Here is a 144,179-nt window from a genome sequence, read left to right as displayed (position 1 = left end):
AACATCTAAGGATGGAGATTCCACCACCTCCCTAGGTAACATATTCCAGTGCTTCACCACCCTCCTAGTGAAATAGTTTCCTAATATCCAACCTAGACCTTCCCCAACTTGAAACCATTGCTTGTTGTTCTGTCATCTGCCACAACTGAGAACCGCCTAGTTCCATCTTCTTTGGAACCCCACTTCAGGTAATTGAAGGCTGCTATCAAATCCCCCCTCCCTCTTCTCTTCTGCAGACTAAATAACCCCACTTCAGCAAGTCCTAAGGAAAAGCTGAATGAGGGAGTGTGATGGGATAGTTAGAGCTGAGTACTAGTTAGAGTTCTATTCTTAGCTGTGCTACCAACTTACACTGGTACCTTGGGCACTTCACTTCACGAACAATTCTGTCCTTTTATTTGCTCAGCTATGAAATGGGTATAATACTGTTGCCCCTCTGTTGAGCGGTAGCAGATGTTGGGGCCTTGCAGGTAAGTTTCCTGTTAGAAAACAGTGACAGTGTCTACATATTTTCTTAGTATAATTCTGTTTATTCACAATGTACACTCCACTCCTTGATCAGAGGGGTCACAAGCGGCATGCAAGCAAACCCCTCTTTCAGGAATCTCAGCCAAGACACCAGTGCCTGGTTCCCAGGAAGCAACTCTGGCCTAAAAATGTATTCTAGATTGAGAGTTTAAGACAGAGAGCAAACTGTTGGGGGATGGGAGGGAATTGTTGAGTGCCAAGTAATTGTATCCCAACAGTTACTAAAAATGTTTAGTCTAGATAAACAAGAAATGTCAGGCCAGCTCTTACTAATTATCTCTTATTGCCAAGACAGGCATGTGTCTCTCACTATTTTAGGCAAAGGGGTTCTTTGACATACCACAGAGGACACCACGATTAGTGCTGAGCAAATGATCACAATTATTAACCTTGGCTATTTGATTGTTAAAGAAAGTAAAAGAAAACATTAATCAAAACACAAATGATAAACAAAGGTTACTTCTATTATAGTCTCTTCTGGATGTCTTTCTGTGGAGAGTTTTTCTACAGAGATTACACTTTCGAGAGGAGACCTGGCTTGGGTGGGGCCCTTTTCTCTTGGTAAATTGAGGCTAAGGTCTTATTTCCTAAAATGATTGGGGGTTCAGTCTTAATAAATCATTAGATAACTGAAAACTGTTTATAGATGGGCAAAATAATTTCGTTTAAGGTCAGGTGAGTCCTGCTTGGTTACCATTGATAAGCTAAAAGCATTTTAAAATGGGAAAAGTAAGCAACTAAAATCCAAGGAAATTAAATAAACTTTTTAAACCAGTTTCTTAGAAAAAGCCATCTACAGATCTGTCTTAAGCCAAAAATCTTAAATCCAGTTAAATCCCACTGTTTTTCTGTTTTCTGGTGTTTAGCCCCTGACTCCTCTCCAGGGATACATTGTAACCATTTGGTAATTAACAGGATAAACTGTTCAGTTACAATTGCATGTCAATATTCCAATAAAATCATTACAAGAGTTTTCAAATCTACTCTCTTGGTAACGGTTTAGTTATTTCATCTCACTGCTCCATGTTGAAGTCTTGGTGATGTCCACTGGGGATTGAAGGTTGCCTTTTCACTGCTGCTGCATGGCTGTTCTCTTCTATTTCGTCTTAGCTGGCTGTGGCAGCTTGCTTGTATAGCTGGACAGGATTAATTGATGAGTGCTGTAAAGTTGTGGATGGAGGCACAGAGAGTGCAAATGCCAAATTAGCCTCAGTCATCTTTTCATTGGCTCAGTATCTTCCTGGGTTGTTCTTAGGAGCCTCTTTATCTTATTAATATGTAATATGTTAATTCCTATATGTGTTAGAGTTGTAATTCTTTCTTGACAGTTATATTGCCTTTTTCTTTGCGCAGGGAGATTCCTCCACCATCTTTAAGTTTAGAGCTTTAACTCTTTTCACTCAGCCCATTTTCTGAGCTATTTCTTCAGTTTCATTAGGGTTCAACAGGAATTGAAATTCTGATTTGAAAGAGTCCAAACACTCCTGTTCTTTATAGAAAAGCTTTTTAGCTCTCAAAGTCTTTTAAAAATAAATAATTCTTAAAGAGAATCTTCAAACTGGAATAATTATTAAAGGATTGTTTTCTCGTCTCAACAAATTTTGAAGAGGTGATCCTTGTTCTTCTGAGTTGGGTGAGGAGTTGCTAGCAGATAGCTAATTAATAAATATTCTCTATCTAAATAGCTTCTCATATTAGTGATCCATTCAGCAAGATTTCAGACTGGTACATAAAAGATTTTACCCTTCACATAGCAAGGACATTAGGAAATTACATTATAAGCTTTGCATTTTGACAAAATATTTCTGAAGGTACAGCCGCAAAGCACTTGCCATTTCAACATTTATGAAATAAACAAACATTTTCTTCAAAACCCTTCCCCATTATTAAAGTTTCAGAATAAAGATTTTTAGAGTGTTAATAAAGGAATTACGTTCCATAAGAATTTTGTGGGTTTTTTCTTGCAAAAGAAGGGTTGACAAAGCCCATTTTTAGTGCTGTTTTTGGCTCTGATAACACATCCCTACATTTGAGGTATCCTAAATAAGGATCATCCTTGCATTCTTTTACACAATGAATGTTTTTTCCTAAAACAGGAATGTTTTTTAGAAGGTTATTTTCTTGAGATAAGGTTTGCAGTTATACCAAAACTGGTATCTTAAACAAAGGGACAAATTAGTTCTTTGAAAGATGCTCTTCTTGGTTTGTTTGTCTTCTTAGAGTTATGACCTGTCTTTATAGCATTTGTAGTTGGCAATTAAAACTTGTATTAAATATTTTGTGCAAAACACAAATCTCAATTAACATATTTTTAAAATATAGACTTAGAAAAATAGCAATTACAAAAGCTACATTTTAGAGTTTCTTTTAGCACTTTTTGGGGTAACAAACATGGTGTTATGGCTAAGGTGTTATCTTGCTGACACTTGGCTTATCTCTAGGTGACGGAAAGCTTCCTACAATTTCTTTTATTAGCCTGAAAATCTTATTTAATAAACTAAGCAATGAAAAACATAAGCATGTGAGTTATTTTTTTTTAAAGGTCACAGGATAAAGTAATTAAATGTATGTCTAAAAACTCCTTAAAGGCACAGGCAAGTTTTTAATGACCTAACATTATAAGACTAATGTGTGATACATTTATTGTTACCATTTTTACATCAATATTGAAGTCTCTTCCCCACAAAACCTTCTTGCTGTTAGTTTTGTTTTGGGGAAGCTATCACAATCACAAAACTAACAACACAACATTTCTTCAAAGATTGTGCCCACTGTAACCTTCACGCAGAGGGGTCTTTGTCTGGTTAGCTGGAAGAAAAGGGATGCTGGCCTCTTTAAGGGCTCCCTTGCAACAGGTGGTGATTTGGGGGAAAGTTTACACAGATAGACAGGAAGAGCAGGAAGCAATAGGGGGCCAAGTCTGGAGAAAGTCACTGCACTGCCCTTCTTGCTAGTCGTAAAAGTGGAAAATATTTATACAGCTCACATATCCCCAGAGAGGCATTCTTTTACCAGTATTGACCTGGCAGATACACTGCTGACAGGCTTAAAAAAACCCAAAACTTGCACCTCTATGTGTAACAGTGCTCTATAGTGCCCCAATAACACTATTTACTAGATCTTATTGGGCATTTTCCATCAGAATATTTTTGGAGGTGGTAACACTTCTGCATTGCAGGTGGAGAACTTGCACAAAGTGTTCCCAGAAGCAGAGAGGAGTCTCTTGCATAACTACAAATGAGAAATTAGTTCAACTTTTTAAAAATTCTGCTGTAGCATTTATCCTGATGTCCTCTTGCAGCAGCTGATTCCACAGGTTAACTATTACAAAGCATTTCCATTTATTGATTCCAAACTTTCTGCCCTTTCCTTGTTCTCATTATTATGTAGGGTAAAAAAAGAAGAGAAGTCAGTTGCCATTATTTATTAATTATTTAATCTTTTTGACAATAGGGATAATGTTGCCAAGAATAACATCGTTGCACAAAATAAAGTTCTTTTCTCTCACTATTTCAGTTGTTTCAAACCGGATTGATCATTCTGTTTCTGTGTAAACTAACTAAGTGGCCAAAATCATTCCCATTTTGATTTGATACAGATACAGATTTGAACTAGACACACAATCTTGTCTGTCTTTCTCATGTAAGTTTTTCCAGAGGTTTAACAAAAAAAAAAAAATCTAACAAAAGTAACTCTCTCATATATGTAAATGTAGTTTCAACACACATCACTTGTCTTAGTTTTTAATTTGTTCTTAACCTAAAATTGATACTTTAAAAGTGATGACAATTTAGAACCAGCTGAGTTGGGAGTAAAACACCTATTCAGGTGATACACTATCCGTCTGAAAAGATATTCATGAATGACTTCATGCTTGGTGTATAAAAATAAAGTCACATTAAGGAGGAGAATAATACACAGCAATCTTTAATGACAAACAGCAAAATGGGAAGAGAATAGGATTAAACAAAGAACGAGGCAGGATCCAAACTGGCAAATCTCTTTTCACCTGAGAAGCTCCATTGACTTCAGAGGGACTGCTCATGAGAATGAGAGATTTCAGGACTGGGCTATCCTTTGCACTGAGTTTGACAAACTGATCCTGATGGCATATTCATCTTATTTCCAGTTTTTTGCATAGGAAAAGTGACCACGCAAGAGGTTAATATGGTGAAATATTTTTCAGCAAATCATCTGATAGAAATTCATACATAGCCAAAAGGAAAGAAGGGGTACTGCGAAGGAGCTTATGTTCAGGAATTGGAATGTGAACAAAGCAATACGATCTTTGCCAAACTGCAAATAAGCAGCAGTAATACGGGGCGGGAGGGCATGCAGGGTCACATGCTCCCCCACCCCAGATTTGCTGCTTGGCTTGTATTGAGCATGCTCAAATGCTCTGAGCATGCTCAGTAACACTGCTGAAGCCAGCTGCCCTCACTGTACCCCCCAACTATCGGCTGACCTGGCTCATGTCTGGAAATAAGTAAACTTTAATAACATAAACTGTGTTTCCTGCTCCAAACACCCCCCTAGGTTAAAGTTACAAACTGAAACATTCCATTCAATGAGCATGAGGCACCTTTGATCCAATTGTATTGCGCAAGGAATCACTTGATTTGGTTAAACACTGTCTATATGCTAGTTAGTGCATGTTGCGAGCCGTAGCAGGCATTTAATTTTTCAACAGTTTCAGACATGGCCAGGAGGGATTTTAAAGGTGGTTACCCTTCCCTTTATATTTATGACAACTTCTAAATATTTTATTGTTTGTACATGTTTCTCCAGAGTAGTAAAGGAGGAGGTTAGATACTTAAGCCAATACACAGGTGTATAGCAGGATCCATCAGTTTGTAGTCGTCGTTTTGGACGCTTCCTGTAACTGTCCATGCAGCTTTGCAATCTCCAAGAAAAAGGTTGCAAACAGTTTTGTTCCTTGAATGTAATTGTGCCTATGCAAAAAAAGAAAGAAAGACCAATGTTGCTAAACAGATTATGCAAAACAAGGGCCTGACCCTGTGAGGTGCTTGACACCCTCAACTCTTCTGGGTTTCAATTAGACTTGAGGGCACTCAACACTTTGCAAGATCGGGCCCTACATTTAGTGGGGAGGGAGAGAGAAAGGAAGAATTAAGTGCTTGGGTTTCAAGGTGCCAGATTAAGAACCCTTAAATTGTAAATCTCCAAATTATCCACAGGACAAACACAACATGGGACATGGCCATGCTAGCTTCTCCATCCCATCCCACCAAAATGCCTTATCCTAGTTCAGGGATGGGGAGGGTGGGAAAACCATCTCTAAGGATGAGACAGGAACTGCAGTGTTCTTTGCCAACTTAATCCATATTTCTTTGCTAAGTGTCTCATAAGTTTGTCATTAGTGCCAGCTATAATGGCAAGTCTTTCTCTGTGAATTAACAGCATATTAACACAGACAAACTAAAGGGTCAGGCAAAAGACAATAAATTTTCTCTTCCATCCTAAAAAGACAGTGTTGTCAGGCCTTCCTTTATTCACATGGTAAGGGGAAAGCAGAGAGGGAGGATGGAACAACTGCATGAATTAAGGATGCTGTTTAACATCTGGTTTTCCTGACATGCAGCAACGTGTGTATTCCAGAAAGATGATCAGAGGATTTAAAATTTTGTGTAGTTTCCCCTCAGTACTTCTGTCCATAACCTTAATGTGTGGGTCTACTCTGAAAAAACAGCTGTTGAATGTGATAGTGGGATTTCATGTTTACTGTCTCTCAATGATTTCCAGATCATATGTGGTCAGTTAACAAGAAAAATATATTTTCTTCTAACTGCCAACCCTGCAACTATAAACCTGAGTTCTAAGAATCAAGCTGAGTTCTTCTATCTCACAAATCACCACCTGTTATAAAGGGTCTGCAGCCTTCCTCAGTCACACTATTTGCTTCAAATTATGCCCTCAGTGAAAACCTAACTGTCTGAAAGTGTAACTCGTTGGAACTTGGTAGACAATTCCAGTATTGGCGACCCCATGCATTCCAAAGTCATGCATCAGGCTCCAAACAATCATAAAATAAGCTTAAAATTCATGTGATTTTTTTTAAAAAAAAATTTTGGATTATTTTTATTTGCCTTCATGTGTCGGAGACTTTAGGGCACACTTCCTTCACATTCTTAAGCTTTTTTCCCAATCACAAGGACCAGAAACATATAGGGTTGGTTTTTTTTAAATGACAGCTGAGATTATCATGCAAGTCCCTTGATTCCAGCATCTTGCTGGGACTTTAAGAAAAAAAAAACAATTATTATGAAACTTGCAATGAACTCCTGCAAGTTGGCAACAATGCACTTCTGTTAATAGGGAAGAAGGAACAGACTCTATCTTATTCCTTTTTAGCCTTGTTTGGTACTGCAGGAACAACACAAGCAAAAAGCCACAAAACCTTACTTTTTGTCATTAAGATAAGCATATACAACTCTGAATACCCCCAAGTAGATTCTATTGGATAAAACAGATAGAGACAACTGGAATCAATTGTCAATTGGAATCAGTTGGGCACAGCCTAGTATGCTGGGATTGCTGTGGGTGAGTATTAGTACTTCAGTTCCTCCTCTAGTCTCTTACGGTGCCTTTTTTTAAATTTTAACCTGCTTATTTTCTCGTTTTGGGAATGTTCCCCATCATCAGCTGCTCCAATTGGAAGCATCATCACACTCTTCCTTGTTATATTCTGGAATGTTTGGGCAATAGGAATTGTTGAGCCATCCCGGATCATTTCTGGATCTTGTCCAAAAACTGAAACACATGGAAAGAATGAAATTCTGCAGAAGTAAAATGAAGACACATTGGTCTCTTCACTGGAGCTAGTGAGCTTTGGCATTCTGCCCAGCACAAACTTTTCTTGGTAGTATTTCTTTTGTGGGAGATTGTATAGCCAACTGATGTAATATGCACATCCTAGAAAACTATGCTAGTCTTTTGATACTATTCTGATTTTGCATCGCAGTACACAGAAAAGTGAGACAGTATCTTCCAGCTGCCTCTTACCTTGTAATATAGGCCCCAATCCAAGAAGGTGCTTAAGCATATACCTAACTTTAAGACCAAGTAGTCCTATTGAAATCAGTGATTCAACTCACATGATTAATATTAAGCACATGGTTAAATACCTTGCTAAATCAAAGCCTCAAAAATCAGCTATTTGCACTGGGTTTTAGGTTTTCTCCTCTTTTTAAAGTGCTCTAAGCGAGTCTTCTGCTTTTGAAAAGTAATGTAACCCTCTTATGGGTTTCCATTTTTTCTATCATAGAAGCCACCAGAATCTAACAGTGCAGCAGTGTATATATGTAGCTAGGCCTTGTGTGTTTATATATAGTTAGTAAACAAAATTATTTGGAGTCCTACTGTGTCACATATATTTAATGTTGTGTAGAAAGCAAAGATGCATGAAGTGAGAAAGAGACAGCATTGCACACTCCTTCCTAGGGGAAGAGGAAATACCCTCTCTATTGCCCCAAGTCCCCTTTGAATAACCTAAGCAAAAGTTTTGCAGAGAGGCAGAATCAGGTTCTTAATATTTGTACCATGTTGCTTGGGAATGGAGAGAAGAAAAGAGGACAGGCAAGGGAGGAGGGCAATTCCTGGGGGTTCCAGGAGAAGCTTACAGTGTCCCAGGGGAAGAGAAACTTTAACTCAGATCTAGCAGTGAAAGACCTGCTTACATTACCTTTCCTGAGGTAGAGAGACAACTATATTTGATATTTCTGAGGGGGAACATTAAAAAGATCTTTTATCAACAAGTGGGAGCATTACAAGCATTACAAGGGTAATGCTTATCTGCATAGCTGCCCCATTTACCTGCTGTGCTGCATTTATTTATTTATTACACTCCACTGAAATCAGGTACATCATGATATGTCAAAGGGCAGCACTGCGGTGAGTTTTCCTTAATGTGCCTGATACATAAGGCGGCAGCAGTAAGTGGTTACCTGCATCTAAATTCTCCCATGAACTGTTGGGAGACTAGAATCATAAAACCAAACTGCAAGAGTGTCACCAAACAGGGACAGTTCATTCACTGAATAAGTACCGTGCCCCACCTTCCCAAATTATCTGGATCTAAATAATCTTCCAAACAAGAAATTCATTAATTTTAGAAAAGCTCCTTTTCCTTTGTGCAAGTCACTGTTAGTGTGACATTGTTTGGTGGATGTTAAAAATAATAAAAGAAAGAACAAACCTGTTTTGATTGCCCTTCTTGCTGCTGTATAAAGAGGAGAATTTATGTCAGCAACCCATGGCATTGCACTTATTGGCACAGACACCTTCAGTTTGTTTGGGCTGTTTCTCTTAGAGAATACATCCTCTAAATATTGTATCACCTAAAAGGAAAGCATCATTTCATTAACAGTGTTTATAAATTACATCCTTTAACAATAATGCATCCAGAAATTGTGCACTCACAGACACACACTTTCACTCCCAAGCCCATACACGGCCACGCAGTGGAAAGATGCAGTTCATTATTCTGGCTGTAAATTTTAAGTGTTGAGAGGATCTCTGAAATTAACAGGAATTTAACATGCAGAGGACTGACCAAAAGTTCAAGTTTGCCAGTATTACCTGACGTTCCCCGATTGAAATGTCCATGTGAGGGACTTGCCGGATTGAAAATTTTCCTATTACTTTTGCGGGTATAACTGTTTTTATTCCTGGTTCGTGAAAAGCTCCTTCAATCCCATGAATAGAGAGAGAGGGATAACGCCACAGGTGCATAAGTACTTCCTCCTTTATAATGTAACAAACAAAACAAAATAAAAGTGACAATGCCACAGCCATTCAAAATTCACACAATCTACTGAAAAGCTAAGTATTTTCCATGTAAAATTTGTGCTTGATCATTTCTGCAATTTAGAGCTGATTGATTTGTGATTAAAACCCCTAGCCAGGTAAAGGTCTTTCTAAGTAAACACTGCTACTTCTTTTAGTCAACATTTGCCTACAGCCTGGCAATATATGGAAGGGGAATGTTATTCATGTACAACTCTGGTGACAGTAGGAGCAGACAGGTGAAAAAACAGCATGGGAAGAGCGTCTTGGAGGTAAAAGTGTATAATAAAAATGATGAACTAAAAAGGAAAATACCAACTGACTTATGAAGTGATTATTTAGCTATTTTCGATTGTCATTACTTCTAATTTTACAGAAGGATCGTGAATTTGATAATCTCTTAATAAACTGTATTCTATTTGTTTATAAATTACTTGAGCGTTCTTCTTGTTTGCAAAGTAGTAGGTGTATCCTGGGCTAATAAATTCTGATGCCAATGGCAAAGGAGTGTATTAGCCTGGAATATGATTGTTACCAAGTTAACAGGGATCATTATTATGTAGTCTCCAATCAGCTACTAAAACCCCTCAGATCTCCATGGCCACTCACCTTAGAACTGCTGGCCTACTCAGCTTACAAGGTTTTACACCATCGTGCCGTACCCTATTCATGCATTGGTTCAAATGATACTAAGCAGAATGGACAAGCTCCGACGGTGAAGAAGGGAAGAAAAGCTTTTAATAATGGGCAACTCATATTTAAATAATGGAAAGGGTAACTGGACAGTGATCAGTCCCATCCATTCTCTGGAGCGGATGGATGCAAAAAAGACAATTTGTACTGCTTTAACTATACTAATATAGTTAGAGTGGCAAACCCTCCCTAGTGTGGACTCAGTTATATCAATATAAAAGTGCTTAAAACGGGATAGCTTTTATTCTGGTTCAGGAAGTGGAATAAGCTATACCAGTATAAGGCACTTATATACCAGAATAACTGCATATGTGCTAGGTTTTACACCAACATAAATATAGAGGTAATTTTTAAAAAATCACATCCCTAACTGACATAGGAATACTGGTACAACTTGGGTAAACCAGTTCTTAGCTTCTGGGTTTTATTGGTATTGTTCATTTTTGGGATCGTCATCTTAAAATTCTGTCAAAAGCTTCAGACATCAAAATCTAAATTAAATAAATAAAACCAGCCCCAAATTATACCAACTTTTCTGCTGCCATCCACTTTCCAAACTGAATACAACTTTACTCTCTAGCCTATGATCTTACAAGTGGCTTTTTGTATACAGTGTTGTTGTAGCTGCGTTGGTCCCAGGATATTAGAGACACAAGATGGGTGAGGTAATGATATGAATACTAATAAAAGATATTATGTCATCCACCTTGGCTCTCTAATAAGTGTTTTTTGTTTCTTCTGGGGGGGTTGATGGGTTTTGGAGGGTTTTTTTGTATTATTACTTTTTATTGACTATCTGCATTTTTGATTATTTTCCCCTAGATGTTTGCATTTGACCAGGCCAAATCTTTTTTTTTTTTTTAAACTTCCTACCTGAGCTTTTAACTCTTTAGATTCCTGGGGTTTTTTTGCCTCTGTTCACTGTTGCTTGAAAAACCTTGAAGTTTAGAGTAATCGGTGAAAGTAATTAATGGGTCATTTAAACTCTTTCTGCAGTCATTAATAAAGATGTTACTGTACCTTAGTGTCATATAGGAATTTTTTCACACCACTATTATTTTTATGTTCCTCTAGATCAAATTCAATTGCTTCATATAACTTCTTCTCCTCTTCCATAAGGGAAGCAACATTATCATAGACTCCAGGGATCAAAATATGACCTGATGTATCCACAAGGCTATCTGCAGAACAAATACCAACAGACATAATCGTCCCTTTAATTTAGGGCAGTGGTTCTCAACCATTTCCATACTGGGACCCCTCTTTTTCATACCAAGACCCAGTCACATCTAGTCAAGTCACTCATTCCCATTTAACAATATAGTACTCTGGCTTGGGGTATTTGCTAATTTACTAAAAAACCCATTGAGTTGCTGTTTGCTGTTCAGTCTTTCATGAAGCTGAAATGGAAACATCATTCAGTTTATATAAGAATTAGCATAAAATATATCCAATTTCAGAAGCCTTCACTAATAGCACATGTCAATAAGACTTGCCTGGAGCAGTCTAATAAACATGGTGCTGACAATGATATCAGCAACTGGTGGGCCATCTACTCTTTAGCAAAGCTTTTGACACGGTCTCCCACAGTATTCTTGTCAGCAAGTTAAGGAAGTATGGGCTGGATGAATGCACTATAAGGTGGGTAGAAAGCTGGCTAGATTGTCGGGCTCAACGGGTAGTGATCAATGGCTCCATGTCTAGTTGGCAGCCGGTATCAAGTGGAGTGCCCCAAGGGTCGGTCCTGGGGCCGGTTTTGTTCAATATCTTCATAAATGATCTGGAGGATGGTGTGGATTGCACTCTCAGCAAATTTGCGGATGATACTAAACTGGGAGGAGTGGTAGATATGCTGGAGGGGAGGGATAGGATACAGAAGGACCTAGACAAATTGGAGGATTGGGCCAAAAGAAATCTGATGAGGTTCAATAAGGATAAGTGCAGGGTCCTGCACTTAGGATGGAAGAATCCAATGCACCGCTACAGACTAGGGACCGAATGGCTAGGCAGCAGTTCTGCGGAAAAGGACCTAGGGGTGACAGTGGACAAGAAGCTGGATATGAGTCAGCAGTGTGCCCTTGTTGCCAAGAAGGCCAATGGCATTTTGGGATGTATAAGTAGGGGCATAGCGAGCAGATCGAGGGACGTGATCGTTCCCCTCTATTCGACATTGGTGAGGCCTCATCTGGAGTACTGTGTCCAGTTTTGGGCCCCACACTACAAGAAGGATGTGGATAAATTGGAGAGAGTCCAGCGAAGGGCAACAAAAATGATTAGGGGTCTAGAACACATGACTTATGAGGAGAGGCTGAGGGAGCTGGGATTGTTTAGCCTGCAGAAGAGAAGAATGAGGGGGGATTTGATAGCTGCTTTCAACTACCTGAAAGGGGGTTCCAAAGAGGATGGCTCTAGACTGTTCTCAATGGTAGCAGATGACAGAACGAGGAGTAATGGTCTCAAGTTGCAGTGGGGGAGGTTTAGATTGGATATTAGGAAAAACTTTTTCACTAAGAGGGTGGTGAAACACTGGAATGCGTTACCTAGGGAGGTGGTAGAATCTCCTTCCTTAGAGGTTTTTAAGGTCAGGCTTGACAAAGCCCTGGCTGGGATGATTTAACTGGGAATTGGTCCTGCTTCGAGCAGGGGGTTGGACTAGATGACCTTCAAGGGTCCCTTCCAACCCTGATATTCTATGATTCTATGATTCTAGGGCTCCTAACACTGGTAGCACTGGTGGAAATAGTGGGAAGTATTTGTATTTTAGACATGCACTGAGGGGCCAAATTTAATAGGCCTGGAGTCAGCAAGGCACTTTAACGTGTGTAAGTTTAAGCACCTGAGCTACTCCACTGAAATCAGTGGGCCAGCTTCACACAAAAAAACCCCCACACACACTATCATCCAAACGTCAGGATGCTTACACAAACCACACTGAACTTTCTGAGGTTCACCCTCACCCATTACCAACTAGTTATTGCCTAGTCATATGAAATGCAGTATTACCAAGCAGAGCTATTAGATCAGTCATTGGTTCATGAATGATGCCTCCAAAACTTCCTGAATGAAGATCTCTCTCCCCACACTGTACCTGTATGAAATAAAGGCAACATGTTGACATGCAAAGCACATTATGTTAATGCTTTCAAATCACTGGCTTTCCATAGGGACTCAGGTATTTATGTTTATTTATGGCCTCTATTTAAAAAAAGACGTATCCTAGGTACTTTTAGGAAATTCCCTCTGGTGCAATGTGGAAAACTCCGGGTCAGAAATGGTCTCAGGTCTGCTTCTGGCAAGTGAAAGATGGCCTAGTGGCTTTGCGGCATAGTATGAGACAGACAGGTTGAGCTCCAAGTATCATTCTGTGCAGCCACCTAGTAGCAGACGTGGATCATTTTTGCTGTTTTGATGGAGTCATTCATTTTCAGCATGGCTTGAAAGAGTTGTATTCAGGAGCTTGAGAGATTTGCTTTTAGTCAAAATATTCATCGACTAATTTTATTCTTTTTCCAGTACTGGGGCTGATGTAGATTTTGATTTGGTTCTCTAGGGATTAGATTGAAGGATGGTGCCAAGGAAGGATCTCCCATCTTACTTACTGATGCAAAAACTTCCAGATCGGGAATTTATTTTCCTGTCCTCCCTTTATTTCCCAGTGGCTCATGCAAGCTGGTAAATCACTTACAATGTACTACTGACTCTGGTCAGTGGCTTCAGAACCTTAGTGCGGCTTCTCAACCAACAGTCCCCACTAAGTTGTGCAGTCTGCCGGCAGACACCATGCATTGAGCAGTGCCTGCCACACAGGGGTGGGGCAGCAGTGGGGCCAGGGTTGCACTTGGGCAGCTAGCCAGTGCCACTGTCTGCGTCACTAAGGCAACAACTTCTATTTTTAGTGTGCCAACTTGATCAAACCCAGTGCATGTATGTCTACCCGAGCTGGAAACTGCACCTCCAGCTGCAGCATAGATGTACCCTTGGGGGTGGAGGGGAGATGGGAGGTTGGAGGAGGGAGAGAGGGAGGGAGAGAAGGAGGCAATGAAAGTGAATATGAAATTGTGAGTGAGGAGAAGGTGAGGGGGAGTAGGAGAGGGATTGGGAGAAGAGAGAGCGAGTGAATGGAGCTGATGAAATTAGGGCGGGGAGGGTGTGGAAGTTGGAGAGAATGGGGATTAAGGGTCTGCACTCACATTCAGTCAGTCTGCCCCTCTGCTCACAAACATGTATTTACAGAGCACATTGTCATCCTCCACCCCAGGACCCAACCCCAAATAAATCAATGCCATTTTCTCTTGTACCTCCACGAAGAAGCAGAGGTTCCCCCGAGTCCCATAGGTGAGGGCTGGTTTCCTGTTGCTAAGCCAAAGGTTATCCGAAATCACAATATAGTCAACATCAGAGAAAAAAAGTTGATTTTCTTTCTTAATTAATTCCTCTAGTCCAAGAGATCCTGCTTCTTCCATACCTTCAATAATGAACTTGAGGTTTACTGGCATGTCCTAAGTAAAAAAATCAACAAAGCCTAGGTAAGAAACTGGCATTTTCAATCATTAAGAGGGCCAATAAACTGGGCTAAAGGGGGGGGCAGCTCAAGTGGGCTATCTAATTAAATTGTCATCTCTTTGGGGCAGGGAGCCCCTTTCTGTGCAATGTTTGCCGAGCACAATGGGGTCCTGGTCCACAACTAGGGTTCTTGAGCACTACAGTAATACAAATCATAAAAAATAATAATAACACATCCCATCAGAAAGGGCACTCCTGGAACATACAGCCTCAGGGACAACATTTCCTTTCCCTGATAAACTTTTTCCTCTCTCTCTTCCTTATTTTCCCTTTTTTTCCCCCTTGCTCCCTGACATACAGGCTGCATCCTCACTGAAGTTTTCCTCTATATCTCCCACTGTTGCAGCTCTAGCAATGCTAGCAATGGAGGGGCTGTCAGTGTAGGCCCTTTGCTGGCATTTTTATCATTGTGTTCTCTAAACCTGCAGGGTTAGACATGGTGGTAAAAATGCAGATGGGCAGTGCCCTGAGCACCAGTGAAATTGCCCAGCTACTCCAGCATAGAGAGAATCTGAGAAAATCTTCAGTGCAGGCAAGGTCATCCGACAACTTTCATCAAGGGCCAGCAGTTGGTAGAAATGCTCATATGTCCCATACAAGAAAGAAAAACTAAGCTCAGCATTCCATTGTGGCTCATTTTCAGGCTATGGAGATTGTCTTTTAAGTTAAACAGAAAGCATCACGTTGCTTTTCTTCAGGTTTCAGATTTAACACCAGTACAATCTCTGGACTTTAACGGACTTATGTCCGGGACAAATTTAACCTGAGTGATCGGATAAACCAGAGTGGTTCGCCAAACAACCACAAAGAAATTAGGAATAAACTGTGCACATATATTGTATAATGAACTTTGCTGTTTGCTAGAGAGAGGATTCAGGAGCTTAAGCCTTATCTGATTCACTTGTTAAAATGCCAACCTGGACATTACTGATTTGAAAGATTAGCACATTGTAGAAAACAGCCATAAACCAAATCAGTTTACAACAGCTGACTTGGACAGCAAATAACTTAAGATATAATTTATATATTTGCAGGCTTGCTGTTTTCTTTGCTGAATCTCATATGCTGTTGCAAGAATGTACTGTTCTGAATGAGCATTTTCCAGGTGCTTTCATATCCTTATTCTGTCCATGGATACATATATACTGATGATAACTTGCAGCCAAGAGCAGAACTAAAAGGTGCAAAACTAAGCATGACCAAAGCTTGCTTTAAAGTCAGTTCTTTTACAATTTTAAAAAGCTTTCAAGCAAATGGTCTTCCTGGGTATCCAATCAGTTTAATGCTTGCCTTTTTCCTCAGTGCCTTCTATAAAGCAGGACAAGGAGGTTGCACCCTCTGCATTACATTGAGCCTGGTCAATATATAAAATACCAAGCACAAAATGCTCTTGGGGAAGGCTTGGAAACAGTATTAAAACTATACTAATTACAAATATATTAAACCAATTTGTGGGGATGAGGTTACATCTGAAATTCACTCCTGCACAGTGCCACTGGAATACAAATGTTTTCTCTTTGCTACCTACTAATTTTAGTGCTCTGAATACATCCACTGCATTTATCCAGGCCAAGACAGGTCCTTTGTTATCTGTTGCTCCACGCCCATAAAGATTTCCTTAAAAAAATAAAAACAAAAAGCTTATATCAAACTTTGGAGCCTCTGATGCTGCTTCAGATATAAATGGGTGAAATCCTGGCTCTACTGAAGTCAATGGCAAAACTCCCGTTTGAGGTCAATGAAACCAGCGTTTCACAGAATAGTTTTAAGTAAAGGTGTTAGATGTTTCCCAGTAGGGTTAGTGCACTAGACCTCTGAGGACTCCAAGTTCAAATGTTGATTTGTGGCACAAGTCTGCTTGCTGGTTTTATTCTAGTTCTTAACAGAAGTTTGTCCAGACAACAACATTTTGATACAGTTTGGCACAACATGCAGTTGCTATGCAGATGAAGCCCACAAAAAGAACTGTAGGGATGGTATCACTCAGCAGTGATGTGTGTAGGAATTACACACTACCTTGAAGTCCTATATATGCATCCAGGGGTACAGGCCATGGTATTACTACAAAACTTTTCAGATTGATAAATCTGCATACATTTATAAGGGTCCAGATTCTGCTCTCATTTACATTGGTGTAAATCCAGAGTAACTGCCATTGAAGTCAATGGAGCTACACTGGTAAGTTTGATAGGAATCGGTCCCAAAGAGTGGGAAGGAGTGGACTAGTGGTTAGAGCACAGGAGTGGGAGTTGGGATTTCTGAGTTCTCTACCTTACTCTTCTACTGACTCACTGTGACCTTGGCTCCATAGTTTTCTTTTCTACATTGTCTTAGATCCACCTGATTTCTCGAGGGAGCATGAAATTAAGGGAGGGAATACGACTGAGTTTCATGCATCACTGTCGGCATGGGTGGCGGGTATAATAGGCCGGGGGGGGGCGGGAGGGGGCTAAGCCTCCCATAAGCCAAGCCTTGGCCCCGCATGAGCTCTGCCAAGCCAGAGGGAGCTCAGCTCCGGCTAGAGGCCAGCAGGGACCAGTTGGTGGCCCAGCGCTGGGGCCGGCCGGAGGCCCAAGGGGGTTCAGCTGGGGCTCCTCCGGCCAACAGAAGGGATGGGGGGAGGCGCGGGGCTCCAGCAGATTGGGATGGGGGGAGGCAGGGTTTTGGACAGAAGGGGTGGGACCGCAGGTGCATGGCTAGCCTCCCCACATTGGGGGCTCACAGCTGCCCATGACTGTTGGCCCCTGTAGAAGGTCCTTGGGCAGAGCTCTGTGGAGCTGCGGTATCAGCAGAATGGGAGGAGGCGCTGTACATTCTGCATTATCCTCTTCTGACCCAGAAGATTTCAGAGCAAAAACATTCTGTTTTGTTGGCCAAGGCAGAAAATGTTTTCAGCCCACCAGCGTCTAAGCAAACTAACCAACCTACCAACCAAACAAAAAAACCAACTAAATCCCACCACGTGCAGCCCGCAGCCAACAAATCAGCAGAGCCAAAACAAAAACAAAAACAAAAACAAAACCAGCCAATTAAAGCAGAGCAAAAACAAAACAAAAAACACCCCCCAAAACCAAAAACCCACAAGCAGCACAGCAGTACAGTGCCCGCTGGAAAAAGAAAAGGAGTACTTGTGGCACCATAGAGACTAACAACCAGGGCAACTGCCTTGCTTGCCTGCTCCTACAACCAACCCTGATTAACTCCTGCTGGCTCTTTCCCAGCTGATTCTGTGCAGTCACAAGCAGGACTCAACCAATGACAGTATGGTTCCTGAAAGCCCATTTCCCTTGAATTTGTCCCAGAGATTTCCACAAGAGTAGCACCTTCTTACACCAGGCTTGAGTTTAGAGGGAACCTCCTCCCACTCCATAATTTACTGTCTTGCATACAAATACTTCTGCCAGAATAATGACTATGTACAGACCATCAGTTTCACTCAGTGTGTAGGGGTCAGTTTTCCATCCATCTTCTTTTTTGGCAGGTTGTACGTCCACATGGCCATAGAAACATACAGTGGGTTTTTGTGGATCTTTACCAAGTTCTGCTAGAATTAGAGGAGGCAACAGAAGGCTCTGGCCATCAGGCAGCTGTGGAGGAACATTAACACAGTAACAAAGAAACGCCAAAGCTTTGTGAGAACATGCTAGTAGTTACAAGGGGAATTGGAATTGTCAGTATTCAAATGACCCTTTACTGGTGCACTGGACTCTTATCAGAGCAGGTTGTCAGAACTGATTTCCACCCTATCGCTAAAGCTTATACAGAAACTAAGTTCCTCTCCCCAGTTATTGAGCTTCTTCTTGAAACTGAAGAGCCCATCTAATGTTTAACTGTAATACAATGATAGCACACGCTCTTTGCTAGGCCCTTCCATTCCCTCCCAAACTCAGCCTGCAATGGAGACGACAGAAAGCTGTCCACATGTGACAGGAGAGTGAATCAAAGGCTGCACAGAAGCTACTTTTGACTTTGGTTTTGCAACAGATTGAAGTTCCAGGCTCTTGGAATCGACTGAAAAATGAATATAAAGCCGTGTTGGTAGGCAGCACTGGCAGCTGTTGCACACCATTCTGAAGACAGGCTAAGGTCTCAAGCTAATATGGCACACAAGACAGTTTTCTGCACAGGTCAGAGAAAACTGGACGGCTCACAAAAGGAGCAGCTCTCTGTTTCAGAGGAGAAGAATTTGCAGACTGCCTTGCATTAACACGTGCTTTTGGTCTGCGTGAAAGGAAGGTAGCTGCTGCATTACACTGATAGGAGAGGAAATTTGTAAGAAGTGTAGTGCTTTCTCCTCCCTACAGAATGAAGGAAAATGGATGCCCTGTCCCTTTAAATGTTTCAGCTCTTCCCCCCTCCCCAGTGCAAAGCTTCCCTTTTGGGTTGTTTTTTTGCTTCAAGAACAATAAAGGTTTCCATGGCAGCTAGATGAGTTTAAATGAGCTTCTCTGTGTCTGTATCTCGTTCTCCGCTGGGTCCAGATACAACATTTGGCAATGAAGGATTTCTATCCCATGCATGTCCAGTGCTCCTACTGCCTGAATGAAAAGAAGACAAAGGAAGGAAATAATATTGTAAAAAAGGGGGGAAAGTTTACCCAGAGGCACAAGGTGACAGTCTGCTGCTTTTACTACTGGGAGAGTGTGATCCACTCAGCTAGAGAGGGGGAATTGGCAATTACAAACTGAACAAAGAATAGGCTACTACTCAGAGCTACTGAAAACAAAGCAGTGAGCGGGAAGTAAGCAACCATGTTGACAGACCATGTGCAAGCAGGCGACAGAGCAGCTGCTTAGCCTGCCCCGAGGCTCTACGGACAGTAGAGGGAGCCCAAATACAGCCAAAGGGAGAAGTCTACAGTCTAGTGTTGGCATGCAGCCAAAAAAGGCAGATTGAGTGCAGATGCAGAGTAACAAAAAAAGAATTTCCTTGTGGCAGAGAAGGTGTCCAGGAGGTTTGAAGTCCAACAGGAGAACAGAGGAATGGAAATTTGTGTGGGCAATGTTGGTGAATTCAACAACAACTGCAAATCATGGGTGGTGTATCTCCAAAATTTTGAGTAATTTGTAACTTGCTGTTCTATTCCAGTCAGACGAGTTAGACCCTTGTTAACAGTGATGGGCATACTGAAGGCATAGGGACTGCTGCATGACCTATTGTCTCTAACTGTGCCCGGAACCGCCAGGTACGCTGCAATTCATGCAGAAATACAGGAACATTTTTCTCCGACCCATCGATGGTAGCAGAATGATATCGGTCACATCAGCGACATCAGGGAAGTGGAGAGGTGGTAGCACACAGTTCACTGCTGCTCTAAGGAAGTTGTCAGTTCAGACAAATATTAAGTGATTCCCCTCCATGACCAGTTAGTCTCTGGATTATGCAATGAGCAGGTCCTGAAAAAATTATTTACTGTATCAGTGCTTACATTCAAGAAGGCTGTTGAAGTGGCTGTTACAATGGAAAGTGCAGAGGATTCTCTGGACTTTAGCATGAACTGACAAGTTCATCTTGTGAACTGATGAGACAGAAAACCACGGGAATGTAAGTGTAAGCGGGGGAATAGTCACTATGCACTACTCCGGTGAAGTGGGCTAGTGAAAGGACCTGAGTCCTCGCTCCCACTTCCTTTACCCAGTGGCCTCCCTGCCCTTGAGGACTCCCTTTCCACTCTCCTGTCTGGCAGAGTCCTCGTAACCCCAACAAGGCTGGGCCCAGGATTCCTGGGGGGCTCGAGCCCCAACCCTGCTGTGGGCACCTAGGACAGGGGCTAGGGTGTCCCCACTCCGAGGTACTCTCTCTGCACTGGGCACTTCTCTGACCCACTGACCATTACATACAAGTTAAAGCAAATGCAAGTTATTTCATCAACAATTAATTTTAAAAAGAATAAGGAATAATGGGAAAGGTTAAAGGAAACACATCAACCCGCTCTGTGGCAGGGAACATCACAAACAGTGTCTCTGGAATGTCCGGGCAGTTCACAGTCTGTTCCTTATAAGTCCCAGGCCTTCTTCTCAGGCCCTGGTTGTGCTGTAGGGATGCTGTGGGTTGGACACTTGCTCTGGTGGTAGCCACACGCTCTCAGGCTCAAAGTGGTAGGACCCTTCTTCCCAGTGTCGCCCCCACCCTGTCAGGGTTATGATCCAAGCCTGGCCTGCAGAGCCTCTTGGCTGAGGCATCTCCCTGTGCTGGGCCCGCTGCCCAGGGTCCCCCTCGCTCTCCCCAGCTGCTCACCACACCCAGCTCCGGACTGCTCCAGCCCCAGCTCCACCACTCTGTCTCTGCACTGCTGCTGCTGCTCTGCCAGCTCCCTGGGCTGCTTCTTTGGCCCCTCTGGCTCTGGTTGCTGCAGCTCTGCTCCCAGGACAGGTCTGCTCTGCAGGCTGCTTCTGTGACTCTGCTCCCAGCACTGACCTGCTTCCTGGGCTGCTTTTCTGGCCCCTCTGGCTCTGGTTGCTGCAGCTCTGCTCCCAAGGCAAGTCTGCTCTCTCTGGGCTGTGCCTCTGGCTTTGGGGCTGCAGCTCTGCTCCCAGGACAGGATTTGCTCTCTCTGGGCTGCTTTTCTGGTCCCTCTGGATCTGGCACAGCTCTGCTCCCCAGGTCAGCTTGGGCCCCTGCTTTCTCCTTAGCTCGGCCCCACTCTGTCTGATCCAGGCAAATCCAGCTCACACGGAAGACGGGACCTCCCTGGCCTCCTGAATCTCTGATTAGCCTGCCCGCCCTGTCATTCAGGCTGGCCTGGAGCATTGGCCTCTCCCCATTGTTCCTAGGGACTATCAGTCTTAGGGTCATGGTTTCCCATAGACCCTTCCCCCTTTTGTACTGGGAGCTAGCCAACCAAAACACCCCCACTGAATGTTAGTAAGGGGGCAACAGCCCCCTTACATAAGGAATTTCTGTGTGGCCACTGTGCACAAACTGTGCATGCTGAGAAGACTGGCTGGACACACCAGTCATTTGCAGGAAGTGCCAGAAGAGAGGACACATTGCTGTGATCTGTCACAGTTCAATGACCTCCAGCACAGGTTAATCGTCCATACCAGAAGACACCTGTGAAGACTGAACCTAAGAGAAGAATTAGGAATTCATAATGTGGAAAAAAACAAGAGCTCTAGTGACACTGGCCAAGACTTAGCACTACCTTATCACAAGCTGGAGTCAGAAATGGCATCTGGGTCGCACCCTTGATTGAAGGAATGTCTACAAGAATGGAGCTTGATCCTGGAGCTGGCATTTCATTGATTTCATTGATATCACCAGACTTTGTTACAAGTTCCTCTGGAAGAAACCTGTATGGTTTTGAAGATTTATACTGGAGAAAAGTTAGTCCCAAAAGGGATACTCCAAGTGAAATTTCAACTAGATGGACAATCCCTTTTATGTGATTGAAGGAAAATATCCACCGCTATTTGGCAGATCATGGCTTGTCCACTCACAAATTTTAGTTAGGTTATTTAATCTTTGATGGCACTAAATTGCGGGGGCCTGGATAATCTCCGTCCAAGAACATTACAGGAATTGGCATATGAAATTGATAGCCCAATAGAAAGGATTTTTAATGAATCTGTAAACTCAGATTGTGAGTGTTGTGCCCTATGACTGTAGAATTGCTAATATAGTACCTCTTTTTAAAAAAGGGGGGCAAAAGTGATCTGGCAAACTATAGGCCTCAATTGTATGCAAGATCTCAGAACAAATTTTGAAAGACAAAGTAGTTAAGGACACAGAGGTAAATGATAATTGGAATAAAATACAACATAGTTTTACAAAAGGGAGATGATGCCAGACCAACCTAATCTTCTTCTTTGAGAAGATAACTGATTTTTTAGACAAAGGAAATGCAGCAGATCTAATCTACCTGGATGTAAGTCAGGCATTTGATACAGTTTCACATGGGAAATTATTAATTAAATTGGAGAAGATGGGAATTAATATGAGAAATAAAAGTTGGATAAGGAATTTGTTAAAGGGGAGACTACAATAGATCATACTGAAAGGTGAACCTTTCAGTCAGGCTGGAGGGGGGTTACTAGTGGAGTTCCTGAGGGATCAGTCTTGGTACCTATCTTATTTAACATTTTTATTTACGACCTTGGCACAAAAAGTGGAAATGTGTTATTAAAATTTGCAGATTTCACAAACTTAGGAGGTATTGCCAATATGGAGGAGGACTGGAATATCATACAAGAAAATCTGGATGACCTTGAAAACTGGAGTAATAAAAATAGGTGAAATTTAGTAGTGCGAAGTGCAAGGCCATACACTTAGGGACTAACAAGAATTTTTGCTATAAGCTGGGGACTTATCAATTGGAAGTAACAGAGGAGAAGAAAGACCTGTGTATATTTGGTGATGACAGGATTACTATGAGCCGCCAACATGATGCGGCTGTGAAAAACGCTAATGCAGTCCTAGAATGCATCAGGCGACTTATTTCTAGAAGAGAGAGGGAAGTGTTAATAGCATTATACAAAGCACTGGTGAAACCTCATCTGGAATACTGTGTGCAGTTTTGGTCTCCCAAGTTTAAGAAAGATGAATTCAAACTGGAACAGGTGCAGAGAAGAGCCACTAGGATGATCAGAGGAATGGAAAGCCTACCTTATGAGAGGAGACTCAAAGAGCTTGGCTTGTTTAGCCTAACCAAACAAAGGTTGAGGGGAGATATATTTTTAGAGAGCAATTATATCAGAGGGATAAATATCAGGGAGGGGAAGGAGTTATTTAAGTTAAGCATCAATGCTGACACAAGAACAAATGGATATAAACTCGCCATCAACAAGTTTAGGCTTGAAATTAGGCGAAGGTTCCTAGCCAACAGAGAAATGAAGTTCTGGAACAGTCTTCCAAGAGGAGCAGTAGGGGCAAAAAACCTAAATGGCTTCAAGACTGGGCTTGATAAGTTATGCAGGGGATGGTATGATGGGACTGCCTACAATGGCATGTAGCCAATCTGCGACTGCTTGTAGTAAATATCTCCAATGGCTGGAGAGGGGATACTAGATGGGGAGGGCTCTGAGTTACTACAGATAATTCTTTCCCAGGTGTCTGGCTGGTGGGTCTTGCCCAGATGCTCAGGGTCTAACTGATCACTATATTTGGAGTAGGGAAGGAATTTTCCCCTGGGTCAGATTGGCAAACACCCTGAGGCGGATGTGTGTGTGTGTGTCGAGGTTCACATTCCTCTGCTGCATGGGGCATGGGCCACTTGCAGGTTTAAACTAGTGTAAATGGTGGAGTCTCTGTAACTTGAAGTCTTTAAATCATGATTTGAGGACTTCAGTAACTCAGCCAGAGGTTAAGGGTCTATTACAGGAGTAGGTGGCTGATATTTTGTGGCCTGCAATGTGCAGAAAGTCAGACTAGATGATCCCTGATGGTCCCTTCTGGTCATAAAGACTATAGGTCTATGTAAATGATAAGGTACATATATATTTGGGAAGTTTTTTTTAATGTAGGGTGTAAAAATGTGTTGTCCTGTCCCTTTAAATGTTTGAGAACTCTCCTCTCCCCAGAGTAAAGCCTCACTTTCGGGTTGGTTTCAGTTTTGTTGCAAGAACAATAAAGGTTACCAAGGGAGCTAGAGATGTGCTTAAATGAGCTTCTCTCTGTCTGTATCTCCTCTCTCTGCTGGGTCCAAATATAAGAAACCACCTTACTGCCTGGGTTAATGTTTTGATCCTATGCTTAGAAGTGACTATCCATGTGACAATGGGTGTCTCACTCCTTCCTACCAATGAGATTATTCATACGTTACTTTAGAACACACCGTTAAAGTACAGATCAGAGTATTTTGAAACATGGCAATGATAAATAGGTACCTTGTGGGATCCCAACTTCACTAACCCAACAGTGGCTCCCAAAGTTCGAAGCCTGTCTGCTGTTAATTCCACCATTCGTGTTACTTCTTGTCTTAGCCGTGGTTGAATAGAATCACTCTCCACGGCTACCCATTCCTTAAGGGTCTGCAAAGGAAGCCAGGAATATAATTAAATGAACCACTGGGGTACTGAAAACCAGATCTGCACTGTTGTTTGCGTTTTGAACTCAAAACACATCAGATTTGAAGCTGTTTTAATTCCAGCTCTGTCTAGCCTAGCCATCTAAATTCCCTTCAACTGTGTAATTGTATTTTGCATGAATTGTCTAGAGTCTAGACAATCCTCATCTAGTTTCAGACATGCCCACTGTTCTATCTGGCAAAGAATTGTCAGGACACTGGATCACTTTCTCTCTTGTTAAAGTGTCAGGTCTGCTGCTAAAGTCAGAGTGATCAGAATCTGATTCCCTCATCCATCTTTACAGTGCTTCATTGAAACAACCCTCTTGATTCCATCAGCGGACCCCAACAGTTCTGATTACCTTTCTACCTGTCCCTCAGGAAGCACCATTTTCACACGTATAGTACACCTTGTTGGGGGGGGTATAGTTTCAGAGCAAACAAAATGCACCCCAATGGATTCCTTAAAGATAGGGTGCTCTAGGGAGATTTTGCAGGGCAGGGATGGTCTATCTTTCTGTCTTCTATCCATCTGAGGTAATTCTAAGCTAACTGTCATCATAGGATCTAAACTCCAGTCTTGGAGAATGTAGAGAGGGACCAGAGTATTATTAAGGCTGTCCATCTAAATTCCCTTCAACTGTGTAATTGTATTTTGCATGAATTGACTAGAGTCTCGACAATCCTCATCTAGTTTCAGACATGCCCACTGTTACAATGAGTACTGCTATTGAGTAATTCCAGCAAAATGAAGCGTTCATAATTTGACATGAACTAATCATGTCTGAACCATTCCTCAGTTCTTCCGTTTCCCCCAATGCAAATTGATCCCAGTTTTTTTTTTAAAAAAGCATCTCTTGAAAGGCTAAACCCTGGAGAAGAGGTCACAGGCCAAACGAACAAGCTGTGCACTCACAGAAATGCACAAAAACATCACAGCACTGAGGAAAAGAATCCTGAGCCCTGCCCCCAACCTAGTAATCGGTGCAGAGCTGGCATGTCTGCATGGCAAAGTGAGTGAAGCAGCAGCATAAGTAGCCTGCTTCTCCCCTTCATTCAAGGTTTTGGTTCAGTATGGATTTGCATACTCTGCATGGATCTAGTGGTGATGCCCACAGTCCACCCACATTCCCGTGTTGCATGATACATTGTGCGCAAAGCCACCACCGATCTCTGCTACATGGAACACAAGAAGAGTACAGTGTCCCCACCATAGACTTTTCCTTGCCTAGCCCTGCTGTGTAGTGAAATGTGGCATTTCCAGTACATCTGAGGCCTTGTGGAAGCCTGCTCAGTATTTTTCCCCTTAGAAGAAAAAAGATGTGGTCTCATAAACACACATTGTTGGTCTTTATTACTTCACTTCTGCATTGTAGCTATTTGACAATATGTGTAGCTCTTACCTGAATAAATTCATTTTGATGAAGATCAATATATTGGAAGATCTGATTCTCCAAGCCTGAGGAAGAGGGGGATGAGGACACTCCTGCCTCAAAGAGCAGCATGATAACAGAAAGAGCCAATATCTGCAAGTTCAAGACAAAATTTGCTATATGGAAGAGAAGACATCCACAAGCATTTGTCAGGTATATTTCACGGTTGGGCAGGCAGCCACAAATAACTACTGAACAATGGACAGGTCAGTCTGCTTTAAAGTCCAACTGCACTAGGCAAAGACATTTCGCACATACAGCATGCAGAGTTTATTGGTCAATCTGTAAGGGGTGGGAAATGGGAAATGGGATTTGCGCTATCTGGACTAAAAGCAACTTCTGGGAATTATTTTGATACACAAACATTTTCTAAAGAAACATTTATTTCTTCATGAGAAACTGTGAAACAATCTCAAACTGTAGGTTCTGCCAAACACAACAAACCATCATGGGCGGGGAATGCAAACACAAATACCAATGGCCCAAGTCGCTCAGCTTTCTATTCTGACATTTCCAAAAGGAAAAAGAAGAACTAATTCAATAATGTACATTCCACATGGTACGTGCAATTTGTTTAAAGGAATAACAATCCTGATGGAGAAGTATATGAGTCAATAAATGGCTTTTGTGGCTGATTAGACACGAGGGAAAAGCTGAAACATTAGATAATGCAGAAGTCACTTACTGCCTTGTGTAGTCCCACTGCCACGAACGTTAGACAAAACAAGATTTAACAAGCCACTTTAGTTAAAATATTGTTCTTGCTTCACAAGCGTTTGAAAATTCTTCTCCTGCTGTGTTCCTGGAGTTTCTGCTAATGGTTCTCTGAGCTGGGAGCTAGATACTTGACATTTGAAGGGTGGGGCTAAAAATGAAATAGTTTTGTAGGGAGTGATCTCTTCAGAAAAAGGGATTCTGGGATTTAAAACAATGAGCTGCCTGTCCAAAAAGTTGTACTTTAAATTGAGTCCACAAAACAAGCTGCTGCATGCACAAACTGTAATGGTCATACTTTGATTCCGGCATGTGAAATGCAAAAATGGTTTCCTGAAATGTTAGCCTCTAGTTTTAATTGCAGTTTCAGTAATGTTTGTGAGAGAACAAGATATAAAAAGTGAACTGACAAACAAGAGGAGAAAAAGGAATGATAGTGAAAATAAGATCATGTGGTGACATAGGTATTGCACAGCTTGATGGTTCCTGAAGGTACCAGAGCTCTCTCTGTTATTAAATGTACCTACAATCACCTAAACCCACCTGACACAAAACCAACTTCTACCAGTTGGATAATTTCTTGTAGGCACCACAGCAGAGGTGGTTCTTGAGGAGGGATTTGAAAGAGAGGGAAGTATGGTAACAGCTGTGATAAGCTGACAAACTGGCAGCCAAGGCATTGGCATAGTGGAGGAGGCAGGGGGCTATGAGACAGAAAAGGAAAAGCAAAGAGGGGCAAAGTGGTGAAGGGCCTTGTAGGTGACCAAAAGCAGCTTAAAACTTGATGAATTCACAGGGAATCCAGTGAAAGCGTTAGGTGGGGGTGGTGCAGTCTGAACATCGGGCAGGAAAGATAGCCATCTCTACTATTTTATCATTAGAACAGGCAGGCAAAGTAACAAAAACTCACTTTTTTCTAATATTGTCAGACCCTAAGGCCTGCTCTCAGTTTTCATATGGGCAATATTTCTAGAGTTTAATTAATCTGCAGAGATTGGAGGCTTGAGCCTTAAAGTCAAACTATGGCCTGCAAGTCTCCCTGAGCTAGAAGCCATCCTGGGCAAACTACCCTCCTGGTTCCATCACATGGAAGGTCGGAGGGCTTGTTATTGAGCCCTCCCTGGAAATAGTTGCTACCATTTTTCATGTCTCTCAAACTCCAGTTTGACGTGTAAATGGAATGCTAGTCTGTTGGACGGTGGTGACAAATGGGCTGTAATGGTCCAGGTAGACAGCAACCTCCTCATCAACTATCTGAAATTCGTGGCTAGATTCTTTGTCCGCACAAGTTTAGTGAAGAGCAGATCTTAGACCAGTGGTTCTTAAACTTTTGCATTGGTGACCCCTTTCACACAGCAAACCTCTTGAGTGTGACCCCCCTCATAATTAAAAACACTTTTTTTTAATATTTAACACCATTATAAATGCTGGAAGCAAAGTGTGATTTGGGAGTGGAAGCTGACAGCTCGCAACCCCCCAAGTAATAGCTTCGTGACCCCCTGAGGGGTCATGACCCCCAATTCGAGAATCCCTTTCTTAGACAAAAAGTTAGAAGTCATGCATATGAGCAAGTTAATAGATTTATCATGGTGATCTAGAATGCTGCCCACTTCAGCCTGGGAATTCTGGGACCAAGCATGGGCCCAATCCAGTGACCCTTATTCATGGGTGAAGTCGACATGTTTACTGTACACAAGCATAGACTTGTGAAGAAGTAGAATTTGCAGGATAAGGCCTTGTGTCACCAAATTTAATGTTTAAATAGAAGATATTCCTGACATATACAGTTCTGCAGCATATTAGCACTTGAAACATTGGCATTTGAGAGATCTGAGTGATACAAGCAGGTGGAGTCCAAAAAACAAGAGCATTCCAAAAATAGATTTAGGCAGAATAGCCCAATTAGAATGTATTTTGTTTAGAATTAGTGTGGGTCATATTGTATGTACCAGATATTTGAATGTTACTGGAAAGTAGAGTAATGGAAAGTGTGAAGGTGGGTTAGGGGAAATCGTTTGCTCATTATTTAAAAGAGAGGCAAATATAAATGACAGCATAAGAAAAAAATGTTAGGTATTTTGAAGTGTCGAGATTAAATATGGGGATACTGTAGAAATACTAAAAGTGGTTAGAGAGGAAAAAAACCTCAAGCAATAATTTCCTTCCATTAGTGAGGATTTTTTCTCCAGATAAAGAAAAGGCAAAAATTTCATCCAGCAGATGGAGCTAATAAACCATTCATAGTTTAAGCTAATAAACATTCCATGATTTATAGATTCCATTAATCAGTTATAGCAATAGAAGTGTGGGGTAAAACCAAATGGAAATAGTGAAGGGACTTTTGAAGCAAGCATGAAAAAAAGCCAGGAAATTCTGAGTGGGGAAAAAATGTCTTAGAGGGGTTAATAAGAAATAGGTGATGCTTGTTGGTGCTTTTGTTTTTAATTGTTCAGAGTATCTTAAAGTTTAGGACAGAGCAGCGGCGGAGAGGATTTAACAATAGGAGGCTTACAATAGAGTCCAAAATCCCAGCTCTGAACCTCTCCCATAATGTTTCAGCGTGAAAACTGCTACAAACATTTGTGGCTTGGGACCCATTTTAGAGTGAGAGCCCTTAGCACTGAGACAAAAGGGCTTGTGAGACTGGAAATACCATGCAAGAGTTGGGGGATACACGTTTCTTAAGAAGGGAGGAATTAAATCAGACCCAGAGAAAACCCTAAGAAGAGGGATGGCTCCTTGTTGAAAGGTTCTGGCTGCACAAGGAAATGCTCATCATTAATTCAGAAGGTGCTAGAAAATGCCTTTAACTGTAGAAAAATATTAATGAGGCTTTCTGTGAGATCACAAAACCAATATGATCAGTGTAGCAAGAGGTCAAAAGTCAATGCTTGCCATTACATAAAGGAAAAACAAAAATGGAGCTTGTCTCATTTTTTATGATGTATAAAGGGAACCTGAAACTTCGCTTTTTAAAGATTCATTTTTCTGCTTTTTTATTTATTTATTTTTTAATGTTGGAAATTAAGTCTTGTCTGTGGTGGAAAGTCTATAATCACACGCGAACTAGTGAAATAACACCACAGAAGTGTGAAAACCAAGAGGAAAGGATTTGTAATGTGACCATATAAAACTCTAGTTTTGTTCAGACCTCTACCTTCTATGATGAATTAATAATTCAGAGAAAAGATACCTTTGTTAAAATTCAGCACCCTGGCCATTCCATTACCGTTTGAGAGCTCACAATGCACAACCTCCAAGACACCCAGGAGGCTCCCCAGCAAAGCCAGGGAAGGGCAGACTTGACAGTTCCAGTATTTCTAAGTTAAAGCAATTTTTGAACACCTGTTTGTATTGTGTATGTGTATGCCACCTTTTTCAGTCCTGTGTCACAGAACGTTTATTTCAGTCCATTTTCAATAAAGTTTAGGTGAGCAATTTCTTGTTTATGGTTCTTGCGTGTGGTTTTTGAGCAGCTTCTCCGCCTCAGACATATTACTTTTGGGACGGGGATCATCTTTCTCATAGATTTAGAGATTCTAAGGCCAGAAGGGACCACTGTGATCATCCAGTCTGACCTCCTGTATAACACAGGCCATAGAACTTCCCCAAATAACCCCTAGACGAGGTCTTTTTAAAAAAACATCCAATCTCAATTTAAAAATGGTCAGCGATGTAGAATCCACCACAATCCCTTGGTAAGTTGTTCTATTGATTAATAAGGCTCCATGTTTGTCACGGAGGTCACAGAAGTCACGGATTCCGTGACTTCCTTGACTTCGCATGGACTACTGCTGGGGCAGTTTCACCCCCCACCCCAGCAGCAGGAGTCTGGGGGCTGGGGGCTCATGGCTGGGGATTGGGGTGCGGGGTTGTCAAGGTTCCTCCCCCACTCTGAACTCTAGGGTACAGATGTGGGGACCTGCATGAAAAACCTCCTAAGCTTATCTTTACCAGCTTAGGTCAAAACTTCCCCAAGGTACAAAGTATTCCACCCGTGGTCCTTGGAATGGCCGCTACCACCACCAAACTAATACTGGTTACTGGGGAAGAGCTGTTTGGACGCGTCTTTCCCCCCAAAATACTTCCCAAAACCCTGCACCCCACTTCCTGGACAAGGTTTGGTAAAAAGCCTCACCAATTTGCCTAGGTGACTACAGACCCAGACCCTTGGATCTTAAGAACAATGAACAATCCTCCCAACACTTGCACCCCCCCTTTCCTGGGAAATGTTGGATAAAAAGCCTCACCAATTTGCATAGGTGACCACAGACCCAAACCCTTGGATCTGAGAACAATGAAAAAACATTCAGTTTTTTACAAGAAGACTTTTAATAGAAAATAGAAGTAAATAGAAATGAAGAAATCCCCCCTGTAAAATCAGGATGGTAGATATTTTACAGGGTAATTACATTAAAAAACATAGAGAACCCCTCTAGGCAAAACCTTAAGTTACAAAAAAGATACACAGACAGAAATAGTTATTCTATTCAGCACAATTCTTTTCTCAGCCATTTAAAGAAATCATAATCTAACACATACCTAGCTAGATTACTTACTAAAAGTTCTAAGACTCCATTCCTGTTCTGTCCCTGGCAAAAGCAGCATACAGACAGACACAGACCCTTTGTTTCTCTCCCTCCTCCCAGCTTTTGAAAGTATCTTGTCTCCTCATTGGTCATTTTGGTCAGGTGCCAGCGAGGTTACCTTTAGCTTCTTAACCCTTTACAGGTGAGAGGAGCTTTCCCCTGGCCAGGAGGAATTTCAAAGGGGTTTACCCTTCCCCTTATATTTATGACACGCCCCCCAAATCTCAGCTAGGGTGAAACACTGGCTGGGATTTCTTCCTGGAGCTCTAGGAAAAACAGAGTTAATAAGACACATGCATCTCTAAATATACTACCAAGTACATAAAGACTAACAATATTTTCCACATCTCAAGGACGATTTTAACCAGTTGACTCTGGGAAACTTTCACGGGAGAGTGCATCAGCCACTTTGTTAGAAGCTCCTGAGATGTGTTGGATGTCGAAATCAAAATCTTGGAGAGCTAAACTCCACCGAAGAAGTTTTTTGTTAGTTTCCTTGACGGTGTGAAGCCACTTCAGTGCAGCATGGTCGGTTTGCAGGTGGAAACGCCGTCCCCAAACATATGGGCGTAGCTTTTCCAGAGCGTAGACAATGGCATAACATTCTTTTTCAGTGACTGACCAGTTGCTTTCCCTCTCAGACAGTTTTTTGCTGAGAAACACTACAGGGTGGAATTCTTGATCAGATCCTTTCTGCATTAAAACTGCTCCCACACCATGCTCGGATGCATCTGTGGTTACTAGGAACGGTTTGTCAAAGTCTGGGGCCCTTAGTACAGCGTCAGACATGAGTGTCGCTTTAAGCTTGTTAAAGGCCTTCTGACACTTTCCGGTCCACTGAACAGCATTTGGCTGTTTCTTTTTGGTTAGGTCTGTCAGTGGGGCAGCGATTTGGCTGTAGTGCGGTACAAATCGTCTGTAATAACCGGCCAAGCCTAAGAAGGATTGAACCTGTTTCTTTGACTTTGGGACAGGCCACTTTTGGATAGCATCCACTTTGGCCTGTAGGGGGCTGATAGTTCCTTGACCCACCTGGTGTCCAAGGTAAGTCACTCTGTTTAGGCCTATTTGACACTTCTTAGCCTTAACAGTTAGTCCTGCCTCCCTTATGCGCTCAAGGACTTTTTGTAGATGTTCCAGGTGGTCTGCCCAGGAATCCGAAAATATGGCCACATCGTCAAGGTAGGCGACTGCATATTCTCCTAATCCCGCTAGGAGACCATCTACAAGTCTTTGGAAAGTGGCGGGTGCATTTCGCAGCCCGAAAGGGAGTACATTAAATTCATACAGCCCGAGATGTGTGATGAAGGCTGACCTTTCCTTGGCAGATTCATCTAGCGGTACCTGCCAGTACCCCTTTGTTAAGTCCAAGGTAGAGATGAACTGGGCCCGTCCCAGTTTCTCTAACAGTTCATCTGTGCGTGGCATTGGATAGTTGTCTGGGCGAGTTACAGCATTTAGCTTACGGTAGTCCACGCAAAAACGTATTTCCCCATCTGGTTTGGGAACTAGAACCACTGGAGATGCCCATGCACTTTCAGAGGGGCGGATTACACCCATCTGTAACATATCCTGGATCTCCCGTTCTATAGCAGTTTTAGCTTGAGGAGACACCCGGTAAGGTTGGACCCTAATTGGGTGAGCATTACCTGTGTCAATGGAGTGGTATGCCCGTTCAGTCAGTCCTGGGGTGGCTGAGAACGTTGGCGCGTAGCTAGTGCACAGCTCCTGGATCTGCTGTCGCTGCATACGCCCAAGGGTCATGGAGAGGTTCACCTCTTCCACACCACCAGCACATTTCCCTTCGTAGTAGACACCTTCAGGCCACTCAGCATCATCTTCTCCCTGGGCTGTAAACTGACAAACCTTTAATTCTCTGGAATAAAAGGGCTTTAGAGAATTAATATGGTACACCTTAGGCTTTCGGTTGGAGGTGGGGAATGCTATGAGATAATTAACAGCTCCCAGGCGCTCCTGGACCATGAATGGCCCTTCCCACGATGCTTCCATTTTATGGGCCTGGAGCGCCCTTAAGACCATGACCTGGTCTCCTACTCTGAAGGAACGCTCTCTGGCATGTTTATCATACCAGGCTTTTTGCTCTTTTTGAGCATCCTGTAAGTTTTCTTTAGCAAGGGCTAAAGAGGTTCGGAGGGTGTTTTGTAGGTTGGTTACAAAGTCCAGAATGTTAGTTCCTGGAGAAGGTGTAAATCCCTCCCATTGCTGCTTCACCAACTGCAATGGCCCCTTAACCTCACGGCCATATACAAGTTCAAATGGGGAAAACCCTAAACTGGGATGTGGTACAGCTCTGTAGGCAAAGAGCAACTGCTGCAACACTAGGTCCCAATCATTGGAGTGCTCATTTACGAATTTACGTATCATGGCCCCCAAAGTTCCATTAAACTTCTCCACCATGCCATTTGTTTGATGGTGGTAAGGAGTGGCAACCAAGTGATTTACCCCATGAGCTTCCCAAAGGTTTTTCATAGTTCCTGCCAGGAAATTAGTCCCTGCATCTGTGAGGATGTCGGAGGGCCAACCTACCCTGGCAAAAATGTCTGCCAGTGCCTGGCACACACTTTTAGCCCTGGTGTTGCTTAGAGCTACTGCTTCCGGCCATCGGGTGGCAAAATCCATGAAAGTCAGTATGTACTGCTTTCCTCTGGCTGTCTTTTTCGGAAAAGGACCCAGAATATCCACAGCTACTCGCTGAAATGGAACTTCAATGATGGGGAGTGGTTGTAGAGGGGCTTTGACCTGGTCTTGGGGTTTTCCCACTCTTTGGCACACCTCACAAGACTGGACATAGGTAGAAACATCCTTGCCCATTCCCTCCCAGTGGAATGACCCCCCCAAACGGTCTTTGGTCCTGTTCACCCCAGCATGGCCACTAGGGTGATCGTGGGCTAAGCTCAAGAGCTTGGCCCGGTATTTAGTTGGAACTACCAACTGTCTCTGAGGATGCCAGTCTTCCTGGTGTCCCCCAGAAAGAGTTTCCTTGTATAAAAGTCCTCTTTCTACAACAAACCTGGATCGATTAGAAGAGCTGAGAGGCGGTGGGTTGCTCCGTGCCGCCGTCCAAGCTCTCTGGAGGCTTTCATCTGCTTCCTGTTCGGTCTGGAACTGTTCCCTTGATGCTGGGGACATCAGTTCCTCATTGGATTGTGGACCTAGGCTTGGTCCCTCTGGAAGCGATATAGGGGATGGAGCTGTTTCTGTTGACTGTGAACCGCTCTCCGCTGGTGCACTAGGTTGGGATTCAGGCTCCGGCTGAGTCTCTTGTGTAGGGTTATCGGCTGCTGCCAGTTCAGGTTCGGTGGGGCCCTCTGGTGTTGAGGTTGCAAGTACTGGATTCAGTGCTGGCACGGGGTCTGGTGTTGGTTGTTCGGCTGGTTCCGGTTCTGGGACTGGTTCCGTCTGGGTCTCTGGGACTGGATCCACTACTGCTGTTGCAGACATTGGCCTGGGGTCCGGGTCCATCACCTCTGACTGGGTCCTGATAGAAGTTTCCGGAACAGAGCTAGGCCTCACGGCTTGTTTAGCCTGGCTGCGGGTGACCGTTCCCACCCTCTTGGCCTGCTTCACATGATTGGCCAAGTCTTCCCCCAACAGCATGGGGATGGGATAATCATCATAGACTGCAAAAGTCCACATTCCTGACCAGCCCTTGTACTGGACAGGCAACTTGGCTGTAGGCAAATTGAAAGAGTTGGACTTGAAGGGTTGAATCGTCACTTGGATCTCTGGGTTGATTAAATTGGGGTCCACTAAGGAAGCATGGATAGCTGACACTTGTGCTCCGGTGTCCCTCCACGCGGTGACCTTCTTCCCGCCCACACTCACAGTTTCCCTCCGCTCCAAGGGTATCTGGGAGGTATCTGGGCCTGTGGACCTCTGGTGTGATTCCGGTGCAATGAACTGTAATCTGTTGGGGTTCTTGGGGCAGTTGGCCTTTACATGCCCCAGCTCGTTACATTTAAAACATCGTCCAGCTGACGGGTCACTGGGGCGAGGAGGGTTGCTGGAGAACGGGGTGGCAGGACGATAAGGGGTCTGGAGGGTTCTTTGGGAGATAGGTGGGGCCTTGGGCGGCCCCCGGTAATAGGGTGTGGTCTGGGGTGGTCCCTTCTGGTCTCCGCTCCAACTGCGACCAGTTTTCTTCTTCTCTGCCACCTCCACCCATCTGGCTCCAATCTCTCCTGCCTCGATTACAGTTTTGGGTTTCCCATCTAGGATGTATCTTTCTATTTCCTCAGGAACACCCTCTAAGAATTGTTCCATTTGCATTAGGAAGGGCAAATTTACTGGAGATTCAACACTTGCTCCTGATATCCAGGCATCCCAATGTTTCACAATGTGGTAGGCATGTCGGGTAAATGACATGTCTGGTTTCCACCTTAGGGCTCTGAACCTCCGACGAGACTGCTCGGGTGTTATCCCCATTCTGACTCTCGCCTTGGATTTAAACAGTTCATACTTGTTCATGTGTTCTTTAGGCATTTCAGCTGCCACCTCAGCTAAGGGTCCACTGAGCTGCGGCCTCAGCTCTACCATGTATTGGTCAGTAGAGATGTTGTACCCAAGGCAGGCCCTTTCGAAGTTTTCTAAGAAGGCCTCAGTATCATCACCTGCCTTGTAGGTGGGGAACTTTCTGGGATGGAAAGTGGTACTTGGAGAAGGATTACTAGGGTTTGTTGGGATATTCTGCTGAGCCTTTATCTTCTCCATCTCCTCCACATACTTCCTCTCTTTTTCCTTCTCCTCCAGTTCTTTGTCCCTCGCTTCCATAGCTCTCCTGTGAGCAGCCGCTTGGTGTTGTTCTGCTTCTCTCGCTGCCTCCCTTTCTTGTTCCTTCTTCAGCCGCATGAGTTCTATCTGTCTTTCATGTTCCCTTTGTCTTTCCTCAGCCTGAAATTTGGCTAATTCCAGCTGTAGTCGAGCTGAGGATTTGGTCATTCTAACCTCTCTGTTTTTAACTAACTTTACACCCGAGGTTTAGAAATAAACAAAAAAAAACTTGGCTGTAAAATTTTGCTGTGCTGGAATAGAATACCTATTCTCTGATAGTGATTGTCAGCCTACAGAAAAAGACAATTCCCTTGTCTCTGCTCTGGGCCCAACTTAAAGCAAAAAACCTCCAGCTACTTGGAAACCTGCTTACCCAGCCCAAAGAAAAAAAAAATTCCCTTTCAAACCTGTGCTCCTTGTAAAACAAAAAAATCAAAATCCAAAAAAAAAACCCCTGCCACTTTTGTCTCCAGGCAAATGGGTAGAGCACACACCCCCTATTTACTTTTAGGAAGGAAAAAAAAAAACAAACCTCTGGGTTGGAAGACTGTGAATTTCCCTGCAGGAGTTAAGTACCCTGCCTCCAGGCAAAGAAAACCTGCAATTCACAAGATAATCCCCTTTTGTCTCTGCTTGGCCACAAAGCAGAGAAAAACAATCTGCTTTCAGTTTCAACTGCTTTCCAAAGGAAAAAAAAAATTCCTTTTTAAAATCTGTATTTCTAGTTCAAAAAATCTCAACTGGATCTCAAAATGATTTCAGGTTAATCCCACCACTATGCCACCATGTCAAGGTTCCTCCCCCACTCTGAACTCTAGGGTACAGATGTGGGGACCTGCATGAAAAACCTCCTAAGCTTATCTTTACCAGCTTAGGTCAAAACTTCCCCAAGGTACAAAGTATTCCACCCGTGGTCCTTGGAATGGCCGCTACCACCACCAAACTAATACTGGTTACTGGGGAAGAGCTGTTTGGACGCGTCTTTCCCCCCAAAATACTTCCCAAAACCCTGCACCCCACTTCCTGGACAAGGTTTGGTAAAAAGCCTCACCAATTTGCCTAGGTGACTACAGACCCAGACCCTTGGATCTTAAGAACAATGAACAATCCTCCCAACACTTGCACCCCCCCCTTTCCTGGGAAATGTTGGATAAAAAGCCTCACCAATTTGCATAGGTGACCACAGACCCAAACCCTTGGATCTGAGAACAATGAAAAAACATTCAGTTTTTTACAAGAAGACTTTTAATAGAAAATAGAAGTAAATAGAAATGAAGAAATCCCCCCTGTAAAATCAGGATGGTAGATATTTTACAGGATAATTACATTAAAAAACATAGAGAACCCCTCTAGGCAAAACCTTAAGTTACAAAAAAGATACACAGACAGAAATAGTTATTCTATTCAGCACAATTCTTTTCTCAGCCATTTAAAGAAATCATAATCTAACACATACCTAGCTAGATTACTTACTAAAAGTTCTAAGACTCCATTCCTGGTCTGTCCCTGGCAAAAGCAGCATACAGACAGACACAGACCCTTTGTTTCTCTCCCTCCTCCCAGCTTTTGAAAGTATCTTGTCTCCTCATTGGTCATTTTGGTCAGGTGCCAGCGAGGTTACCTTTAGCTTCTTAACCCTTTACAGGTGAGAGGAGCTTTCCCCTGGCCAGGAGGAATTTCAAAGGGGTTTACCCTTCCCCTTATATTTATGACAGGGGTGGTGCTTACCGGCAGGGGGGGGTGGATCCCCAGAAGGGCAACAGGAACTCCCCTCCCTCAGCTCCTAGCTCCATGTGCTGCCTCTGCCAGCAGGCACCGCCCCCCCCTGCAGCTCCCATTGGCCAGCAGTTCCCAGCCAATGGGAGAACTGGGGCTTGGGGCGGAGTGGAGGCAGCCCATGGAGCTTAGGAGCTAGGTAAGGAGCTTGCCCCAGCCCCGCTAACCCTCCCCTGCAGCACCCACCGCACACACACACACCCCGCCCCCCGCAGCTGCCCTGCTCCCAAGTTTTAGTCAGGGGTATATACTAAAAGTTATGGACAGGTCACGGACCATGAATTTTTCTTTACTGCCCATGACCTGTCCGTGACTATTACTAGAAATACCTGTGACAGAAACATCGCCTTATTGATTAATTACTCTCACCTTTAAAAATGTATGCCTTCTTTCCGGTCTGAATGTGTCTAATTTCAACTTCCAGCCCCTGGATGGCGTTATACCTTTCTCTGTTAGACTGAAGAGCCCCTTGTTAAATATTTGTTCCCCAAAGATGTAAGTACATACAGATTGTAATCAAATAACCCCTTAGCCTTCTCTTTGTTAAGCTAAATAGACTGAGCTACTGGAGTATGTTACTTTAAGGCATGTTTTCTAATCCTTTAATTTTGTATTTATTCAGTGCCTAGCTCACTGCGGTCCATAACCAGGGTTCCTAGGCACTTCTACACTACAAATAAATAATTTTTTACATAGCATCTTCCATCCAACAATATCCAGGTGCTTCTCTAGAGGTTGACTGATTAAGCCCCACAACACCCACAACTGGGAGGTATAGTGAGCGGTATGCTTTTACTGATGGGGAAAGAGAGATACAACAGTTGTGTTACTTGTATAAAGTCATTCTGAGAGTCTGTCAGAGTTGGGATTAGAACCAAGTTCTCCTGATATCTAATCCTGTGCGATTACGCAACACTACCTTTGTTAAATTTTCTGCCACTGGTTCTATACGAGTTTAAATTGAGCTCTCCTGCCATTGGCCAGCCGAGGTACTATTACTTTCATTTTCTATTTGTTTAATTTCAGTGTGTCCAGTTTAAATTTTCTACCACAATCCTTTTTCAGTTTTCGCCCTCAATCTTATTACATTGGTCCCGGTTGTATGTCCCAGACTATACCAGCAAACCCTCCCAGTGTAGATGCAACTTATACTGGCAAAAAAGTTTTTTTACTGGTATAGCTTATGCTAATGCCCCTCGCAAAATAAGCTATACTGGCAAAGACACTTATGTTGGTATAACTGCGTCTACACCAGGAGAGTTTGCCAGTATAAAAGTGTTGTTAAAAAAAAAAAATCACACTGCTAGCAAACATTATTATACCAGCAAAAGCTTCTAGTGCACTTCTGGCCAGAGCACTGGGTGATCTCTCTTCTAAGAGCCATAAGGGATTTTCTCCTGAGCGTCCATCCAACACTCCAGAGTTCTAAGATGCTCACTCACTCTCTCTCTCTCTATTTAGTTCTTTAATTTCTACTAACCTTATGTCCTTTTTTCCACTTTAATAGCAAGTGCTAGTATTTAATTTGGCCACTTAGGTGTACATCTGCACTCATTATATTTCACATTGTAATAAGAAATCAGCTAATTACCACAGTACTGAGAAATACCAGTTATTAAATAGAAACCATTATGATGCCATTGTTATTCATAGCAAAACTCAGCTTTAATTCAGACATGCTCTGGCATTCAGAAAACTAATCAGTTATTTCCATCCCTTTGCCTCCGCCCCACTTGGAACATTTACCTTTAACTATTTTAATCAAGTAACTCAGAGTGCTAAGTACTAGTTAGAGTGAGAAGTATTTCTAAATTTGTAATACAAAGATTAATACTGCTGAATAAAAAATATTTATTCTAATTAATTTGCAAATTTATCTTCTGTGTCTTTACACAGAGCTTAAGACCCTGGAGGAAAGTAGTCATCCATCAGTTTATTGCAGGAATATTGTTCTCTGTAGTTAGGACCAAATCCCGTGCTTGGTCTCTTCTTTGACGAGGGACTGACAAATGATTTGGAGGGGGGAAGGGTTGAAAATGGTCTTTTTTTGAAAGTGAAAATGTTTCACAATTTTTTTATTTTGTTTAAAAAAAAGAAATACAGCACTTTTAATATGAAGGATGCAACTACAGAAAATGCTTATTTTTATTTTGTTGTTTCTGATATGGCCATCACGACCTCTCTTTTTATGTCTGTGTAGGCCTGACTTGACATGAGTAATTGGTGAGGCCTTATTTCTTGGGAGACAGGATTAGGGAGGTAAATGGATCAGCAGGCTGGAAACAGAATGTCTGCACTAGCCAAGATAAGGGGGAAACACCAAGGAACCATTTACAACGGACAAGATAACAATGGATAAAAAAAGCCTGGAATGTAAGATGAGATAAAGAGTAAGGGCTTGTCTACACTGAAACTTGACAGCGCTACAACTTTCTCGCTCAGGAGTGTGAAAAAACACCCCTCTGAGCGCTGCAAGTTTCAGTGCTGTAAAGTGCCAGTGTAAACAGTGCGCCAATGCTGGAAGCCACACTCTCAGCGCTGGTAGCTATTCCCCTCGTGGAGGTGGTTTTTTTAGAGCGGTGGGAGAGCTCTCTCCCAGTGCTCTGCCACGACTACACAGCCACAGCTTTAACGTTGCTGGTCGAGACATGCCCTAAGGCTACGTCTGCACTGGCAAGTGAAAGACAAAACTTTTGTCGTTCAGAAGTGTTAAAACATCCCCCTGAAAGACAAAAGTTTTGCCAACGACAAGTGCAACAAGTGTGAACAGTGCTTTGTTGGCAGGAGTGCTCTCCTGCCGACAACGCAAATGCCGGTCATGCGCGGTGACAGTTTTTTGTAGGGCTGTCAAGCGATTAAAAAAATTAATCACAATCAAAAAAATTAATCGCGCTGTTAAACAATAGAATATAGTTTATTTTAAATATTTTTGGACGTTTTCTACATTTTCAAATATATTAATTTCAATTACAACACAGAATACAAAGTGTACAGTGCTCACTTTACATTTATTTTTTATTACAAATATTTGCACTATAAAAACAAAAAATATATTTTTCAACTCACCTCATACAAGTACTATAGTGCAATCTTTTTATCATGAAAGGTGAACTTACAAATGTAGAATTATGTCCAAAAAAACTGTTTTCAAAAATAAAACAATGGAAAACTTTACAGCCTACAAGTCCACTCAGTCCTACTTCTTAGCCAGCCAATCATTCAGACAAACAACGTTGGTTACAATTTGCAGGAGATAATGCTGCCTGCTTCTTGTTTACAATGTCACCTGAAAGTGAGAACAGGCATTCACATGGAACTGTTGTAGCTGGCATTGCAAGATCCATATGTCCCTTCATGCTTCAACCACCATTCCAAAGGACATGTTTCCATGCTAATGATGGGTTCTGCCTGATAACTATCCAAAGCAGTGTGGACGGGTGCATGTTCATTTTCATCATCTGAGTCAGATGCCACCAGAAGAAGGTTGATTTTCTTTTTTGGTGATTTGGGTGTTGCTCTTTTAAGACTTCTAAAAGCATGCTCCACACCTCATCCCTCTCAGATTTTGGATGACACTTCAGATTCTTAAACCTTGGGTCGAGTGTTGTAGCTATTTTTAGAAATCTCACATCGGTACCTTCTTTGCGTTTTGTCAAATCTGATGTGAAAGTGTTCTTAAAACGAACATGTGGTGGATCATCATCCGAGACCGCTATAATATGAAATATATGCAGAATGTGAGTAAAACAGAGCAGAAGACATACAATTCTCCCCCCAAGGAGTTCAGTCACAAATTTAATTGACACATTATTTTTTTAACGAGCATCATCAGCATGGAAGCACGTCCTCTGGAATGGTGGCCGAAGCATGAAGGGGCATACAAATGTTTAGCATATCTAGCATGTCAATACCTTGCAACGCCAGCTACAAAAGTGCCTTGAGAATACCTGTTCTCACTTTCAGGTGACACTGTAAATAAGAAGCGGGCAGCAGTATCTCCCGTCAATGTAAACAAACTTGTTTGTCTTAGCAATTGGCAGAATAAGAAGTAGGAATGAGTGGACTTGTAGGCACTAAAACAGTGGTTCTCAAACTAGGGCAGCTGCTTGTTCAGGGCTGGGCCGGTTTGTTTACCTGCCGCATCTTCAGGTTTGGCTGTTCGCGGCTCCCACTGGCCGCGGTTCACTGCTCCAGGCCAATGGGGGCTGCAGGAAGTGGCGCGGCCGAGGGATGTGCTGGCCACCCTTCCTGCAGCCCCCATTGGCCTGGAGCGGCAAACTGTCGCCAGTGGGAGCCGCGATCGGCCGAATGTGCGGACGCAGCAGGTAAACAAAGTGGCCTGGCCCGCCAGGGGCTTTCCCTAAACAAATGGCGGCCCTAGTTTGAGAACCACTGCACTAAAGTTTTACACTGTTTTGTTTTTGAGCGCAGTTATGGAACCAAAAAAAAAAAAAATCTGCATTTGTAAGTTACACTTTCACGATAAAGAGATTGCACTACTGTACTTGTATGAAGTGAATTGAAAAATACTATTTCTTTTATCATTTTTACAGTGCATATATTTGTAATAAAAATAATATAAAGTGAGCACTATACACTTTGTATTCTGTGTTATAATTGAAATCAATATTGATAATGTAGAAAAACATCCAAAAATATTTTAAAAATTTCAATTGGTATTCTATTGTTGTAAGTGCAATTAATCACGATTAATATTTTTAATCACGATTCATTGTTTTGAGTTAATCGCGTGAGTTAACTGAGATTAATTGACAGCCCCTAGTTTTTTGTTGGCAGGAGAGCCGCCAAACAGTGGCTACACTGCGCTGTTTAGCAGCGTGGCTGGTAGCGGCATAGCCAGGTCACTAAAAGCTGAGTAGTGTAGACATAGCCTGCTGTACAGGGACTGGTTCCTACAAACTGATAAAGCCAGCCTCAGAACATCTGATGCAATGTATAATAAATGCATTAAGGTAGAGATTTGCTGTTTATCTTTAGACGAGTGGTATGCCTTGAATCTATGCCCTGTGCCATTGGTTCTCAACCAGGGTTATGTGTACATCAACTCATCTAGGTATTTGCCTAGTTTTACAACTGACTACATAAAAAAGCACTAATGAAGTCAGTACAAACTAAAATTTCATAGAGACAATGACTTGTTCATACTGCTCTATATACAGAAATGTAAGCACAGTCTTTATATTCCAATTGATTTATTTAATAATTATATGGTAAAAAGGAGAAAGTAAGCAAATTTTTCACTAATAGTGTGTTGTGACACTTTTGTATTTTTATGTCTGATTTTGTAAGCAAGTAGCTTTTAAGTGAGGTGTAACTTGGGGGTACACAAGACAAATCAGACTCCTGAAAGAGGTACAGTAGCCTGGAAAGGTTGAGAGCCCCTGCACTATGCTTAAGCCTGATCACATTGGCATACAATTAAAGTGTAGTTTAATTGTATGCCAATAAAGACATCTCAGTGACAAGTTTGGAGTTGAGCTGAGTTTTTGGAAACCAAGTGGATAAGGTCTCAGAAGCCAGCCCAACAGTCTGCCCAATACACTAGGGTAGCCAACTTTCACATGGCATAAAACTAAACACCCTTGTCCCACCCTCTGCCCCACCCCTCCCCCAAGGCCCCGCCTCTGCCCTGCCCCTTCTCTGAGACCCTGCCCCCACTCACTCCATCCCTCCTTCCTACATCGCTTGCTCTCCCCCACCCTCACTCACTTTCATTGGGCTGGGGCAGGGGGTTGGGGTGTGGGAGGGGATGAGGGCTCTGGCTGGGGGTTCAGGTTCTGGGGTGGGCCAGAAATGAGAGGTTCAGGGTGCAGGAGAGGGCTCTGGGTTGGAACAGGGGGTTCAGGTTGGGAGGGGGTATAGGCTCTGGACTGGGAGTGTGGGCTCTGGGGTGGGGCCATAAATGAGGGGTTTGGGGTGCAGGAGGGGCCTCTGGGCTGGGGCCGAGCAGTTTGGAGCGTGGGAGGGGTTGTAGGCTCCGGGTCGGAATTTGGGTGCGGGAGGGGGTTCTGGCCTGGGGCCAGGGTTTGGATGTGGGTTCGGGCTCCAGCCAGGCAGTGCTTACCTCAGGTGGCTCCCGGTTGGAGGTGCAGCAGGGTTAAGGCAGGCTCCCTGCCTGCCCTGGCTCCACGTGGCTCCCAGAAGCAGTCAGCATGTCTGCTTCCTAGGTGCAGGGGTGGCCAGGCGGCTCTGTGTGGTGTGCGCTACCCGCACCCGCAGTCACTGCCCCTGCAGCTCCCATTGGCTGCGGTGCTGACCAGAGCCACCAGGGTCCCTTTTTGACTGGGTGTTCTGGTCAAAAACCAGATGCCTGCAATGCTATAATTCACAAATGAAGCCCAGGATTTAATTTTTATTCACAATTAGCTTTAAACGGGGTTGAAAAAAAGCAAAGAAACTAAAGTGTGGGAAAAAGAAGAGTAAAATGATTAATTCTGCAAGTGTCCAATTGGAGGGGATCTAATCACTTGTTAAACAGATTTTGGTGAAATTCTGCTTTTTTAAGCTAAGAGTAAACGTACATGAAAAACCTGGAAAGAGAGAGATGAGAAAATACTCACAGAGCCCTCAGAAGTAACAAGGTACCTAAATACTGTAAATCCAGAAAGGAATTAGATAGCAACCATGTTGTGCTGTTCATCGGGGTGGGGAAATTAAGAGAAGAAACTACATGGTACTTGCACTACACAAAACAGCAACGTCTACTTAGCATTTGTGTAGTAACCAGAAAGAGCTGTGTAAGGGGAGTTGGTTTAATAAACAGAAGTGAGCCTTCTGGTGACACTAAAGCAACTCATTGTTGCAACAAAAACCATCAGGCACTAGTTTCATAGGATGGTACAGACATACAATAGCAAAGGAAAAAACAAACACTATCATGTTAAAATCCTAATGCATTTGAATTGGTCTGACCTTAAAGAGCAGCTAACAGCCCCTGGGAAAGTTTAAAACAATTGTTTTTAGAAATAATGCACATGATATATTTTTAGCACTTCCCTTCCTTCACTCCTTATTAATAAGCACTTTTTCTGTGTTTCACTTTCCTCTTTTTATTCAACAGTCATTAATAAGAAAAGAGGATCTTTGCTTTTTAAGTGTTCTGTTTTGCAGCTTCAGCCTTGTCTACGCACAAGTTGTAATGCTTTAACTGTATCAGTACAACCCAGTCTCGTGGGTTACATCAGGATAAAGGCACCTTATATCACATAGCTATTATTGTCAGTAACAGGAATAAACTATAGAGATGCAGTCCTTGATCTACACGACAAAGTTTTATGAGCTAGGAGTGTGAAAAAAGCCATGCAGAGAAAATCACAGGTGTAGGCGCAATTATGCCAATAGAGGAGTGCTTCTGTTGGCTTAGCTAATGTTGTTTGGGGAGTTGGCGTAACTATTGCAGCAGAACTGCTTCTGCCTGCTTATGCTGTCTCTCAGCTTGAGGTCTCTGTCAGCATAGCTATATCGGCCAATGCTCTGTAGCGTCGACAAGCCCTCATTACCTTTATGAGGATAACTGCATCCACACGAGGCACTGTAGTGATTTAATTATTCTGATAGAAAAGTCACACCCCTAACCAAGATAGGCCTTAGTTGTTGATTGAAGTGACTCTCTGGTTTATGCCATCACAATCGGGTGCTGTGGATCTGGGTATGATGCTTTGAAGTCAACAAGCCAGTCGTCCATAGAATGAAATATTTTGAGGACCAAGCAGAGTCGGGGGTGGAGGTGAGGTTTGTTGATGGGAAGTGGATCCTATGAAAGAATTTCTTTATAACATGAAAAAGCTGGAGAATACCTGGGTTTGCATCCTGTTCACAGTAAACTGAACATTTGAAATGGGAAGAGTCTTCAGTTCCAGCAAGGGTTAGTCTGGCAAATAAATGGTGGGCTTTTTCTTGAAGGTAAGATCTTCCTAATGGAACTACTGTCAATGAAGGTAGTTTAAAAATAACAAAGACAAAAACTTAGTGTTGCGCTGTTGTCCAAAGAGCTACCTACCTAGTGCACAAAAGGGCAACCATTTGTTTGAATACAATTCTGACTGAAGCAATGGGACCCCTTGTGGCCACATGGCTGGTTCTAGTATTCACACATTTCTCGTTCAGCAAATTCTCCAGAAAAGGCTCAGCCATGCAAAGCAGCTTCCATTGTACTCCATAGGAGCAGAAGGCATTCAGCAAGTTGCAGGAAGATCTCAGCCTCTCACCAAATCTGGCAGTAACTTAAGTTGGGCAAAGAAACAGAGTTTCATCCTGCAGCCTTATAACTACAGTGGAAGTTCTCCATGTGAAGTGCTGGCAGGATCTGACATTTGGTTAGTAGATAGAAAGATCTTCCACACACTGATCGCTACTGTTTGAAATGCTGTTTTTGCAATTCTTTGTAAAGCCGTTTCCAAGACAGATAATAGTGCTACGACTAGAGCAGGTGGGAAACCAAGAATTCTGTTTTGTGAAAAAAATGTGAGGTTGTGATATTTTCTTTTTGCTTCCATAGAATGAAGTGAAAATCTTTCAAAAATTTTTTGAAAAAAAAAAAAATCAAAAAGTGAGAGACATCCAGCCCAGAACAGCCAATAGCCCAGTGGTGAGGGCACTCACCTGACTGCTCTCTCAATCTCACCTGTTGGAGCTGTTCCACTTTGACCTAGTAAATATGTAATTACTTATACAGAGAGACTGATTCTATAGCCCAGTTATGGTGTGGGAGACCCAGATTCACGTCTCTGCTCTGCCTGATTCTCTCTCTGGCCCAATGAATATTTAATTTATACAAAACGGAACAGCTCCAACAGGAGAGATGGAGAGACATCCACACAAGAAGAGCCAAAGTGCTTGCTGGTTAGAGCACTCCTCTGGGATGCAGAAGAGCCAGGTTGAAATTCCCAAACAGCTCTACTACTGAAGGCTTGGGCCTACATTCTTAACTCATGCAAGTCTTCTATTCAGGAAAAGTCAGGATATTTATTAACACTATTTTCTATATTGCATATCAAAAGAAAACCTTTACCTATTTATGTTCTTCTTTTTGCCGCTTTCTTGATAGCAGGTGAGGAACTAGAGACACTGAACTACAAGCCATGCTTTTTATTTTGGACAAAGACAATTTATCTAGGTTGATTAAAAGATTTGTAACTAACTAACAAAGGTTACTGAGTGGCTAAAAATTAACTTTTAGTTCAGAGTTTTACGACAGCTTTTTAGTTAAACTGTCAATTAATAATGCAGTCTAAAAAAGCAAAGTCACATACACACCAATACATGTGAAATGTCTCCCACTGTTTCTTTCTGGAGAGTGGACTCTGACAGTGAGCTAAGCATCAGAATGTACTTGACCTTGGCTGATAAGTACCAGGTGTTCAGGACTACAATGTTGTTTTAGAGCATGTAGGTTTTTTAAAATATTATTAAAGTCACACCAGAATGCATTTTTTGCCCAGGATTAAAAATGGTTAATTTAATTGCTTTATCTGAATAAATATTCCAGGCCTGATACTCCATTGTTCTGCACTGTGTGCAGGCACGTACACCAGTGAGTGTAAAATGATACCAGACTACAATGGTAGTTGTGGTGTCTTTTGCTCTTTACACAACAAAAGAAACCACATGGTCACAGCGGTGGCCCAAATAACCATATTTACTAAATATACTTGAAAATTCAAGGTCTATCTATCCACATACTGCTGTTCTGGCTGGTTTCTGGAGACTTAAAAACACTGAGTGCCAGTAAAGGACTCAAGCTATTTAAAGGGCTACTACCCTATTCTTAGAACATTACTGTTATGTTCACAGCATATGCACAGAGAAATTAGATAACAATATAAATACTCTTGCTGGCAAGTTGCAATATACTTTATTACTTAGCATTCAGAGTGATAACACACAAATACCAAAAAACAGAGAGAGAGAAAACAGGCTGCCCCCTAAAGCAGCGAGGCAAAACTCACCCCACCTTGATGTAAGATGGCTCTTTCCAGACTGACACTGATCGTACACTTTGCTACAAAGCCTCCTGGCTTATAACCAGGAACAGGAACCCGCACCACTGTTCAAGTGATAGCTTGCAATTCCAACACAGCCCTTAATACACCACAACTACAGCAGTATTTTACATCCACTTTGCCCTCACTTAAGTCTGGTGTAAGTGACTGCACAAGGTGCAAGGCAATGGAGAAACAGGCCCTCGGTCTCATTTTGTTGCTCTTTTTTTCCCCTTACCAAGGGACTTTCATATTGGTACAAGTTTGAAAGAGGAACTTGCTTTTGTTTCAGATATTTGGGTTTCATATGAATTTCCCTCCTTATAGAGGACTGAGTGGCGCAAGGGTTATGAAATTGGAAATAGCATTTTGTATTTATGAGCCCAACGCTGCAGTCCTTTCTCAGGCAGAACTACCATTGCCTAGGTCACCTGTCACATCTTCTAGATGCAGACAAGTTGGTAGTCACCAAGAGATAGCCCCATCTGATGGCTTTTAGGTGACTTGTGTGAAATAAGATGGTCTTAGTTCAGTTCACAGAGAATAGCCATCCACATGACCAAATCCACTCCCCCCCCACGGTAGTAATGACCCTGCCCCCCCAGTTTTAGCATAAAGGCCAAGATCCTTTGTAGTAGCCTTATAAAGACATCCCCCTCTCCTAAACGTTCACATTGGGTTAAATTCACATAAAAACTATCTGGGATTTATACAGATGAAATGCAAAGGGAAGGAAGGTGAAATTTGTTTATTTATATTTAAATGTGCCTATCCTGACCCCTAGGCACAATTCTAAAACTACCTAATTCGGATCTCAACTGCCCTGATTTTAAATCAGTCAAACTCCACTATCTTCAACTGAGGTAATCTTGAAGTACAACGGTGTCAGTGAGATCAGAAGCAGGTCTATTAGATTATTGTAGCTCAACAGCTTGCTAATGAGTCATAGTATGCTACTGGAAAATGCAATATTGTGCTAAGAAAAAAGGGATTCTTTTATTGCTTAATATTTCACTGTAAATAAGTCCTCATCTAATAATTTATAACTTGGAACATAGTTTAGAGTTCATGATGTATCAGATTTATGATTTTGCAGTCATTATTCCATTTATTGGTCATCATAAACGTTACAAACATTGTCTCAAGGTCTGTTTAAATGCAAGCAACTTTATCTCCTTAAATAAAAGTCTCTCTGGTGGTAGCTTATTAACTACTGGAAAGGTTGGCTTATGAGGAAAGCCTAAGGAACTCAATATGAATAGTTTGGTTAAATGCTGACAGTGTTCTGGAGAACAGCTGACTTTAAGTGTTTAAACACTCAGAAGGGAGAAAAATTATTTACAGGGAGTAGAAGAGAGTGGAATTAGTAACAAAGGGATAAGATAAAGAAAAGGAAGCTGTCTTAATATCTTTGTTTTGAATTTGAGCTTTTCCAGGCAGAGATTGTCTCCAATTATGTGTTTGTACAGTGCCTAGTACATTAGGGCCTTAATCTCAGTTGAGGTCACTAGATGCTAATGTAGTAAAAAGACATAAAAAAGAAAAAAAAATCTTACTATAGTTAGACTATGGAGGGTGTTGGGGGAAGCCCCATTTCTTGAGCGAATTAACATTTGACTGAGTAAAAGACTGGAAAATACACTGCAGGGAGCAATCCCTCACTGGCAAGGAAACAGTCTGGATAATGGAATAATGATTTTCATCTCTACCTATCATTTTGTGATGAGTTACCCTTCACCTCATAACAACCACTTGTCAATACCTTGTACTATATTTCAGCTGAGAGGCCAATGTGTTTACACAGTACCTATATAGCCACAAGTGATCCCAAGTTACCAGCCATGCTGGTCTTTATTCCACTAAATCTAAATGCCGCTTTTAGAAAAAAGTAGTTTAAAAAATTCTCTCTCAGAGCCGCAAATGCTGATTGGAAGGCCCCTTCCCAAAATTGCCAGTCACCTCTCACCTGCTAGGGGCACGGCCCTATTCCCTTGCTGAGAGAGTTGCAGCAGCTGACTGGATCCTTATTGCTCTGCATTCCAGAGAGAATTTCTCCTCCAGTCCCCTCTGGAGTTCCCTCAGAACTAGCCCCGTTACCTGTGCTGGATTCTAGGAAAAATATTTTGTTCAGTGAGCTAACATTATTATGCTGCAAAAACTTGACAGACAATACAATTATAGCTACACCGGTAGGGAAAAGCCCTTTGTGGGTCTGAGTTGACAGGTGTTATATAAGTGCTGATTAATTAATTAATATTAGTGTGTCATTATGGGGCAAAGGCCAAGTCAGAAAAGGCTTGGTCACACTGTCAAAAGAAAGTCACTCAAAATGATAATCTATAGCTGCCAAGATCTTCAATGGGAACTGGGGGTAGGAAGGAGAGCTCAGAACCTTTTAGGATCAGGCCCACAAACATCTACAAGGCTCCACATCAGCTGTCACAAGGAGTACACCCTTATTACCAAACCTCTGCTTCCTACCTCGTGGCTTACCTTGAAAGTCCTCCATACACAGAACTCCCCCGAAGCCAATAGGACTGCCACGCACAGAACTTAAACGATCAGGCCCCAGAGAACAGAAAAGACACTTATTTTTCTAATGTCCTTCTCCTCTGGGCTCTGCTGTGTCCCGGGATAGAAAAACAAAAGAAGGGCATCCTAACAGCAAGCTTGGAAATTCATTGTTTTTAAATTCGAAAAGTATTTTCAGATATTAATCTCATGTAAGTGATGGTGAGAAATTGTTCTAATCTTAAGACCCTCCAGACTGCTTTGCTGAGCAAAGCAACATCCATGTTAGACTCAGGGTGCTTAATGCTGTACGTGCAATTGAAATGAACCCTCATTCAGCAGCAAGTGAATGGCTAGGATCTGGGATTATGTTTATTAGCTCCGTATGCGACAGGTAGCAGTTTTAATGCTTATGCAGCACTCCTCCACTGTCTGGGAGAGTACAGATGAGGCAGTGGAAGTGTGTTTTATTCCCCCCCCCCCACCTTTTTCTCCTTCAGACCCATGGTTAACTGGCTGAGAAGTTGATACAACTTGCTGCTGCCTTGACCAACTGCTGCATAATGCCCTCTCTCTGCTGGAAACCTCCCTTTAGAGGGGAGGTTCCAACAGCAGCCACCCCTGGGGAAAGGTCTGGAAGCACATCTCCATTGGAGATGTGCTGTTATGGATTGAAGGGGAGGCAAGCAGTAAAAGCCAGGAGAGAGGCTATTCTTAGGGCTTGTCTACACTACAAAATTAAGGCGACTTTACCTAATTCAACCTCAAGCTCCCAAATTAATGAAGTTGATTGTGCATTGCCACACCATGTTCATTGTCTTGTTGGAGTGTGTCCTCACTAGCAGCACCTGCATCGATGCGTAAAACAGTGCATGGTGGGTAGCTATCACAAAGTGCAACTTGCCGCAGTGTGCTTTTGGAAGTTTGTGCAATGCCTCATGGGACCAAAACATTGCTGCAGGGGAGAATGGGAACATTGCATTGGCATCCCATGATGCACTGTGCTCCCTCCCTCACATCAACAGCAAACAGCCCAGTGGTTTTTGCACCTTGAAACCGCTGTGCATACACCATAACCCCAGAAGCATGGAGCCTGCTCAGCTGTGCACTCTTGCTGTGAGCATCTCAAACACCTCGTGCATTCTCCTGAAGTATTTCCAGAGCTGAAATAGGGTCTGCCGTGCGGAACATAGTGATGTCCTGCAAGTAGCCATTCTCCAAGCCATGGAAAAAAACAATTCACAGTTACTGATGACAGTCACAGAGCAGCTGCACTCTGTTGAGCACCATTTCTGGTCCTGTGAAACAAGCACTGACTGGTGGGACTGCATTGTTTTGCAGGTATGGGATGACGAGCAGTGGCTGCAGAACTTTCAGATGCGGAAAGCCACCTTCCATGAACTTTGTACAGAGCTTTCACTTTTCACCCATGCCTCAGGGATCGCTTGTGGGAGGGTAATTCTGCACCAGGCGATGCTGGCTGGCTGTCCACCAGGATCTGCAGAGGGACTTTACCCTCCTGCTTCTGTTCCTGCAGTTCAACCAGATGCCTCAACATGTCTGCTTGGTCCCTCATAATGGGAAGCATCTCATCCTGCACTGCACGCTTTCGGTCATTGGAAGCTTTCCTGCTCTCCATGTCTATGTGTCAAATATAAAGGGAAGGGTAACCACCTTTCTGTATACAGTATACAGAATCCCTTTTGGCCAGAGGCAAAACCCTTTCACCCCTAAAGGGTTAAGAAGCTAAGGTAACCTCGCTGGCACCTGACCCAAAATGACCAATGAAGGGACAAGATACTTTCAAATCTGGAGGGTGGGGCGGGGGGACAAAGGGTTGTGTGTGTCTGTGTGAGACCTTTGCCAAGAACAGATTAAGGATGCAAGCCTTCCAGCTCCTGGAAAGTTAGTAAGTAATCTAGCTAGAAAATGCGTTAGATTTTCTTTTGTTTAATGGCTTGTAAAATTCGCTGAGCTGGAGGGAATGTGTATTCCTGTTTTGGTGTCTTTTTGTAACTCAAGGTTTTGCTTAAAGGGAGTCCCTATGTTTTGAATCTGATTACACTGTAAAGTATTTACCATCCTGATTTTACAGAGGTGATTCTTTTACCTTTTCTTTAAATAAAATTTTTCTTTTAAGAACCTGATTGATTTTTCATTGTTCTTAAGATGCAAAGGTTTGGGTCTGTGTTCACATGTACCAATTGGTAAGGATTATTATCAAGCCTTCCCCAGGAAAGGGGGTATAGGGCTTGGGGGGATATTTCGGGGGAAGATGTCTCCAAGTGGTCTCTTTCCCTGTTCTTTGTTTAAATCGCTTGGTGGTGGTAGTATACTGTTCAAGGACAAGGCAAAGTTTGTACCTTGGGGAAGTTTTTAACCTAAGCTGGTAAGAATAAGCTTAGGGGGTCTTTTATGCAGGTCCCCACATCTGTACCCTAGAGTTCAGAGTAGGGAAGGAACCTTGACACCATGTCTAACTTCTTGAACAGTGAAATCCTCCACACTCTCAGCTCTGTGTCAGTTGTCCTGGAGGCTTTCATTATCTCGGTGAGCATGTCCTCCTGCGTTCTTTTTCTCCTCCCAATCAGTGAAAGTCTGCTTTCAGGTTTTGATGACACTCTGAAGGACACATTTCCAGCTGTCAGTCAGGGGGAAAAATAAAGGAGCCATTGTACATGAGAAAAATGTTTCCATAGCAAGGCCATTTTCATAAAAAACAAAACAAAAACCTTCTTATTGTGTTATGGCTTGCACCTAGTGTAATCAGAATCTGTAACCGTTCACTGTGCCATTTTGCTGCTCCAGCCATGGTAACTAGGCCCCCCTGGGTCCCGGGTGACCGCACTTTTAATAAAGTTTATGGCAGGCTCCTGTCAGGAGCAGAGGTAGCTAGTTGAACAATGGCCCTTTCCCATAGCAGCAGGGGAAGCTGTTTACAAACAAGGCGGGGAGGGAACGTTTTCACTCCCAAATTGCGGAATCTCTCATGTGGGGCCCCAGTCCCTATCAGCCACTTTAAACTACTTGCTGACCTATGACAAGCACAGTAAAAGCACATTATCGGCCACATGGTTTGGCGATCTGGAATGAGTATGTGTGTGGGGGGATGTCTACATGCCCTTTTTTTCCCCCATGTAAGAGCACTTTTAATGAGAACTTCCCCTGTTTCCCCTCGGCAACCCTATGTGATATCAGTCTCCTGAGGGTAACAGAGATGGAAAGGAAGGAGATGCTGCAAGGATCTGGGAATAGACCCAGTCCTTATGCTGCTATGCTGTGTATTGCAATGATGCCAGCAGAATTAATTCAGGAGCTGAGTGGGAAAGTGTCCTACCGTGGTGGAAGAAATAAGACTGCCCTGCCCAGAAATCTCCTGCAAAGGATTGCAGAGTACCTCCATGAAAGTTTCCTAGAGATATCCATGGAGGATTCCCTGGCTATCCCAGTCCTCATAAACAGTCTTTTCCGGAGGCCAACCCCTGCGTAGCTGGAGTGGCCTCTTGTAAGCAGAGAGCCACAGCACCTCGCTTTTCTTCACAGTAAACATGCCATACCACGGAATGGGTGTGCCCGCTGAAGTTTAACTGGGCTTTCATTTTAAATATATATCACCAGAAGTGCCTTCCCCGGCATCACGGTTGGATACCGTGCTGTTCTGCAACCCACAGGCCTCCAGGATTAAAAATATTTCCTGGCTCTCGGGGAGAATGGATCCACTGCTTGCCTGTTTCCCATTATCCTCCTCTTCCTCATCCACCATATAATCCTCCTTGTTGTCCGTAGACTTACACACCTGTGAGGTGTCCACGTTGCTTGTGGGGGTGCTGGTAGGGTCACCCCCGAGAGTCACATGCAGCTTCTTGTAGAACCAGCACGTGTGAGGTTCAGAACCTGAACGACTGTTTGCCTCTCTTGCCTTCTGGTACGCCTGGCAAAAGTTCTTTATTTTCACACGGCACTGCTGTGTGTCCCTTCTCCCCCATTCCACAAGCGATCTTTGCATAGATGTCAGCATTTCTTCTGCTGGATCGGAGCTCTGCCAGCACAGACTCTTCTCCCCACACAGCGAGGAGATCCACCCCCTCCTGCGCAGACCAGGCTGGAGCGCGTCTGGGGCGTGTGGTCTCCATTATTAGCTGTGCTCAAGTTGGCACACTGCCAATGCTGATCAAACAGGACATGGTAATTCAGAAGTTCCTGGGGCTTTAGCAGGGGAGGGGCTGTTTCCTGTGTACCTGGCTGCAGTGCAGCAGAGTTGAGAATGATCTCCAGAGCAGTCACAGATGAGCATTGTGGGACACCTGGAGGCCAATTAAGTCAAATTACACAACAGTGCATCTGCACTACCTTGCAGTCGGCCCACGAAAATCGAACTAAGCACTCCGCCTCTCGCAGAGGCAGATTACAGAAGTTGACATCAGAGGCGACTTAGATCAACGTAATGGACCTGGTAGTGTAGACACATACAATAACATGTCGACTTTGACCTAACTCTGTAGTGTAGACCAGGCTGTAGTAAATACATACAGTTATCATTTCTACAACTTAAAAACAGACAAAGCTCATACCTTAGACTGCTCCCGCATCTAAGTCTTGCCAGAAGCCTGACCAGACTCATACTTATGGCTTTGTCTATATGAACACTTAGCTTTCAGCAGGCTAAGGTGTAAATCTACCTCCCGCTAGCTTGCCGTACAGTAGCTCTCCATGTGGACCCTGCTGCCGTACGCTAGAAGTTCCCCAGTGCACTTTGATCTGCCCTACATTGAAACCAGAGTAGATTAAAGTACACTAGGAACTTTTAGTGGATGGCAACAGGGTCAAACACGGACAGTTAGTGCTTGGCAGACAAGTGTGAGGTGGATTTACACTCCAGCCTGCCACAAACTGAGCATTCGTCTAGACAAGCCCTAAGCAGAGCACCTTCAAAGTTAAAGTGTTGTGCAATCTCTAACAAAACTGACAATTGACAGCGCATGAAACGTGATACTGCCACAGCGAAAGCAAAGAGGCAAACATTTGAATTTGGGCGCCTAAAGTTTAATCCAGGGGTCAGCAACCTTTCAGAAGTGGTGGGCCGAATCTTCCTTTATGCACTCTAATTTAAGATTTTGCGTGCCGGTAATGCATTTTAGCGTTTTTAGAAGGTCTCTTTCTATAAGTCTATAATCTATAACTAAACTATGGTTGTATGTAAAGTAAATAAGGTTTTTAAAATGTTTAAGAGCTTCATTTAAAATTAAATTAAAATGCAGAGTCCCCCAGGCTGGTGGCCAGGACCCGGGCAATTTGAGTGCCACTGAAAATCAGCTCGTGTGCCAACTTTGGCATGTGTGCCATAGGTTGCTGACCCGTGGTTTAATCCATATTTAGACACCTTAAAAAGTGCCTGTATTTAAGCTCGGATCCTGCTGCTACTGAAGTGAATGGCAAAAAGTCCCATTGACTTCAATGGTTCTGGACCAGGCCCTTAAATACGGATTTAAGGGTCTAACTTTAGGCACAAAAGTTTGAAATTTCAGCCAGACTGTTCAGGAGAATCCTGGGAGGTGAGCAAAAGTTCCTTTCCTTTTATTTACTGTATTTCAAAAGGGATTAGGTTTCAGAGTAAGTTAAAATGCTAAACGTTTATCTAGAGTTATGGACTCAAGACCACACTGAGGGGAAAGTATTCCAGAGGAAACCCCAGCATCACCTAAAAGGAGTTTACTGGTCTAATCCTAATTTCTATTTGATATCCATCTCACTGTTCCATCATATAAACAGCAACTTCTAGCAAGAAAAGCCCACCATTTGAGAAGTAGAGGTTGTGTGGGTTAGGGCTAAAGCGCTGTGGCAAGGGTGTTTTTGAGAAGCAGGCATGAGGACTAGAACACCATGTTTGGCTCTGACCAGTAGCATTAGGTCCCAATCCACTAAATTACCTAAGAACACCCTTAAATTAAGTACCTGAGTAGTTTTATTGTAGTTAATGGAACTGTTCATGTGCTTAAAGTTAAGGGCTGCTTTGCTGCACCCAGGCTTTAGTCTCTTTCTTCCAAGAGCAACAAATACACTCCAGATTTTAGAAATGGCGAGAAACAGAACAAAAAAAATTATATATCAAAGTATGTACATGTGTGTGTTTTTATTAGAGAAGAGAAGACAGGAGACATGCAGAAAAGAAATAAGGAAAACCACGGCTACTCCCACTGGCAAAACAAACAAGGAATAAAGAAATTTATGATGTACATGCCTTTTTAGTGGTAAAAACTGGAACAGTTACATCTTGGTTATATAAAAGGTAAATTCAACCAAAACACGGCTCGAGGAGACAGACCATAGTTGCTAATGTGGTCAAAGTTATTATGCAATTTTTTTTTTAAGAAAAAAAAATATCCCCAGTTAAGGGAAATGGAGAGGATATGAGAATTAGCCCCCTCTTTAATAGGGCTGTGCATGGATTGCTGTTTAATATTGTAGCTAAACACAACCCCTTTGGTGATGCCATTTTTAACTTTCACAACATGGATCTGACTTTTTTGCGGTTCTCTCACATTTCAAAATGGACATTCAAATTTTGCAGTTGCAGTTCTTTATCTAAATCCAAGGCACACTGTTAATTAAAAGGACTTACCATGATGTAGTATTGAAGCTAAAAAATTTTGCAATTCTTTCCCACTTCTTCTCTTCCTACATGGAAAGCCACACCTGGTTGGTCTTTTTCTTTGTTATCCCTTTTTATAAAAATTTGTATGTTTTGCTCATCAGTGTTAACATTTCTCATACCACAGGTTAATATCCAGGGTTACAGAAAAGGACTTAGAACATGTCAACAAAAGCTTATGTGCACAAGAAAGATTAGATAACATAACTGAACTCAGAATACATCTCTCTCTCTAGGCCAGGGGTGGCCAACCTGAGCCTGAGAAGGAGACAGAATTTACCAGTGCACATTGCCAAAGAGCCACAGGAATACGTCAGGAGCCCCGCAGCCACTCCCTAGTGCCTCCTGCCTCCTGGCAGCCCCCAACAATCAGGGCCTATTCCCCCCTCCCCCCGCAATCAGCTGTTTCACATGCGCAGGAGGCTATGGGGGGGAAGAGGGGAGGAGCAAGGGCATAGCAGGCTCAGGGGAAGGGGCAGGGGCCTTGGGGGAAGAGGTAGAATGGGGACAGGGCTTGGGGAAGAGCAGGCGGTTGAGCAGTGAGCACCCCCCGGTACATTGGAAAGTTAGCATCTAGATATCCAGCCCTGGAATCAGTGCCTAGCTAAGGAGCCGCATATTAACGTCTGAAGCACCGCATGCGGCTCCAGAGCCATAGGTTGGCCACCTCTGCTCTAGGCTATGTATGTTGGTTCGACAACGCTGACTGGAATAAAAAGCAGTAAACTTATTTTATCACTAAAATCAGCAGATTTGATTGAATCCAACTGGGAGCAGGTCTATTAAGAAAGAAAGTACTTTTTCTTATATACATAGTCACTTTTTATAGTAGAATCACACTTTTGGTAAATGGTGTAACATTAGCCATAATGCATGAGTGATACCCCTTGATTTCATAATTCAGCGTATGCAAAATTTATCTCAGTAGGTTAAAATTCTACCTAGAGATTTCATTCATCCTCGTGGTTGGTAATTCAGCCTTAAACTGGACAAGCGATTTAGTAAGGTCAGATTCTCAATTTTAGAGTGATGTGAAAATTAACAGGGTTTTTTTTTAAAATAGAAAGATAAATGGCTGTTTTCCAAACCATAAAATACCAAATTTAAATATTATGAAAAGTATTAGATCACTTGTAAATCACTTACTGTTGTGATTTTTCTTAAGTGTGTAGCCAATGATTCTACTTTATTATCCATTTATGGTGTGATATGATTAATCAATATGTTATATTGTATATATTAATTTATATTAAATAGAGTTAATTTGTAAGATTATAGAAGTATAAGATAGATCAGTAGAGGAATCATGTATTAGATACAAGTAAGACAATGCAAGAAACGCAAGGCCTTGGAGACAAGAAATGCTGACACAAATAAATGACCGAGGAATAACCTGATGCCCTAAGGTTATAGGAAAAGAGATATCAAGTGATAATATTGCAAAAATCTAGCCGGAAGATTAATTTTAAATTATAAAAAATGCTGTAAAATCACTCTTGTCTTCAACATGTGTCTTAACTACAGGATAAAGGTGGTACGTCCATGTTCCCCCCCCACCTTACAGCCATGATTTGTCGTCTTCACTATTCAAAGTAAAAATAAGAGACCCTGGCCGGGCGGAGGTGCCAGCTGATCCCAGCTCAGGGGACCCACCCAGCTGCATCTGTTTCCAGTCTCACAGGACATGTCCAAATCCCACCTTGAGCCCTTGTGCAGCATCCTTCCCCGGCCCAGGGGCACAGCAACTGCAGCGGTGTTGCCATACAGGTCCCACCCTAAAACTTCTTGCTCAGGTTGTTGCGGCACCAGATGTTGTGCTTCCGCAGGAGCCTCCAGTACTGGGGCATCTCGGGGTCCAGCTCCTCCAGTTTCTTGGAGGGGCTGAGGTGCACCTGGAAAAGCCAGTCGGGATACTTAGAGTCGGCCTTCGGAACCATCTCTGGGCCCTGTCTGTAGAAGTTCACTCCGATGAATGGGAAATATATGTATATCCCTATTTAAACAAACATATGGATTCATTTGACCATGCAATGCTCCAAATATTCACACCTTTAGTTATTGATATGACTAAATATTCAAATAAATTGTTGTGGAAAACGAGTCACACCATCTGTTTGGTTCAAACAGTCTGAGGTCCTTTATTGAATACAAGCATGCAGGGAGGAGGAGACAGAGATGGTCACATGTAGGTGCCACCCTGGTCTCTCTCTGCCCTGCCCTGCCCCGCCCCTAGAATACCAGACTTATATAGGTACAAATTCAAGCCAAATGATACATTTCCTTACCAAGCAAGCATTATTAATAAAGCCTTATAAGGAATTAATGGAAGGGCAGTTTCATACCTAGCACCGTGCTGACACACCGTGTTATTATCAAAATCTTATCAAGATCTGCAGTTTGCTGTGGCAGCATTTTGACTAGAGACTTTTGCGGGGTGGAGGGTGCATATAATGGACAGCTAGGGACTTTTCCAGAGGCCCTTTGGTTCTTTTCTAGTTAGAGATTGGCCTTGTCCATTATCTGGGTCAAGTGCCACAGCCTGGCATACGTAAATGCTTTAGCTTAAGCCAAGTCTTACAGGATACGGGGCTGTAGGCCTCTTGTGTTACAGCTCTTGCATATAGTGCATAGATTTTGCTGCAGAATGAGATGGGGTCAGTTTCAACAGCAAGGATAACAGCTATTTTCCCCACAAAATGCAGGTGCTTAAAGTATTATGAATGAGGAAGGATGTGATGAAGACACTGGACTGGAACTTAGCAGCACTAGGTTCTATTCGCAGCGCTGACCCAGACCTGTTTACTTATATTTTTTGGTGTGTGTGTTTGATCTTGCGAAAGTTTGCTGTATTATGACTGTCGGAGTTACAGCATATACAAGCCTACTAAAGTCACTAATATAATTGTGATTATATAAATCAGGGAAAAATTTGATCCATTGTATGATATTAACTCTCAAATGTTACATTAAGTACAGAATATTAACAAGCTCATAATCCTGGTTACATAGAATCTATTACACTCTTAGGAGTTTCACTGTCTAAGGCTTCATCTTCTGTGCAGTCTATCTGTACAGTGGCAAGAGAACAAATAAACTACTGATAAGAGCTCAGGTTTGATTTTTATTTCATCAGGGTTGAATCATATATAGTTAATTCCTTAGGAATTTCCAAGCTATTTTCTAAATTCAGCTATTAATGCTAAACTCTATACATTGATCAAGAATTTATCTCCCTCAATAAATAACAATAGACCAACCAACACCCTAAGATCCATTGATTTTCCAGTTCCCAATCCTAAAAAAAGTCATATTGTTTTTGGAGCTGTTGAAGTTTTCACAGGTACAGGGCAAAATCCTGGCTCTATTGAAGTCAATGAGAGTTCACAGATGATTCTAATAGGACCAGGATTTCAACTACAAAGTGGATTATCAACTTCACCCTCCCCTTGTTAGGGGCTATTCCTTCACCCACTTACTTCCCTGGTCCTTCTCGCATGAACAGAGAGCAACAATACCCGAAGTCCAAAGGTGCAAACAATTCGATGTTTATTGGGGTGAACTTCCAGCAAGCATGATTCCAGTTTCCTTCCTTAGTATCCTCCTTCCCAGCTCTGACACCACAGAGCCTTACACCTGTGTCCCTGTTCCCATTCCTACCCTTAGCTAAACATGATTCCAACTTCCTTACTCCCATTCCCTGTTCCCATTTCCCCCTTTAGCAAAACATGATTCCAATTTTCTTACCCCCATTCCCTGTTCCCATCTCACACACCCACATGCCCACCCCCACCCCCACCCCCACCCACACCCAGTCACTTCCTCATTGACTACAGATTATATAGTAAAACTTGAGTTCTGCTTAGCTATACCTTAACCAATCATTTTCCTGAAATTTAACTAACCAATCCTAACATATTGTAACATGATTATGTAACCAATTATATCCCACCACCTCAATTAGTTTACACCCAGCAAAATTAATTATACAGCAGACAGGAACAATCACAGAACCAGACAGAGATTATACAGACAAACAACAGCAAAGTGGGAACTATAATGACAAAACAATACAGAAGTGAGGATTTCACATCCCAGCTATTGATAAGTGAGTTCTTGCCAGACAGGATGCTATCAAACTAAGTTTCCTTTTACATTTTCTAGGCACTTCCCTTTCTCTGGAGGTGATTGGAATACAATCCTGTCCTGATAGTGCCTAACAGCCCAATAGCACCTTCTTTCAATGTGACTAGTTTGGGATGTGAGGAGGTGACCGTTCGCTTCCCAGCTTATGGCTGCCTCTGCTGCTTAGCCAAAGGCCTGAGCCTAAGCACAGGGCCACAAACTGTCACAGTAAGAGAAGGCCCTTACACTGGCAGACAGTGGTTTTGATTCTTTCTTTTATACCTCTATCACTAGCCAAGTGATAAGAATACACCTAAATTCTTAGAGTATAGGCCTTTACAGACAGGCCTGAATATCTATATCCTAACACCCCTTCTCTTCCTTTAAATCTCCCTCAAAAGAAAATGACTTGGGAACACTTTAGATCTTTGGCTCATAAACTCATTTCTGTTCAATAAAGTTATCAGCCCCTGCAACCTCACTGTTCTTCACAGTAATAAAACCAAGTTATGTTTTGTTTTATTATTCTACTTCACTTAACATAGATGGACCCCAAAGGGCCTCTAAAATTCATGTTGAAAATAAAGAGTTAAGTTAACCAGTATCTTCATCTTGAGACCTTCCAGAAGAATAAAGGAAAAAGAAGTCTTTCTCATCAAAACCACCTTACCATTTTCTCCTGTTTGCAACATAAATCTAGAAATAACTGTTCCATCCAGAGCTCACTTGATGATGCTGGTCTTCAAGTCCAGTAGCTGTGGCTGAATTAGAACATATCCTTTAGAAAGGCATCCAATCTGGATTTGTAGATTTCCAGTGATGGAGAACCAACCCAAGCCTTGGTAAGTTGCTCCAATGATTAATTACCATCACCGTTCAAAATTTGTGCCTTATTTCTAGTCTGACTGTGTCCAGCTTCAACTTCCAGCTTAATAAAGGGTGGGGCGGCGGTGTGGGAATGGGACAGAGAAGGCATAAATTAGCTGACTGCTAGGCTAGAGAGAAGGGTAAAAAATTCCTATTCTAAGAATCTGTAAAAAGCAGCAGCAACATATATGTGCTGTGAGAGAGATATGGCAGTTTCCTGTGATATCTTTGGGAGATTTTACTGTATTAAGTTTACATATTATTACAGGACAAGGAGTGTGTGTAACTCCAGGAGAGTGGGTAGCTACAGCCCTCCAGGAACTAAGAACAACTGGGGAGGGGAGTGATTAGGCACATATTCACTCAGGTGGTAACAGTTCCAGAGAAGTACCACCACATGGAAAGGCTTGTATATACTGGTTCAAACTGGGAGTCTCCAAAGATGAAACACCCAAAGGAAGGATTTTTGGATAATTAGCCTGACTCAGGGCCATCTTTCTGATCCAGCAAATGGGGGTGCGGTGCCCCACAGACAGCTCACAAAAGGCTGGAAAGACTGACACCTGCCCAAACCTGAGGCTGGAGTTGGGATGACCACCAGTAAGCTTAGTAGCTTGCCTGTCATTTCATTTCTTGTTTTTAATAGGTTGTCTCTGGAATGCTCTCACCTTAAGAATGAGCATGCTTGCTTTGAAAGAGCTGTGTGGTAATTTGTAACTGTGGGCAACTACAGCTATTCACAGCCCCTGAAGAGAAAGCAAAAGCTCAGATATTGGCCTGTTTATGCAGTCTGGCTTGCTGAGAACACCATTGTGTAGTCCGGGACCTGCGGTCTGGAAATACCCCAGGGTCAGGGAGGAGAGACATAAAGAGGTCTCTGCCCAGAAGAGGTGATAGTCAAGCCCCCAGAAGCTTAGAATGGGTTCCTTTGCTGGATAGCAGAGAGTATAAAGGTACATGTGCCTTACTAGAACTTTATTAATTTCCTCTAATAAACCTTCACTCTATCCCTCATGCTGGCCATTAGCCCAGATACTAAAGAGTGCATGTGTCCATCTTCTTTACTATTTCTTCTGGTTTCACCTTGATGGCTCCAGTTTCCAAGCACAGTCTACTTTATTCTCTAAAAACAGAATACTGCTATTTAGCATTGAGAAATGCCCACAGGTGGCTGGGGACACTGGATGTTATTCATTGCATTGAAGCAAAAAAGCTTGAACAATAATTTTATTTTAACCATTTGATCACTAACACATCAGCCAGAGCCTGATCTGACTCCTGCACTTCAGATCCCTGCCTTCCAAAATGGAGAAAGATCTCTGGTTTCTGCACCCACACCCTGACACAAAGACAGCGGGAGGCAGAGAGGGTAAATAATTTGCCTAAGCCCAGTGAGAGTGAGCCAGTGTCTAAACCAGGCCTAGGACTCTGGCTTTTCTAGGACTCAGGTCTGCTCAACGCACTAGACTATGCTTTTCCAGTACAAGCTGCAGTCTGGGTCATAGCAGCCCCCCTAACTTTACTATGTAAAAAAGGCCTGTTTTTAAAGCTTGCCTTTGATGGTTATCCATCCGATTACAGATCCCTTCTTTCTTTTTTAATGTTTTGGGCTGTATTTTCAGAATGCTGCTTTTACTTCCTTAAATAATTTTGCTTTGGTTGTGGCAGGGATTCTGGCCATAAAACTTTCCCCTTATGAATTCAATTACTGGAAGGAGCTAGAGGAACAGATGTATTACTGAGCCTCTTGTCTCCCTCTAATGAAGTCAGAGATGCTGAACCTGTTTTACATTTGGAATGGATAATAATCAACTGTTACAGAGTACAGCTTCAGGGTGACTGCGTCCCACTAAATCTATGTCATATTTGTGCATAGAAAGATGTGTAATGATAGCCTGTGATAGAAAGGTAGAATATATCTTCAATATAAATGCTTTATGTTAATAACTTTACTACTTACCTTCCCATTTAGGGATGAGCTTTCAAAGAGCTAAACACAGCACATTCTATAGGACTTAGGGCTACCACTTCCCATGATTCCAGTCAAGGAAGTTATTGGCCTGAGTTATGGTTGATTTTTTTATTATTAAATAGCCAATTTACTTCCCCCTTTTCCCCCAGACTGCACTTGAAGGAACACTTCTGTCTTTGTGTCAAAGAGACGAAAAAAAAAACCAAAAAAAACTGATGTTTGGCCACTGCTTGCAGACTGCAATGGATTTGTGCAATTGAAAAGAGATGGTCTTATTTACTCTGTTGCTACCCAGGGAGCAAACGGTAGGACCCTGCAGAGGAAAATGCTTTTTTGCTAACTCTATGGCAATGGAGGTTAGGCTGAAATAGGTATAAAATGAAGTGATCTTGCTACCCTAGTTTGAAGGTTGTAGACTAACCAGAGTCAGCTACCCAATGAGCTTGTTTTAGGAAGGAGTTAAAAATTAAGGCAAGTGGCCATCAAATTGGTTAATTCCCCTCTATAGTTTAGATTTTCACAACAACCGTGTGGTGGAAACAGACTAAAGATAAAGCTCAATTTCCAAGGGCAGATATTTCAGTAAGACAGTGAATTCATTGTAAATCAATGCAGTTGCTTCTTAGTTTTTCCTGAATTACTGTGCATGAACATTTAAACAGATTTTTCATGTTGGCAAGGTAACAGGATATTTTAATCCCTTAAAAACTAGTTAGTCCTCAATCCAAGGAAGACACTGATATCATTAGTGTCTTTGGACATAAACAGAGACTGTGCTGTACTCCAAGGGACAAGAGTCATTTGCAGTTACTTTACTGTACTGATTAATAAAGATTTTAGCCAATTTCTCAAATTTAGATGCTTTAGAAATTATGCTACTGCTTTCCAAGTTACTGAAATTGTTGTTAGGAACAAAGTAGTTGTAAAATTTGTTTTATACCCATTTGATTGAAGTTCAGAAATGGATACTCCAGCAGGCCATAGTCCTTCTGTCAGGCTTCAGAACAGAGTCACCAAGGGAAGAAGCAATTCCATTTCATAACTCCCTCCATTTTTGGCTTGACTCTTCAACTGAATTTATTTTCAATCAACTAGAATTAGCTTCTTTATATAGGAAAAAAAGTTTGCTTGGGTTTGAGCACTTAGGTATCAAGCTTTAGAAATTTTGTATTCTAATGTATAAACAGTAAGAAAGCAGCACTGTCCAAAGCATCTTTGCTAAAGTACCACACCTACATTGCTTATACATACTCTGTCCTTATTAACCCTGCTTCTTCTAATTCACTAGAAATCAAGGAATGTGGATAGCCATTGTTAAACAACTGTACTTCCAAAGGCAGCACCAGTTTGGAAGAGAGGCCAACCCTCCCCTTCACCCACACACTTTTAATTCTTCTCATTTTAAGAGCTGGAAGTATAAACACTATATTTTAAGCACTTGACCCAAAACACTAAAGTTTGTTTCTATCAACAACTCACTAGCCCTTGGTTTAGTCGTTCAGGAGCTGCTGCATTGATGACAGTTTTTCATTTATGTGCAAGAGATCAAACACAACAACAGGTTTCCATGATTCAAATGTGATACCTATAGGACAGCCACATTCCCCAAAGGAGAGGACAGTACAGTAACGATGACAAAGGAAGCCATTCAAATGTCTGTGTTCTCATCTTTCAGTCTTGAGGGCAGAAGTTTAAGTGGTCCATGCTGCTGTCTGATTGAGATGAACATAAGCCTGCTCAGACAGAATGAGGACATTGTGTAATATATCAGCATCCGTTGGTCCATTTCATTGGCATGCATTTTAATTAGTCTGCAAGAAGTCTCAAAACCTCCAGGGATATGCAAAATTAATTAAATACCTAAATGAATATTTGAAACTACTAGAAAACATACATTAGCATTCAGGGTTTGTCATAAGCCAACATGATGCAGAATGGTATAAGCAAGCTAGCAAGGGATCCACAGCCTCAGAAACAACTCTGACATCATAATCAAAAAGGCTGACAAAGGAGGTGCTGTTGTCATCATGAATAGGTCGGAATACGAACAAGAGGCTGCTTGGCAGCTCTCCAACACCACTTTCTACAAGCCATTACCCTTCGATCCCACTGAGGGTTAACAAAAGAAACTACAGCATTTCTCAAGAAACTCCCTAAAAAAGCACAAGAACAAATCCGCACAGACACACCCCTAGAATACCCCAGGTTGGGGTTCCATCTGCTACCCAAGATCCATAAATCTGGAAATCCTGGGCACCCCATCATCTCAGGCATTGGCACCCTGACAGCAGGATTGTCTGGCTATGTAGATCCCTCCTCAGGCCCTACGCTACCAGCACTCCCAGCTATCTTTGAGACACCACCGATTTCCTGAGGAAACTACAATCCTTCGGTGATCTTCCTGAAAACACCATCCTGGCCACTATGGATGTAGACGCCCTCTACACAAAGATGTACTACAAGCCATCAGGAACAGTATCCCCGATAATGTCACGGCAAACCTGGTGGCTGAACTTTGTGACTTTGTCCCCAAATGTGAAATAGTTATGGGTGAGGACAATGTATACCTTCAAATCAGCAGCACTGCTATGGGTACCCGCATGGCCCCACAGTATGCCAACATTTTTATGGCTGACTTAGAACAAAGCTTCCTCAGCTCTCGTCCCCTAATGCCCCTATTCTACTTGCGCTATATTGATGACATATTCATCATGTGGACCCATGGAAAAGAAGCCCTTGAGGAATTCCACCGTGATTTCAACAATTTCCATCCCACCGTCAACCTCAGCCTGGACCAGTCCACACACGAGATCCACTTCTTGGACACTACAGTGCTAATAAGCGATGATCACATAAACACCACCCTATACTGGAAACCTACTGACCGCTATTCCTACCGACATGCCTCCAGCTTTCACCCAGACCACACCACACGATCCATTGTCTACAGCCAAGCTCTACAATACAACTGCATTTGCTCCAACCCCTCAGACAGAGACAAACACCTACAAGATCGCTATCAAGCATTCTTACAACTACAATACCCACCTGCTGAAGTGAAGAAACAGATTGACAGAGCCAGAAGGGTACCCAAGAAGTCACCTACTACAAGACAGAAAATAACAGAACGCCACTCACCGTCACCTTCAGCCCCCAACTAAAACCTCTCCAATGCATTATCAAGGATCTACAACCTATCCTGAAGGACGACCCATCACTCTCACAGATCTTGGGAGACAGGCCAGTCCTTGCCTACAGACAGTCCCTCAACCTGAAGCAAATACTCACCAGCAACCACACACCACACTACAAAAACACTAACCCAGGTACCTATCCTTGCAACAAAGCCCGTTGCCAACTGTGTCCACATATCTATTCAGGGGACACCAACATAGGGCCTAATCACATCAGCCACACGATCAGAGGCTCGTTCACCTGCACATCCACCAATGTGTTATATGCCATCATGTGCCAGCAATGCCCCTCTGCCATGTACATTGGTCAAACTGGACAGTCTATGTAAAAGAATAAATGGACACAAATCAGATGTCAAGAATTCTAACATTCATAAACCAGTCAGAGAACACTTGTGTCTCTCTGGTCACTCGATTTCTGATCTCAAAGTGAGTATCCTTCAACAAAAAAAACTTCGAAAACAGACTCCAACGAGAGAGACTGCTGAATTGGAATTCATTTGCAAATTGGATACAATTAACTTAGGCTTGAATAGAGATTGGGAGTGGTTGAGTCATTATACTAAGTGAAACTATTTCCCCTTGTTTATTCTCCCCCCCCCCCACCACTGTTCCTCAGACATTCTTGTTAACTCCTGGAAATGTGCTGGAAATGGCCCACCTTGATTATCACTTCAAAAGGTTCTCTCTCCCCCAACCCCACTCTCCTGCTGGTAATAGGAGATCACTTAAGTGATCACTCTCCTTACAATGTATATTTTTTCACGGTCTGTGTGTATATATAAAAATCTCCTCACTGTACTTTCCACTTTATGCATCCGATGAAGTGAGCTGTAGCTCACAAACGCTTATGCTCAAATAAATTGGTTAGTCTCTAAGGTGCCACAAGTACTCCTTTTCTTTTAGGAAGGGATTGTAATCAAAATTATCTACTACTAAGCTCTCCTATATGGCCTAAGCAGATTCTACTAAGAGTAATTTAAAACCTCTGCATAATTGTATTAGTGATCAGGAAGATGATTTATTCAGGTTAAAGAGTGACTCAATGCAAAAGTATATTTAGCACATTTTAATTTAATGTGTTCAGCTGACAGGGGAAAAATTAAGGGTTTTTTAAAAGCTAATATTTGGTCAGAAGATGTGGGCAAACTCAAACTAATGTTCTAGATAAACAAAATGTTTTCCTTTCCCACAAAGGGATCACAAAGCTGACATTAAGTTAGGATGATACAGCAGAAGTTCTTTAGGAAAAGCTACCAATAAATAGATTTAGCATTATCAAATTCATTATACTAAAGCAAAGACTTCTAAAGAAGGCTGATCTATTTTTTTTACCAATTAAATACATCTGCACTTTAAAAAGAGGCACAGTTAATTTTGGCGTAACAAGACTGACTTTGGCAGTGGTGCAATCTATCTACAAGGCTGTACTGAACCTTTGGGAGAAGTTCATCATTGTATTTTCTGCCCTCAAAACCAGCGTTTGTTATTGTACAAATGGAAATGGATGATTAACACTATGCAGCTTTTCAGAATGTCAGCTAATTAGTCCTCAAGATGCCACAGTTGGGTAGGAAAGAGTCATGCATTATGATCCCTCCCTCCAGGGGGAGTGAGCTCAGACACACAAGTTGACTTGCCCAAGTCTACACAACAAGCAGATGACATTCAGGGTTTCCTGGTGGTCAGTCAGTACTCAGCCCACTACTCCACATTTCAAATCAGAGTGAAACCAGAGATCATCTGAGGGAAGCGATAAGCAGCGCAACTGCACCAATGCAGCTGCGACGCTGTAGCACATCCAATAAAGATGCTCTATGCTGACAGGCGAGCGCTCACCTGTCAGCATAGTTTACTCCACCTCAGAGGCGGAAGCTATGTCGGTGGGAGAGTGCACTTGGGTCACTGTAACTTGTGTCACTCAAGGGGCAGGGAAGGTGTCTTTCACACCCGAGTGATGCAAGTTACATTGATTTAAGCGATGTAGTGCAGAGCTGCCCTGTGTTATACGAGGGTGACAAATGGACATCCCATTTGGTTTGCATAGATGTTTTAATAATAATTAAAAAGACCGCAATTGGATATATTGTTCCGTGTGCTACAGGAAGCTTCAGATTTTTTTTAAACCTCTCCTCCCCTCCACACACACGTGAATTGAGCCTCCAACCAGAGCGGAAGCTGGAAACAACTGTATGATCCATGTACATGGAAGAGAATCTGCACACACTAAACCAACCAGAACTAACTATTAAGTGTAGGGAGAAAAGTGATCTGATCAATAACTATTTTCTCTAGTATTTACTAGAAATCACCTTGTAGGTAGAGGGTTAATACTGGAGTTGAGTCAATTGGCACAAGAGAGGCCTTATTCTGAGGCATCAAATGTAAACAAAATCATCTTCCCAAGACAGCAGTTGACCAAGTTATTTTCTGTTCTGGTTGTGTGATTTGGATTGCAAAAACCTGAATAGTTATCCTGACCAATTTTCTAGTTTGTTAGTATACGATATAAGACACAAATAGTACAATACTATTAGTTGCTGTTAAGGCAAGTTAATAAAACTAAATTCAACTCTCAAGGCCTTATGTTTAGTTGAGCACTCAAATCAGAGCCCGAAGATGGAATGCATATTTAGTTGAGGAGTTGCTCAGCAAAGGTTTGTTCTATACCCGCTCTTACACTGGCAAGCAGTAAAGATAGCCTGTTGAGTGCTGTGCATAATGTATATGGATGATTACTTACACAGTCTTCAGAGTAACAGCTGTGTTAGTCTGTATTTGCAAAAAGAAAAGGAGTACTTGTGGCACCTTAGAGACTAACCAATTTATTTGAGCATAAGTTTTCGTGAGCTACAGCTCACTTCACTGGATGAAGTGAGCTGTAGCTCACGAAAGCTTATGCTCAAATAAATTGGTTAGTCTCTAAGGTGCCACAAGTACTCCTTTTTCTTTTTACTTACAGTCTGTTCACCCAGCAGATGGTGCTAGGACATTCTACATTTCACTAAATGTACTTGGGGTTTCTGCCATTAAAAGAATTCTCATTTCATGTATACAAGCCACTACTAGGATCTAGAAGATTGCTACAATTCAGACAAAAGGAAGATGTTTGTATCAACAAGCAATGATTACAAGATGATTTAGTGCATGCCCTCAGCAGTGTAATGGGAAATCTAATCTAACTCCAAATTGCCAAGTAAAAAGCAAGTAAATCCAGTTTACTCTCAACTACACTACGGCATAGGCTTCAATGTCCAAAAAACTTTATTCAAACCATGGCTGTCTGTGTGGATAACAGTAGCCATCTGTCAGCAATCAAATACATCCTAAGAAAGCAATGTTTTTAGTGGGGGAGAATTAGGTTTAATTTTAGGTCAATCTTGTCTGGTGTTCCTTGTAGGCAAGCCGAAGCCTGCTGCTGCTTCTTCCTCCTCCCTCAGCATTTCAGAGTAGGCCTCTTTCATTTTCTTTGAACAGCAAAAACTTCATCCATACCCAGTTTTGTATGTTCATCTGACACCCACTCATGTACAGGATCACACATTGCCAGGCCACCTGGCCAGATCAGCCCCCCTCTTCAAGTCCCTGCACTGCCCTTACCTCTTTTTATTTAAAAAACTAAGAGAAAAACAAAATCCACTACAAACACCCACCCACCAAATATAAAATTCTAGCCCTAATAGTTTGTCCTCACCCTGCTGAGGCCAGCAGTGACCCACCATTTCTCTGCTTCTCCTGCTGTGGTCTCATGCCTGGGGTACTGTAGAAGACTGCAAGACACCCTTCCTGAGCATGGACATGTATACAACTGTACATGTCACAACCCTCTCCTCAATATCCCTCATTGAGAGGTACATGTATTTAGCTGAACAGGACATTTAGTCTCCCACCCCACATTCACCTTCTTTAGCAGGTCATGCACTACTCCTTACCACAGTCAGGGATGTTGTCCTATGCCTTACATCATGGCTTTGGTATTTTCTCCCTGCCCCAGAGGGGTTTAGTCATATTTTGATTGTATTACAGAGGTAGTTAACTCTGTCCATCGTCCAGAAGATTAAGTGTCAAGGCAAGGGGAGTGGAGCGTTGAGAGATGGAACTGCATTTTATCTGGAATGTTTTTGCATGGTTCAGGAATAAGCACACCTAGAAATTGAACCATTGCATGCAAAGTCAGTATTTAAAAAAAAAAAAAAAAAAAAAAGACACACACACTTCCAGAACTAGAGGTAGGCTATAAAGGAAAGCCTTCCACCTATTAATGAATCCTATATGGTCAACCAGAAGTTCATTATGAGCATTTCCACAGCAAGCAGATAAGATTTAATACTTCATTTCACCCTTAGATGGTTTATAATCATGCTCACATCTACAGTAGCTTCCCCAGGGCTGCCAAGGCATCGTGCAACAGATATGATTGCCCATGGCACTCAGTGCTGCCCTCCCTCCTCCCTGCTTTTCCTTCTAAGCAGGATATTCTCGCACCAAAAAAGCCACTTAGTTCTTTCATGGCCTTTATGGGGGTGGGCTGGTGTTCATGGGCCAGAATAGACCTTTACAGTCTCAGATAAAGTATTTGAAAGAAACCCAACAGCCAAGTGATAGAGCCATCTTTTTTTTTTTTTTAATTTAGCAGAATTTACATAAGAACAAAGCCAGCTTTAGAAAAATGCCAGTTTCATTGCATGCTTTATATCCAGATTTGTCTGCAGACCTTGATGCAACAAGCATGAGCAGCAAGAGCTACATACAACAAATTAGCAATCCCACCCCTCTCCTCGTCAGCGTGGCAGCAGAGATGGCCCCATTACAGCTTGCAGGAATTCCAGTATACCCTTTGTAGTCTGTCATGGAGTGCTTCCAGGACTTACCATGGAGTCTAGATTAACCTCCTTCAGTAACTGCTGATGGTCAAGATGTTGAGTTCTTTAGTGGATTAGCTAGTTGAATTAAGTTGGAGGAGAGTTGTTAGTTCTCACTTCAGTTTTAAACAAGCCAGGAGAAAGAATGCCTATGACAAGCTATAGGCTTGATTCAAAGAAGCAGAAAGGGCAGGTGTGAAGTGATTCAGAACCACTTGTCAGATTTTGGAGACAGTCCTTAGAAAGGGTCTCTTCATTCCATTTCTTCAGCTACAGAAGACGTGGAGTGTGCACTGGAAGAGTATTTTGCTACTGGGTGTTCCAAGATTTCTAGAGTGGGGGCCTGATGCTTTTCCGCTGCAGGAGTTTGAGTGTTGGTGGGTGAAAAATGGAGGGGGGGTGGGGGGGAAAGAGAGAAGTAAAGCTGTAGGTATTCGGTAGTCTAAGCTCGCTCGTCAGCAGGATTTCCAGAACTCTGAACCACAAAATGATTTCATGTTTGGGATTTTCACCTCCTTAGCTCAGTCCCTTAGTTGTGATACCTCATATAGGTATGCGCCAAGCAGCTTCACTCCCTGGATGTAGTTATACCTGGGGAGAAGAGAAGAGTTCTGTGCATTAGTCTGATCTGGTCTGGTCTCTTGTGAGTGCCCACGGACATCATTCTGCCTGCATCAAGAGCTGCCAGATCAACAGTGTGAGAGAAGTTATGTGAAGAGGAAGCTAGCAAGACCGTAGAATTGCAAGCGACTGTATGCAGTGAGCATTTAGTATACAGAGGTACATAGCCAGCCACAGCCTCTACAGAAGGAACAAAAAAATCTTTCAGAGAGAAAAGAGATTGCAACCAGCGCCACAGGTAGGTACTAGTGCATTTCAAGACTTGTACAGTAACAAGCAGAGCTGTGCAAATAGCTGCTTTTTTTGGTATGGTTGCAATTCCAAAACTACACTTGACCAAACCAATGAAATGTTTTGTTCAACCCGAAACCATTTTGATTTGGGGGCATTTAATATTTGTTTTAAAATAAAATTGAAGGAAAACAAAGTGAAAAATTGAAGTGCTTTGGCTGTTGCTAAATTTGCCTTTTTGGTCAAAAAATTTCACCCAGTTTGTCCAGACACCACAGTGTCCCTTACCTGTTCAGTTTCTCATTTTGAGAATGGGCACCATCATCTGCAGCTCCAACAGGAAGCAGCATTACGTTTTTGCCTGTTGCCTCTTGGAAGGTGAGAGTGACAGGAATGCTTCCTCCCTCTCTCGTCAAGTCTGGCTCAACTCCAAAAACTAAAAAATAGTTTGTGTCAGTTTTCCTGAGTTAGTGCATCTTCCCCAGCATGCTTCCTTACTAGATCACCTGCCATCTTTAGGGATCCCAAAGAACTTGGAAGGGCAGATTTGACCCACTGGTGGCAAATGTTTGCTGCTATCAGGAGGACCTATATGGATGCAACCAGAGGTAGAACTGGCTTCCTGATTCCAACTTCTAGAGCTTAATGCACAAAAACATTAAGCCAGAGTAATGGACTGGTTTTAGTATGATGCTAAGGGAAAACACTTCCTATTGAACCACTACTTGCTGCAGCCCCTTGGCTTTTCATCCTAGTATTGACCAAATATGACCATGTACATCTTGGTATTACACCTGCATAGCTCCATGTTTACCAGCCATACTGTGTGTACAATCCTGACATCTTGCTGCTACATTGATATCACCATTTAGTGCTAGTACTAGCGAGATCAACATTTGATGTGTCAGAATGGGCTAGACTTAAATTCCCAAGTTTTAATTCTACTGACCTGTCCTCATTGCTCTTCTGCCAGCCATATAGTGGGGATGATTGAAGTCTGACACCCAAGGTTTTCCACCATGGCCCATGTATACTTTGAACTTATTGGGACTTTGCAGCTCAGCAAATTTCTTGGTGAGGTAATCCTGAACCTTTGGTACCAAAGGATTGAGCAATTAGAAGTCTAGGATTAACACATTCAGAAGTGTCATACAAAGTTCCTGTTGGGTTGTCTTACTAGATAGACAGGTTGTAAGTGAAGCTAATGTAGCAGGAAAGGTCTGCCAGGAGGCTGTTACTGTAACACAAACGCTGAGCAGGGACAGTGTCTTCCTGGATATTGGAAGCACCTTGCGAGCAGTGCTAGAATTATAAAGAGTCAATTAACAGGTCACAAATCTAGACTAGCAAGAGGCCAACTTCCAGAACAAAAAGGATTAGCTAGTTTAAGGGTCGGCTAGATTGCAGTTAGAATTATAGTAACACGCAGAAGCCCCAAATCAGCTTGGAACCCTACACGGTGCTAGGTACTGCACAGAGACAACCCCTACCTCAAGGAGCTTCTCCATATGATGGCCAGACCTTCAGAAAAGCCCCACCTGCTTGGTGGTTCTCCGTGGGGGTTTCTGGATGCTGAGCTATTGAAAGTCTGACCCTGAAAGTTGCCACCCCCTGTAAGATCCAACCTTCAAGTGAAAGCTCACTAAGCCAACTCCAGAAGTTACTCACCTTCAGCGGATGTCAACCCACTAGGTATCAGATTTATGCAAGTGATGCTTTCAAGTAGTGCATAATGCACGCTGGAGTTAGGTATTTATTGTTAAGTTATGAACTATTTATCACAGCTGGACTAAGACACCAACACCATATCAAAAACTTCAGTTTATGGTCATGTCAGAGCTAAGATGCATCCTACATCTGCTGGATCCAAATAAAGGTCTTGGAGGTAAAGGACAGCAGAGAAGACAGAACTGCTGCTGTGGTTGCAGGGTTTTAACATGGTTCCACCCGTGTACAAGGGTGGAAGTGGGAATTTTTTTGAAAAAGCAAAGATTCAGCCATTCCCAACTTATACCTACCTGGTTGGCAACATCTGCTGGAGTCATGTCTGGCACTAGCCTGATTGAGAATTTGCCAGTTACTTTCCTTGGAATCACAGTCTTGGCTCCTGATGCAGAGAAGGCTCCTTCAATTCCGTGGAGAGATAAGGATGGGTATCTCCATCTGTGCATTAGGATATCTTTCTGCAGAAGAATGGAAAAATTATTAAAGTTACTTATAGCCATAATTTCAAGACCAAAAGTAGTTACCCAAGGTGGGCAAGACAACCTGCATTAAACCATGTCGGTCTGGTTCAAGCATAGATAGCAACTGAAGCAGCAATTTGCACAAGATGTCCGTATACAGTATCTGAATTAGTCCTCTCTGAAAGAGATTGTCAGTTAATTCCTACCCTGAAAATTCAGTTTAGGCCTGATAAAAGCAGTCTTGAAAGGAGACGTTTGCCCAGTGGTGGGGCAACAGTTCTTCTCAATAAGTTCCATACGATGCGCAACATTAAGTGGACTCCCACTTAATCAAAAATTCATCTTGAAATTGCATTTACCTAGGATTTTTGACTGGCTAAGGTGCTCAGATAGTAGGAAAAGCTTTGCCAACCGATTTGATTCTTCCTTCATATCTAATCTGGAAACAGTTGGTGATGTGTAGAACGGCCAGTGAAGCATAGGGTCAGCCTGGGAAGTCAGTTTTGTCGTCAGTATTTGACAGACCAGTATTTTTTTGGGGAGGTGGGGGAGGGGGTGCAGAGTGCAAAATTTGTGGGAAAGGATTATACAAGGCTGAGAAAGCAATGTTCTGCCTTTTAGGATCAGAGATGAATAGGCATAGGAAACTTTGTGTACGTTCAGCTTGCAGACCTGTAATACGCTTGTACCTTACGACATGTGAGCAGCATGCAGAGGAATTCTGTGTTGTTTTGGAGTGGTCCCACAATTCCTGTGGAGATGTTATGCATGGGAAGTTCAGACTTAACATGTCACCAGACTCTCAAACTTTAGACACAAGCTTGCTAAGAACTAGCTATGGGACTTTGTCAGATTATGCAGTCATGCCAACAGTAATCAGCACTAGAAGAGCACCAACATTTATTAGTTGCATCTGAGATGACAGTGTTTCCTCTACATTTAATAGGTAGAGAAATAGGATATTTATTCACCTTTTAAGAGTGATTATTTTATCTACAACACCCTTCCACCTCTATCCAGGCTCAATGGAGTAAGGATGCAGATTGCCTTCTCATTGGCTCTCTCACACAGGAGATTTGGGGAAGTGAAACTGCTGCTAGGAGACATTAGATCTAAGAATGTGTAAAGGAACGACACTTAGGAACCTAGACTAACCTAGTTAGCCAAGATCAGTGCTCTTCTTAGGGAGACACTGAATATTACCTTAACGTAAGGTACATCAAGACTGAGGTGTTTCAGGTCATCTTGAAAACTAGTGTAAGCCATACACTAGAAAAGTCTGATATGTGTTTGTACTATGATGATAGTATATTACTGTAGGTAACAATTTTATACAACAGGAAGAGACTTCCATGGGAGATACATGCTATCTACCCTTTGGGATAGGTTTTATAGCAAAACCAGAAGCCAGTTTTTCCTAGTTCACTACAAATGCAGTGCACACTAGCATGTAGCAGCAGGAGCTTTGTGCTGAAGTCAAGATACTCTGCCTATGGAAAAAAAACTAATTCAGTGCCAAATTCATCTATTGAGGCAGCTGTAAGTGTCCCTCACAGATGCAGTGAATGTTTCAGTCTAGAATACCTTGAAATTGTACAGCAGAAAGAGGAATTTGAGGTGGGAACAGAAAAAAGAAAGAAAGGCACTGTACCTTTGTGTCATGCAGTAGTTTCGTTGCTCCCACATCTTTTGCATATTCCTTCAAGTCAAAGTCAATCTTCTGATACAACTCCAGCTCCTCATCAGTGACTGGCACCACTGCTTCATTAATGCCAGGAATGAGGATTTCCCCCCTCTTATCCAGCAGAGAGCCTGCAAAAGAAAATCCTGTAAGATCAGTGTCTGAAACCAGACTTAAGTACCACTCTTCAGAGAGTGTTGCTTCCATGTTACTGTTAAAAATTGCAACCCATGTCATTTGAAATCTTGCTTTCTTTAAAGGCTTCCTTTGTCAGGAGACAGAAAGGAAGAAATGCAGTTCTAGAGACACAGGTTAGAGGCTACTCCTGAGGACTAGTTAACCCACTGAAAGCCTTCTCTATATACCATAAATAGGGTAGCTACAACTGGCGTACAACCCAATTAAGGGATACTTGTCAATTCAGGTCAGCTCTAGTTGTGAAGTGACTCATTCAATAGGTATATTGAAGACCTGCATTTCCTTGAATTATAAACCTCTTTGTCAGACTCCATGGAAGAACCTGATTTCAAACACAGAGTTGTTCATTACATTTTATAAGATGGCTGGCAGGGAAGCAGCCATTTATGGACAAGTGTGAGCTCCAGGACCATAAGTCAACATCTTCCTCAGCTTTCCCTAAAAACCCTTGATGAAAAAACATCAACACAACTCCTCCTTCCTCAGATGGGTATTTCAGCGACCAGGGCATTTTGCCTGCAGTTTCTCCTGGAAAGCCACCATTTCAGTGGGGTTGGCTAATTTTAAAGTCAGTCAAATAGTGCTTAGTAAATTTTATATTGGAGCCTTTTACAGTGTAAATTAATAGTTTTAACTTTAACGGAAGAGCTTCTTTACTATGCATTATATGTAGGACAGTTACTCAAGCATGGGCTGGGCAACATTGATGCTGTAGCATAAAAGGCAAATATGTTTCTCTTACCCATCAGAGCAATGAGATCGGTCATGGCCTCATGTACTGAGCCGCCATAAACTCCAGAGTGAAGGTCTTTGTCACTGCATTCCACCTGGTTTGACGCAAACAAGCTTGTAATCAGACATTAGTTTCGTCAGTGTTTTTAATAGCCCCTCAATGGCCTATACCCCAAGTAAAGGTCAGCAAACACACAGAGGTAACAGTGCTATACTGCAAGCATCTGGAGCAGAGAGACAGTTTATTATTTGAGCGTGATAGCAGCAAGAGGCCTCCATCAGGACTGGGGCCATATTGTGCCAGAAATTGTACAAGTGTAGCATAGGACATTTCCTACTCCAAAGGCCCTACAATCTGATTCAATGGCATAAGTCTACAGTACTTACAAAAACATCTGCCATGTTGTTCAACCTATATATCTTAGCTCACTTACAGGACGTCAGTTGCCTAGATTAAAAGATCCATGCTACAACTTGGCACTAGAGATGTTTGAATCATTGCTAATGTCAACAAAATAGCCTGTACAACAGTTTTAGAGGTACACCCTCCTCCCAAAGTATGACAGTTGTTCATGGGGAGTTGGGGGGGGGGTGAGGGTGCTACGCTTGGGGCATACAGGAATAGAGCTAGTTCTATCATACTGGAAGACATAAGTGCTCATCTTAAAAATAAAAGTGTAGATCAGCAATGGATATTAATGCCAAGAATTAAAAATAACAGCTCTTTAAAACAAAAAGGAGATGAGATTCAGTTTGTGAGCAACAGGAGTTTAAAATACAGAAATGAAGGGTTTACTCTTCAGGACTTTACCTCTATGAAAAAGTAGCAGATTCCCCTGAGGCCATATGTAATACAGGGCTTCTTCTTGCCTAGCCAGTAGTTGTCAGAGATGCAAACATAGTCCACATCTTTGAAGAAAGTGTCTTTTTGAGCAAAAATCAGTTCATCTAGGCCTTCAGAGCCAGACTCCTCCATGCCTTCCAGACAGAACTTGATGTTCACTGGGATTTCCTTTGGAGTGAAACAAGCATGGAGACATTCAACATTGCTCAGATACCAGTTCATGCATATTTGTTAGGTGTGCTTGCGATTAAAGTATAGAATACAGGCATTCTAGTTCCATGACACAAACACTAGTGTAACTTTAGGGAGTGCTTGCAGTTCTACTGATGCAAAGTCCTTATTATCAGCAAAAGCTCAGAGTACACAGTTCCCAAGACGACAGGCCAGACTTGCTATGTTCTATTTGAAGAATATTTTCACTGTTAGGGTGGGATTCACAAGGGGGACTTAAGCATTGCAGCTCCCTCCTGCTTAGTGGAATTCACAACCCTGAAACAGAAATCCAGGCTGCCCACAGGATGCATAGGGAGAGGTATGTGCCAAAGGGGATTCATGAATGCTGCACAGAAAACCAAATAAACTAGCCAGCAGGAACTGCTGAGTAGAGAGGTGTGGCCGAAGCCCTGCTCCTCAAAGGGAGTTAGGCCCATGGCACTAGGTCTGAGGTATGTGCTTCCCTCTACTCAGGATTCACTCCTGGAGAGAGATGCCTAAACCAGGTCAGTCCTTTTTCAAAGGGGTAGTGGTGGGGATACCAGCAGCCCCCAGTGGTTGAGTATTTATCCAGGATATGGGAGATCTGGGTTTGAATCCTCACTTTGCCTGATGTGGAGCAGGGATTTGAACTCAGGTCTCCCACCTCCCAGGCGAGAGTCCTGACCACTACAGAGTCACTTATTCTCTGGACCAGTTTGTGTTTATTTTACAGTGGAACAAGTTCCAACAGAAGAGAATGAGATGCCTGCCCCACAATTCCCCCATAGTCCAGTGGATAGGAGGTCTTCTGGAATGTGGGAGGTTCAAGTCCCTGATCCACCTCAGGTGGAATCTGAGCCCTGGGTCTCACACAGCCCAGAGAAGTGCTCCTACCCCTGTCCTGAGGGATAAGGGCACCCCCTTCTCCTTTTGTCTGGTTGTGGTGTGCTCAGAGAGTACCCACTGGATCAAGTCCCAAAGGCAAGACAGACAGCCTAATCTGTGATCCCTATCAGAGCTTGGGTATCAGACACATGAGCTGCTGGGCAGTATCAGGTCTTGGGCAGCACTGGCCCAGCCCAGGTGCTGAAATGTAGGTACCTTCGTGAATTTGTTGGTGGAAACTTATGTGTCTTGGGACTTTAGCTGCTGCTTGACTCTGTAGGTAACCAAGCAGGGGTTGGTAATGCCAGTGGTGCCTAACTGTTGTATTCAGGCACCTCTGTCCCCCTTGCAACTTCTGTGGTCCCTTTTGTGCTTGTTTTAAGAGCTAGTTGCTTTTTCAGCAGTTATGCTTACCATTCTTTCCCACAGAAACATATCCCATCTTGGCAGTACTTGGAGAGATCTTCCCCATCCATGATCTTAGTTACATTTTGTGTAATTCATTGTGTTAGAATTAGGAAGAGGATTTTGGCATTAAATTAACTTTCAACAAGAGTAGTTGTATATATACACACCTCTAGTTGTATGTACTATTTTAAATAAATAGTTTAGTCAGTCATCCACATTACTACAGGTGGAGAAATGGAGGCAGAGGGATAGAGTCTGCCAAAGACATCAGACCCCAGATCTCCTAGGCAGATGCTATTAGCATAAGAGAAGCCCATAGAGACTGCCTACTACAGAGAGGAGAACAGTTCAATCTACTCATAATTCCTTTGAAAATAGAGGCAGCTGGTACCAAAGTGTTATTTAAAGAAGGATGATGATGATTGCATGTAAGGAACATGCAGTGAACTTTACTAAAAAGAAAAAACAGATGTGTCACTTCTCAGAGTGTCAGCTTTATTGTGCTACTATAATATAGAGCTTGTTGAGGCTCAGTAGTGATTTTCAATAGGCAAGTTGAACTACATTTCTGATCATATTCCTATTTCAAGTTAGATGATCTTCCTAAACTTGGCAGAGTTGCAAATTCAGAGGCAATCTCAACTCATCTGCCTCTCCCAGCCTCAAATTGCAGTGTCAGTTTTACTCCTCAGAGTCAAACTTTGTTAAAAATCAGAGCAGAGCAACTTTTGACAAAAAGTCCTTAGTGGACCTGGCTAGGCTTGACTGATTCTCCTGCAAGACGTTTCAGCATTTTTCCCCCCCCCATTTGTCTCATTCCATGTTTGGCTAATAAGAAACACTGAGGGAGTAAGACTAACAAGTGTCCTAATTGCTGCTCAGAAAGACACAAAGCTGACCTGTCAATGAACTAGTTATGCTAGAGCTAAATTGAGCAATTAGAATAGAATGTCCACCTACACAAAATGACAGTACTAATTTAATCTTAGACTGATACCACACAATTACTGTATCATTCACTAGACTTTTGACTAATCTGTGGCTAGGATAACCTTTGAACTGCCTTATACTAACAAGCTGAGTTTAGCAGAATATACTCTAGGTACAATACCTGTTTAGTTTGTTGATAAGCTTCTAGGGCATTCAGCCAGGCAAGCACTGGACCTTTGTCATCTGTTGACCCTCGCCCGTACAGTTTTCCTATGGCAGCCAGATACAGGGAGAAGAACATCTGTATGAAGTCTTGTGCATACAGCTCGTCCCAGATATACTTTAACCCACACAGGCAAGCCTTAATATGCTAGCAATATGCTGCTCACATCAGACATTCTTAGCACTAGTGTGTCTTCAGCTTTGCCTCAGATTCTGCCAGCGTCACTTGACGCTTTAGGCTCAGAGTTGTGGCCTAGCATCAGGTTTGACAGAAACTGAAGTTTTCCACTGAAAAAAAAAATCTTTACAAGATCGAAAACTCATTTTCATGAAAATGCAGCAGAAAAAAGCATGGTTGGAGAACATTTAAGTGCTCAAGTCACAAGAGCTCTAAATTTACTTTAGGGCCAAGTCCTTGCTATTTCCTCCACAGCCAAGTACGGACCATCAGACAGTGAAACTAGTACTACCAGGAAAGTATTCTAAATCCCAGGTACTAAAGGACTCTGATCTACTAGAGAAAGACATAAGAGCTGGTGGCTGGAAGCTGATGCCAGACCAATTCAAATGAGAATTAAGGCATGTTTTTAAAATAGTGAGAATAATTAACAACTGGAACAAGCTACCAAGAGAAGGGGTGGATTCTCCTTGAAGTCATTAAATCAAGACTGGATGCCTTTCTGGAAGATATGCTTTAGTCTAACAAGTTATTGAGTTCAACACAGGGCCTAGTAACAGAGAGAAATCCAATGGCCTGTGATATACAGGAGGTCAAAATAGATAATTTAATGATCCCTTCTGAGCTTAAAAATCTGTAACTTCGCATAGAATTCCTTCCCCTCCCCCACAAACATATATATTCAGAAATATGGGTATTCTGCAGGGTACTGCTTTTTAAAATCATTTAGTGTTTAAAGAGGTATTTTGTAGACCTTCATACAAGTCTTCTTGTATGTCTTCAATACTAGTCTTCTAGTCTTCAATACTAGGTGTATACATTTATTTTGCTAGCAAAATTTTAATGGTATAGTCCAGAAATACACTTTATAATTAGTGCTTTCCTACATAGTTCAACTTCCAATCTCTGATATGATTGTATAAATTGAACACAGACTGACAGCAAGAGCAACTACAGCTAGACTGCATTTGAAGTCTCAGCCTTGTACATTTAGAAGTCTAATCATCAAGCATTTGGTGCTATTTCAGAGGTGGGCAAACTGCGGCCCACAAGACTGTCCTGCCCAGCCCCTGAGCTCCTGGCTGGGGATGCTAGCCCCCTGGACCCTCCCCCGCTGTCTCCCCTCCCATGCAGCCTCAGCGCGACGTGACGCAACGCCAGCACTCTGGCCTGCTCCTGCCGGGCAGTGTGGCTGGCTCTGGCCAGGCGGCAGGGCTTTGCTGCTCTGAGCAGCATGGTAAAGGGGGGGTTGGATAAGGGACAAAGGGTCCTGGGGGGCAGGGAGCGGTTGGATGGGGCAAAGGGGCAGTCAGGGGGGTTTGGATAGGTGTGGGAGTCCTGGGGGGCGGGGGGGGAGCTCTTTGAGGGTAGGAGTGTGAATAGGGGTTGGTGTAGTCAGGGGACAAGGAGCATTGGATGGGTTGGGGGTTCTGAGGGGGTGTGTGTCAGGCTCTTTGGGGAGGCACAGCCTTCCCTACCCAACCCTCCATACAGTTTCACAATGCTGATGTGGCCCTTGGGCCAAAAAGTTTGCCCACCCCTGTCTTAGCTGCTGTGAAAGCTGCATTCCTTACCAGCAGGGCAGTGGTTGCGGACTTCCCCCCAAAGAAAGTGTGGTGAAAGAACCAGTTTGAAAGATGGAGCAAGCAGAAGCCTGGGCATGAGCAGGTGTAAGAACAAGGGGGTCTAGAGCCCATGTAGGTGACAGGAGACGGGCCAGGGCTGTGGCACAGGTCAGAAATAGAGCTAAAACAGCGTTTGGTCTCATGTAATAGACAGAGCCAAACTGGTTTATATCAAGATTGGGCCACTAATAAGATTGTAAGTGGGGAGTATAGTTCGGTTGCTGTGGACGGGCCCTTGAGAAGCACTCACTCTCCTGTCCCTCCTGCTGTACCCAGATGGGTAGTTGCATGCCCCATCCCACACCAGAACGTAAAGGATGAGGCTGCTGGCTTCAGCGGAGTCCAAGGTTCATCAAGGCTCGGCTGAGGTTGTGAGGAGAATTGTTGATTTAGCACTTTCAACAGAAAGGCTGACAACTGGCATTGGGAAAAAACGGAAAGGAACCTTTTGGGCAGAGGTGGGCAAACTATGGCCTGCGGGACCATCCTGTCTGGCCCCTGAGCTCCCAGCCAGGGATGCTAGCCCCCAGCCCCCGCTGTCCCACCTCCCCTGTAGCTATGCCACCGAGCGGCCAGCACAACTTGCACCCGCCCACCTCCCAGGCTTTCTAATAAGCTTATCCTGCCGCTCTGAGCGGCACAGTAAGGGACGGTGGGGAGTGAGGGGTTGGATAAGAGGCAGGAGGTCCTGGGGGGCAGTCAGGGGACAGGGGGCGGGGAGGGGCCAGGCTGTTTGGGGAGGCACAGCCTTCCCTACCCAGCCCTCCATACTGTTTCACAACCCTGATGTGGCCTTTGGGCCAAAAAGTTTGCCCACCCCTGTGCTATTTTATTAAAATGATACTTTAGCCTAACACATTTCTGAAGAGACACCACATACTTTCTCTAAACATAGGTAATAGTCAAAAGGCAAAGTTTTACACTGTTTTTGCTTCATTGAAATATTTAGAAGACTTGAAGGTTGTTAATATAGTTCACTCGAGCCAAGAAGTTTTAAATGAATAAGCACCTCTTTAAGCACTATGAGCTCAGTCCTGGAGTCTAACCAAGATGTGCTCAGCAGAAGAGCTAAGAGTAAAGGTGTCTATATGCTGCCTTTATGCATCTTCCATCCTTACAAACCTAAGGCCAGCCTGGGCTGGTTCAGGAACCAGAACAGAGCAGTCTCAGGACTCCTAGACACGTTACACTGGGAGGACTGCCCGATTGCAGCAGAGCTCTGGCTATGCCCCCTACGTGCCAGCACTGGCAAGGCAAGGCAAGGCAGGGCAGGGCAGGGCAGAACCAATTCCAGCAAGCCTCAGGTTTCATTACACTAGAGGAACCATCAGCCCTTGTTATGCACCGCTTTACTACCCCCTTTGTGCTGCTTCAGTGTCACAGTGGGGCCAAAAACAAGGACACACTGCACGCAGCCCTTTGCTCTAACTACCAGCAATGATTTAGACAGACTTACTATACACGATCAAGTCCAAGTTACTCCAGCACATGAAGCTGGCTAACACCAAGTGATTATCAAAAAGCGATAAGAGGCTTAAGTAGCCTGTTTGCAAGGCACTGATTGTTAGCTTTGATGCATATGCATCAAGATCAATTTAAACTAATGTAGTCTATCTTTCCAATAGATTGTGTCATACAGCCTTTGAATCTCAGGACCATAAAAATAGCTTGTGATCTGCTGAAACATGGGGAGGAGGGACCACTGTAGCAGGGCGGGTGTTGAAGAATCAGGAGAGAGGGAGAAAGTATTTTCAGCATGCTTTACTATTGGTGGCTGTGGGTGAGATCTTGCAACTACTCCTGCTCACAAAGAGGTGTGTGGTCCTCATCCCTATAGCCCTTTGATGCCAGTCTGTCCAGGGGGAAAAATTCCCCTGGGCCCAGGTTTTGTGCAAGACAGCTTGCAGTCTTCTGTGATGCCACCTAGTGCAGTGGCCAAACCCCACCTAGCTAAGCCGAAGCAGATGCCAGAATGGCCATTCTGGCTTGTGCTGCAAGGCACAGGGCAGCCCAGGGAAGGTGCTGTAACCATGGCATAGGGGACTGTTTAAGTTCTGCCAGACGTGGTTTTGGTGCCTGCTGCAGCCCAGAATCCCGGGGTCAAAAGGTGATGCAGAGCTACATGCCTTGCTCTGGCCTGCTAGTTTTGACAGCACAAGAATTCAGCCCTAGCGAACAACTGCTTATGACCAGTGAGTTACCATGGAAACCGATGGCAAATTCAACACCGCCATTTCACTGTGGGTCTGAACACTACTTGGACTGTCCGAGAGGGAAGAAAACATGTCGAACTTGGAAATTTGAGGGTTCACATTTTCCCCCTTACTTCAAGGGCAGGGCTTGTTTACCATTTTGTTCTTAACACTTTTAGAGGAAGGTTTGAAAATTAGTGCTGCAAGCTCTTCCATTCTCCATCCCTCCCCACAGGAGAGATCGTCCAAGTTTAAGAGAACACTTGCTGGACTCTTCCCAGGAAGTCTATAGCACTTACCATCTCTTTCTACCAAGGTGAAGGGTTCACTGTCCCAGCCATCGTCCAGGGCTGCAGGTTGGACATCCAGATGCCCATAAACACACACTGTTTTCTTTTGTGGATCTGAGCCAAGTTTGCCGAGAATAATTGGAGGTAGTGGGATCTCTGATCCATCAGGGAGCTAGAAATAAGAGGAATTTTAGCATAGGATGCATTTTAATAGAGAAGAGGATAAAGTACTTAGAAGCACAGTTTTTAGATCCTTAATTTGGCTTTGTAGAGTAATTAAATACCAATGCATGCACACTTGGTTTTGTTAAAAACAACGTATGCTTTTAGTAGTTTTGACTGACTCTTTCCCCGCAAGTTTTTGACAAACTAAGCACTCCAGCACTGTGCAGGTGAGAGAGAATCAATGATTTTACAAGCCACGTGGAAGTAGCAAAACACTGACATGGTCTAAGCTACAGTGGACAGTGAAGTTAATACTATCAAAACAATCACGTGGCTACAATTCAAAATAGGACCAGTTTAGCCAGGTAAACTGCATCACAAACCAGTTACAAAACCATGGCTGTACATGTAGTAGAGGCCGAGCCTAAAAACACAGTAAGATATTTGTTGAAGCGTTAGGCAACATGCCATGTGTTTACTGTACCACATCAAATAAGGAGATTAAATATTTATACAAAACCAACACTTTTGAGGTGGTCTTAAAATACATGTTCAAATGCACTTCAGTGGAGAACTGAATACAGCAGCCTGAAGTTTTATATTCACTGGATGAAATTCCAACAGTCAATTTAACACTCAGTAAACTCCTCAGGTGAGCAGGTTTTTTGTGGGGCCAGAAGTTTAAAATAATTGCTTTGCATCACATCAAGAAATTCAGGACGGATGCTTCACTTTCAGTGCAGCTTCACCATATTCTTCATTTGGCTGGAATTAAGCAACAGGAGACCTCTGAAGCCAAATCCTATTCCTTCAGTCATTTTTGGTACTGCTTATGTGTAATAAGCATAATGAGGCTAGGGATGGTGCTATTTAGAGAAATAAATTTATAGCATCATGTTCTTTCAGGGATCTTTATGTTTGGAAGGCCTCCATTTACAAATATTTAACTTTTGATTAGTCACCTCACTACCTGGAACAAGCTTTAAATTCCCTTTAAGATTAAGGAACTAGATTTTAATCTAGATAAAAAGAAAATAGGGCAAGGATCATTCTTTAGACTATGTATGAGGAAGAGCAATTTATAAGGGACTATGCATGACCAAAGTAGCCACAGTTATGTTGGAATGGTCTGTGCAGTTCCAAAAACCTAGGCATAATTTAGTTACAGGACAAAGCACTTTTAACTTTTACCAAGGAAGTCATGTGCATTGTAAGTATAAGGGAAAATATGCACACACTCGGCTGTGCCGTTTTCCTGGTAACTGCAGTTTACCAGTTTAATATGAGAAATATGGTCAGTGTTGCTTTAGCTGCATCCAGCCCTGCCTGGACTAGATGTAGCATATTCTAAATTAAAGGTTCTGAGGGAAGAGGAACAAGATTTTAAACCTAGAAGATCCAGTTAGTGAGAGAACCTTTCAGAATAGCATCTTCTAGTCACTTATGGAAGCAACAGTATGTGTGAAAGCCAACATTTAAGATCTGCTGGCCTGGATTTAAGTTGTGTGGTCACACATGTTGTAACATATTGCTTGTACTGTGACTCTTCACATTCAGTTGTTCCCAATATATCCCAGACTCTTGTTACTACAGTGCTTCAGAGAAAATCCCAGCTCACAGAACATTTAAAGTTGTAGCACAGATTCCCACCATACCTAATTCAGGGATCAGGTCTGGGATCTGAAGTGGACTAGTTCTCAGCAGCTGAGCAAGTTGGTGTCAACAAGAGGCTTCAGACTGGGGAGTAGGGAGCAGGCTCATATGTCTCCATTTGGGCAACTGCTGGTCACCCACATATAGGCTGCAGCCTATAGTTAGTTGCTTTGTCAGGAATCTAACTGGCATGCAGGATGTAAGTATTCTGCTTGAGAATTATTTTCTAGTAATGGGGTAGCAACTAGGTGAGCATCTCTTCATACCTTTTGGGTGCCAATATTCATCAGTTGAGTTGTGCCACCCAGCCGCTCGATGTCCTTGGCAGCAACTTCCATCATTCGTTTGATTTCATCCCTCTTCTCGGGCCATGCCGACACACTCTGGATTGCCACCCATTGGGCCAGCCGCTATTTATAGGGGAAAAAGGTTTGAGTGGTTTTACAGCATTCGTGTGCAATCCAGATTGTTCAGAGTAGCTGATGAAATACATTACTTAATGGGCAAAAAAACCCTCAAAACCCTGATATTAACCCTTTGCTGACTCTGGCCTTCTCTGTTTTAAGAGGGTTAGTAATATACTATGGCTGCTATAATTGGAAAAGCTTCCTGTAGAGCTGGCTTTTGAAGAACACCCCACCCCCCAATCACATACAGTAGCAAGAGGAGGAAAGTGTTAACTCTTTCCTGACTTAGTACTAGGTTGTAAATGCACTACAGCAAAAACATGCCGTACCTCAAGTCTATACAAGGTCTTTCTACCAGTGGTGCTTTGTTTCAACATCTAGTGCCAGCTATAGTTTTCTGAAAGATATTAGTCCTTCTCCTTACCACCAGAGGGCCCAGGAATACAATCTTGGGCACCTGTGCTGATTACTCCTATATTCTTATAGACACAAGAGCTATACAACATTTAAGCACTATATTGTAGTTAAGTCCCTCCAGAGTTTTAGATAAGAGAATTGCAATACAATCCTCATTTAGTAACATGTGAAGATCTAGCATGCAGCAGCCTGTTTTGTACTGTCCAGATATTCCCAGAGTGATCAGACACATGTCAAAGGCATTAGCTAATGGGATGTTTGGTAATGCAGCGATATTTCTAGTTTCTCCATATTTACTGAAGTAAGAGAAAGATGGTCAGCAGCACAGGACTGGAATCTAGGAACTACTAAATCCTAATCCTGGCTCTGACACCAACTCCCTCTAGGCCTTGTTCATGGCAAGTTGAACATTTTCCCCACTGTAAAAGCATTTACCTTGTAGGTCTGTTGTGAAATTCAGTTGCAATTTATGACACACTTTGAAAATGACTGGTTTTAGTATAAAATTCTCCTACTTGTTCACTAGAAGTTTAGACATTTTACTATAATAGGGTAGTATACAATTATATTTAAAATTATGCTGTTTATAGTCTCTCCAACCATAAGTTACATGCCACTTAAATCACTGGGAAACCAATAGAACCAAAGGATACAAATCACCAAGCTGACCTTTAATCAGTCTCAACAGGTGAGACGCTTTTCAATTTCATACAAATTTATTTGTCCTGTATTACAGTAGAACTAAGTAGTTTAATAGCTGTGTGGAAGAATTCTTACCTGAACATAGAGATCCTGGTGTTCATCAATGTGCTGAAAAAGTCTTTCAAGGACAGACATTTTCTTATCAGAATGAAGTTGCTGAAAACTCTAAGAGGAAAGAGAAGAAGTAGTTCAGTGTCTAGAGCCTTAAGCGTGATACAGCCAAGCTGGTAAAGCAGTTCAGATAAACCAACTTCCTCTTTAAAGTTTAACACTAGAGCTCCACCCTCCTTCGAAACTGCAACACAGCAAAATAGTCAAGTCCTGGGAGTTCTTGCTGTGTCAGTCCAGAGATCACATGACAGGAAAGTGCAGCTGAATGGAAGCAGATTAAATGAATTCTTAAACAAAAAAGCAGTGACAACATTGGAGACCAATACTATGAAAGCATAATTCAAATTATTTCAGCAGAAAGAATGTATGCAATTGATTTTGAGCAGTTATCAATTTAAAGCCAACTTATTCTAGCAAGATCATGTATCTTGCTTGTTTTTAAAAAAAAAAAAAACACTTTAAATCTATACCTTTTTGTAAAGAGACAGCAATTCCATTACAATATGTAAATATACTGTACTGGAAGTATAGCTTGAGTTGTAATTTTAATCTGAAGTATTCTTTCATAGTATTCTGTTTATTCTGCATTGGGTACTCTTTCCAAAGTTGTATTTTCGAGAATTAGACAAGGAACATAACATATTGCAAGTTTAAATGCAAGACAGCACCTAGATAGCAAATACTGTGTTACCATTTACACTACACCAACTCTTGCCCGTTCTTGTACTCCTGCAAAATACTAGAACATCTGTATTTAGGAGCGGATTTCCTTTCCACTGCTTGCAAGAGAGTTAAGGAACAAGAAACATTCAGGGACAGTTAGTAGCAAATAACTATTTCTTAGTCATTCTTGACCATTCAGCCTTCTAGAATTTCAAAACATAATAAAACTATCTGTGGCGTCACGGACAGGGCTGGCCCACAACATTTTGGCACCTGAGGCAGGGAGCTCAAATGACGCCCCATGTCCCCTCGCTTGGGTCAAAACTTTGAAAGGTCTCACTTTGCCCTCTTCCTGTTCTACTCCTCTCATGGTACTGCTCTGCTACCTACCCCAGTAAAGGAGAACTTAAAATACCTTTGTTCAAAAATCTTAACACTTAACTTTCAAATGACTGAACAGCAAATGTAACTTTTCTTGACTGCATAGTAAACACTGGCATTTTTATCTGTTTGAATAATCAAAGTAGTTCTTTCCATGCCTTCTTGGTTGCAAAGATTTGAACTGCTTCCTGAAGGTCCACTCTGGGCCAGCTCATACTCTACTGATATGGTTGCAAGGCTGACCAGCCTCTCCTGTGTCATTGTGGAGCACAGATCTGTTAACTTCAGCTTTGAGAAGCTGCATTCTCCACTGGCAACTGTTACAGGAAGTGTTAGAATAGAATAGCGCAGAGCAACAAAAGCATTTGGCAAGAGGAAAGCATCTTATTTGTGCACATATTCCAGAAGAGCCTTTGGAGTTGATCCTGCTGAAATGTATCTTGAAAGGGCTTTCAGTTCATCACCTAAATCACTTGCATCAATATCACACATGTCATCATGTGTCACTGTCTCTAGTGCCTGCATTGCTGGTGTAGGTCTTCTTCAGGTATAGTGAGGCATTTTGGAATATCGTACAACCATCCCAAATATACTGCGGTGTTTCTTGAGCTGCATGAAATGTTCAACTGACTGTATTGCACAATCTAGCACCTGGTTAAAGAATTCAACTTTGAATTGTTGTTTGGGGTCTCTTATGGGATTATTCCATGCCTCGTAATCAAAGTGTCGTCTTCTTCGGTGACTTATTCTTGAATGGGTGGGAAAATAGCTTCAGTGTGAAGTTCCTCTGCCAACTTCTGTGCACTCTTCAGAGCATTTTGAAATCCCGCATCTGACCACTAAGACTGTAGTTATGTCTTTGCTTTGTTCAGTTGTTCCTTTGCTCCAGATATATCACAGTCAACACCTTGGAGTCTCTTGCTTCAAACATTTATTTCAAACAGTGTGTCATGCCACAACACTAAGTCACACAGAAATGTGAAGTTATGTATGTTTCTGGTGATTCCATTTCCCTCTGCCACTGTTCTCTCATGAACCGTTCTGGTCACAGCATTATCCTCCATAATGGCAACTATGGCACCATCTATCTTCCCAATTTGGTGTTTGATAGGCTTTATTGCCTCCACTCGACTTTCCCATCATGTGGCACTCAGTGGTTTCAGTGTCAGACAGGATGTTCCCACATGTTGCTTCAAAATTTGCCATCGATGAATTGATGCAGACAAAAATACATAGATGCTTTGCATTACATTAAAAAATTCAGCAGCCTCACTAGAAGCTGATGCTGCACCACTGACCACCAAGTTCAATGAAGGAGAACTTCATGGGACAAAAAACAAAAAAAACAGCCCCTCCCCCCCAAAAAACACCTCAAGGGTTTAAACTGTCGGATCCGTGTCTGCACGCCTCTGTTCTTTCCTCTCATGTTGGCACCATTATTGTAGCTCTGACCTCTCATGGCAGCTATCGCAATTCCCATATCTTCCAGCTTTTTAAGAAGCACGTTTGTCATACCAGCTCCTGCAGTATCATCAATGTCAATAAATTCTAGAAAATGTTCTCCGACAGTCACCATTGCAGGGACATTTTCACTAGGTTCTGTTATTACAGAATGCACCATTAAAGCCATTTGTTCCGTATGGCTGATGTCAGGTGTGCAGTCCAGAATAACAGAGTACTATCTTGCTGACTTCAGATCTGCCACAATCTTCTGTTTGACTTTTGTTGCCAGTAACTGTATGATCTCATTTTGAATGGTTTTTCCATGGTAGTGGTGTGTGTACATTTTTTGGGTGGTGACTCTTCTTGGATGCTGCTGGAGTACAGCTTCAAACTCAGCCAACAGCTCCACAATTTTAAGGAAGTTTCCACTGTTTGGCACATACAGATGATCTGAAGTGCCACGCAGTGCTAGGTTTTGGGAAGCAAGCATTCTCACAATGGCAATGAGCCTTTTCAGAACAGTTTGCCAGTAAAGAGACTCTGATGCAATCTTCTCTTGATGCTGATCATCTATGGTGGCCTTTAACCTTAGTCTCATCTCAAGCTCTTTCCACCTATGGAATGCTCTCTGGTGATTTGCTGCCTTCTCAAGGCATTCCAGATTCCTAGCCAGATTTTTCCAGTCCTTTGTTCCTGTAGAACCCAATGTGGCTGGAACATTAGACTGGAAGAGTTTGCAACAACAGTATGCAGCATTCTGGGTTTTAGAGTACATAAGCCATGGCCTCTCCACTTTGTCACCATTGGGTATTTTATGCCAGTGATGTGTTGGATGGAAACTTCTATTTTCATTGTCTTTGGGGAACATGAAGTTTTTCACTTGCTGTGACTCATGCAGTACAAGGAAGTCCCTCAGGCTACTGCTCAAGTGTGTCCACAGTCCTGGATCATCTAGAGTTAAGGAACTGAACTCAGCAGCAGCTGTTTCTTGTGACTCCACAACACTCTTCTCTGATCTACACTTTTCTTCAGGAATGTGCATGGTTACATCCATTTGAGATGGATGCTGCAGTAGCTCCCGTCACCTGCACTCTGACTAACTGGAAGATCAGGCATCTCCTCACCACCCACATCCTCACTGGGGCCAGAAGGCTCACCGTGAACATTTGTGTTTATGTATCTCAGGAGAGCTCCTTCCTGCTTAGTTAGAAAAACTTCCTTTTTCTGAATCCTACCCCAGAGGGGCATTTTCTTCTTTCCCTCATGACTGCTGTTCCGTGCCAGCGATAGTGGCTTGCACTCAATTGAAGGGGACAAATAAGCAGGCTGGCAGCAGGGCCTGAGTGAGGGAGGATATCAGCGTCTTAAGGGCCTAACTGGCTCCTATACTTCAGTTGACTGCCTGTTCTCCTTAAGTGGGATCAGGGAAGCAGCAGGAAACAGGATGCTCCCCGAGAAGCTGGTGTTAATCAGTCCAAGCTCCTGGGGGTGCTACAGAGGTACATAAGAGGCTCCTCCTCTTCTCTCTCCCTGCAGCTCCTGCTGCTTTCTGTTATTACCTCTCTCCTTTTCTCCTGCCTGCCAGTTATGTCTCTTGTGCCCTCCTTCCTCCAGCACAGCACTGCACCATCTTTGTGCATCTAGAGCAGATAGAATACAAATGCACCAGCAGCAGACAATTTTCTACACTCTGGGTCCTAGTGGCGCCCTCCCACAGTCTGGCACTCAGTTCGCCTCATGGTAAGGCCTGCCCTCAGTTACTCAAAAGCAGTCTGCAGAGACTGACTGATCTCATCATGCTACTTAGCAAGAAGTCAGTGTATAGCCAGATGATACCATGTGACATCAGCCTTGAGTTTTATGCTTGACCAAGTTTTGTGGTGTTAGGGGAGGAGGAAGAAGAGAATCTTTAAAGAAACTTTATTCACCTCTGCCCTACCATGGGGATAATCAGCAGTTAGATTTCAGAACAGTATATTCAAAATGATCTCATTCAACCCACCCAATAAATACCTCTTCTGTACAAAGAGTAAACTCTGGTGCAGTATTAAGAGGATCTGACCCAAAAAATGAAAACCATTTCAGATAAGAGACTTAACCAGGAATTTCTAGCTTCCCCCCCCTGCAATAAAAATAAGCTTTACAAATACTTTGTGGGATTGCATTTATTTCCAAATATTTAGATGCCAAAGTGTGCCAGCATCAGATGCTGTCTCTAGGACAAAAAACTGAGTACACAGTGAGCATCTCCATGGTAGAAATTGGCATTTTCTGCTTGTGCAAAAAAAGTAACCAGCAAGAAAAACTTGTACTGGCGTGTCACAGTCACTATGCTAATTACCCTAGCAAAAAACTCTTTGGCAGGCCCTTTTCAGCAGAAGTTTTGTGGAGTCTCTTCAGCCTTTTTCCCCCCTTCACACACAGAGCTGAACGTTTATGGAACTGTTGATAGCATTCTGTTCAGCAATGAGAGAGGATGACAGCACTGCACTTAAGTCAGATAACTGATTTATCCTCCTTGAGGTTGAAAGCACCGGCACCCTTAAACTGAAGTTAAGTAGAGCCCTGCAAATCTGCAGATATCTATTCATGGACCATGTTTGTGGGTCAGATGCAGATACAAAATTTGTATCTGCACAGGACTCTACAGTTAAGCCATCTAAGGGCATGGCTACACTTGCAGATGTAGAGCACTTTGAGTTAAACCAGCCTTCGGAGAGCGCAGTAGGGAAAGCGCTGCAGTCTGTCCACACTGACACCTTCAAGCACACTGGCATGGCCACATTTGTGGCACTTGCAGCAGCACTGGGAGCGATGCACTATGGGCAGCTATCCCATCATGCAAGTGACTGCACCGTGCTTGTCAAATGTGGGGGAGGGGGGGTGGAATGTGACAGGGAGTGTGTTGTGTGTATGTGGGGGGAGAGTGGGTTTTTGGGGAGCTGAGAGCATGTCTGCATGCTGTCTTGTAAGTTCAGACAGCAGCAGACCCCCCAGCCGCCCCTCTCTCTCTCTCACACACTAATGGCTTGCTTTCTCTTGGAACAGATAAGCAGCCGGCTGTCAGAAACAGAGCTTTCAAAGGGCATATCTGCGTTCCTTCAGTGTTTCAAAAACAAGGACGAGAGTGGCCACTTGACTTAAGGGGATTATGGGACATTTCCAGAGGCTGATCAGAGCACAGTAATGCAACACCTCGTTCACACTGGCACCGCAGTGCTCCCGCGGTGGAGCAGCAAATGTTATGCCACTTGCCAAAGTGGAGTACCAGCAGCGCTGTAGCCGCAGAGTCAGAGCGCTCTACGTGCCTTGCCAGTGTGGACGGGTAGTGAGCTAATGCACCTGGGGCTCCTTTATTGTGCTGTAACTCGTAACTGTAGCCAAGCCCTAAGTTTGAAAAAAAAAAAAACCTGCTTCATAACTGCATATTGTGGAACATTCTTTCCTCACTAGAATGGGAACACACAGAGGCATGGAACGCCAGAAAGACATTTACATATTCAAACCCTAATGCCTTTCATCTGAGCATCACTCACAGCGGTGTCTTCACTGCGGTGAGTCGACAGCTGCCGCTCCCCCATTGACTCGGCCTGCGCCTCTCGCAGTGGTGGAGTACAGGAGAGCACTCGGGGGGGGGTTGATTTATCACGTCTAGTCTAGACACGATAAATCGACCCCCGCTGGATCGATCGCTGCCTGCCAATTTGGCAGGTAGTATAGAAATACCCTGTAATGTCTTTCACCTGAGCACTCATTAATATAGTTAAACAGTTAACACTTAAGACACTGTGATAAGATGTGAAACTTAACTAAAGTCACTCAGTTTTGAGGGGGAATCTGGGATTTTCAGTACCTATGATTGAATTTGGTCAGGGCCCAGACTCTTCCAAAAAAATGCTCAAGTTCTCTAGTGACCACATATTTTCCATCTCATTCAGCGTTCTTGCCCAAATAGCCAGAAACTGATTCAGCCTGGACCAGAGGAAGGAATGCCATCGACACATAACTCTTGTTCAAATCAGGATCAAATCAATTTAGCCCATCAAATTTCCCAGAAAAGCCAACAGCCATCATCTCCAGGTGTAGTCAGTGAGCCTACTATGTGTAATCCACTATTATAATCCAGGGAGGTTGTGGAATATCCATCATTGGAGATTAAGATCAGGTTGGACAAACACCTGTCAGGATCGGTCTAGATAATACTTAATCCTGCCATGAGTGCAGGGGACTGGACTAGATGACCTCTCAAGGTCCTATGATTATTCACTTGTGATTTTTCCCCTTTAAAGGGGAATTAAATGCAGAAAGTGATGTCAGTGTTCCATGGTTGAACTTTAAAAATTCTACAAGACCTACACAATAATAAACATGGTGAGCTGTGGTTCCCATAGCAACACCAGTGGGTAAGTGGTAATGTCTAGGATACAAAGATACTATGTGTTCTGTTCGGCAGAATTATGGTCTACAGGGGAATCATGTTTGAGTCAGCTGGTAAAAATGTAGATCTCTACCCCCCCTCACCCCAGAATTGGTTTTAAGCCACACTTAAAAGTAGTACTTGATCATGCTAGCCTTGTGGGTCAGTACTGAAAGACCCATGTCTATATTCTGGAAGGAGCTTAAGACTCCTGCGCCCCAGATTCCAAAAGGGATTGGCTAGTCATACCAAAGAAGACATGGCTAGAATATTAGAGTTATTGATAAGTATTACAAAGGAACCAGCTAAATACTATGAAGTACTGTCACTAATTTCTCAGATTTCTTTTTGCATGACCACTGAGATTACACGATTGCATAAGTTATGCTTTTCATAAGAGGAAGTGTGGCTTGACTGTAAAGTAGGAAAATGTGTTCTCAGCCCACAGGATGGAGCCCCAGATGATAGCACTGTTTTTGGGGGCCTATTTAATAGCACCTGCTCTAGGTTAGCTGGAAGCATTAGACCTATTGACAGCCAAAGTCATTATATTGTCTGCTATTTTTTGCCACCACCTCTTTCGTTTAGATGGGGAAAACTGCCCTTTGATCTACAAATAATGCACTGCAGAGAGGACATCCTATTGACCAGCTTCCTGAAATGAAAGGCAGGACAGGGTGAGTTTCTTGCAGCTACAGACGCAGACATGGTGCATCATATGGTGACCAGTTTCCACGGTCAGTCAGTGCAAGCCACAGGCTAGAGAACTGGGCATGAGGGCCAAGGCTAGATAGTGGGTCAGGACATTGAGTTCCCCAGGTTTCCTTCACCAGACCGTTTAACCACTGGCAGGGTCTGGGTATTTAAGACGCAGCGGTTGGAGGAGACAACACCCCCCGCGCAGTACGAAGTGGCAGACACGTCATGTCCCAGTGTGGCCCGTATCCCCACCCACGTCGAGAGCCCCCGTCTGCGGGCGCGGATTGCGGCTGGGAGGACGGGTTAAACGGCCCGATCCCTGCTCTCCGAACAAGGGACGCGGACTTGGGGAAGGGCAAAGAACGTGCTTACGGCCCATGCATCTCAGAGAGGGATGCCGTCAGAGTCATGCGCAGCATGGCAGGGGGAATCCCCACCAAACACACACATCCCCACCCTACTCACCACCAAGCGGAGCGGGGCAGGTCTCCATCTGCGAGGCCGCAGGCCGCCACGCACCAGCGACCGGCAGCCGCGGGACAGAATCAGCGCCGCGGCCATGAGTGACACGGCTTCCCCGTCAGCTGCTGCAGCAGCTTACTCCCAGCAGCACCAGGGGGGATTTGTCTGCCCCCTCCCCGCCATCTGGCCGCCCGGAGAATCATGGGGAAACAGAGCCTGAGCAAACTTTGCCAGACCGGGTGCAAAGTGACCACCAAAGCCTTGAGCTAGGGCGAACCCCGCAACTAACAGGCGGAGACAGGGAGCCCCATTCCACCCTGGCGGGGGGCTGCCACTTACCCGGAGCGACCTCACCACGTGGCACCAGGCTATCTCAGCAGAACGAGAGCCTTTCCGAACCTTGCGGCCAGCTGCAGTTTAAATCCCCCCGTGAGCCCGCCCCTTTGGAACGCCGCGAGCCCCAATCAGCGCAGGGGAGAAGCAAGAAGAACCAGGAACACGTCAGAAAGGAAGGGGGCGTGGTTACCTCCCGGGTGGGGCAGGGCAACGGGATTCGCAGAGAGCGGCAGGTTCGGGGGAAAGGAGGGAGCTGGACGGGGGCTGCGGCTCTCTAGTGACTCCTCTGGTGGCTCCTTCCAGCGGAAGCCACAGCCAGGGACCCGGGGAGAGGATCCTGGAGAAGGGGGGGACGAGAATGTAAATTAATGAGGAAAGGGTTCAGCTTGTCCCCTGCTGAGCACAATCTTCCCTGGAGTCTTCCGCTGCTATTGGACAGGGCCCCGGAATTCTCAACCCCAAGTGATCACAAATCACAAATCAGTTAAAAAACAACAACCAAACCCCATGAGATTAGTTTAGAAACCATAGGGATTTTTTTTTAAATGACACCTTTGGGGCTCTTTTTATTTGACTCTGGTTGTTTAGTCTTTAGGATGCACTCTGTTCCTGAGGGCAAGAAAATTAGTGTTCGTTTTTAATGAAAGGTGAAATTCTTATGTAATTGCATTATTCCAGCAGTTGGAGCTTTAGGAAAAACATCAAATATTGTCTTGCATAATGACAGGTTTCAAGTAGCAGCCGTGTTAGTCTGTATCCGCAAAAAGAAAAGGAGTTCTTGTGGCACCTTAGAGACTAACAACTTTATTTGAGCATAAGCTTTTGTGTGCTACGGCTCACTGCATCAGATGCATGCCGTGGAAAATACAGTGGGGAGATTTTATATACACAGAGAACATGAAACAATGGTTGTTACCATACACACTGTAAAGAGAGTGATCAGGTAAGGTGAGCTATTACCAGCAGGAGAGAAAAGAGAGAGAGAGAGAAAAAAAACCTTTTGTAGTGATAACCAAGGTGGGCCATTTCCATCAGGTGACAAGAGCATGTGAGGAATGGCGGGGGGGGGGGGGAATAAACATGGGGAAATAGTTTTACTTTGTGTCATGACCCATTCACTCTCAGTCTTTATTCAAGCCTAATGTAATGGTGTCCAGTTTGCAAATAAATTCCAATTCAGCAGTCTCTTGTTGGAGTCTGTTTTTGAAGTTTTTCTGTTGAAGAATTGCCACTTTTAGGTCTGTAATCGAGTGACCAGAGAGACTGAAGTGTTCTCCGACTTGTTTTTGAATGTTAGAATTCCTGATGTCTGATTTGTGTCCATTTATTCCTTTACGTAGAGACTGTCCAATTTGGCCAATGTACATGGCAGAAGGGCATTGCTGGCACATGATGGCGTATATCACATTGATAGATGTGCAGGTGAACGAGCCTCTGATAGTGTGGCTGACGTGATTAGGCCCCATGATGGTGTCCCCTGAATAGATATGTGGGCACAGTTGGCAACGGGCTTTGTTGCAAGGATAGGTTCCTGGGTTAGTGTTTTTGTAGTGTGGTGTGTGGTTGCTGGTGAGTATTTGCTTTAGGTTGGGGGCTGTCTGTAAGCAAGGACTGGCCTGTCTCCCAAGATCTGTGAGAGTGATGGGTCGTCCTTCAGGATAGGTTGTAGATCCTTGATGATGCGCTGGAGAGGTTTTAGTTGGGGGCTGAAGGTGATGGCTAGTGGCGTTCTGTTATTTTCTTTGTTGGGCCTGTCCTGTAGTAGGTAACTTCTGGATACTCTTCTGGCTCTGTCAATCTGTTTCTTCACTTCAGCAGGTGGGTATTGTAGTTGTAAGAACTCTTGATAGAGATCTTTAGGTGTTTGTTTCTGTCTGAGGAGAGACTGCTGAATTGGAATTAATTTGCAAACTGGACACCATTACGTTAGGCTTGAATAAAGACTGGGAGTGGATGTGTCATCACACAAAGTAAAACTATTTCCCTATGTTTATTCCCCACCCCCCGGCCGTTCCTCACACATTCTTGTCAACGGCTGGAAATGGCCCACCTTGATTATCACTACAAAAGGTTTTTTTTCTCTTTCTTTTCTCTCCTGCTGGTAATGGCTCACCTTACCTGATCACTTTCTTTACAGTGTGTACGGTAACCCCTATTGTTTCATGTTCTCTGTGTATATAAAATCTCCCCACTGTATTTTCCACTGCATGCATCTGATGAAGTGAGCTGTAGCTCACGAAAGCTTATGCTCAAATAAATTTGTTAGTCTCTAAGGTGCCACAAGTACTCCTTTTCTTTTTATCAAATACTGTGAGATTTGCAGTAAAGTTGTAACGTTGGTTACCCTGGATAGCTAAACAGTCTGTTCTAAAGATGGTGCCTATTACTGGGCAGCTCTGTCAGCACTGCATTTTCTGCATTGAGTATGAATTAGTACGGGGTTCCAAATCCATCATCTGCTTTATTAAAAACAATAAATACGTTGCCTTTAAATAGTGTTTCATCCACAGATCTCAGGGCACTATATAAAGATGATGAGGCATAATCATCCCTAATTTAGAGATAGATTAACTGACCTAGAAAGAGGTTAGGTGACTTGTTCAAGGTCACACAGCAAATCAGTGGCACAGACAGAAAGAAAACTCGAGTCTTCTGACTCTTAGCCCAGTGTCATATCCATACTGTTGAGTGTGTGTAAGTGAGAAAGAAAGATATCACACTGAGCTTTGTGGGTGTCGGTCTGTGAGAGGAAGTGAAAGATCCCATGTCAGCCTGTGGGTTTGTGAAATAAGTCCTGGTGGAAGGTGCTGGCTTGGCAGCCATGGAGACTCAAGTTCTCATTTTATCAGTAAATAGGTACAGCATGGGTGGCAGTGCTGAAAAATTCCCCAGGGTGCCTTTAACTGTATCTCAACCTGACCTGGAGGGTCTGTTTCTCGGGGTCTTCATAACCATTCAGTCTTTGGCCTCTGTCAAAATTATCAACAAATGCCTCAGTCCTGCAAATTGTTCCATGCAGGTGGACCCTTTGTTCATGCAGAGATCCACTGAAGTCAGTGGGGCTCTGCACAGGTGCAGGACTCTGTGTGGAACAACTTGCAGGACTCAAGGGCAAACGTACACATTAGTGACATTAGTGGGAGTGATTTCTGTGGCTGAGAACACCTGCTCTCAGGGAAATGGACTTACTTCACTTATTAAGCCACCTAAAAGTCATCAGATCAGTATTGGGTTTACAATGGCGCCATGTCCACACTCAGAGGAGCTCCGGTGCCTGGACCTTGCCCCATAGCTCTGCTCTGAGGCCCCATCCCCACTTGGCCTCCTCCCTCCAAGGCTCTGCTAACCGCTTGCTCCTCTCCTCCCCGCACTGCTCGCTCCTCTTTGCCCCTCCCACCTGCCCGCTGCTCCCTCCTCTCTGCCCCCTCACCCTCACCCACGTGCAGGCCACTGCCTCCTGTGAGTGGTGGGCGGGGCCTCAGGGGAAGAGGCTGAGCGGGGCAGAGCCACAGGGCAGAGCAAGGGGTGGAGTGGGGCCACGATCCAGGAAGTGGCAGGGAAGAGGCGGGGCAGAACAGGGGCAGGAAGAGGCAGGGAGGGGGCAGAGCCTTGGGAGTAGGGGTGGAGTGTGGGTGGAGCCTGGGGTGGAGTCGGTGGGCAGCACCCCTGGCACATTAGAAACTTGGAGCATATGATGCAATGTATAGCAAATGCAATAAGATGTGTAAACATAGTAAAGCTTGGGGATGGGAGTGATAGCTCAGTGGTTTGAGCTTTGGCCTGCTAAACCCAGGGTTGTGAGTTCAATACTTGAAGGGGCCATTTATGGATATGGGGCAAAAATTGGGGATTGGTCCTGCTTTGAGCAGGGGGTTGGACTAGATGACCTCTTGAGGTTCCTTCCAACCCTGATAGTCTATGAATAAAGAGAGAGAGTTTTTGTGTAACTCCGGTGCTGTCATGTACACTACATTTACTGCCCAACTCCCTGCGTTTAAATCTAATCAGTGAAGCACTGCTGTATGACAGATGAACATATCTGAGTAACAGAGTTTGAAGTCAAACTGAGTTTTTGGGAAGCCGAGTGGAAAGAGGTCTCAGAGGGAATCCCAACAAAGCCCAGCTCTCTGATTAATAAGCCCTGTCTCCCACTGAATGAGATTGATTGTTAAAGTGAAAGGAATATTTTTATCATATATAAATTGATAGACAATTGATTTTTGAATTGGGTTTATTTTGTTTTCTGCACACAATGGCTTCAGTGAATTGGTGACAGTTTAAAAGGCTATCTTGTTTAGGGTGAAATCCTCATCCAAGGAATGCTGTCTTTAACCCTTTACATAGTTCATGCCCTCTCTGCCTATCAAAGAAATTCTTGTGCACCTACATACACAGTATACTTGCTGATAGTTTGATTACAATGACATTGCTTACCTTAAATATATTAATCCCAGGGTAATGACTTGGAAGGTTTAAGGTACTGGTGTCAGCAGGGTCCTTTCTCCTTTCATATCTTCCGGTGAATAGGAAGGCTGCTGAAGTTAAAGTCTGGAGAGTGTACTTGGATCAAGGAACATATATTACTCAAGCCAGCACATCCAGGTAACACAGTATGTGCTTTTGCCTCTCTGTCCTCACAGTGTTTTCCTCTCTCAGCTACTTCCCAAGATAATAGGAAGTGCTCTCAAGCTGTCTGCTTCACACCAAGTTTCCTCAAAGCAATTTAAGGGCACATTGCACATTTACAGTTATATCTGACTGTTGTTTAAGGCTAAGAGGCACTTTAATAGACTCGTAGGCTTATTCACCCCTCCTGTGGGTCTATTACCATTGGGAATACCACAGTACAAGCCTTGTTAAAATTCTGTGCTCTTGTTGTGCCCTATGGCAGCCTGAAATCTACTTAAAATGCTGGTGTGCTCTATTATTGAACACACATAACTGGTTTTATGGGCCTGTTAGCTATCTATCAGATTTATGCAGTTTCAGTCCATTCACTGACCTCTATTTCTATCCCTTTCTGCAAACAGGCACATGGTCACGAGCAGAACCATGTGGATTCTGAGTTATGAAATCTCAAAACCTGTGAGACTTGTTAGTGTTTGTTCCAAACTCTGCACTCAGGCCAGGCTGGTAGATAGGCTCTTGGAATTTCAAACCTTTTGTGCAAACATGGACCATGCCAGGTTCTGACAACCCCTCCTTTCCCAAAGCTCTGAGGAGAGACTGCTGGGTGTATTTGACAGAATGCAAAATTTACTTTTGTTTTCGGGTTTGTTTGAACGAAACCAAAAGTGAAACGCGGCGGGAGTTGGCAGCACCCACTTAAACTGAAACAACCAAATACGGTTGTATCAATCTAATATAATTGAGGCACTACACATTAGAAACATAGGACCAGAGCCTCAGCTAGTATAGCTCCACTGAAGGAAAGGATACTGTAATGTCCCAGGCATCTTACAGGTAAACTATTCTAAAGAAAAATAGTGGCATTTTGAATCTGGCCAACCCCAAGTGTTTAAAAAGTATGAGTTAGGCCTCCCAAAATCATGAGACTGGCTTAAAATCCATCCTCAGCCCTCCTCACAAATGCTGCTCCTGTTCCCAGACACCCTGTCCCATTAGCTGCCAAGCCAGGTTTTTCTGTAGCTATTGCAGCCCTCAGTTTCCTCCCTCCCACTCCCCTCCAGGCGATTAGGTTACAGCTTCTACATTTAAAAATGCACTCAGTCAACCTGCTGCTCCCTCAAGTCCTCCTGCTCTAGAGTCCAGGTGACCTTGCCTCCTCCTGCAAGACCAGGCTCCAATGATCAGCGGCCTCTAGGGGGCACAGCTCTAGGAGACAATGGATTTAGAGGTTTCTCTTCTTAGCACCGCAAGAGAATGCAAGCACAAGACAGAACACACAGGCTCTACTACACACTGCTGGCTGGCTCCTTGTCCCTTTCTTCTTTCCTTTGGCAGATCTCCCTTTGTCTCCCCCTATTAGGGTGACCAGATGTCCCGATTTTATAGGGACAGTCCCGATATTCAGGGCTTTTTCTTATATAGGGCCCTATTACCCCCGCACCCTCTGTCCCAATTTTTCACCCTTGCTGTCTGGTCACCCTATGCCCTATAAACTCTTTTCCGCCTAGACCGGATGTTGTTACAATCCACACTTTCTGCATCCTGCTGTCAGGATGCCACAGCAACACAGTGGGGCTTCAGCTAGCCTGTGGGAGTACAAAATAAACCTGGATTTCTGATGGCCTCTCTCGAGGGCTGTCTGAAGGCTAGAGACAAGGTGACTGCTCTAGTATTAATTTGTGGGTTGCCACAGTGTTAATGTCATTTTGGCATGGTATTTGCCATTGCAGTGCCCTAATGTGGCCCTGGCCTGGTATACACAGGCAGCCTTGCTGGGATCTCAGGCTGGGATCTCAGCTCAGGAACTGCCTTCCCCCTTCTGAGTTGACTGACACACGTGTGTGGTCTGTCAGTAAGTTGTTTCTTCCCCAGGACTTGAGAGAACTGGTCCATGGGTTGCAGAGCCAGAATGTTTTGTAAAACGTCCAACATGGGGCCCAAAGTGGTTGCTTGCCATACTCAAGTTTAAGGCCAGTCTCGGTAGTACTCTACAGTGTAGTGAAGATTCGCACCTGTGTCCATCTCTTCCGCAGTTGTCCCACTGCTCAACTGTCAGAAGTTCCTGCTCCTGTCTGCTCCTCTGGGTTCATAAATCCAGGAAACGGGTCCAGCACAGACAAAAATAGTGGAGTATTTGTAACATGACAGAATCCTGGATGAGAAATGCAGCGGGCAGGCAAGCCAAGAGTCAATGGCCCAAGAAAACGTGATGTGGCTGCAAATTAGTCCCACAGACTTGGGTCACAGCTGCAGCACAGATCTTCACTTTGGAATGACCATGTAGCCCACGGGCCAGAACATTTACCCTCTTGCCCCTTGATCTGAACTATGCTTCTTTTTTCGCCAAGTCAGACACTCTGCCCAGTCTATCCTCAAACAAAGTTCCTAGAAGTGGCTGTGAATCTCAGGAAATGTCATTTTCAAGTTCTCACAGTGTATGTTTTAGAGTGTTGGGAGACTTGATTTCAGTCTTTTATAAATTGTTGATTTGTCAAAGTACTAGAGAAATACTGAAGAGCCTTGGACCACGCCACAGGCTGTCAAAGTTCAAGTGCTTCCACAAATGAAATTTTCAACTTTCCTTCCATGTTCCAGCTCTGCTCTGGTGTTCTACTATGCCTGTTCCAGGCCTAGTGTGGTTCCTTACTCCATCATTTTGTGAAGCTGCCCTCTACCCAGTTTGGGGATCACATCCAGAATAAGCTAGGCTACAAGCAAAACTCCCCTGTGATGTTCACTTTGGGGTAGTGTCATCTTCCCATAGATAGCTTACCACGCCTTTCTTCATGGCAAGGAAATACGGTCTGATTTTAAAATGGGCTGAGAACAGAAGAGCAATGTATTTATATACAGAAACATAGGACTTGCCATATCGGACCAGATTAATGGTTCACTAAGTCATGGCCTTTGTGTCCGCTTTTTCTGTGACTTACGGTTATAAATCAAAAGTAACTTCACTGAAGTCAATGGAGTTATACCAAAACAAGTAAGATCAGAATCAGGCTTCCATCTCCAGAAGAGGCCTACACTTAACGATTCAAAGGAAAATCAACTCTCCTACAATGCAAATATCCCGCTGGGGAGAGAGAATTGAGAAATACAATGGGAGCAGGAACCAGATAAGTGAGACGTCTGGACAACAGAGGAAAACAATGGAGGAAAAGGACAAAACAGAGAAATATAGAGAAAAGTGAAAAAAGATGAAAATATAGAAATAGCGAGAAAATGGATTGAAACTGAAGAGGCAGAAAGCAGAGGAGAAGAAAGGAAGATGATAAAAATCCATCTCATCAGGCACAGTTTCTTGGGAGTCTCAGGAAGGGGGCTGTCTCCAAAGAAAAGCCAATTAAGTTCTCAGACGTGCAGGAACAAGAGACCAGGGCTTCATCACACAAACAAAGGAAAATTTAAGGATTGTATGAAGTCCTGCTTGTGGGAAGAGGGACAAAATCTGGACCATCTCACACAAACTGAGACAGATGACAACCAGATGTCCCAGTCTCGTAGGGCTGAACATCCTGAGCACATTTCTCATCATGTCACACACATCCTTTATAACAGGGATGCAATCAGAAAGCCAAAAAAAGACCATTGAAATCAGCGGAACAACTTCCATTGACATCAGTGGCCACTGGATCAGACCCACAGCAAGTGAAGCTTACACATAATTCTCTTGTATAGTGTTTCTCAACCAGGTCCCAAAAGGCAATCAAAGGTGTCACCAGATATTGGAAAATGTTGTTAGAGTTTAAAGCAAAGAAATTCTCACTCCCCCACTTCCTACACACATTTACCCTTCAAGTTCAAGTATTATCGGTCATCCTCTTGAAACACAAACAAACCAGCTAGATAGTCTTATCATTGTTACCCCGACACTTTTTTTTACTCTTGCTTTTAACATAAATGTAGGGGGGTCTGACAGGTTTCAATCGGTTCACCGAGCCTCTAGGGGGCGTTGGAGAGCTACTGTCCCACGGGCAGGCCTTAGTCACACCTTTCGGGCACTGGGGAATTAGTGGAGAAGGTGTGCTGGCACGGGTCTGCGGCGCGCCCCTCTGGCAGGGGCGCGCCGGCACAAGCCTGCAGTGTTTGGGATTCTGCTACCCAAGGCGGGTTGGCCAGGGTAGGGGAATGCAGGCCCACCCAACTCCTCTGCGTTCCAGCCCAAGGCCCTGACAGTGGCGGGAGGAGAGGTTCCTGCCCTGGGTCAGCGGAGAACCATCCACGCCGCGCTGACCAAATACGTCCACCATACTGTGCAGTTCTGCCCTGGGCTACTTCCTACCCGGTCTCTCCAGCAGGCCTCTCTGGTCCCTCCAGCTCGTCCGGGTATTCAGCTGCTGGCAGCTCCAGCTCCCCCTCTGTGTCGGGCTCATGCTGGCCCGGGCTACAGCCTGGCCCTTCCAGGTCCTCCGGGTACTCAGCGGCTGGCAGTCCTGGTCGCCTCAGTCCTTCCTCCAGGTCAGGTTCCTCCTGGCCCAGGGCCTCCCCTGGGTTGGCAGCAGGGTCTGGAGGGAGCAGCCAGCAGCCTGTGTCTGTCTCCCTCCCTGGTGCTGCCCTCACTGGGCAAAGGGCCCTGCCCTTTGTACTTCCTGTCCCACCCCTCCCCTTCCGGGGATTGGCGTAAGCTTGGTCTGGCCGTGCCCACTCAGGCTGAGAGGGTGGCTCTTTACCCTCTGGTTTGGAGGGAAGCCACCCTGGCTCCCTACAGAGGGTCATGACAATTTGCAGCTTCAAGTAAGGGGTCACCAACCTGAAAAGGTAGAGAAATGTGGCTCCTGTAGAAAGCAATCCTGTTTAAAAATGTGAGGCCTGTACTCAATGCCAGCTCCCAATATCCGGATAGGAAAAGATGTGGAGATGTGTGAAATTGCCTGGAAAACACATCTGCAAAGTGAGCCTAACAAAGTGTTTTGTCTTTGTGACTGACGGTCAGATTCTCCCCTGTGTACATTATTCTTGGATGGGGAGTGGAAACTCAATGAACAGCAGTTTGTGGCGTTTCTTTGCCATTATTTCTTGGGGATCAGAGTTTGCCCCCTGTGGAAGTGGCCGGGGTTCCACCTCCTAGGCTTCTAGATCTTGGGGGATCTGCTTGAAACAAGGGGCATCTGTGTAGTTGTCCTTCATCCATATGGCCCAGGGGTTCCCTCTCTCAACCCTAGGTGCTCCTGGTGCCTTTCTCAGAGCAGCCATAATGGTGTTTCCATACACAAAGACGGAAGCAGTATAAGTTTCTCTATGCTCTGTCTGCAATGACTCAATGTTCTGCACCATGCTACCACTTCATAATCTAGGGAGCCTGTACTACTTAAAGGATGCTTCTGTGGAGTATAGGAAGAAGTGAAAGGAGCACACTGTGAAGGAGGCACTACCTCCTCTTGTGCAGCCCAAACCATATCCCCACGTGCAGGCTCTGCTCCACAGGAGGAACAAGTGGAGCACTTGGGGGCCATTAACAGTGACGGATATTTAACATTATTACTAAAACTGTAAGAAATACAATTGCTGAGTTGGCCACCAATCTCTAAACAAATATAATACGATATTGGATGTATGAAAAACTTTGATATATTATCCTAAATAAAACCAATTAATTGTAAAGCTTAATAAAAAATTGAAAGTAAATAATGGATCGCTGTGCATTTTTCTCCATGTGCAGTCATTCATAATTCACAAGGAAACTGCTAGCACAGCTCCAAGGAAGTACCAAAGTAATTTAGTCATGAGGAACTAATATAGAAAGTAGCGCTGTCTATTAATCGCAGTTAACTCACGCAATTAACTAAAAAAAATTAATCGTGATTAATCACAGTTTTAATTGCACTGCTCAACAATAAAACACCAATTTAAATTTATTAAATATTTTGGATGTTTTTCTACATTTTCAAATATATTGATTTCAGTTACAACACAGAATACAAAGTGTACAGTGCTCACTTTATATTATTATTTTTGATTTCAAATATTTGTACTGTAAAATTGATAAACAAAAGAAATAGAATTTTTCAATTAACCTCATACAAGTACTGTAATGCAATCTCTTTATTGTGAAAGTGCAACTTACAATTGTTACATAACTGCCCTCAAAAACAAAACAATATAAAACTTGAGAGCCTATAAGTCCACTCAGTCCTACTTCTTGTTCAGCCAATCACTAAGACAAAAAAGTTCGTTTACATTTATGGGAAATAATGCTGCCCACTTATTTACAATGTCACCTGAAAGTGAGAACAGGCATTCGCATGACACTTTTGTAGCAGGCATTGCAAGGTATTTTACGTGCCAGATATGCTAAAAACATTCATGCTTCAATGCTTCAACCACCATTCCAGAAGACGTGCTTTCACGCTGATGACGCTCATTTAAAAAAGAATGCGTTAATTATATTTGTGACTGTACTCCTTGGGGGAGAATTGTATGTCTCCTGCTCTCTGTTACCCACATTCTGCCATATCTTTCATGTTATAGCAGTCTCAGATTATTACCCAGTACATGTTGTTCATTTCAAGAACACTTTCACTGCAGATTTGACATAATGCAAAGAAGGTACCAATGTAAGATTTCTAAAGAAATCTACAGCAATCGACCCAAGGTTTAAGAATCTGAAGTGCCAAAATCTGAGAGGGGTGCGGTATGGAGCATGCTTTTAGAAGTCATAAAAGAGCAACACTCCGATGCAGAAACTACAGAACCTGAACCACCACCACCCAAAAAAAAATCAACCTTCTGCTGGTGGCATCTGACTCATATGATGAAAATGAACGTATGTTGGTCCACACTGCTTTCGACTGTTGTCGAGCAGAACCTGTCATCAGCATGACAGAAAGATTGCACTATAGTACTTGTATAAGGTGAATTGAAAAAATACTATTTCTTTTGTTTTTTTACAGTGCAAATATTTGTAATAAAAAATAAATACATAGTGAACACTGTACACTTTGTATTCTGTGTTGTAATTTAAATCAGTATACTTGAAAATGTACAAAACAGCCAAAATATTTAAATAAATGGTATTCTATTATTAACAGTGCAATTAATTGCAATTAATTTTTTTAATTGCTTGACAGCCCTAATTCAAAGTGGTTCATGATCCTGCTCAACCCTAATACCGTGAGAATGTTCCATGTCCCCTATGCATCTGAACTGGGTTTACAGGAGGAAGAATCAAGACCTGTTTGGGATGGGCATGTGCATTTGTAGAGTTACTTAGCCGCACATCATATACTTTGAAAGTATAGAATACCAGCCTACGCAACCCATGAGCCAAATAAAAGATTCATGATCTAAGTTCAGATTCATTCATGTGTAAGCAGAGTCTGGATGAGCTCTCCCCTGACATCTAGTGGTTAGCTGTGGTAAAAGACTTCAGAAGCTGATCTCATTTGCATGGACACACCCGCCCTGCCTAGGTGCTCAGCATGCTGGGACTGATTGCCCAAATGATCACTTGTGACTGGTGTTGGATCCCCAGTCTCCTTGTTATTGGAGCAGGAGTAGTAAAGGATTGCTATCCTTGTTGTGTAAACTGAGGGCAGCAGAACTGTACCTGGCATACCCCAATGGAGGGACTCACCCTCAACTCAACAGCACTCGCTAGGTAGGGGACATGGGTTCCAAAGCCTAATGAGTTGAGAGAGGGTGGGGACAGGTACTTGTATCTGGAGGTGCGGGCTGTGTTTAAGGGTACTAGACACCATTTGACCTTTCCCGTATCCATGATATAATAAAAGAGCTGATGGGCGATCACTTGTTATGAGTATGCTCATTTTCCTTGTGAGTTATGGTCCTCAGGTGGCTAATAAGGCCAATCCTTGAACCACAAGTTCTATTACAATGACAACAGATGTTTTCAGGCTCAGCATTGAGCGTTGACCATGACTGGAGACCAGTCTCTCCTTCCTCCTATGCGGCTTGTCCTTTTTGGCTTGTCAGTGAGCAAGTTCAAAATGCAGGGGACTATCATGTAGGACTTCACTCAATTTTAAGCGATCCTGGACAAGTGTCTCCCATGTATCAATGTCAATATTACACTTTTTTTAGGTTGTCCTTCAGCAAGTCCTTACAACACTTCTGTTGTCCTCCCATGTTACGGTACCCTTCTTTCAGCTGAGAGAACAGGACCTGTTTTGGGAGGCGATGGTCTGGCATCCAGACAACATGACCAGTCCAGTGGAATTGCTGACGGATGATCATTGCCTCGATACTGGGGATCTTTGCCTCTTCCAGAACACTAATATTGGTGCACCTGTCTTCCCATTTGATCTTCAGAATCTTACGAAAGCAGCGTTGATGGTGCCTCTCAAGGATTTTCAAGTGATGACTATAGGTTGTTCAAGTTTCAGACCCATACAACAATGTTGGGAGAATAAAGGCTTGATAAACAAGAAGCTTGGTGTCTGTTCGAATGTCGTGATCTTCAAAGACCCTGTGCCGTAAATGAGAAAAAGCTACGCTGGCACAGCTCAGGTGATGTTGAATTTCTGCATCAACATCTGCCTTGGATGAAAGATGACTTCCAAGGTAGAGGAAATGATCGACATTCTCCAGTGCCACTCCATTGATTTTGATAGATGGGGCATGTAATACCTCATTCGGAGAGGGCTGATAGAGCACTTTAGTCTTTTTGATGTTGAGTGAGCCCAAGACATGTGTAAGCATTGGCAAACACATTCAAGATAGTTTGAAGATCTTTCTTGGAGTGGGCAAAGACTGCATTGTCATCAGCATACTGAAGTTCCACAATAGATGTTGTGGAGATCTTACTCTTGGCTTTTAGCCTGCTAAGCCTGAACAGCTTTCCATCAATTCTGTAAGTGATTTCAACGCCAGTTGTAAACTTCCCAGCAATTAGGTAAAGAATGATGGCAATAAAAACCGAAAACATGGTTGGAGCGATAATGCAGCCCTGTTTGACTCCTGTTTGTACTTTGAAAAGTACAAAATAAAATAAAAGCCATGTACAGTGGTCGGTTTTTCTCCCGACACTTTTCTTGCAGCTGCCGTGCTGTGAAGATCATATCCACAGTTCTACGACATGGTCGGAAACCACTCTGTGACTCCGGTAAAATTTCTTCTGACAGGGGCAGAAGGCGGGTTGCAAGGATCCGCACCAGAACTTTGCTTGCAATGGCTCAGAGGGAGATACCACAATAATTTGCACAATCCACTTTATCCCCTTTCTTGAAGAGGATGACAATCAAGGCATCCCTCATTTCACTGGGTATCTCCTCCTTTATCCAGATTTTAAAGATAAGCATGTAAAGATGCCGAATTAGCTCTGGTCCACCATTTTTAAAGATTTCAGCGGGGATCCCATCTAGACCTACTGCCCTATTGTTCTTCATCTGGATGGTGGTATTGTGTACCTCATACAAATTGGGAGGGCTCTGAGCACATCTCTAAATGGTCGTTGAGGGATTTGCTCAAGGACTTCATCTACAACCATAGAATTACGGTTAAGGAGATCTTCAGAATGTTCTTACCAGTGAGAATTGATGGCTTCGTTGTCCTTCAGAAGTGTGGTTCCGTCCTTAGAGCGAAGAGGATTCATACCATGACAAACTGGCCCCAAACCAGCCTTGGTGGCACTAAAGAAACCACATATATTGCGGATGTCCGTGAGATGGTGGAGTTCTTGCGCTTTCTCAGTCCACCATTTGTTCTTAAGTTCTCTGATTTTACGTTGTACTTCTGACCTCGCCTTGGCACAGGCTTCTTTTTTTATATTACAATTTATGTCGTTCTGCAAAGCACAAAATGCCATTCTCTTCTCATTCATGAGTTGCTCAATTTCAGCATCATTCTCATCAAACCAGTCCTGATGTTTTCTGGTTTGGTAGCCTATGGGTTCCTCACAGGCATTGATGATTACTGCTTTCAACTGGCTCCAAAGTTCCTCAATTTCTTCAGGAAACTCTGATAGGAGCTTTTCTTCTAAGACTTCTTGGAAGTGGTCATGCTTAATAGGGTCCTTCAAATCTAGCACCTTCAGCTTGTGCCTGATCTGCTTCTTTTACAGCCTCCATTTTGGAGCGATCTTAATTTTCATTGTGGATCAATGATCAGTCCAACAGTCATCACCACTTGTCATTGCTCTTGTGAGAAGTATGTCACTACGATCTTGGGAATGAACTATGACGTAGTCTAGGAGATGCCACTGCTTTGACCATGGGTGTCTCTAAAATGTTCTGAACTTTTCCTTTTGTCAGAAAAGGGTTTTTGTAATAATAAGTTCATGTTCAGCACACTTGGTCAGGAGCAGAATTCCATTTGAATTGCTTTTGCCAACTCCTTCTTTCCCTATTGTGTCTTTCCACAGGTCTGAGTCTCGTCCAACACGTGCATTGAAATCCCCCAGAAGGATGATCTTGTCTTCTGTAGGGGTCTCTGATAAAATGGTTTCAAACTGAGAATAAAAATCTTTCTTTACATTCTCATTGGCATCTAGTGTTGATGCATAGGCGCTCACAATAGTTGCCTGTTGATTTTTGGTGAGCCTCAATCGGAGTGTCATAAACTGCTCATTGATGCCAACTGGTACCACAGAGAGGCACCTGATGAGCTTGTTTTTTATAGCAAGCCCACTCCATGCAATCAGGGTTCATCTATAGATTTTTTCTTCCAGAAGTAGGTGTATCCTACTTTCTCCTCCCTCACCTGTCCTTCATCAGCTCTTCTAGTTTCAGACAAAGCAGCAATATCGATGTTAAACTGACTCAATTCAAGAGCAATAATGGCTGTACATCACTCTGGTCGTTTGCTGTTTGAATTGTCCATCAGGGTACTGTGACAAAGTTCCTCCTCTGCCTTGGTGGGTCCTGCGCTTATTGGCGGATTTGTTCACCTCAGAGGTTCATGGCAGCCCTCAGTTTGGCCACTTTCGTGGCTCAAATCTGCCATTCACTCAATTAGCCTCATCACTGGCCAGCATGGGGACAGGAAGAAGAACAATCCCCGCAGTCTCTGCTGATCCATCTGGTGGATTGGGGAAGAGGCCAGAGACCTTCCCCACTGGTGAAACCCACAGTCCAATTCAACTCCTCCAGTATCAAGTAGGGAGTTGGGGGAATGGAGGGATGGGGAAAACCCGGGCCCACCCTCTACTCCGGGTTCCAGCCCAGGGCCCTGTGGAATGCAGCTGTCTACAGTGGCTCCTGTAACAGCTGCATGACAGCTACAATTCCCTAGGCTACTTCCCCATGGCCTCCTCCCAACACCTTCTTTATTCTCACCACAGAACCTTCCTCCTGATGTCTGATAATGCTTGTACTTCTCAGTCTTCCAGTAGTACACCTTCTCACTGTCAGCCCCTTACTCCCAGCTCCTCGCACGCATGCCACAAACTGAAGTGAACTCCTTTTTAAACCCAGGTGCCCTGATTAGCCTGCCTGTCTTAATTGATTCTGGCAGCGTCTTGATTGGCTGCTTATGTTCTAATCAGCCTGTCTGCCTTAATTGTTTCCAGAAAGTTCCTGATTATTCTGGAACCTTCCCTGTTACCTTACCCAGGGAAAATGGACCTACTTAACCTGGGGCTAATATATCTACCTTCTATCACTCTCCTGTAGCCATCTGGCCTGACCCTGTCACAGAACGTACATTCCAAGTTCCAAAGTTGAAAACTTTCTTACATTTTTGACCCCAGAGGTGGTGATCCTGCTGGATGTGGCTATCCAGACAGGAAAAACAGAGGCAAGACTATTTTTAGGGTACCTTTTCTAACCCCCTCCCCATGTGGGGTGAGCAGAGTGGATCCTAAAAAGGACCACTCAGTAGTGGGTGCAGCTGCCCAGATGCTCGATCCTTGAGTAAGACAACTGTATCACACACCCACCACCTGTGAGTTGGTCTGTGACTACGAAATTCCAGATTTCACTATCCTGTTCCTGTCACCACTTGTCGATTGCCACCGGACTTTTGACTTGTGCAAATGTCATTTTCCCAAAATCTAGAAGATGCTTGTGCAGGACTTTGTTTAAAGAGGGGAGACTGGTGCACAACAGTCACCACACTATCCTCGACAGATAGAGGACTTGAAACCAATGGCATGGACACCATGACGATTGGAAATCCTCTATTTGCTGCAGCCTTCATCCACCTTCACAGCTGTTGTAATATTACACAACAGTTTTATCTCCGTTGTGCAGTTATCCTTCGTCTGCTCTGCTGTTAGGGACTTCTTGGATCACACTTTGTCTGGAACCTCGCCCTTGACCATTCTGCCATGGGTGACCCTAAGGGAGTACACGATTCCAGGCAACATTGCTCTCGGGGTCATTGAGACACACAAGCCTCTCCACCACTACAAGGTGATGATCCATGGAGAGGAATAAAACAGCTAATTTAGACTCAATTGAGAGTCTTGTTACACTTTGCAGAGCTGAAATCACTGATACCTAGGTCTAAGTATTAGACCTACTTTGGGACAGTGTCTCTATTGCAAGAGACTGCCCAGTGTGCACCAGCAGTGAGGCTCTCCCACTAACAGCTGAAATAACTGATAGCTGTGTTAAGTGCGGTGGGTGGGGGGGAGCTGAAGATAGCTTGGTGAGCAGGCAGCTGGTGGAGAGGGGTGGCAAGTGGCTAGCAGGGCGGCTGGCGGAGAGACGTGGCCAGCAGCCAGCAGAAAAGCTGATGGAGAGGACCAGAGCAGAGCCCTGCAGAGGTGTGGCGATTGGCTGTTGGGGCGACGAGCGAGTGCCCAAGCAGTGCTGTGCATAAGGTGCCTCCTTACCCCCCCTGCCTTCCACACATGGTGGAAGGTGAACTCTGCAGATGAACCTCTGAACTCTGGGGCTGCACTGGCCAAGGACAGCAACTGTGAGTAGGGTACAGAGAAGGGACGGGCACGTTAAAGGGACTTTTGGGTTGCTGGATTTAAGATGCTGAAGGGAAAAGGACACTGCCCAACTTACTTGGGGGTGGGTCTTTTGCTCATGGTTTGTGTTCATGAGCCCTTCTTGCAGTGTTTTCCCAAATTAATGCTGAGTTAATTCCCTCTTTTTATTAAAAGTTTTTGCTTCACTCAGACTCTGTGCTTGCAAGAGGGGAAGTATTGCCTCTTAGAGGCACCCAGGGGGTGGTGTTTAATTGTTCCAGGTCACTGTGTGGGGGCTCGAGCCGGTTTTGTGTTGTATTGGTGAAAAGGAACCCCTACATACTGAACCCGGCCCTTGTTGCTGCTGCCTTCACCTGGTAGAAGAGTTACACATGTGAATGCGAAGGGGCTGAGCAGCTTGTTTCCAAAAGGTGTATTTCCAGTTTACAAAACCTCAAGTATGTAGTACCAAAAATATCCACATGGTGGTCTCTTATGCCTGCAATGAAGATGCCTTTTTCCATATGCAAAACTTAATATTTGTTTTTCATTTCTCTCCTAGTAACAGAAAACATTCAAAATTCTGGAAACACTTGTGCCAGATTCTTTAAATTTAAAACACAATAACATAACAAAATGCAAGCTTCAGACCTTGTCCACCTTACAAAAGTTGCATTTGTGTAATGAAATGGATTTCAAATCAGTCTAGTTACATAGGTGAAAACCTGTAATGTAAATGCAGTTAAACTGGTCAGCACATATGTAACTAGACTAGTTTAAAATTGAGTTCAACATTGTAACTTTTCTAAAATAGTCCAAGCCTTTAGAATCTTCCCCTTATGTGGGGGACATATGTCATAGTGACATACTGTAGGAAAAGAAAGATTACTTCTCCTTCCCTTTTGCTGTACTATGTAACTAAATGCTTGATCCTGCCCTGAAATACCCACAGGACTATCGTGAAAACATGGAAGAATCTGTGTGTGTTTGAGGGACTTTGGATTCATGGAATCTGTAAAGAAATACAGGAGATGAAAAGCAATGGAGAATCAGACCTGTATTTTTTATTCTGTAATGATGTAGTATGAATGATGGTCTTTGTGTGTTCAATAACCCTTGCACAATTTTAAACAAGTTACTAATATAGGTTAGGCCAGTGGTTCTCAAACTTTTTTTTTTTCACGGCCCAGTGTCTCAGCGGATCACTTAATGATCTTTCCAAATGTTGTTTGTCCCATTAGCTAACTATTGAAAAGTGCTTTGGATAAAAGCGCTATATATAAAAAAAATAATAAACATTTTTTGTTCTACAAATAAAAGCACACAACTCATATTTTAATATCAGTAGTCTTACCTTTCTAATGCAATGGATGTGCCCTCTCTCCCCCGCCGCGGCAGCCCCCGAGCTAGGGCTGGGAAGGAGAGCTGTCTCTCCCCAGCAGCCACAGCCCTGGAGCTAGGGAAAGATGCCTCTTTCTCTGGCCGCCGCAGCCCTGTACATCCCAAATTCCCCCCATCCCCTCTTCTCACTGCACTGCCCCCTCCCACCTACCCCCCATTCCCCCCCAAGGCCACCACCTCACCTTGCGTCTTCTCCTGGGTCCAGGCACCTAATTAGTGGAGCCACGCCTGTGCGGCTCCACTAATTAGGTGGGTGGCCCTTCATTCTCTTGTGTGCAGCCACCCAGGCGTGCACCTTTGAGGGAACTGTCCGCAGACCAGCTGACTGAAGCTTGTGGACCACGGATTGCACTTTGAGAACCTCTGGGTTAGACAGTTAAAAATGTTTATTCAATTGTTTCAGAACCCCATGTGGGAGAACACAAAGAGCCAGGTTCAGCACGTAGCCTTATCTATAGTTATGTGTTACTTTAACCAATCACCCTCTCCAAAGTGAGGGTTTACACCTCCCTTAATCTGTGACTCTTCAGCCCCAAGACTGACAACAGCAGGGAGGTTATCAATGGAAGGGGGACCCCATGGTGTACCACCGGAACAACACAGTGCTCTTTTTATAATAACTACTTTAGCTAGCCAAGCCCACAACGATACACACACTGCAATCTGGTAAAGGAGAGAGAGAGAGAGAGAGAGAGAGAGACCAACACAGAACACAGAGTATTTGCATTATTCAAACCATGCCTTGTGGAAAAACCCAAAACATTACTCATCATCCTCACCAGTGTCATCATCCTGGAGTCACACAGGCCGGGATACACCTTTTATGATGTGTTAGGCGGATGCTCACTGGTGTTCATACGTATTTATGAAGATTTTTACCCCTTTTCCTTATTTGAACTTCCACACCCTACTACTTCTGGGGTGCCCTGTTTTCCACTGGCTAACTTGTTAGTTTCCCTTATGCTCATTAGCATTTACATCACCTTATCACCACAGTAAAAGGCAGTAACCTTAAGGAAGTCTCTCACATTTCACCCTGGCTACCAACCGTCATCTTGGGGTGTCTACTAATCTTTCCTACACATTATTATCCAAACTCAGTAGTTATTTTCAAAACATCAGCATATCGCAAACATAGACAGAAGCTCAGCACATTTATTATTAACTTACTTATGCTCACATATCTTTATACTATAGCTAATTTAGCCTAAATCCTAAAGCCTATTTTGGCAAAGCTAAATATTTTACAAGCCTGAGTCCTGTAGGTCCTGTGTTACAGCATTAATTAATACTTATATTTCACCACTATATCCTAAATATACCTTATATCTTGTGTCCTTGGCTACAAGTACTAGTGTAAAATGGCTGTACCACCACAGCTGAATTTGACCCAAAGAACAGAATTTTTTTATGCAAAATGTTGGAAGCAGTTGTAGCAGTTTATTCTGAGATGTTCATAAATGATCTGGAAAAAGGAGTAAACAGTGAGGCGGCAAAATTTGCAGATGATATAAAACTACTCAAGATAGTTAAGTCCCAGGTAGACTGCGAAGAGCTACAAAAGGATCTCACAAAACTGGGTGACTGGGCAACAAAATGGCAGATGAAATTTAATGTTGATAAATGCAAAGCAATGCACATTGGAAAACATAATCCTAACTATACATATAAAATGATGGGGTCAAAATTAGCTGTTACCACCCAAGGAAGAGATCTTGGAGTCATTGTGGTTAGTTCTCTGAAATCATCCACTCAATGCGCAGCAGCAGTCAAAAAAGTGAACAGAATTTTGGGAATCATCAAGAAAAGGATAGATAATAAGACAGAAAATATCATATTGCCTCTATATAAATCCATGGCACGCCTACACCTTGAATACTGCGTGCAGATGTGGTCGCCCCATCTCAAAAAAGATATATTGGAATTGGAGAAGGTTCAGAAAAGGGCAACAAAAATGATTAGGGGTATAGAACGGCTTCCATATGAGGAGAGAGTAATAAGACTGGGACTTTTCAGCTTGGAAAAGTGGCGAGTAAGGGGAGATATGATCGAGGTCTATAAAATCATGAGTGGTATAGAGAAAGTAAATAAGGAAGTATTATTTACTCCTTCTTATAATACAAGAACAAGGGGCCACCAAATGAAATTAATAGGTAGCTAGTTTAAAACAAACACAAGAAAGTATTTTTTTCATGCAATGCACTGTCAACCTCTGGAACTCCTTGCCAGAGGGTGTTGTGAAGGCCAATACTATAACGGTGTTCAACATGCTACACCATACAGCTTTTAGGGAACCTAACCTCTTGATGAGAGGCAACATGAATTGACAGAGGAGAGAACCATAGAGATTACATGATCTCTGGAAGTATTGGGATTTAAAACATTTTTGGTACATGGAATAATATTCCTGGTTTTGAGGGAGGTTTTGGATCCTGGTTGTTTTGTCTAATCCAGTCTTATCTATCTAGGCATGTATACCACAGTCACTGCCATGATACCTGATTCTCTTCCTAAAGTGACACTGTTTCCAGTTGAGAAGGACAAAGCTGGCGCAAGATAAGACATTGATTCCAGATTGATATCTGAAGAGAAGAACAAGGTAAGTTGTACATCTAAAACATGTAGGCTATGAGAGGGCAAGGTCCTGCCCTTGTCTTCTGCTCTGTCTACACACAGTATTCAGAGATCTTCAGCTGTTAAACATCACAGTGTAGTTTATTTACATTGCTCTTCACATCACCTTACTGATCCATACACCACATCATTTACAGCTTCAGTTTCTCCTCAGCCATCTGGCAAAGGGAGGGAAGAGGTCTTGTCACCCAGAGATCCTTCTTGGTTCTGACTCTCCTACTCTGACCCTCTTCCCCAGCACTGCCTTCCAGTGCTTTCTTCTACTCTCTGTGTTAATGGGCTAATTAGCTCTTTAATCCTCCCCAGCCCATTCTAAACTGCTAATTAGGCAGGGTGGTGGTGGGGAATTAATTAGTGTTTAAGTGATCAGAATGCAGGCTCAAGTATTGGTTCCCAGCACTCTGTCACAGGTGGAATCCATAAAAGAGCAAAGGAGAATAAGGAAAACAAAACAGGTTTGGAGTCACATGGGCAACTATACCTATGGAACATTTGCAAGCCAGTGAAATACAACCAGAGTAGGCCACTATCTATTATAAATCCCATCATCCTCGTGACATACTAATGTGACAAAGTTTTTCCATTTACACACTTTTCTTGTTCAAAGGAATGCATGATTTCCAGTTTCCCCTGCAGCCCCAGAAGCTACATGCGTTCTGAAGTGAATTCTTTATATTATACCATCTGTCTCACTGTGGTCTGCAATATAAAGAAACAGCACAGAATGCTGTGAAAATCTTGTTAACAGCCCGCAACATTTTATTTTTGATTAGTGGCATGAATGAGGAAAATATATTTTGGTTTCCCTGCTAGACCTAGCGCTCAGCAGGAAAATTACATGCCTGAAGGATATGTTCAAATGTACGCCAAACTTTGTGATGTTTCCAGATTACTTAACTTCGCCACAGGAAATCGAAAGAAATATTTATATGCTACAATGTATTTTTGAACTGCAGTCCAGTGGGGTTTGCAGGTTTTCTGAGCTTCCAGCAGAAATAGTAGACTTGTTTGTGCTGAGTGGAAGATAACTGAAACCATATCACATTTTCAAAGACAAGTCCCACAACTTTCATGTTAATGACATTAAAAAATATACTTGGTGATGAGCTTTTTCAGCCATAATGAACCAACTGCACAGTTCATTAATTTGGGTGTGAGTGGTGAGTCTTATTTATTTATTCTTTTTAAAATCAGATAATGAATTGCGTGCTCATGAAAATGAAGACTAAGGGCCCAATCCTGCTATGGACTGAGCAAAGTCAATTCCTATTGAAGTCAATGGGAGAGGTGTGTGCTCAGCTCCTACCAATATTGAGTCCTAATGGTCCTGGCTTGAGCCAGTTGGTAGGCACCATGCCAGGTTTCTCCACACAGTTCTGCCAAGGCATCTCACCTCTGGCCCTCAAACTCTCTGGCTATTCCAACCCTGAACTGTGCCAAAATGCATGGTGGTTTTGTAATGTGCCCAAATGGAGATGAAGATGAGACCAAGAATGTTTTCATTGTGTCCTTTCCAACTTTTCAACAGTTTAATTGGACATGAATTGATACATTTACCCCAGGTTTATTTTTACTATTCTTTATGGCATTTGCTTTGACTTGGGACTTTGTTTAATTTTCATCATGCTTATTTCTCAATCAAAATATGACAAAACCATTGCTTCCTCCAGTAATATATTCTGTGTAAGATTTGCAATGTGACATAATCCTATTTCTATATTTTAATATATACAGGAAACAAAAGCTTTTTGCTTCAGAGTCTATAACTTTTGAGGGGATGCTGAAGAAAAATTGCAATAGTGCATGGATACAAATGGATTCATATTATACAGGACCAGTATTATTCTTAAAAAGTAAAGATGGGCTGAGATCAATATCCCCCATCTAAACATCCCTGAATGTTGGTGAAGTTTGAATCCAGATCTGAAATTTGCAGTTATAGCCTCATCAGTATAATGGCTTTTATCTAAACACTTGGAAATGTTTGGCTCCATGCCTGAGCCACAACTTTCTAGCTCTGATCCCATTCTGCTCAAAAGGTCCCCAGTGTTAGTACACATTGTAACTACAATGCTACATAGACATCATTGTTCTTTTGGTGCTTAGTTACCAATAAGGTCCAAAGTCCTGAAGTCCTTTCATGCATAAAACTCCTTCTAAAGTCAATGGGATTTTTGTATCTTCAAGAACTGCAAAGTTAGGTGAAACATACTACTCCGCTGACAGAGTGCTCTATGGAAATCTCCTGGAAGGAGAGCTTTGTTCCTGTGGGTTTTGCCACATTACGAAGGAGTGGGTGTTGTGGTACCAGATGTGTAGCTTTGATTTGCTGTCGGCAGACATGTTTTTGGGAGCAGCACCCAAAAAGATAAAGACAAAGAGAAAATTGCCAGATCATAGAATCATAGAATCATAGAATATCAGGGTTGGAAGGGACCCCTGAAGGTCATCTAGTCCAACCCCCTGCTTGAAGCAGGACCAATTCCCAGTTAAATCATCAGATATTTGTAACAGATTTCTAACTGTATTAGGTTTTTTCCAATCTTCTTTAACCTTTTTCTCCTGCATTAATGTCTCCAATGTTGTCATAAATCTCGTGGTCCCAAACCAGCAGAGCAGTAACTTTAGTTAGATGGGTTTGAGGTTGAAGGATCGAACCTTGAGTGAGCATGAAGGGAGCCATCCTGGGTTCCTTGCACATTCCAAACTCCCACTGATTTCAGAGGGTGTTTTGAGTGCAAAAGGAATGCAGGTTCAAGCTCCAAAAGTCTGTGTCCCCTTTCCGAGTCACAAAATCAATATGTCAGGAATCACTCAAGTGTGTTTCAGAACCAGGGTTAAAAAAGAATGATACTTAAATAATACTTTACAAACGTTAACTAATTCACTTGGAAGTACCATAGGTCCATAAGGGCTGTTATCCTCATGCTACACATGGAGATATTGACACACCCTCAGTTTGAGATTCACATTTTCAAAGGCCGTCTCTAATTTTTTGTGGTGCCTCAGCTACTGGATGCCCATCCTGAGACAGGTCGAAGTCACAAGCTGGCCACTCGAATACTGGGCACACACTTAGAGACAGCTTCTGAAAAATTCTCTTAGAGTGAGAACTAGGATTAAAAATCCAGAGCTGCTGGCTCCCAGCCCGTTGCTCACACTACTCACATCACTAATTCCCCTACAACCGCACTGTGCCCCCAGCATTTAAAATCAAGTCTACCTTTCGGTGTGATGGGAAAAAAAAAATGTTATGTGCCTGGGTGTGGTGCTGTGTCAGCATGTAGATGTGGAAAGAGGGAAAAGGTCAATAAAACACAGTAAAAATAGAAATCATGGCTAGTGCTAGTGTTTCAGCCCCAGGGGCTCTTTCAGGATGAAATAGCAGTACTTTTGTTTTCTTTTACTCATTCCCCCCCCTCCCCCACCAGCCTCAAGAAGGCTTGAGGGCTAAGGTGTCATCTGTAACCTTTTCCTCTCTCCATATTTTTCATGTCTGTCATACACTTTTTAAAAGATTACTTCAAGCCCTGCTCCATCCTGCCAAGGGATCTGTGCTAAGCATGCAAAAGGCGTGGCCCGCAGCATGCTTGCTACACACGATTTTATCCCTGCAGCACAGGGATTCCTTGCTGCTTTGAGAGGTAACATTCCTTTGTGTCAATAGACACATCTTTCTTTGTCGTGTCTTGGGCCAGGCAGAGAGAGATTTTACCTGATGAATTTGGACATGATGCTGCAGCACATACATCTTTTGGGTTCACTGTGCCCAGCTATCCAATACTGACCACCACTTGGTGAAATTAAATGAGTGAAATTAAATTACTAACAAAACTCCCAAGTAGTGACTTACACACTGCATATATTATACTATTGTATTATCTTTCACAGTTTGCCCTTGTCCTTTACTCTCACTCCACCTGTGCGCCATACTCTGCCATCTTTATTCGTGTTAAGTAAAATTTTACTTGGTGGGTAGTCCCATTGAATTCAATGCATTTTGCTGCAAGGGGACTGCTCATGAAATGAGGTACAATTCCATAAGAGTGAGGGCAGAAGAATCTGGTCCTCTCTTTAGTGCCATATCTCATAGTGGGCCAGAATCAGATGCTCTTGCTATGCTGAATTGCACCTTATTCTATGAAAGTGATGGGCTTACCCAAAGAGTAAATTATTACTTAACTGGATGTGGGGGAGGGGGAAGAATTGAGCCCAGTGTTCTGCGTGAAGGCCAGACTGTGCACAGCCCTGAGTGCCTGCCCAGGAGTGGGGACAGGATGCAAGGATCCTCTTTCTCATCCTGCGCAGCACAGGGGCCAATCATAACTGCAGTCCTTGCTCTTACGGAACGAAGGTAGCCCCCACAGTAACACCAGTCTCTCACACAAGGCGGAGAGGGGCCCACACCTCACCACACCAGCCACTGGTGGAGCTGTCACTTCTGTGGTGAGGGGGAAGATGACCACACCCTCCCTGTCTAGAAAAGTGCAGCAGTGCCTATGCCCCAGACATACACAGGGCTCCCAGCAAACATTGTTTCATATTCTCTGTGTATATATAAAGTCTGCTGCAGTTTCCACGGTATGCATCTGATGAAGTGAGCTGTAGCTCACGAAAGCTCATGCTCAAATAAATTGGTTAGTCTCTAAGGTGCCACAAGTACTCCTTTTCTTTTAGTCACTATCCCGATACCCCTGTGTGCTGAAAACCACAGCTGAGCTCTTAGAAGGCTGGCTCTTTGGGGGCAGGGACCTGTTCGGTTTGTTTGTGAGAGTGCATTAGCGAGTGCAGTGCAAATACTGCAGGTCCCCAGGTTTTGAGCTGGTGTTATTGAGGAAGGATAACATTCAGTACTTAAAAAGAAAAGGAGTACTTGTGGCACCTTAGAGACTAACCAGTTTATTTGAGCATGAGCTTTCGTGAGCTACAGCTCACTTCATCAGGTATCTGATGAAGTGAGCTGTAGCTCACGAAAGCTCATGCTCAAATAAACTGGTTAGTCTCTAAGGTGCCACAAGTACTCCTTTTCTTTTTGCGAATACAGACTAACACGGCTGTTACTCTGAAACCATTCAGTACTTAAAGTGTGTGTGTGTTTGGGGGGAGGGGAGGGTTACATGCAGTGCTTAAAGAGTGTGTGTGTGTTTGCGGGGGGGGGGGAACATGCAGTGCTTAAAGTGTGCGGGGGGGGGGGGGGTGTCACAAGGGATCACAGACCCAGCAAAACATCACATGAAAACCCAGCCCAGGTCGCGGAGGGCTGCACTTTAAGCACTGGCTGACCAAAGCTGCTATTCCCAGCAGGTGACAGGCTTCCCCACACTTTGTTCACACCACTTTCAGCGGCACACGTGCTCCTGCATTTGTAAGTGGGCACTTGGGTTGCTTTTGCTGTTTCCCCCCTGTGGGTAGTAAACCTCACGGCTCAAACAGCATAAAATATCCTTCAATAATCAACTTTTGTTCCCCTTTCACTAGAGACGCTTCATGCAGACTGGCCATCCATCTTCGGGCTGTCTCTTAAAAGTGTCAAGCCGCCACCAGCATTAAAAAGATTCACAGAGCCGCTCTAATTAAGGCTTCAACCCCCCTTTTATTCTTGTGTGTGAAACTTCGGGAGAAAGGGGGTGGGGAGAGAAGCTGCCTAGTAACTCCAGTAGGAGGGTTGGTTGACACAGGAGACAGCAGACAAAAGAGGCGGAACTACGTGGCTTCAATTCAAAAGGAGAGCTCAGTCTTCTTGCAAAAGCATCAGTCCGTACGAGGGCCAGAGTGGGAGTAACTTCCATGCAGTGCAGGGCTCCCATCACAGAGAGCCCAGTTAGGAGCTCGCACCGTGGGGGTGACACACGCACGCTGCTGCTGCTGCTCAGCGAGCACGTTGTCATTTGCCAGCCACTGCCCATGGACAAGGCAGATCGGGCCACTGAGCGAGTAACTCCGGGGGGGTGGGGGGTGGGTATTTGCTTCCTTGCAATGGCTCCAGCGACAGATCCGAACAAGTGGGAGCGAAACTGATCTCCATGGAGCCCCCTCCTGCCTCTGGCTACTGCACTGGCTGCTGTGTGTGAAGCCGCCCCTGCCAGGACGGACCATGCGAGGCATCCTTGGCTTCAAGAGGCTGAGGCTGAAGATCTGGAGGAGATGCACGCTCCTGTTCTTCCTCTGCTGGGCTGGCTGCTGGCTGCTGGGCAGCACGTTCCTCTTCCTTGTCCACAGGAGCGTCTTCTCCGAGCGCTGCACGGACGAGAAAAGCCACAGGATGCTGGCGAGGCTGGTATGTCCCCACGCGCTTGCAGAGTGAGGCTGGCATGGCAAGTACCAGGTCAGCACGCCACGCTCAATGCCAGGGCCCTAGGAGGCCACTTTGATCTCTGATGCCCCTGCACACTGGGTGTGATCCCCCTCCCCCGATCCCCTTTAAGATCCCTGAGTCCGTTTACATTTCTCTCTTTCATTCTGGTACAGTCGCTCTCCCCTGCACAGAACGGGCCATACTAACCAGGCGAACTAACCGTAGCCTCATTCCACCCACTGGTGAAAAATAGTCACTGGTGAAAAAGCGTCACTTTAAATAGGAGAAGCCGGGGGAGAATGGAGCTCACGGACGGTGCCTCAGTTCTTGCACTCAGGAGCTTAAAAAGGCAACGCGTAAAACGTCCCGAGTTTTTAATGACTGTTTTTTAAACTCATAGCATTTCCTTGGCATTATTATGTTTTAATGTCTTCATTTTCCTTGATGCAAAATATGGTCCAAGCATCGTTCTTTGCAATACAGAGTATTGGGAACCAATGACTGTCTGATGCAACAATACTAGATCTGTGAACGTGTTAATGGAAAAGGCGAGTACCTCTGGCTGATGGAGTAATCTTACAGTGAAGCTTCACTGTGTATAAGGGAGAGAGCAAAGCAGCTGAAAAAGAGAATTGGGCTGAAAAGCTACCACTTGCAAAGGCTTTACAATGCTGACTGCATTTTACTCCTTCTACCCAGAAGGGTAATGTCAATTCAACAAGACAGAGCACTTAATTGCTTGGACTAAAATATTTCTAAAGCATCTTCTAATGGATTTTAAAAAATAGGGGAGTAAAGGTCCGGGAGTTAAAACATCTGCAGACCATATTCAGCTCTTCTTTGGTACTGGAAAACAGGGTAGTTTAATACTTTAGGTTAGCTGATCCAAGATTCTGCTGTTTGAGATATGTGCAACTATACTTCCGACAGGTTTCAGAGTAGCAGCCGTGTTAGTCTGTATCCGCAAAAATAAAAGGAGTACTTGTGGCACCTTAGAGACTAACAAATTTGAGCATAAGCTTTTGTGAGCTACAGCTCACATCGGATGCATCCCTTCTGAAATATTTTAGAAGGGATCTTCAGCATTCCACATGCATTCAAATATAAGGTGATTTCTCTACAAGCTTTTTAGGCAGAGATCACATTCGATTCAGAAATCATCTTCAGGTTATGGTCCACCACATTTTTTTCCTGGTAGGGGATATTTAAAAATATTTATTAAAAAAAAAAAGCAAGAAAGCATGTGAGACTATTCAGCCAAATGTGGTGATCTGAAATTCTGTAGAGAGAAAAGTGGAGCAGTGTGGGTTACAATTAAAAGCCTGGGTCTTTTTTTTTTAAAGGCTTGGGTTAAGTGGAAAAAAATCCAAATGGAAATTAAATAATCTATTTTAGTAGCAAGCAACTGATGATCATACATTTTCCTACGTTCTAGATAAGTAAGGAAGACTTGCCTTAATAATAATAATTAATAGCAGCCTTGCCAACTATTTTAAACGGCAACAGCTACATTCACATTTCCCTCTCAGGCCCTGAGCCCTGAGATTTCAGGGATGAGCCATTTGGACCCTTGTCTCCGCCAGTGTTTCGCCAGACACCAGAGTGGACTTAAGTAACCCTGTAGCAAAGAGGTGTCTCCAGTCCATTGGCTGAACTAGATGGGAGCATTTCCCCAGCTAAGACGTGAAAAAGGATCATCATTGTCCATAAGCAATGGCTCTAATTGAACCAAAAAGGAACAGCGTCCTGGTGGAGCCAGTAGGAACTGAGCTCATCTTCTGTTAGCTGGGAGTTGCTCTGTGTACATGTTCTAAGCACCACACTTGGTTTCACTGTTATAGGAAATGCAATCCAGCTACAGAACACCCGCTTTGTGAGCAGAGATCCTCCTTTCATGAAAACTTACTTTTCCAGGTTTCCATCCCATCCTTTTCTTGAAGCATGGGGCATGTTTGGTGATATGGAAAATATAATACGAGGACAGTGTTTTCAGTGGGCAACAAGATGAAAGTGACCTGTTGTAATCCAATGGGCGAGGATACTTGGTTACATTCCCTTCTATTTTGTAGTGGTGCTTTTTAGTTTCTCTCACAGGGTGAAATTCATACCTGTATAGAGGGCCAGCACAAGAAATGCACAACACTTCAGTAGGGTGTAGGTGGTGCATATCCTTTAAACATCACCTCAGAGTGTAGGACTTTTTATTACTACTGATCTCCCATTCATTACCTGCATCCTGACCTCCACCATTACCCTGATTAGTCTACATAACTTTCCAGTTGGTTTCTGTGCTCCTTGCAGGACAGTGGCTCTCAAAATTTTTTACTGGTGACCCCTTTTCACATAGCAAGTCTCTGAGTGTGACCCCCCCCCTTATAAATTAAAAACACTTTTTAATATATTTAACACCATTATAAATGCTGGAGGCAAAGCGGGGCTTGGGGTGGAGGTTGACAGCTCGCGACCCCCCCCATGTAATAACCTCGCAACCCCCAGTTTGAGAACCCCTGTTGTAGGACTTCTCTGATTTTTGAGTCTTCCATAAACTTGCTCACAGTAGAATTTACACCAAAGAAACACATGCCAGGAAAGACAGAAGGCTTCAGACCTGATCTACACACAAAGTTGCACTCATGTAAGTATGATTTTAAACCAATTTAGTTAAATTGGTGCAAAACCCTGTGTGGACTCTTTTACACTAATTTAAACCTGGCTTATTGGATTCGCTTGTATGAGTAACTTTGCAGGTGCTAGTTAAACTGATGTAACCAGTTTTAAAGAGATATAAATAAACCCAGTTCATAGAAGAGGTTGAACTTTTTAAACTAAAATAGTTTAAGTTACTAATTTAAGTTAAACAGCTGCAATTCTGTATGTGGACAAACCCTCTAAAATTGCAGAGAGGTACTTGGCATTTTTTGGTTTGTTTGAGATGGTTTTAGTTTAATTGGGCAAAAAAGCCTCTGGAAACCCTGATTCCTGGAGCTGATCTACAATTAGCAGGAAATGTCACTGCTTGAAGTCTGACACGTATTTCAGCACTGTGACATTAGCAGCTCCCCAGTCCACTAGTGACTTGTGGACCATGGTTTAAGAAACCCTGTGAAAGCTCAATAAAGAAGAATCAAATTGAAGAATGCATGACTGGCAGATGTTAGGTTAATAGGCACAGATCAACCAATTCAGTTGGATAGAAAGAATAGACTTAAGAGCTATTCCTTGCCCATTACAGGATGGATTCATCTCCCATGTTTGGGGGTTGTAGATGTGGCTGTATATTTTGCATAGTCACTTTCTTATGAAATACCAGTAAGAATGATACAGCAAATACAACAGATACTGGAAAGCATACTATGTTTTTCCATGTTTCACTGCTGGTTTTCCAGGTGTGGGCTCTTCTAGACCTCCACTGGATCCATGCATGAGACTCTTGTGGATGCATGGAGCCCTGCTGAGTCAATGGGGCTCCAGACAGGATGCATGGATTTGATTGCAGGACTGGGACCTATAGTTTCCTAATAGTAGCAGTGCACATGTTAGGCTGTGATCTTCTCATTCAGGAAGCAAAGCTCTTTATTCAGCTAATACTAAGGCTCCTTAAAAAAAAAAAAAAAAAAAAAAGGACTTTGGTGTGTTACCCTCCTTCTAGGAGTTGTTTAAAGGTAAGGTCACAGATTGTAGGAATTATTAAACTACTCCAGCAGAGAAAAAGTAAGTTTCTTACTTGTAAGAGAGAATGACGACTTGTTATTAGATATCTCAAAAATGAGACCAAAATTTCAAAATTGCACATGTACTTCTGGAGTCACCAAAGTTAGGTGCACGTGGACTGCAATGTGTGTGTCCATCCTGATTTGCATGCACATACAGTATGGGAGGACACAAAATCAGGGCATCCACATGCACACAGAGTTGGTGTACCTGGTTCTTCTTTCTGGCATCTATCAATGCAACATTCTCTTTAGGCTGTGAGAGCACAAGTGATACCTGTCATACCTGTCCTTCTAATGTCACAAGAATCACTGGCTACTATGTAGTACGATAACCAGTTCATCACCTCTTCATTCACCCCTTGCACCATTATTGGATTTAAGATTCCATCCTGCCCCTCATGCCCAAAGTCCCCAGTGGACAATGTTACCAGTTCACAGTTATTCCCCGTGCTAACTGGGGAATGTTTACACAAGAAAAACAAAATATCAATTTTAGTGAGTGTTTAAAAAAAGATATTTTTATATTTAACTTTCAACCTTGTCTAGCATCAGAGCATATTCCCTTGGTGCACACCTCAGATACTATTTTAAGAAAATAACAGCACTTGAATGTTATCGTCATGTTTCCTCTACACAGAACAAATAGTAAGAAGTTAGGCTGGGGTCAGGCAGTCTTTACAACTATTAAACAGTTGGAAGTGTCAACTTACTTGTTTAAACAAAAGTTCAAATGCCAGAAAGCAATGAGGGCAGCCAATGTTATCAAGCCACCTCCCAGCTGTTTGGCTTCCTTCATCAACACAAACTATTCTCCCTCCACCCCACATCTGGGATCATCTTGTCCACTGATCCACCCCAACTGTCTCTGCAGCTGCACTTCTGGAAGTTCTGAATGGACACAGAAGTATGTAAGCTGCCTACATGTCTACAAGTGGAGGAATGGAAGCAATTATGGGGGGGGGAGAGATATTATTTTAGTTCTTTCATGCATTTGTAATGACCATACAACTATCAAGTAGCAATTTCCTTGGGTTTTTAAAATCCAGATTACCCAAAGTGCATTAAAATTAACTAAGGATATCTGATATGTACGTCCATACATTTTAAAGCATGTCAGTCTGCCAGACAGACCTTAACTGAAGAAGCCTTTCTGGCTTACAGAATGAATAATATATTTATATTTATATATTATAAAAAGCCTGCATATTCTGGGCTCCATAGATTGTATCTGCTGCAGTCATCTATATTATATTATTGGGGGAGTAACTCAGTCTACAAATAGTCCCATTGACTTTGATGGGATTTCACATGGAATAAGGTCTTCACATGAAATGTACAGTAAAAGAGACAGAGCAATATAATGGGCTGTAAAAGCCCCAGATCCAGCTGAAGGAGAATTCCCCCAGTGCAGGAACTGAGGATGGCAGCCACAGGCCATCTTCTGAGTAGTCCAGTCCCTCATGAGCCCTGAAGCAGAGGTTATTTGGGAATGTGGCTGGGCTGGGAGGGGCAGATTGGGGGTGGAGCAGAGGCACATAGTGCTGTGGAGATTCTGGGCAGTGCTGCCACCCATAAGGAGATGAGGACAGACTGCCATAACTCAGACAGGGCTGTGTAAATTATCCTGGGGTGTCAACAAAGGTATCAAAATCTGACCCATAGACAATAGAGATGGCAAACACCTAGTGTAGGTCATCTGTGCTAGCCCTTTACCTGGCCAGAGGAAAAAAAAAAGTCCCTCTACTGTCATAAGAATCACTTCTTTAAAGTGATCTCCACGCACGTTTGAAAAATCACAGCCTTACCTGAGAGTCTAAATATGATGTTTGTCACACTGTAACAGCGATGACCCTTTCTCCCTGAAATGCTCCTTGACTATATTCTTCTGCTGTGAACTGTTTTCTTCCTTTGCTCTAGTGTCTTGACTACAGAAAAGGAGCATTGACTGGTGACCTTTGTGAAGACTTGTGTGTGGCACAGAAGCTGGTGTACAAGCAATGCCTTTACTACGACAGAGGTAAGAAGGTCATCCGGGCGGACTGGAAAGGCCAGCCAGTCATCTTGAAATCCAAAAAGGAAATCTTCTCTAGCTACCAGAGCCTCAGATTGCTTGATGAAGTGGAAACACAGGATGTTCCTGAGACAGAACTTCTGCTGATGGTAGCTTTGGAGGTCAAAAATGTTCTGGGTCTGGAATTATCTAACAACACCATGGGACCCTTATGGACTAGGAGGAGAGGTCTGCATTGGAAAGCACAAGTGGCCAGCATGTGGTCCTTACTCCAGCAGGAAGAATATATCTACTTCAGTCTACTGCAGGATGTCAGCAAACATGTCCTACGGGTCATCGGCTCCTGTGGCCACTTCTATGCTGTGGAGTATCTCACAGCCGGACATGCCCGGCACAAAACTATTTTTCCCTTGGAGGATGCAGTTGGTCCCTCCTTCACTGGCACTAAAAGCAAGGTGAAGGCAATAACGGACATTGCACTCAGCTTCCTAGATATGGTGAATCATTTTGATAATGATTTCTCTCACCGGCTTCACCTGTGCGATATCAAACCAGAGAATTTTGCTATCCGAAATGATCTCACGGTAAGTTAGTACTTCGGTTGTGTACTCACAGTTTAAGATCCAGTTCTGAGCTGAAAAGAGCGTATGAAAAAAATGCCACCCCATGTCAGAGCTTCTTCCTGAGTGCATTGAGAATCTAGTCACTTATTTTAGTGCTAAAAAGCTACTTTTTTGTTACTTTTTCCTGCAAACCTCAAACTGGCAAAAAGAGAGAGTTGAGTTCTGTTCTTTTTTTGTGCATTATTAAAAGAACTGTTTACTTAATTGTAATTAGTTACACCTGTGCAACCCCACTGACGGCAACAGGATTCCTCAGGTGTTACTGTGGACACCACTTGAAGGCAGTGACTTTGCAGAGCTGTCACAGAATCAGTCCCAGAGAAACTACTCCTGGGGGTGATGCTCAGGAAGGCAAGAACTCAGTCTGAATTTCAAGAAAAGGCTTGAGTTTGCAGGACTGAGAGTTAGAGAAAAACATCCTTTGTGCTTTTGCCCTGAGCACATTAGATCTGGAAATAATTGAAAAGCAATAGATCTGGAACTGCATGACGCCATTCTTGCAGAGTCACCTTTCAACTTTTTAGCATAGAGCTGTTCTTTAAGATTGAAGGATTCTATATGTTTAGAATGTAGTGGTATTGTTAACCCCATTTCTGGACATATTTTGCATTCATTCTGCAGGCAGAAATTCAATTGATTTCAGTGGAAATTGTGTGCATACACTCAAGACACTGTATATACATAATGACAGGTTTCAGAGTAGCAGCCGTGTTAGCCTGTATTCGCAAAAAGAACAGGAGTACTTGTGGCACCTTAGAGACTAACAAATTTATTTGAGCATAAGCTTTCGTGAGCTACAACTCACTTCATCGGATGCATCCGATGCACAAGTACTCTTGTTCTTTTTGTATATACATAGTGTGTTCAAATCATGCATGCAGTTAGTGAGATCAATGGAATTTCTGCACTCATAATAAATGTAGAATACTTACAGAAATATGCCTGCTAATATCAATACTTACCAAGCATCCATTTAACACTTACATCTTCAAACTGCTGTACAAATATTACCTAAGCCTATAGCTGTTGAAAGCAATTTGAGTGCTTTCCCCTCACCCTTCAATTAGCGTTTATTGTTTATTCAGGTGCCATATGGGAGTTGAGTAGGGAATGGTTGGAAAATTTCAGAGAGAAGCTAAAAATATCTCATCATTTCAGCAGAGGAAGACACAGAGATTCCTCAGGATAGGTTTTGCCTACCATCTTTTCAGTCAGATGCAGCATGAATGCTACACAGTGCTATAATTGGACCTGACTGAGCATACATGGTCAGTTTTGATATCTGCTCAGGGGACAAGAGATTTCACCAAGGAGGAGTGAAAGAATATTGAGAACTTTTAATTACAAGACCTTTTAGTGGGAGATGGTTCTCTCTGATTCATTCCTACCTTCTAGGTGTCCACAATGCCAGGACTCTCCCTCTGGATGAGGAGAGTTGGACATGGCTCTTTCTGGAGCCTGGCAATGTCAATCGGTATTGTTTAGTGGAATTATCTAAAAGGTAACATTGTAAGAAAGCGAGGGTAGCTTGATGCCACCTTTGCACTCCCTTTCTGAGCTATCCCAGGATTCAAGATCCGGCCCATTCAGTGGAGGGACTTGTCAATGTTTAAATTGTAAATCAGAAAAAGGTTTTGGGTCTGCACTTGTAAGTTTTTTCTAATGAGATTATCTGTTACACAAGCGATCTCAACAAAACCAATGTCTTTTTTGTGAGAGTAATGACAACTCCCAGGAGTAAGGGGTTGGATAAGCTAATCTGAGATATCCTTTTATGTTCTAATTATTCTCTGCATATTATAAGCAAATTTTGCTTATAGGTTAGACAAACCCCTGTCAGAGATGGTCTAGATAATACTTAGTCCTGCCATGAGTGCAGGGGACTGGACTAAATGTCCTCTCGAAGTCCCTTCTATTCCTATAAGTCTATGATTCATTTTTTATCTTGTCGTTCGTTGCATTTTACGATAGAATAAAAATAATATTAAAAAGAAGACTAGAAGAGCGCCCCTCCATCCCCATCCAACCTAAAACAAATGATGCTGCTAGTGTACAGAAAAACACATCTGGGGTAACACCATCCTGCCTCTGGATTCATTTCCAAAATAACCAGCTAGATCCTCAGTGCTCACTCCCTCCTCCTTATGCTGCTCCTCCAGTGCATAGTGGCTGGAAAGCTGCACTAATAGAGTAGCTAGGGAAATTCTCAGCTGGCACAGAGATGGTGAAGCCAACTCTTTGCCACCCCGTTGGTATAGTGGACATGTTGTGGGGGGATGGAAGGGGGAATGGAGCATGTTGCAGTCTGTGACAGGTTTCAATCGGTCCACTGAGCCCCTAGGGGCAATGGAGAAATAGGGTCCCACGGGCAGGCCTTAGTCACACCTTTTGGGCGCTGGGGAATTAGCAGAAAAGGTGTGCCAGCACGAGTCCGCAGCGCGCCCCTCAAGCCCCGGGGTGCGCCGGCACGAGTCCGCAGCATGCCCCTCAAGCCCCGGGGCGCGCCGACACGGGTTTGTAGTGTGCAATTCTGCTACCCAAGGCAGGTTGGCCGGGGTAGGGGAACGCAGGCCCACCCAACTCCACTGCGTTCCAGCCCAGGGCCCTGACAGTGGCAGGAGGCAAAGGTCCCGCTGCTGGGTCAGCGGGGGGCCATCCGCGCCCGCTGACCAAATACACCCACCACATGGTGCATTTCTGCCCCTGGGCTACTTCCTACCCGGTCTCTCAAGTGGGCCTCTCTGGTCCCTCCAGCTCGTCTGGGTATTCAGCCACTGGGAGCTCCAGCTCCCCCTCTGTGTCGGGCTCAAACTGGCCCGGGCTAGAGCCTGGCCCCTCCAGGTCCTCAGCGGCTGGCAGTCCTGGTCGCCACAGGCTTTCCTCCCAGTCAGGTTCCTCATGGCCCAGGGCCTCCTCTGGGTCGGCAGCAGGGTCTGGAGGGAGCAGCCTGTGTCTGTCTCCCTCCCTGGTGCTTCTCTCACTGGGCAAAGGGCCCCGCCCTTTGTACTTCCTGTCCCACCCCTCCCCTTCCAGGGATTGGTGTAAACTTGGTCTGGCCCCGCCCACTCAGGCTGAGAGGGTGGCTCTTTACTCTCTGGTTTGGAGGGAAGCCAACCTGGCTCCCTACATAGTCCCATGATGCTTGCCACCATACCAGCACCTGGGAGGCCACTACAAGCCAGCATAGGTTACAGCAGCTCTGAGGCAGCTTTAATTTATGCCAGGGTACAAACTAGCTCCTGACTGCCCTCAGGACCAGGAGGGCCATTGCCTTGGGTCCTACATCAAGCACAGTTTGGCCAGACATGAGGATCTGGTCCACTTCACATGTGAACAGCAATAACAACATTTTTCCAATAGAATTTAAGAGTGAAACTACAGCAGGGACAAGGCACTACCGACTCTAAGAAAGTCGACATATTTCTGATATTTACCTGCATGAACTTGTGAAATTCCCCAGGGTACATCACTCTTATCAAGCTTTCCAAGAAACTTAAAGATACCTGGAGTTAAAAGGTGTGTTTACTTTCTTCAAGATCTGAGCTCCCCTCATGGGAAAAAAATTGCAAAAATTAGATCCTATCCTTGACTTTGTTTTGGAAAGTCCATTTGGCCTTTTGCCAGGTGCATACATCTGAAATTCCTGGGGTCATTCCAGCTGCCATTCAACCATACATTTCAGCTCTGCTGCTATTTGGGAGGCTTAGTTCTATAATTAAAGCTCTCCGCAGAGTAATTGCAAATAGCTGTGCTTTGTCCGTTTTCCAAACATTTCCATCTATACCAAATTACTTCATCTGAAACAGGTGGGCTTCTCTGAGTGAAGGTTTACATTGTTAGATATTAAGGTTGAATGTAACTCACAGCGTTCACAGCACTGAGGTGAGACTGTTCTCACTTCATTGCCCGCACTGTACGTGCCATAGCAAGCAGCTGTCATCACATAGATGGCTTTCCTTCTCCCCTTCTTTATTTTTGTAATTTTTAAGTAAAAGGGGCTATATTGACAATCCTGGAAACTAAAATCTTCTACCCACTTGACAGTTATGAATCAAACACCTGCAGAAGCTGTATGGTCCTTTTTGCATTGCCCGTCCAATATTTCTTAAGCCTGAACTGGAGCAACAAACCTGCATAGCAGTGGTTCTCAACCAGGGGTCCGGGGGGGCCATGAGCAGGTTTCAGGGGGGCATTAGACTTGCTGGGCCCAGGACAGAAAGCTGAAGCCCCACTGCAAGGGGCTGAAGCCCGGGGCCCCGAGCCCTGCCACCTGGGTCTGAAGCCGAATCCTGAGTAACTTAGCTTTGCGGGGGCCCTGTTGCATGGGGCACTGGGCAGTTGCCATGCTTGCTACCCCAAATGCTGATTCTGGCTTTTATATACAGAAAAACAGTTGTTCTGGCACAGGTGGGCCTTGGAGATTTTAAAGCATATTCGGGGCAGGGGTGTGGGGGTGGGTAGGGAGGTCCTCAGAAAGAAAAAGATTGAGTCAGATGATAGCTTAATCTTCACATCCATTTAGTCCTTATTCTCTCTGCTGACCATCAACCAGCTGTGAAATACTGATAGATATATTTCTAGATAAGCAGAGGGAGAACCATGAATGTCACTTGATTACATGAATGCCTGTTGAAGGAGCAGACATCCCCTGTATATCACAGAGCTCCCCTCTGCAAATAGCACATAGAGCTTGGAGTGACACTGGTTATCATTACTGCAACTACTGTTAGTTAAGTGAAGTTGGGCCCACTGTTAGTTAAGTGAAGTCGGGAGCTGCTTCCAGCCACAGGGGAGGCCGGGGGAGAAGGGATGACCTGGCCCGTGTCTTTGCAGAGCTCATCTCTTCTCCCCCTCCCATGTGGCTGGAAGCAGCTTGTCCCTTCCTACCTGCACAGTGTTGAAAAGCAGCTAACACCTCCAGGCTGCTGCTGGCCACTGACATAACCCGGTCACCTCCTGTCCCCAGGCTACAGCATGGGCAGGAAGGGGTTAAGCACTCAGGCTGCATTGTGCACCAGGGCCCAGGAACCTGACTGCAGGGGCTTCAGTGAACCATGAGAGATGTGGCTCAGCAGGGGAGGGTGCCTAGGGGACAGAGCAGCCCCGCATACCCTGGGGGCAGGATGCAGGTCAGGATGTGTGTGCCCCAGGGGCTGCTGTGGAGCCTCCAGGTTCTGGGTGTGAACAGGCTGGAAATCACTCCTCCCCCCCACCCACTACTCCAGAGCTTAGCTGAGGGGCATAAAGGCTTCCCTGTGCCAACGCTGTGCAGGGCTTTGGCATAGGCAGGGCTTGGTTCCTCCTGGCCAGTGCTCTGGGCCAGAGGGTCTTTGGCTTTCCTGGGGTGCCAGACCAGCCAGAGGCAGTGGGGGAAGGAAGGAGCCTGCCGACCAGGCTGTTGGTGATTTGAATGCTCTGAGTAGGGACTGGTTCTCCGCGCAGTACTGGGAGCAGGACGTGCCCTTCCCGAGGAGAGCGGGAGGGAGCATATGGAGTAGCAGCAGGGTTGGAGGGGATTTTGAAGGGACAAAGCAGGGAGAGAACTGCGAGAGGGGGAGCATGTAAAGGGCCGATGGGTGGGCAGCAGAGACGACACATAATCGGCTGCCATCTGGCACCTGCCCACATTCACCAGCCACTGCAGCTTGCTGCCTTGCTGCGTGCAGCCAATGCTGGCCGGAAATGGGATGGGGCCCTGCTGGCCAAGAGCTGGGATGCAGCGGGGACTGTGCTGACAGACTAGTGGGGGAGTGGCTGACTTGTGCACTGCATTTTCACCCCGCCACCAGCCTTGCACACCCATCTCCATCATCGGCAACTGGACCCTCCCACTCACCGCTGGTGGATGGGCGGCTGGCGAGAAGGGATCCAGCCAGAAGCAGGAGTGGACCCACCAGTACTGATGGTGGCGGGGAGGAGACAGAAAATATGGGACAATTTGCCCGTTTTTAAGAAAAAGTCGGAACACTTGCAGGAGGGTTTAAATACAGGACTGTCCCTTTAAAAATGGGACATCTGGTCACCCTATCCTGAAAGTTACATCCTTCAGTGCATGTGTCACTTTTGATGTGTTTGTTTGATCACAGGTGGTTGCCATTGATGTGGATATGGCCTTTTTTGAACCTAAAATGAGGGATATCCTTGAACAGAATTGCACAGGAGATGAAGACTGTAATTTTTTCGATTGCTTTTCAAAGTGTGACCTGAGAATCAAAAAGTGTGGGGCAGAGAGGGCCAACAACAACCTGCAAGTGAGTAGCTAGAGATTTATTATGTGTACATTTTCTTTTTAAAAAGACCAGTCAGAGGTAGCTAAAGAATAAAACATATGGCATGAACTAGAGCTGGGTGAGGTCTAGACAAGTATGTTTGATGTACATTCATCAAACCCAGTTTTCAAAAATGGCTGCCTAAATTACATGTATAAATTCATCTCTGTGCATGCAAGCTGGCCCTAACATTCATCGTTCCCTTTCTGCATGTGTAATGTCTATCTGCATGTAAAAATATGTGGGATTTATGAGCCCAGTTATCTACAGATCTAAGCTTTGCTCCGATCTAGTTGGGAGAGGGAGGCCACAGGGCTCCAGCTTCTTGATTCAAGGGCAGCTGGCCCTGGAGCAAGGCATCCTGCTCTAACTTACCCTGCTGACAATGCCAGCAGAGGATCAGGGTAGCAGAGCTCAGCTGTGCTACATTCCTCCTGCCTGCTTTTCCCTTGTTGTGCTTGGGATGCAGAAGTGGTGAAGTAACAGGGGGAATTCTTCACTGGGAACTCTGGTTTGTTCAGGCCACTGCTGTACACAACAGAACAAAGCAGCCTTGGAGAATCTGGGCCTTGGTCTCCACTTTAGGCAGTCTTTTCTGAAAACTGGGCTGACTGTGAGCAGAGAAAAATTATTTATCTTCACAGTTTGTTTTGAAAGATAAGAGGAAGTATGATGGGAGCTACAGCATGTAGTGGTCTTGTACATTGTCAGTGCCCAATCTCTAATAATAACAGAGGCAAAACAGTAATACAAGACACCAATAAAGGCAGTCCCTGAACTGTGGAGTTTAGCAATCCCTGTTCAGTTTGCTATTAGGTCACAAGTGAAATGAGTTAGGTGTCCTCCACCTGATACTTAGTGAGCATTTGCCCATATCTTACATCACAAGTCTACCAAATACAGCTCAGCTACACAGGGAGGCCCATGCTGGTAATGGATAGGTATGGTCAAGGAGGGTTGAGTAGAATGGCCAGGGACAGCTTGTAGAGTGCCTCATGCACTATGCTTTGCTCTTATCAGTGTTAGAGGCATTTTGGACTCAATAGTGGAAGCAATAGCTTGTACAGTTTAGTTACCAAGGGGCAGAATTGTCATATTTGCAGCTCCAGAAAGTCAATCTGCTCTTTTACCTTTTCACAGGTCATCTGTGACAAAATATTCCGTCACTGGTTTTCTCCAAATCTCAGGGGACCCACAATTTCCTTCCCTCTGCAGTCGCAATTGCAAAAGGCTGTTCATGAATGTGCCAAACCAGGGCCCACGGACTTGACACAACACCAGCAAACATCTCTGCATTCTCTGTCTGAGTTATACCATTTGCTGCAAGCCAGTCAAAGAGAACTTCAAAAAGCAACCTTGTGAAACTCACTGGTAACAATGATATATAATAATCATCATTGCCAGCAGTCTCTCTCTCTCTCCCACACACACCCATCCATTGTATTAATTTTTACAGTGTAGAGATTTTTTTTTACTATGAAAATGAAACTCATGATTGAAGATGCAGTGAATGTTATTAATTTGAAGTGTGAAATTGTTTTACATTATATGGACACTATTCTTGCTTGGTTTTTTGAAGTCACATTGGCTCTCCACAGTGACATTCTGTCATTGGTTGCCCATAGAGTTGTGGTCTCCTGCTAAAATAGCATCCAGCTGAGAGCTGATCCCAGGGTGATGAGATATTTATCTGTGGATGGTGCTTAGAAAATGAAAAGTGTAAATGCTTAGCAGAACTAATATTAATTTAAAAGAGGGGCATGAGGTGTCCTTATATTTCACCAGAGAGTGAGGGACTGGTAGGCAGGGTTCAGGACAGACTACTCTGCACAAACAGCTTCTGCCAGTAGGGAACTGCATAGACACATGGCTGATTTTGTATAGACTTCTCCTTCTGCTGCTCTCAGAGGCATTGCCTTTCTTTATCTTTTGCAACTGGAGCCCTAGCCGACACTGCTGAAAGAAAATACATCAAGTTGCTTAGGGATTGTCTAAACAGAGAAATTTACCAGCATAATCATAGTGGTAAAATTATACTGCTATAGTTATACTGGTATAACTCCTCATGTGAACCCTCTTATTCCTTTTCTGGTTTAGTTTATCTCGCTTTGAGAGAGGTAGATGGGACACTTTAGCAGGCCGCAGTGTAGCATATCACTTCCTTCCCTTCACCATCATGGAAGGGATTGTGGAAAAGAGTAGGGAATACTGACGGATTTTATTTAGTACATGCAACATTTTTTTGGCTTTATGGTGATATTTTAGTAACAAAAGGAATTTTGCATGAGAAGTCGTGATCCGCAGTCAGTGGGACCAGTTACATGAACAGGGATTGCAGGATTAGGACTTTAAAGCTGATTTCCAAAGTTCTCTAGCTGTGGAGAGTCTAGCAGACAAGTTTAGAAGCTGTCTCAGTTGTGTACTGGTGCTATGCCCGTCTGCCATTGCTGGCAGATTATGGGACTGCATAAATGAGGCAGAGACCCGAAAAAACAAACATTTCACAATTTTTACTAAAAGATCATCAGATGGGACTCTCCAGTTTGGAATTTGGCAGTGCTGGGTTGGGGGGCATATAATCACATTTGCAGCTTATCTATATGAACATTCTGAGGGCTGTTTCCACTGAAAAGTTAAAGCAGCCCTCCTGAGAGATGTCTTTAAGCCAACCTAACCCCCAGGAAGAATTCTTTTGTCAACGTAGTTACTGCCTCATGGGGGGGGGGTGGATTATTGACAGTGATGGGAGAACCCCTCCCATCGCTCTTATGTCTACAATGAAGCATTACAATGGTGCAGCAGCTGCGCAGCTGCAGTGTGTTAAGTGTAGACATACCCTTAAATCACAGCAGGCTAATGTGGGATAGATTTACAGCCCAGTATTTTGCCACTTTGAAACTGCTTTACAGACATTAGTCTTCACAACAGCCCTAAAGCTTGGCAGAAGTACTATTTTATTCACAGGCCTTGTCTAGCTTGGAAATGGGCGTTCTCTTTAAAGAGGGTTAGCTCATGTGATTTTAAACACCTCTTAGCACCTAAAAACGCATTAGCTGGCTAGGAGAAGTCTAGGATTCCTCATGACTAGCTAACATGTTCATAAGGATATTAAATCATGGTGCTAAATCATGTAAGCCCTAAGTAGTGTTTCAAATTATGTTAGGTTTTACACCAGCGAGAATGAGGTTAAAGAACTTGCCCAGGGCAAGGCCAGGGAACTGAGTCAAGATTAGAACTCAGAAATCCTTGGATGGTAAATCTTTGCTTAATCCACACTTTTTTCTAAGAAATCAGAGAGACATTTAAAAAAAAATAATCCTCAGCTAAAGTAGAAAACGTACCAAAAAGCCCAGGCCCTGTCAGAAAGCTGAGGTCACCCATGATGTCATTAGAAAATGTAATGAAACTGGTTGAGGAGAAACAAAATCAAACAGGATGGAATCTGCAATCACTGAACTGAATCAAAGAGAGACACCTGCAAGACAAATGTATTAAAGATTGTGAGGTGGTCAGATCCTATGTAAAGGGGGCCAGACAAGTACCATAAATAGAAAGAAGGTGGGAAAAGGGACGAAGGAAAAGTCAGGGAAAAATAGGTTAAAAAACTAATACAGCTCAGCTTCTGGTTGGCTACGTGTATAATGCTCTTGTCTTCTTGAAATTGGCCAAGGTAAGGTGCCTTATTTCTAAGAGATGGGGATGGGGGCAGAAAACTCTGCTGGCTCAAATGGCACAGGGCTGTGGGGCCTTTTGGACTAGGATAGAGAGCTCTGTTATCCATGGTGTATGTGTGCAGTAGAGATCTTTGCCCTGATCCAACTATGGGAGGTGGATCAGGCCCCATATGTAGCCACAGATTTGTTACACTTCCCACCAACAAAACTGCCGCTATTTCACAGCAAGAGGCAATGATGAACCTAGAAAGATCAGTAGCAGCTTATTGTGCACACCCCCAACACTGCAGAGAGCCTGACCAGAGACCCCCATGGCAGACTGGTTTCCCCATTATCATCATTTCCTTCTCTCTTTCTGAATCCAGAAAATACAATAGAGGAGGAACAACAACAAAATCAATTTTTGCCATTTTGTGGCAATACTGCACTCCACCGTTTACCATTGTGGGTTCCCTTTCATAGCTTCAGGTTTGCATTTTGTACAGTGGAGCGAAACAAGTGTTGACATGGTTATTTGAATCTTAAAACGAAACACGGTAACAAGATCTTAGAATAAACCTTACTTGGTTCCCCAGGAGACTGTCTGATAGGGTTTAATAAGTGAAATCACGTATGAAAATTTTCTCTGACCCCTTAAGGGCTGAGCTGTAGGTCACCTTCACCTGACATGAACCTCAGTTTAACTCATTACATTCTTCCGCAGCTCATTAGGTTTTGTTTAGTCTTTTCAGGTTACAAAGAACAATCCTCATGAACAATCAATACCTCAGAAAATATTGAGTAGCAAAGCAAATGGATGATTTGCACTTGGCAGGGCTTTAAGGTTACCTCCAACTGGATTTTAGTAAACCTTCATTTGCAATTGGCAAGTCTAGGAGAATTTAACAGATTGTAAGAACACAATGGGCCTGATTCTCCATTGTCCTGCACCTTTTGAAGTCATTTAAATCTGTGTAAAGTGAGAAACCATGCTTCCACTCACATGAATGGACAGTACAGATTACATGGTGTTTTACACTTGCTTTGCACCAGAGCAAATGACTAAAGATGCAAGGCAGTGGAAAAACCAGGCCGTATGTCTCTACAGGACAGGGGTAGGGGAGGGAAATAGGCCTTCTCATTGTTTGTACCTTGTGTAGACACTTACAATTGTGCAAAGTGAATGTAAAATGCAGCCAAATCAAATAGGAGCATTTTACACCCACTTTTCATAGGTGTAAATAGCTATGCAAGTTGAAAGACAATGAAGAGTCAAGCCCAACTGGGGATATTCAGTCTTGAGGACAGACTGAAGGGGACCAGAAAATCTTCAAATATGTTAAGTGCTGTGCCAAAGAGGATGAGGATCAATTGTTCTCCATAGCCACTAAAGGTAGGATGAGAAGTAAACAGCTTAATCTACTGCAAGGGAAATTTAGGTTATAGATTATGAAAAACTTTCTAACTAGAAGGACAGTTAAGTGCTGGAATATCGTGAGAGGTTGTGGAATCCCCATCATTGCAGATTTTAAAGAACAGGTTAGGCAAACATCTGTCAGGGATGGCAGCGTGGGGGTATGGACTAGATCAGTGGTTCTCCAAGCCGGTCCGCCACTTATTCAGGGAAAGCCCTGGCAGGCCAGGCCAGTTTGTTTACCTGCCGCGTCTGCAGGTTCGGCCGATCGAGGCTCCTACTGGCCGCAGTTTGCCGCTGCAGGCCAATGGGGGCTGCGGGAAGGGCGGCCAGCACGTCCCTCGGCCCACGCTGCTTTCCGGATATCTATAAAGCTACAATGCTTTTATTTTCCTTAGTGTGGTTAATAAACATAGTTAAAATGTGATTTATAATGGCTACAAGAACATAAAATATTGAATATAAATAATGACAAATGAACAGCAATAATGAAATATACTCAGCCCAATTCAGCTCTTTTACATCTGTGAAAACCCACTTGTGTCAGGGTTTTCAGAGATGTAAAATAGCAGACTTTGAGCCAATAAATGTCATTATCAAAACACTCTCAAAATATCAGTTGAATTGTATTAAATTAGGTCAATGTAATATCACTGAATAGGCTTTACATAATGCAAGTAAACTGTGTATATGTCCATTGCCCTTAAAACTAAAGAAATGAAGCCAAGGTTCAGATCGTATAGTGATAAGCACTATAGAAATACCTATAAAATAGAATTTGCATAAAATACACTGGGGCATATCCTCAGGCTCACTTAATCCTATTTGTATGCTCTTTCCTTTGTATAAATGTGTATTAAGTCAAGTGTGACACGTGGGAGAAAATCCAGTGTTTAGACTCGATTTTGATCTCACTCTACACTGGTGTAGCTACTCTTTGACTTTATTTACTCCTGATTACGTCAGTGTGAGAGCAGTGTGACAACAGGATCAAGTTCCATATACTTAAGAGAAAAAGGTAAGAGTTATGTGGATAACCATCTCATTTAAATTACATGGCATGTTACAGGCCAGATTGTCCTTTTCTTTCAGCTCATAGCCTTATGCAAGAAGCAGCACATAGCTGCTCTACCCCAAAAGGAGTCCAAGTAAGGCAGTATGCCACAACTAGCCTGTTGCTACTATCAGGAATCAGCATTTACAGCATAGCCAGTCTGGAAGCAGAGCCAGTCCCTAGGCTACCTAATGAGCACAGCTGGCCTGTAGTAGGCTGCCTGATTGGCTACATTGCCTGATTGGTTCGAAGAGTCAGCAGTCTGATGCTTAAGCCCAGTGGCTGCTCAAAGCATTTGCTCATGGCTGTGATAGGT

General features: G+C 43.5%; 3 protein-coding genes across 6 annotated transcripts; 1 reads left to right on the top strand and 2 right to left on the bottom strand.

Moving 5' to 3' along the window:
* Nucleotides 1-5,374: 5,374 nt before the first annotated feature.
* Nucleotides 5,375-26,097, bottom strand: CNDP1 (carnosine dipeptidase 1). The gene is made up of 11 exons (XM_077808695.1): nt 25,996-26,097; nt 24,414-24,557; nt 18,014-18,176; nt 16,118-16,206; nt 14,325-14,525; nt 13,030-13,114; nt 11,047-11,207; nt 9,127-9,291; nt 8,744-8,885; nt 7,152-7,299; nt 5,375-5,480 (listed from the first exon to the last, which is right to left on the bottom strand). The coding sequence occupies exons 1-11, from the start codon at nt 26,095-26,097 to the stop codon at nt 5,375-5,377; spliced, it is 1,506 nt and encodes a 501-aa protein (XP_077664821.1).
* Nucleotides 26,098-71,819: 45,722 nt separating this feature from the next.
* Nucleotides 71,820-134,427, bottom strand: CNDP2 (carnosine dipeptidase 2). 4 transcript variants are annotated; one of them, XM_077810503.1, is made up of 14 exons: nt 134,193-134,292; nt 102,787-102,815; nt 101,782-101,895; nt 88,911-89,000; nt 87,576-87,719; nt 85,501-85,663; nt 81,166-81,254; nt 78,534-78,734; nt 77,733-77,817; nt 76,763-76,923; nt 74,944-75,108; nt 73,875-74,016; nt 73,214-73,361; nt 71,820-72,664 (listed from the first exon to the last, which is right to left on the bottom strand). In XM_077810503.1, exons 4-14 carry the CDS (start codon nt 88,968-88,970, stop codon nt 72,595-72,597), a joined length of 1,428 nt encoding a protein of 475 aa, XP_077666629.1. In that variant the 5' UTR covers nt 88,971-89,000; nt 101,782-101,895; nt 102,787-102,815; nt 134,193-134,292; the 3' UTR covers nt 71,820-72,594. The 4 variants fall into 4 exon arrangements, with proteins under 4 accessions (XP_077666629.1, XP_077666627.1, XP_077666630.1 ...); XM_077810501.1 differs by lacking the exon at nt 102,787-102,815 and having other exon boundaries at nt 101,782-101,882; nt 134,193-134,427; XM_077810504.1 differs by lacking the exons at nt 101,782-101,895; nt 102,787-102,815 and having other exon boundaries at nt 134,193-134,296.
* Nucleotides 124,550-139,371, top strand: DIPK1C (divergent protein kinase domain 1C). The gene is made up of 4 exons (XM_077810505.1): nt 124,550-125,108; nt 130,757-131,434; nt 137,560-137,724; nt 138,883-139,371. The coding sequence occupies exons 1-4, from the start codon at nt 124,926-124,928 to the stop codon at nt 139,102-139,104; spliced, it is 1,248 nt and encodes a 415-aa protein (XP_077666631.1). The 5' UTR covers nt 124,550-124,925; the 3' UTR covers nt 139,105-139,371.
* The last annotated feature ends 4,808 nt before the right edge of the window (nt 139,372-144,179 follow it).

The sequence above is a fragment of the Eretmochelys imbricata genome, chromosome 2, assembly GCF_965152235.1.
Source record: "Eretmochelys imbricata isolate rEreImb1 chromosome 2, rEreImb1.hap1, whole genome shotgun sequence".
Classification (NCBI taxonomy): domain Eukaryota; kingdom Metazoa; phylum Chordata; order Testudines; family Cheloniidae; genus Eretmochelys; species Eretmochelys imbricata.
This window is presented reverse-complemented; position numbering and strand designations above follow the sequence as displayed.

Bases quoted from the DNA above. Each gene is read 5' to 3' on its own strand.
- CNDP1 (XM_077808695.1), bottom strand. From the start codon at position 26,097: ATGCTGCTCTTTGAGGCAGGAGTGTCCTCATCCCCCTCTTCCTCAGGC. The intron at 16,207-18,013 runs GTCTGTACATAG...TATTTTTTTAAG, and splicing joins CACACTGAGTGAAACTGATG to GAAATCTTTATGGGCGTGGA. The intron at 8,886-9,126 runs GTAATACTGGCA...CTTTCCTTTTAG, and splicing joins TTTCAATCGGGGAACGTCAG to GTGATACAATATTTAGAGGA.
- DIPK1C (XM_077810505.1), top strand. From the start codon at position 124,926: ATGCGAGGCATCCTTGGCTTCAAGAGGCTGAGGCTGAAGATCTGGAGG. The intron at 125,109-130,756 runs GTATGTCCCCAC...CCTTTGCTCTAG, and splicing joins ACAGGATGCTGGCGAGGCTG to TGTCTTGACTACAGAAAAGG. The intron at 137,725-138,882 runs GTGAGTAGCTAG...ACCTTTTCACAG, and splicing joins GGGCCAACAACAACCTGCAA to GTCATCTGTGACAAAATATT.
- CNDP2 (XM_077810501.1), bottom strand. From the start codon at position 134,373: ATGAGGAACCTGACTGGGAGGAAAGCCTGTGGCGACCAGGACTGCCAG. The intron at 85,664-87,575 runs GTATGAAGAGAT...TCTTATTTCTAG, and splicing joins TGAATATTGGCACCCAAAAG to CTCCCTGATGGATCAGAGAT. The intron at 74,017-74,943 runs GTAGGTATAAGT...TTGGTACCAAAG, and splicing joins CAGCAGATGTTGCCAACCAG to GTTCAGGATTACCTCACCAA.